General features: G+C 40.2%; 2 protein-coding genes across 3 annotated transcripts; one reads left to right on the top strand and one right to left on the bottom strand.

Moving 5' to 3' along the window:
- The first annotated feature begins 12,740 nt into the window (after positions 1-12,740).
- LOC122552032 (5-hydroxytryptamine receptor 5A-like) lies at positions 12,741-16,545 on the top strand. Its single transcript, XM_043694590.2, has 2 exons — positions 12,741-13,469; positions 15,214-16,545. The coding sequence occupies exons 1-2, from the start codon at positions 12,771-12,773 to the stop codon at positions 15,544-15,546; spliced, it is 1,032 nt and encodes a 343-aa protein (XP_043550525.1). The 5' UTR covers positions 12,741-12,770; the 3' UTR covers positions 15,547-16,545.
- A 31,169-nt stretch (positions 16,546-47,714) lies between these two features.
- Positions 47,715-112,062, bottom strand: ccdc93 (CCC complex scaffolding subunit CCDC93). Of its 2 annotated transcripts, XM_043694006.2 has the most exons (24): positions 111,959-112,062; positions 109,081-109,194; positions 108,534-108,628; positions 107,889-108,000; positions 106,805-106,903; positions 105,611-105,667; positions 102,440-102,540; positions 98,372-98,389; positions 89,557-89,593; positions 89,016-89,096; positions 87,420-87,470; positions 79,563-79,649; positions 77,955-78,071; positions 76,246-76,308; positions 75,277-75,350; positions 71,296-71,377; positions 69,733-69,807; positions 59,850-59,921; positions 58,538-58,646; positions 56,849-56,931; positions 52,417-52,454; positions 51,059-51,143; positions 49,260-49,373; positions 47,715-48,025 (listed from the first exon to the last, which is right to left on the bottom strand). In XM_043694006.2, exons 1-24 carry the CDS (start codon positions 112,040-112,042, stop codon positions 47,969-47,971), a joined length of 1,905 nt encoding a protein of 634 aa, XP_043549941.2. In that variant the 5' UTR covers positions 112,043-112,062; the 3' UTR covers positions 47,715-47,968. The 2 variants fall into 2 exon arrangements, with proteins under 2 accessions (XP_043549941.2, XP_043549942.2); XM_043694007.2 differs by lacking the exon at positions 98,372-98,389.
- Positions 112,063-144,179: the final 32,117 nt, after the last annotated feature.

Below are 144,179 nucleotides of genomic sequence, written 5' to 3'. Positions count from 1 at the left end.
CAGAAGGTGTCATTCTTGCCCTATCGCCTTATTCCTCCTCATTGTTCAATGTCCCAAAAATACCTTCCAGGTGAAGCAACGTTTTTCTTATACTTCTTTGAATCTAAATGATTGTATTCAATTTTGGGATCTCTTTTACGCTGGCGAGACTAAACTCAGACTCAGTGACTGCTTTGCAGAACATCTCCTCTCTGCCTGTAGGAATGATCTTAACCCTTCAGTTGCTTGTCATGTTAATGAAGCATCTTGCTCCTATGACATTTCCATCTTGTGTCTGTTACAGTGTTCCAACAAAGTACAACATAAGCAGAAGAAACAAAACCTCATTTTCTGCTTACACACTTTATGCCCTCTCGGACTCAAAATTAAATTCAACAAGTGCAAAATATGACTTCTGTCCTCCACTTTGATTAAATCCATACTCCAGTTCCCCCACCCATTATTAATTCAGTTTCTCTCTGTTAGCAAAGATTCTAACATACCTGTTGAGTTTCTCCAGTACTTTGTGTTTTTATTTAAAAAGTGCAGAAGTTGTTAAAACTATATAAGGCACCAGTTAGACCATACCTGGAATACTGTGAACAGTCTTTGTCCACTTTCCTGAGGAATGTAGCAGTGGACAAAACTCTGAAAGAGCCATATGGATGCTGGAAACCTGAAACAAAAACATATACCACTAAAAAGTCTCAGGAGAACAGGAAGTATTTATGGAGAGAAATCAAAATTAATGTTTCAGGTCCAGTGACCCTTCTTCAGGACTCAATGCTATATGGCATTAGACCCAGTCCAGAGAAGGCTCCCTATATTGATGCCTGGCATGGAGAGATTCTCCTACAAAGAAAGGTTAGGTAGTTTTGATCTGCACTGTAAAGAAAAATGGTAGGTGACCATAGAGTCATAGAGATGGACAGCATGGAAACAGACCCTTCAGTCCAAGTCATCCATTCTGACGAGATATCCTAAGTAAATCTAGTCCCATTTGCCAGCACTTGGCGCATATTCCTCTAAACCCTTCCTATTCATACCCTTCCAGATGCCTTTTAATAATTGTACCAGCCTCCACCACTTCACCTGGCAGCTCATTTGTCACAAAGCTATCTCTTTTCACCTAGAAGCTGTTCCTTGGCTTAAGGAAACTCTGTCCTTGATTTTGTTCAGTGGGGCAATAAATCGGGCTGGGCTCCAATCAGTCTGGAATGTTTTGAGTGGTTTGGCCTAGTCCATAACAGATTGCGGGCTCTTTGCATGATTTTAAACAGCAAGTGGTAGGTGCTAGTGTCTTTCCTTCAGGTGTTGGTTTGGTTGGGTAGACAAAGCTTGGGATAGTAATGGCTCGTTCAGTCATCAAACGTTTTCTGGAAGTGGATGCAGTGACTTTGGAAGGTTTGCAAAAGGGGAATAAGACCAAGTTGCAAGAATTAACAGAGAAGCTGAAATTGGAACTGCCAGCTTCTGTGAGGAAAGTAGCTCAGCATTTGAACTTGCTGGAGAAACCAACAGAACCTACAGAGATAGCAAGAATTCAATTGCAAATGAAGCAGTTTGAGTTAGAGGTGAGAGATAAGGAAAGGGCAGCAGAAATGAAACAGTTTGAGTTATGATTAGAAGCAGAAGAGAAGGAGAAAGAGAGAGCTTTTGAACTTCAAAGACTGACACTTAAAAAGGAAAGTCAGCTTAAAAGGCTGGAGTAAAAGGCTGAGAGTAGGCTTAGTGAGGAAGAGATTGAGAATAAGCAAATCCCTGGTAGCCAGAAGCCGAGTGAGAAACTATTTAAGTATGTTCAAGCATTGCCCACATTTGATGAGAAGGATATGGAAGCCTTTTTATCTCATTTGAAAAAGTGGTTAAACAAATGCAGTGGACAGTTGCAATGTGGCTTTTGTTGATCCAAGCGAAACCTGTAGGTAGGGCTAATGAGATATTCGTATCACTATCAGAGGAGGTATGAGAAGGTGAAAAAAGCCATTTTAAGTGCATATGAGCTTATACCAGAAGCCTATAGACAACATTCCAGGAATATAAGGAAGGACCCTGGTCAAATCAATATTGAGTTTGAAAGGATTAAACAGAGTAATTTTGATAGATAAGAGCTTTAAAAATTGAGCAAACCTATGATACCTTTAGAGAGGTAATTATTTTGGAGGAACTCATGTGGAAGAGCAGACAGTTAAAACAGCAAGGTGAGCAGCTGAAGTGGCTGATGATTATGAGCTGGTCCATAAAACATGGTTTGGCTTCCAGAATCAATTTCAGTCCATGAGGGATAGACATTGGGGGCAAAGAGAAATCCTCATGTGGAAAGGGAGAAGTAGATCTCAGTGAAGATCATAAGGATAATTTATCACAGGGTAAAAAAGAAACCCTTGAAAGAGACAAAGAAGTTAAAAGGCTCCAGTGTTTTCATTGTAACAAAGTGGCCACATGAAATCACAGTGTTGGTGGGCCAGGAGAAAGCCAGATGTAGGAAAACCAGACAAGCCTGGAAGTTTTGTTAGACTAGTAATAAAAAGCAAAAGGGAAGTTAGACAGCTGCCTCAGAGTGTACTAGATGACCAGAGGTTGATTAAGGAGGAAGTGCCAGATCTGCTCAAAAAATATACATGTAAGGGTAAAGTATATTCACATATGCCAGGAGCAGTAGGGAAGGAGGTTACAATACTAAGGGACACAAGATACTCTCAGTCTGTAATGCTGAAGGATGAGGAGATATGTACTTCTGAGTGACAATTGCCAGAGAAGATACTGGTAACAGGAATTCATAATGAGACAAAAAGTGCTCAATTATGTAAAGTGAGGCTAGAGAGTCCAGATAAGAATGGAGGATTTGTGGCAGGAGCACTGGACAAAGTCCCAGTTCCAGGAATACAATTTGTCCTTGCAAATGATATAGCTGATTCACTGGTAGATGTGCTGCCTACTCTAGTTGAATAGCCAGTGGAGACATTGGCAATTGAAGAAATGAAGGACCTTTATCCAGGAATATTCCCTGATTGTGAGATGACAAGATCACAGAGGCACAAACTGAAGCAGGGGAGACCAAAAGGCACAGATAAGGAAGCTGAGGTAGTGTTATCTTTGATCAGATAAGTGGAACAGAGGAGGAGCAAATAGGTAAACATGCTAGTATTTTTAACTCTGCTAAGCTGATTGAATTACAGCAGAAAGATGACGAGTTAAAACAGTTATATCAAAAGGCATTTATAGAGAAAGAAAGTGAATGCAGCATAGTCAGAAGTAAATTGAGAAACAAATTTGTTGGGAGATCTCAGCTATCTGTAAGAACAGTAGGGTGGTTATGGTAGGAGATTTTAACTTTCCAAACATAGACTGGGACTACCATAGAGTTAAGGGTTTAGATGGAGAGGAATTTGTTAAGTGTGTACAAGAAAACTTTCTGATTCAGTATGTGGATGTACTTGCCAGAGAAGGTGCAAAACTTGACCTACTCTTAGGAAATAAGGCAGGGCAGGTGACTGAGGTGTCAGTGGGGGAGCACTTTGGGGCCAGTGACAATAAATCTATTATATTTAAAATAGTGATGGAAAAGGATAGACCAGATCTAAAAGTTGAAGTTCTAAATTGGAGAAAGGCCAATTTTAACGGTATTAGGCAAGAACTTTCAGAAGCTGATTGGGGACACATGTTCGCAGGTAAAGGGACGGCTGGAAAATGGGAAGCCTTCAGAAATGAGATAACGAGAATCCAGAGAAAGTATATTCCTGTAAGGGTGAAAGGAAAGGCTGGTAGGTATAGGGAACGCTGGATGACGAAAGAAATTGAGGGTTTTGTTAAGAAAAAGAAGGAAGCATATGTAAGGATAGATCGAGTGAATCCTTAGAAGAGTATAAAGGGAGTCAGAGTATACTTAAGAGGGAAATCAGGAGGGCAAAATGGGGGCATGAGATAGCTTTGGTAAATACAATTAAGGAGAATCCAAAGTGTTTTTACAAATACATTAAGGACAAAAGGGTAACGAGGGAGAGAATAGGGCCCCTCAAAGATCAACATGCCATTGTGTGGAGCCGCAGAAAATGGTGGAGATACGAAATGAGTATTTTGCATGAATATTTACTGTGGAAAACGATGATATAGACTGTAGGGAAATACATGGTGACACCTTGCAAACTGTCTATGTTACAGAGGAGGAAGTGCCGGATGTCTTGGAATAGGTAAAGGTGGATAAATCCCCAGGACTCGATCAGGTGTACCCGAGAACTCTGTGGGAAGCTAGAGAAGTGATTGCTGGGCCTCTTGCTGAAATATTTGTATCATTGATAGTCACAGGTGAGGTGCCGGAAGACTGGATGTTGGCTAACGTGGTACCATTGTTTAAGAAGGGTGGTAAGGACAAGCCAGGGAACATAAACCAGTGAGCCTGATGTTGGTGGTGGACAAGTTGTTGGAGGGAATCCTGAGGGACAGGATGTACATGTATTTGGAAAGACAAGGACTTATTTAGGATAGTTTTGTGTGTGGGAAATCATGTCTCACAAACTTGATTGAGTTTTTTGAAGAAGTAACAAAGAGGATTGATGAGGGCAGAGCGGTACGTGTGATCTATATGGACTTCAGTAAGCCGTTCAACAAGGTTCCCCATGGGAGACTGGTTAGCAAGGTTAGATCTCATGGAATACAGGGACAACTAGCCATTTGGATACATAACTGGCTCAAAGGTAGTGCTGGAGGGTTGTTTTTCAGACTGGAGGCCTGTGACCAGTGGAGTGCCACAAGGATCAGTGCTGGGCCCTCTACTTCTTGTCATTTACATAAATGATTTGGATGCTAGCATAAGAGGTACAGTTAGTAAGTTTGCAGATGACACCAAAATTGGAGGTGTAGTGGACAGCGAAGAGGGTTACCTCAGATTACAACAGGATCTTGACCAGATAGGCCAATGGGCTGAAAAGTGGCAGATAGAGTTTAATTTAGTTAAATGTGAGATGCTGCATTTTGGGAAAGCAAATCTTAACAGGGCTTATACACTTAATGATAAGGTCCTAGGAAATGTTGCTGGACAAAGAGACCTTGGAGTGCAGGTTCATTGCTCCTTGAAGGTGGAATCGGAGGTAGATAGGATAGTGAAGGAGACGTTTGGTATGCTTTCTTTTATTGGTCAGAGTATTGAGTACAGGAGTTGGGAGATCATGTTGCAGCTGTGCAGGACATTGGTTAGGCCACTATTGGAATATTGCGTGCAATTCAGGTTTCCTTCCTATCAGAAAGATGTTGTGAAACTTGAAAGAATTCAGAAAAGATTTACAAGGATGTTGCAAGGGTTGGAGGATTTGAGCTATAGGGAGAGGCTGAACAGGCTGGGGCTTTTTTCCCTAGACCCTCAGAGGCGGAGGGGCCATACAGTCATAGAGATGTACAGCATGGAAACAGATTCTTCGGTCCAACCCGTCCATGCTGACCAGATATCCCAACCCAATCTAGTCCCACCTGCCAGCACCCAGCCCATATCCCTCCAAACCCTTCCTATTCATATACCCATCCAAATGCCTCTTAAATGTTGCAACTGTACCAGCCTCCACCACATCCTCTGGCAACTCATTTCATACACAAGAGGTTGTAAAAATTAAGAGGGGCATGGATAGAATAAATAGACAAAGTCTTTTTCCCTGGGGTTGGGGAGTCCAGAACTAGAGGGCATAGGTTTAGGTTGAGAGGGGAAAGATATAAAAGAGACCTAAGGGACAAGTTTTTCACACAGAGGGTGGTGCGTGTATGGAATGAGCTGCCAGAGGAAATGGTGGAGGCTGGTACAATTGCAACATTTAAGAGGCAGATGGATGGGTATATGAATAGGAAGGGTTTGGAGGGATATGGGCTGGGTTCTGGCAGGTGGGACTAGATTGCATTGGGATATCTGGTCAGCATGGATGGGTTGGACCGAAGGGTCTGTTTCCATGCTGTACATCTCTATGACTCTATGACTCTAAATGATGTCTTAATGAGGAAATGGAAACCATCACACATTCAAGCAGATAAGAAATGGGCAGAGATTCATCAAGTTGTTTTGCCAGTAGGGTATAGAAAGGAGGTGCTGCAAGTGGTGCATGAAGTAATTTAGGGGTGAGGAAAACACAGGCTAAAACACAAAGATATTTTTACTGGCCTGGACCACACAAAGATGTGGTTGAATTTTGCCATACATGTCACACATGTCACCTAATCGGAAAAGCACAGGCAGTTATAAAACCTGCACCTTAAAACCTATTCCAGCATTTGAGGTACCTTTCACAAGATTCTTGATTGATTGCATAGGTCCCCTACCTCAAACAAAAAGTGGGAATAAGTATTTATTAACAATAATGGATGTGATGACTAGATTTTCAGAGGCAATCCCATTACACAACATCACAGCTAAAAGGGTTGTAGAAGAATGAAAGTTTTTACTAGATATGGACTATCAATAGAGATCCAGTCAGATCAAAGATCAAGCTTCACATTGAAAGAATCCCCATAGTAGGCTCATTCATAAAGTCAGGAAGTATGGGATACAGGGAGATTTGGCTATCTGGATTCAGAATTGGCTGGCTGACAGAGGTATAGAGTGGTTGTGGATGGAAAGTATTTTACCTGGAGGTCAGTGTTGAGTCGGGTCCCGCAGGGCTCTGTTCTTGGGCCTCTGCTCTTTATAGTTTTTAGAAATGGCTTGGATGAGGAGGTTGCGGGGTGCAGATGACACAAATGTTGGAGGTGTTGTCGATAGTATCGAGGGCTACTGCAGGCTGCAGCGCGACATAGACAGGATGCAGAGCTGGGCTGAGAAATGGCAGATGGAGTTCAACCTGGATAAATGAAGTAATGCATTTGGAAGGTCAAACTCAAATAGGATTAAAGACAGGATTCTTGGCAGTATGGAGAAACAGCGGGATCTGGGTGTGCAAGTACGTAGATCCCTCAAAGTTGCCACCCAAGTGGATAGGGTTGTTAAGAAAGCATATGGTGTTTTGGCTTTCATTTATAGGGGGGTCGAGTTTAAGAGCTGTGAGGCTTTGCTACGGCTCTACAAGTCCCTGGTGAGGCCACACTTGGAATATTGTGTCCAGTTCTGGTTGCCCTACTATGGGAAAGATACAGAGGCTTTGGAAAGGGTGCAAAGAAGGTTTACCAGGATGTTACCTGGACTGGAGGGCTTGCCTTATGAAGAAAGGTTGAATAAGCTCGGACTTTTCTCTCTGGAGGGAAGGAGGAAGAGAGGAGACCTGATCGAGGTATATAAGATAAGGAGTAGAATAGATAGAGTTAATAACCAGAGACTTTTCCCAGGGCAGGATTGATTGGCACGAGGAGTCATTGTTTGAAAATATTAGGAGAACGATATAAAGGAGACGTCAGAGGTAGGTTCATTACACAGAGAGTTGTGAATGCGTTCCCAGCGGAGTTGGTGGAAGCAGAGTCATAAGGGCATGCACATGGACTCTGGGCATGCACATGGACAGCAGCGAGTTGAGGGGTGCGTAGGCTAAGTTATTATATTTTACATTAGGATTAAACCTCAGCACAATATCGTGGGCCAAAGGGCCTGTTCTGTGCTGTACGTTTCTAATTTCTAAACTATTCAAGGATGTTATGGATAACTTTGGAATAAAGCAATTCAAACCTACTGCATACCATCCGGAATTGCAGGGAGCACGAGAGAGATGGCATCAAACACTAGAGACCATGTTGAAGGCTTATGGTCAGGATTATCCAGATGATTGGGATAAGGGAGTTCCATTTGTACTTTATGTGATCAGACATGCACTGAATGAATTGACCAAATTCAGTCATTTGAATTAATTTGGGGGCATGAAGAAAGAGGAGCGTTAAAATTGATGAAGGAGAAATTAATAAGTCAGAATTCAGAGATCACCCATTTGGATGATGTGTCAAATTTTAGAGAATAATTAAACAGAGCTGGAGAGTTGGCTGGACAGCATGTAAAAGTATCACAGCATGCAATGAAACAGGAAGCGGATAAGAAATCATAAATTTGCAATTTTGCAATTGGGGATAAGGTACAGGTGTTACTTTCAGTAACAGGTGAGCCTTTAAAAAGCAAGGTTTAGTGTACCGTATCAAATTAAGAAGAAATTGATTGAGGTGAACTATTTGATAAGGACTCCAGCTAGGTAGGAATCTCACAGAGTGTGTCAAGTGAATATGCTCAAAAGGTATTTTGATAGGGAAGGATAGCAAGATGAGTAGGTGTTAATGATTATAGCTCAGAAGGAAGAACCAAGTTCAGTGGATTCTAATTTGGACATTCCTCAAATCAAATTGGACAATGAGGAAATTGTCAAAAATTGGGATAACTTATTGAGTTACCTTCCACAAGAAAATCAAAATGACCTGGAAGAGTTATTACTACCACATGGGGAAATATGCAGAAATACTGGGAAGTACTAACCTCATTATCCATGATGTAGATATAGAGATGCTGTTCAATTAAGCAACATCCTTATAAGAATAACCCTCTAAAGTTGGCACAGGTTCAGCAGGAGATAGAGAGCATGCTCCAAGATGGCACAATTGAAATGAGTTGCAGTGACTGGAGCTTGCCCATAGTCATGGTGCCAAAGTCAGATGGTATCCAACGGTTATGTGTGGACTATGGCAAAGTCAATGCCTTTACGAAGGCATATCCAATTTCATGGTTGGAGGACTGTGTTGAAAATGTGGGACAAGCAACTTACATTGCTCAGAGGCTACTGGCAAATAACTCTGTTAGAGAGAGCAAAGGCAATTTCGGCCTTGGTAACTCCAAATGGACTATATCAGTTCAAAGTCATGCCATATGGTATGAAAAACGCTCCAGCCACATTTCAGAGACTGACTAATAAGGTCTTTGCCAGATTACCCAACAGTGTGGTATATATTGATGACCTGGTGATTTTTAGTCACTCGTAGAAGGAATGTTTACAACATTTATTGGACTTGTTCGATTGACTGCGGAAGGCAAGCTTGGCGGTAAACCTTGCTGAAAGTGAATTTGCCAAAGCCCAAGTCACCTTCCTGGGCCAAGTTATTGGACATGGACAAATGGCCTCACAAGATGCAAAAATGAAAGTAATTGGGGATTTTCCCACACCGTCGATGAAAAAAGCAGTACTACAATTCCTGGAGTTGAATGGATTTTACCAAATATTTTACCACTCACCGAATTGTTAAAAAAAGGCAAGGAGTTTCAGTGGACAGCAGACTGTCAAAATACTTTTGACAGCCTAAAAACTGTGTTAACCACTGCCCCAGTATTAGTCACACTGGATTACATGAAGCCTTTCAAGGTGGCTATCGATACCAGTGATGTGAGTGCCAGTGCGGTGCTCCTGCAGGAGGATGACGAGGGATAGAAAGACACATCGGGTATTTTTCCTGGAAGTTGAACATTCATCAACAGAAATATTAATGGTGGAGAAAGAGACTTTAAGCTTGGTGTTGGCATTACAACATTTCAGTGTTTATATTACCAGCAATGCACCTGAGACAATTGTATACATTGATCACAACCCATTGACATTTGTGGAAAAATGTAAGGACAAAAATGTCAGACTGTTTAGATGGAGCTTATTGTTGCAGCCATTCAATTTGACAATTGTGCATGTGGCAGGTTGCGAAAACATGATTGCTGATGCATTATCAAAACTTAAATGAGATACAGAGGCGTTCGGTGGTGGGTATACCGCTGCCTGAATTTGCTTGTGGTTGTCCATGTTTGCATGTTTATAGTTAGTATCGTGTATAAGTGTGTTTAGACTACGAACCAGATTTTGAAGAGTTAAAATGAAGCCATCTTTTGGTATTGATGGTTCATTTGTTTTTAAGGGTGAGGTGTCACAAAGCTGGTCCCTTTTTCTCTAGAAGCTGTTCCTTGGCTCTAGTCTAGGGGACTCTGTCCTTGATATTTTTCAGAGGGGCAATAAACCGGGCTGGGCTCCAATCAGTCTGGTTTGGTACAGGGATGAAAAGGATTTTGAGAGGCCTTTTTTTATATGTAAACAGATGAGATTTCAGGCCAAGGAGGTCATGTTTCAGAAGTGACCTGTATAATGAAAGGGTGGTGGTCAGTTCTCTAGCTAGCTGAGCTGAGCGGTTTTAGTTCAGTCTTGAACTGAGATGTTCAACAGGGAGCTGTGTGGAAACACATTCTCTTTCTCTCTCTCTCTCTCTCTCTCTTTCCCTCTCTCTCTCTGTCCTTCAACCTCAACCTGTAAGCAAGTGTTCCATTTATATTGGGTTTTAATGGGATTTGCTTATTGGGACTGTTGTGCATATTCGGAACAGCATCTTTAAGTCTGGTTTGCATTCTGTAGGGGTTCTTCTGTTCTTTGTGTTTCATTGTGTTATTTTGTGAATAAATTTTTGTCTGTTTTAAAATCTAGTAGTCAACCTAGCTATCTTACTCTGCATAATTTTCACTGTACACTTACTGAAACAAATTGCAAAGTTATGGTCTGGGGCTGCCTGGTTAAGAATGTTTTGAGTCATCTGGCCTAGTCCATAATACATTCCATATACACAACACCCTTTGCATGAAAAAGTTGCTCCTTAGACCTTTTTTAAATCTTTGCTCTCTCACCCTTCGTCTATGACCTCTATTTCTTGACTCCTCCAACCCAGGGAAAAGATCTTGTCTATTTACCCCAACCACACTGCTCATGATTTTATAAACCTCGATATGGTCACCCCTCAGACCTGATGCTCCAGGGAAAACAGCCCCGGCCTATTCAGCCTCTCCCCATAGCTCAAATCCTCTAACCCTGGCAACACCCTTGTAAATCTTTTCTGAACCCTTTCGACTTTCACAACATTGTTCCTTTCGAAGGGAGGCCACAACTGTACACATTCCAAAAGTGGCCTAACCAATGTCCTGTACAGCCACAACATGATCTCCCAATTCCTATACTCAATGCTCTGACCAATACATGAAAACATACCAAGCACCTTCTTCACTATCCTTCCTGAAGAATTAAAGATTCTTAGGAAGCTTGACAGGGTCAATGCTGAGATGTTGTTTCCCATTGTGAGAGAGTTTAAGACCAGGGACATAATCTCAGAATAAGAGGTTGCACATTTAAGACAAGCATGAGGAGGAATGATTTTTTCTTACAGGGTAGTGAATGTGTGGAATTCCTTATCACAGAGGGTAGTTGAGTGGAACCGTTAATAAGTTCACAGTTGGGATCGACAGATTTTTAAAAAAAATAATAAGCGCATATAGGTGAAAGGATTAAAACTAAAAGGGTTAAGTACAGAATTATCTCAAATTGTTTGCAGTGAAATAAGTATATGTAGATGGCAAACAGCCAGGCCAGGGAGTGAATGACAGACACACTGAGGCAGCATGCACTGCACAATGAGCAAGATACAGAACACTTTGAGTGGACAAGGACAATGTCTGATGTATGTACACTGAGGCATAAATGACATCTATGTGACCAACAGTTGTACGTTTATCAAACTAAAAATTGAATACATGGTTTACGTGTATACATGATAAGAAGTGCTGAGTTTTTTTGTTAGAGTTTAGGCTGTTCAGGTTCCCTCTGCTTGTTTTTGCATAGAGTTTGTTTCATTGGTATTTGTCCCTTTGATAATTGTTAATTATATTTGCTTATCTGCTTCCTTAAAAACAGCCCAGGATTGTAACAGTATGTACTGATGGGTATAAACAGAATCAGATTGAGATATCTGATGACCCAGTCTCAAGTGGAGAATCATTTCCCATAACCCCAGCCCTCTTCAACTGTATTTGTTCCCATTATATTTCAATGTATCTTCGTAAACTGAAGTTTCATTGCTCACAAACATCCTTTGTTGAATAATAAGGTTTCACTTTCCCTTTCTTGGTCTGGTGATGTATGATAAATTTCCAATAGTTCTCTTGTTCCTTTAATGCCACTTATTTTGATCTAGTTTTGTCTGCGTTGATGTCTGACAAAGATTTTGTCATAAATCTGTAATCATGGCTCCTTCACAAGGAAACTGTCAATTTATCAGAAAATATTTCCTTCTGTGATAGATTATCAAGACTATACAAATCTTTAGCAGTGTTAGAGAAACATGTTGGGAGTACGTGCAGACTACAAATGGTAATAATTGCATGTATATACTGATCGATCTTCAACATTGTTGTGGTAATCTAGCACTAATATGGAAAAACGTTTTTAGTATTCTTAAATCGATAAAAGTTACCTTTTAACCAGTTTTCTGAATCTTATTACTACCATAACGTAATTAGTGTTAAATAGAATCTAATGACTTAAATATGCACATAAAACTGAGAGTACAGTGAACAATGTTTCGATCATAAAGACAAAATAATATCCCATGCCAGTTGGTAGGGATTCAGATATGGAGACATGATGATCTCAGAAGTTATCCTTTTTTGGTGATAAAGGTTTGTTCATCATCATGGTGATCACAGATGACCTTTTTATCTCAGAAATTGCTCAGTACTCGAACGCTGTTCGCACAGAGCCGCAGTCCTCCGCTAACCGGCTGTAGCCTTCATGGGGGCAGCGTTAAAGTGATCATGCAAATAAAAGCTCGCTCCCCTCCTGCGTTTGGTTGATAAGACTCGCCAACTGAAACATCTACTGGCCGTCTTTAATCAGATTGGGAACAGCGAAAGAGTCGTCATTCACCGAGGTGGGGTTTGAACAAACTGGCTGCAGTTTGTGGGTAAACTGCGTGTGATTTGTTAATGATCTGATCTATTTGTCTGCGGAGCCGAACCTTCCCGCAATGTGAGTTTGTCCAGCCAGGCAAGGCTGTGAATCATGTGCGTCAACGGGTCCCTGCTCCTTAATGAAAGCACGGGAAACAGCAGGCTGGAGGGGGAAACTGTTACTGTCTTGAGCATCTTGTGTGTGACTCTGTTGAGCTTTCTGATCATCGCCACCTTCGTGTGGAACCTGCTGGTGCTGCTGACTATCCTGAGAGTGAAGACCTTTCACCGAGTGCCTCATAACTTGGTGGCCTCCATGGCGGTCTCTGATGTGATGGTGGCTACCTTGGTGATGCCTCTGAGTCTGGTCAATGAGCTGTTCGGGAGGCGCTGGAGGTTGGGCAGGGTCCTTTGTCACATCTGGATTTCCTTTGATGTGCTCTGCTGCACGGCGAGTATCTGGAACGTTACCGCCATCGCCCTGGACAGGTTCTGGTCTATTACCAGGCACCTGGAGTACACTTTAAAGACTCGAAAGCGGATCTCCAATATTATGATCGTCCTAACCTGGGCGCTTTCGGCTGTCATCTCGTTCTCGCCCCTTCTTGGATGGGGGGAAACTTACTCGGCTGACAAGGAAAACTGCCAAGTCAGTCAGGAGCCCTCCTATACCATCTTTTCAACCTGCGGCGCTTTCTATTTGCCGCTTTGTGTGGTTCTGTTCGTCTACTGGAAAATCTACAAGGCTGCCAAGTTTAGGATAGGGAGCCGCAAGAGGAATGCTGTTGTTCCATTGCCGGAAATACTGCAGGTAAAAGAGTTTAGTCTTGGCTACACACACACTGATGCCTTTCCCTATCACGTTTATCATGCACGGTCACCTAGCCAGCATTGAAGCCACCTCAAGATTATAGATACCAGAGCTGGCGCTACCCTGAATAAAATATTGGGTAGCGAGTTAATAATAGATATCTTTTGGCAAAATGTTTATTCTCTTGATACCCGTTTTAAAAATTCATTCATTCGATGAGGGCGTCACTGGCTAGGGCAACATTTATTAGCCATCCCTAATTGCCCAGAGGGCAGTTAAGAGTCAACCACATTGCAGTGGGTCTTGAGGCCAGATCAGGGCAGTTTCCTTCCCTAAAGGACATTAGTGAGCCAGGTGAGGTTTTCCCGGCCATCGGCAATGCATTCATGGTCACCATTAAACTCTTAACAGATATTTATTAAATTCAAGTTCCACTATCTGCCTCGGCAGGATTCACGCCTGGATTCCCAGAGCATTACATGGGAATCCATTTAAATAATTACATTAATTAAAACAACATTTGTGGGCACTTTCCCTCATTTACTACAATTGTAAAAAAAACCATACAGCTCCGTGTTATAATTGCCCTTTATCTATGTCGATAAAACGTATCGAAGTTTTTTTTTGCATTTACCCGCCTCTTTTTCTGCATTACTGAACAACAGCCGGGTTTACCGGAAAAGTGGTGGTTTCTGAAATTCCTCCAAACCGTGAGGAAACCTGAAAGACTTTCCCACTTAGTCTTAGCATTCAAAGTACTTACAATAACTGCATTTGAAAATCAGGCCATAAAGCAGGATCATAAACAAATGCAGATCATTCTCAATGTTTGTACAAAAAGATTTTGGTACCAGCCTTTTCGAAATCGCAAAAAAAGTATTATTAACCTGACAAACTTATTCACGTTCTATATTCTTGCACTTCTGATTCACGATCTTTTCCTGTGATATAAAGTAAAATGATTGGATTGCATTTTAAATATATCGCTGTACTAATGTCCCACAAAGATCGACAGTGCAGCAGTTCGCATTGTCAGGAGGCTGCTAGGGAGTTTGCAAGACGTTGTGGCTCTGGAGAGGACGCCAGAGAGTGTGCAACAGGGAGAATATGTTCACGCTACACCTTTTTTTCAGAAAGCAAACAGGATTCCAGAATCAGCGGCTGGACCGGATGACGAAAATGTAGGGAGAGCAGCCAACATTACGTGAAAAGTGGGGGAACATTTATGGTAACAGTGCAAAATTGCGGCAAATTCTCGCTGTTGACAAGTGGCATTTAATATTGCAATGGTGTAGTCAGAAGGTGTGCGTCTAGTTTGAATTCTGGACTAGTATCGAGCAGTGGTCGATTAAATCTTAAATTGCAACGCTTCTTGTAGCTGATGTTTTTGATTTAAAGTTCGTTGAGATATTAAGTACTTCGATCGTGAAGAAGTGCTCAACTATTTGTTCATGAACGTCAACCTTCCAAGTCACGTTCGTTTTTTTTTATTACTTTGACACTGTCATTACGACTGCATAGATACAAACAACAAACTGGATTTCTAATTTGTTTTTAATTTGTAAATGATTTCTAATTTGTAGTAGCGGGATACTTCATATGGATGATTTAAATGATCAGAGAGCGAATGTTAGCATATATTCTGAAATTCAGTGGGCTTTGAGCACTGAATGCCAAAGTTGCCTTTCTTGCCCTCTTGTCTTGAGCATAGTCTAATGTTTTTAGCCTTTGAACTTTATTGTAGGTAAAGGAAGCCAGTCACCAGCCCCAGATGGAGTGTGCGGTCCGACATACTGCCCTGACCTTCCAGGCAGATGGAGAAGCCTGGCGCCAACAGAAGGAAAAGAAGGCGGCGGTGATGGTAGGGATCTTGATCGGGGTCTTCGTCCTGTGTTGGATCCCATTCTTCATCACTGAGCTCATCAGTCCTTTGTGTTCTTGCAACATTCCCCCTGTTTGGAAGAGTATCTTTGTCTGGCTCGGTTATTCCAATTCTTTCTTCAATCCTCTCATCTATACAGCTTTCAACAAAAATTACAACAACGCCTTCAGATATTTATTTATCAAACAGCGATAAGTGTAAATGGAATAATCTGTCCTAAGCTGTCTCCTGAATGTACTAACAGTAAAATTCCCCTTTTACAACTGATAAAACCCGCATAATACGCCATTACATTAAATCATCACTATATAAATATCGAATCTGTTGATGTCTGGAGTGGAACATAAAAATAAAGTTTAAACTAGGTATTTTACTGTGTTGTTGCAATACTTGTGATTATTTCGAAAAACATCGATGGTTCGCCTTACCAGGCGAGCTCAGTCTGCATACACTGACATCACATGTGCCAGCTCTTTATTCACACATCTCAGATACAAGATGCTGTTAAGATATTGACGATAATTGAGTTTACGTTTTTGAACAAGTTATTTTAAATGACTAAACATTTCCAACTGTAAAGTTTCAGAACCGTCTCTTTGAGTGAACTGTGAATATCTTTGAATATCGATGTATGCAATTATTTGGGTTCATACTCGCGAATGGACATTTGGCTATTGGTCACATTTGGACAATTTTGTTGTTCTGAATCTGGTCTGAATCTGTGAGATGTCTCCTAAAATGACACCATCAAAAATTGCTATTGACTTTAAATTGAGAGTTAATTATACCAATTATTAGATAGCAAAATGAGCAAAGGACTGTTATTTATACTTTTTGTTTGCTCTACTGGCTGCTGGCTTGATGACTGCGGTATTCCAAAGGCTGCATCTTACATATAACCAAAAATAGTTCTCAGCCTGACTTTGCGACAGCGAGTCAAAACAATTAAAGGATTGACTGTCAGATCATTCAACAGAAAATACAATTACAGGGAGGATTTATTAAGACAGACCCACTTCTCCTAATATGCATGATTTCCAGATTTTGTAAGTTTGTTTCTAATGCCTATTTGCATATGGCAAGCAGACATTATGTTCATACAGCCTATTTGTGTCTCTGTGAAGTAATGTATAAATCACAGCAAACATTATTTTGAGAGTATTTCAGAAATATTTTATGTTGCAAAATGTGTCTTAATTATGGAATGAATATTGTAAATATTAAAATAAATAAAGTTTATATAAAAAGACTGTTGGACAATGTACTCTTCATTGAAAGACAAAGTTCTTAATCTATTTGCTTCCTGAGTTATTTATGTTAATTGATCAAAATTACTTCAGTAACTTCAATAACTTGTTAAATTTCAGACTCTAACATTGCAAGGAAATGCCCAACAACCTTTTGTTCCTCAGGCAGCTGAGGAAATTTGGCATGATGGCAAATACCCTTGCCAACCTTTATAGGTGTGCCATCAAGAGTATTCTGCCTGGATGTATCACTACCTGGTATGGCAACTGTACCATTCAAGATCGGAGACGGTTACAGAGAGTGGTGAACTAAGTCCCGACAATCACAAAGGCCAACATCCCATCTATAGAATCCATCTACTAGATCCGCTGTCAAGGAAAGGCTCCCAGCATTCTCAAAGATCCATCCAACCCTGGCAATGTTTTTCTACAACCTCTACCATCCTGGAAGAGGTACAGAAGCCTGAACACATGCACCTGCCGGTTTCAAAACAGTTTCTACCCTACTGTTGTTAGAATACTGAATGGATTCACAAACTCTTAACATTTGCCTGCACCTGAGTTTTGTTTTTGACGCTATTATTTACTTATCTATGTTACTTACCTCTGTCATCCGCCTGTATTGCTCACAAGACAAAGCTTTTCACTGTGCCTCGGTACACGTGACAATAAATTCAATTCAATTCCTGCACTGTAGTCATGATGCAATACCCCATTCTTGCTGGAAATGTCATGCCCTGATGATTGCTATATTCCACATATTACAGGAAATATAGATTTTAAATCAAACAATCTCTTTCTTTACAGTTCAATCAGTAGGATGAATTCTATTGTCATAGCTAACAGAGTATAAGGTGTTTACAACCATATTCATGGGTATGTATATGGGAATGTAAGCAGCAACAGTCACTAGGGCAAGAATATATATTTAGCATTTACAGTAGGAGCAATGTTTTTCCATTAACTGCTAATAAGTGGTTAGCTTTTCCATAAATGTTGACGTTAGCCACGAAACAATGGTGTCTCCTGCAGAATATGGGACCACCCCAGCACTGGACTGCAAATGCAGTTTTGAGAAAGTAATGCACTTTCAGAGGCAGCGTTGTTTGGGTAAAATGTTAAATCGAGGCTATCTTTCTCTAGAAGTGGACATAAATGATCCAATCCCAGTCTTAAAAGAAAACCACGGAAATTCACCTGGTGCCTCAGCCAACATTATATCAATGAAACGTATTATCTTGTCAGCATCTTGTTGCTATTAATGGCTACTTACTTTGTGCAAAATGACGTCATATTCAGCCGGACCTGACGGATGCGGGAAGGATCGGCTCCTTACTCTAGTTTACTTTCCCCAGTCTTTCTCCAAGTCGAGTTCACCTAAAGCCCCCGGAGTCCCCTCTGACTGCTGTTTATTCGAAGAAAGTTCGATGTTCTGACATGCTCGGATCTTTGGCTGTTTGTCTTATTAACATGTTACGGACGTTTTGAGATGGCTCGGTACATACAACACAATTTCTAATAAGTAGGATGGTGTACGTTTTCACATTTCGTGAATAAGCAATGTCACGTGTTGTTGGTTTACAGATTTTAATGGTAGATTAATATATGCCCTCCACCCTTTCGCAGCACAGTGCAGAAGGCCGGAGGGAATGGTAGCCATTCCCTCTACAACTTGGCTGCATGATTACATTCATCAGGTTTTCCGGAGAACAATCTCGACAATTTCTCTCGCCCTTTAGCAGTATTTATTTAGGCATTACACTTAACTTTCACCAGAATAAATTGGAACATTACTTTATGGTCTACATTTTTCACTTTTTGTAAGGAAATGATTAAAAACTGAAGAAAACTGCTTCTTCCTTTGAACGCATATACCGCGAAAAGATTCTCACTTTAATCGTTTCTGACTTTTAAATCATGGATCACGTGAATATCATTTCCTAATGTCTTGGTGAGTGTATTAAATGGGTTTCCCCGTATATCACATTGAAGATTACAAATGTGGCAGTCGATTATTTTTTAACCATGAGTGAAATGGCACAGGAGCACCATATTAAATAAGGCAGCAGAAAACAAAAATCGACAAATAAATTCATAGATATTAATGAGCAAAGGGAAATAAATAAGGAGCAAGTGAACAATCCGTCAATAAAAAAATATTTTGAAAGGACCTGAAAATCACACAAGAAACGATAGCTGGGACTAAATTTAAAACAAAAGCAATCAGTTCACGCGTTTTTATGAGCAGATAAGTGGGAGGTCTGCTGGAGTCGATATTAGAAGATTTGAGAGCCGGTGCATGGCGAAGCTTTGCACTCGCTGTGTAGCTCCACAAGCCATAAAAGTTGAGCTAAACCTAACACTTGAATAGCACTACGCAAACCTTTCAAGTTCAAACGTATCATTTAATAGTGACTAAGAGCCGCCAGTTAAAGCAATAACTAATAAACAAAATATATGTATTGGTAACTTAAAAATAAACGAATTGGCATTAGCGTACTTTTATTTTCCTGGGTGCAGTGTAAGGTGCTAATTAAAAATTAATTCTGAACCATGGAAAACTTTAGCCGCCCATTCTGAAATAACAGTTTAATACAATACTTAGACATTGCAATTCCAAGACGAAGGAATCATTTTACACAACTTTAGTGGAAATCGAGATATCACTTATACCCTTATGGATTCAAAGTCTGATATTGTCTCTGGTATTACCGAGGAAGAGTGTACCCTCAGAAAGATAATGTAGGAATGTAAGAAAACTTGGAAGGTAAACACCAGTCAGGATTTGGAGGTACCGGTGTTGGGCTGGGGTGTACAGAGTTAAAAATCATATAACACCAGGTTATAGTCCAACAGATTTAATTGGAAGCGCTAGCGTGGACAACCGCCTGCTGAAGGAGCGGCGCTCCGAAAGCTAGTGCTTCCAATTAAACCTGTTGGACTGTAACCTGGTGTTGTGTGATTTTTAACTTTGAATACCAGTCAGATCCTTATTCAGAATAAACTAACTTGGAGGAACCGCCTGTACGAAGGGACGGTTCTTCTGGAACATCGAGCTCATTATTAGCGCAAAAACCCACAGAACCCACGACCAGGAATCTCTTAGGTGGACAGTCATATTGTCAGGGAGTAATTGCCAACAATGCCAACAACTTATTCCTCTTAAAACGGGTCCTCGCCATTCTTCATCTGTTAGGCAAGCCCGTCGAGGTTACGAGGAGCATTATTCAAAATTGCACATCTTCCACGGAGACATGATTTTCAGCTTGTGAAAAAAATAGGAGAAAATAATTTCGCGTTTCCTTGGTTAAGCCCCGGCGAAGAATTAGCGTATGGACTATCATACAAGAAAATACAAAATCTCCTTTATTGTTCTGTTAAAAAAATTACTGCTGATCAAGGACATTGACATAGCTGTCCGTGCAGTGACCGATAATAGGGACATCAATTTAATATTGGTGTTGTGTTTAATGGTCAATGCAGCTGAACAGCATCTGGTTCCTATTATTCTTTACAGTTTTGCTCTTGTTAGTGAAACCCAGCATTTGTGGTCCAATTGTTAAATACTGAATAATTAAATTTACAATTTAATATAATTGTTGCAGCTGTGACAGACTCCAAAATATGTTCGAATCTCGATTTTCGAGCATTGCAGTTTATTGATATTGGTTTGCTGTTTGTAACACTCAATATTAGCATTGCAACACCCAAGCATGGACAGAAATGAAAGAGCTCACTGTAATTATCCTAATTCAAACCTCCGTAAAATTGCTCCTTTGATATCACACTCATTAAACCTCGCACAGGCAGAAAAAAAACAAACCCATTTAACTGACATTGTGCACCAAATTATATCATGAGGTATTGGTACAATGGCCCAACGCAAATATGTTTAAACCCTTGTGACTGATATATTATAAATAAATTAACATATGAATCAAAGAATTAGAATGGATACAAAATTACATTTTATTGCGTAGTCTACTGTTGTTGTGACCTAGAAACAGATGCATGCTTTGTTCAAACCATAATTATGCATAATGTATGAAAGTAAAAGCACCATAGTCTGTTCTGAAGAAGGATCCCTGGATTCGAAATGTTAACTCTGCTTTCTCTCCGCAGACGCTGTCAGAGCTGTTCGTTTCTCCAGCAATTTCTTTTTTGTTCACTGTGGATTTACCAGATGATAGAGCTGCTCTCTGATCAGAGAGACAGAGAGAAATGACTGGTGATGGTTTAATCTGAGCCAGGGGAGAGGCTGAGAAGGAGACATAGAAGATGCTTTGACCCCGCCAGCCTGCTCAGCCATTCAAACGTTTCCTGGCTGATCACCAAGTTCAGCGCTCTAATCCCAGGAAGGATGACCAAAGAGGCTGATGGGTTTGCCAAATAGTTCGATTTGGAGTGACAATTGCAGTAGTGGAACGTGGAGTCACCCACAGGTAGTAGAGGCTCACAATACTAACTTAAATGGACCATCTTTTTGCCAACACCAGCTGGTCAAACTGGGTGGAGCAGCATTCCAGACGCATCATCCGAGTAACAAACATCATTGGATGTTCGGCACAGGTTCCCTTTATTTACACTTAAATAACACGATGTCTAAAAAATAGGAGTACTATAACCAGCTCTTAGAGCGCTCCAAATCCTGTAAAGCTCATCATGTGTCACCCAAGAACTTAAGGTGAAAAGGGAAAAATTTGAAAGGGATATAATGGATAACTTTTTCATGTCGAGGGGACGTCTGTATGGAATGAGCTGCCAGAAGAAGTGGTGGAGGTGGCTACCATTAAAACATTTAAAAGGCATCTGAATGGGTATATGAATAGGAAGGGTTTAAAGGGATATGGGTCAAATGGGACTACGTTAATTTTAAAATATCTGGTCGGCATGGACCAGTTGGACCAAAGGATATTTTTCCGTGCTGTACATCTCTATGGCTCTAGCTCTAAATACCTCCCCTTCCCTTCCCCCACCTCCTGCCATTAACACTGGACAATGTTAGTATCAATCAAATCATAACTATGTCAAACCCAGCTATTTCTCATTTCAGGGTCGGGAATGGGGCCGCAATAAATCATTTTCAAATGCAAGGGTCACTTTTTAAACCGGACTTGACAACAACCCAAACTTTTGTTCTAACGCAACTTCAATTTATCAGGCCCGTTAAATTGCTAAAGGCACGCACATGATCCATTCGGGCAAAAATGAATTTATTATTTAAGAATGAGGTTGTAAGCGACCTGTAGGAAAATGGGGGGCAGGGCTTCGGGCAGCCACAATGCTTTGAGCATGGACTTGATCGAGTGAGCGGACATCCATGGATAGGAGCAAATTACTGCAGATCCTGGAATCTGAACTGAAAACAAAAGATGTTGGATATCACAGAGGGTCGGGCAACATCCACTGCGAGAAAGCAAGCACTAATGATATAGCCAGAAAAAGAATTGAGGATATAAAAAGTGATTTCGGGGAGTTAGGATGGAAGCTGCAAAGCAGGACGAACAGAGTAGTGTTCTCTGGTTTACTACCTGTGAGGCGAGGAACAGGGAGAGGGCGCAGTTTAACACGTGGCTACGCAGCTGGTGTAAGAGGGAGGGCTTCAGATATACAGATAATTGGGATGCCTTCTGGGGAAGGTGGGACCTGTACAAGAAGGACGGGTTGCATCTGAACTGGAAGGGGACCAATGTCCTGGGTGGAAGTTTTGCACGAGTAGTTCGAGAGGGTTTAAACTAGTATGGCGGGGGGTGGGAACCTGAGCTGTATACCGGGGGTGAGAGTTGATGCAGATGAGGCAAGAGCAAGAGGTAGACCAGCTAGTGGGAAGGATTTTCCTGGGAAGGAACCAAGGGATCAGTTAAAGTGTGTTTGCTTTAACGCAAGGAGTATCAGGAATAAAAGTGATGAACTTAGAGCATGGATCGGTACCTGGTGCTATGATGTTGTGGCCATAACAGAGACATGGGTTTGTCAGGGGCAGGAATGGTTGCTGGATGTTCCAGGGTTTAGAGCATTTAAAAAGAATAGGGAGGGGGCAGAAAAGAGGAGGGGGTGTAGCACTACTAATCAGAGAGGGCATTACAGCTACAGAAGCTCTCATTGTAGAGGAAGATCTGCCTACCGAGTCAGTATGGGTGGAAATTAGGAACAGCAAGGGAGCAGTCACCTCGTTAGGGGTTTACTACAGGCCCCCCAATAGCAGCAGGGAGATTGAAGAAAGCATAGGTCAGCAGATTTTGGAAAAGTGTGGACGTAGTAGGGTTGTTGTAATGGGTGACTTTAACTTTCCCAATATTGATTGGAACCTCCTTTGAGCAGAAGATTTGAATGGAGCTGTTTTTGTAAGGTGTGTTCAGGAGGGTTTCCTAACTCAGTACGTTGACAGGCCAACAAGGGGAGAGGCCATTCTAGACTTGGTACTCGGAAACGAGCCGGGGCAGGTATCAGATCTTGTGGTCGGAGAGCATTTTGGTGATAGTGACCACAACTGCCTCACATTCTACATAGCTATGGAGAAGGAGAGGATTAGGCAAAATAGGCAAAATATTTAATTGGGGAAGAGGAAACTATGATGCGATTAGACATGATTAGGAAGCATGGACTGGGAGCAATTGTTCCATGGTAAAGGCACTATAGACATGTGGAGACTGTTTAAGGAACAGTTGTTGCGAGTGATGAAGGCAAGAAGGGGTAAGATAAAGGAACCTTGGATGCTGAGAGTGGTGGAGCTTCTTGTCAAAAGGAAGAAGGTAGCTTACATAAGGTGGAGGGAGTTAGGGTCAAGCTCAGCTCTAGAGGATTACAGGCAGGCGAGGAAGGAGCTCAAAAATGGTCTGAGGCGAGCCAGGAGGGGGCACGAGAAATGCTTGGCAGAACGGATTAGGGAGAACACAAAGGCATTTTACACTTATGTGAGGAATAAGAGAATGGTCAAAGAAAGAGTAGGGCCGATCAGGGATAGGGAACTTGTGTGTAGAGTGTGAGGAGATAGGGGAAGCCCTAAATGAGTTTTTTGCTTCTGTCTTTATGAAAGAAACGAACTTTGTAGTGAATGAAACCTTTGAAGAGCAGGTGTGCATGCTGGAATGGATAAAGATAAAGGAAGCTGATGTGCTGAAAGTTTTGTCAAACATTAAGATTGACAAGTCACCAGGCCTGGACCAGATTTGTCCTCAGCTGCTTTGGGAAACGAGAAATGCAATTGCTTTGCCACTTGTGAAGATCTTTGCATCCTCGCTCTCCACTGGAGTTGTACCTGAGGACTGGAGAGAGGCAAATGTAATTCCTCTCTTCAAGAAAGGAAATAAGGAAATCCCCGGCATTAACATACCAGTAAGTCTCACGTCTGTCACCTGCAAGGTATTAGAAAGGATTCTGAGGGAAAGGATTTACGACCATCTGGAAGAGCATGGCTTGATTAAATGCAGTCAACATGGCTTTGTGAGGGGCAGGTCATGCCTCACAAACCTTATTGAGTTCTTTGAGGATTTGACTAGAACAGTTGATGAGGGTCGAGCTGTGGATGTGATGTATATGGACTTCAGCAAGGCATTTGATAAGGTTCCCCATGGTAGGCTCATTCAGTAGGTCAGGAGGAATGGGATACAGGGGAACTTAGCTGGGACCAAAAACATTAACTCTGCTTTCTCTCCACAGCCCTGCTGAGCTTCTCCAGCAATTTTAGTCTCTGTTGGTAAATGTAGAGATAGGTACATGTGTTGACAATTAAATACACAAGGAACATTAACAATTATTGAATGATGCGGTGTTGTCAGGAAAGATCATTGCCAGTTCTTTCTACCTGCGAATCAGATTTGTAACACCATGTGAGAGTCAGAGTTGACTTTCTTTTCTCAAAAAATGCATCAATTTGATATGCAAATTCAAACACTAAGGCAGGAATAAAAGGGAAACCAAAGGACAGAGGATCAAGTAAGTAGCTGCAGCCTCCCATCACACAGCCTTGATGGGGCTAGCAATAACTTCACTGCCTGCTCCAGGTCATTGGCAATGAAATGCCTCTTCCATTACTCGCCTGCATTCTGCTCCTCCACAGATGAAACAGACCTATCCACAATCTTGCTGACCTACAAGTTCCTGACCTGGCACCACACATTTTATTTTAGTCCTTTTCTAAAATTAATTCACGGGATGAGGGTGTCACTGGCTAGGCCACCGTTTATTGCCCAACCTTAATTGCCAAAGGGCAGTTAAAGATCAACCAAATTGCTGTGGGTCTGGAGTCACATGTAGGCCAGATCAGGTCAGGACAGCAGTTTCATTTCCTAAGAGACATTAGTGAACTAGATGGGTTTTCCCAACAACCAACAAAGAATTTATGGTCATCATTAGACTGTTAGTTCCAGATTCAAGCCCAGGTCCCCAGAACGTTATCTAGGTCTCCGGATTAAAGGTCCTGTGTTTATATCATCAGGCTACCTCCCACTTTGCCAACTGTTAACGACATCCTAGTGATTAACACTGACCAGAAACTGAATTGGAATAGTTATTAAATACTGTAGCTATAAGACCAGGAAAAAAAGTGAAATATTATGTGTGAGTAACTCACCTCTTGTCTTCACAATGCCTGCCCACCATTTAGAAGGCACAAGTCAGGAATGTGGTAGGAAGTTCCCTACTTGCTTGGATGAGTGTAGCTCTAATAAAACTCAAGAAATTCCATGCTACCTGGGATGAAGCAGCCGACCTGATGGCAACACATCATCATATTATACATGCACTCCCTTTGTCACTACTGGGCGGGACTGTGCACACATTCAATGTTCAGTAATTCATCAAACCATCTTTGACAGATTTTCCAAACCCATGACCTCCCCCATCTAGAACAACAGGGCAGCAAACGCATTGGAGCATGACCACCTCAAATCCACACAACATGCTGACTTGGAACTACAGGTAATACTGTAGTTGCATTCCAGTGAAACCTCACTTAGTAGAAAACTGAAATAATGGTCCTTATGGGAAAAGTTGGGTTGGGGCAGACCAGCAAAAAAATCACTCACTCAAAAATCACCCAAATATCTAACGCAAAGTATAGCGCAGCATGAATGAAGGTTGAAATCATATTTATTAATGAAATAAACATTAACACAGTACAGTTAAAAAATGTAAGAAAACTGCTCTCTGGAAAGGACCTCTCGCAGAAAGATGCTCCCTGTTGGCAGCTGATATCGGCACACGTGCAGAATGGCATGAAGACTGGTGAGGACATTGGCACACGCACAGAACAAGGTGCAGAAAGAAGCTGGTCCCCCGCTGGAATCACGTTATTGCCAACAGAGGTAAGCATTCTCCAAAATACTGTTCCCTTATTCTTCAGCGACATTATAGTCAAATTGTACTGCCCAAACACGTTTTATCCTAGAACTACTTGTACAGCAATACCCCTTCACTGTCACTGTGTTTAAATCTGCAACTCCTTTCCCATGGCTATGAAAAGGATCTGAAAGAGTAAAGATTTTAATGAAGACAAAGTGGACTTGAGAGATTTTGAAAATTAGTAGCTCTGAACTATTGCAACGGCTGCATCTTTTAATTTTTCAGTAATTTTGATTATGGACTACAATGGGAAATTACATTTTAAAACCAAGGATTGGGGAAGGAATTGCACTTTTAAAACATGCTACTTGAACTAATCATGTTAATACTGTTGCTTTACAAGCAGTGGGCAGGTCAGATAAGAAAGCAGGGCTCCAGAGAGTATCTGCACAGAGGGAGATTTGGCCAGCAACAAGTAGCTGATTGGTTTGCAACAGTTGTGCTCTGAAGACAACTTATCAATTGGCTCATGGGCAGTGAAATGTGCAAAATTTACTGGGACAATTTTCCAAACTGGATTAAGGAGGGTCTGTCTGTATTCTGGATAGCATGTAACTCAAACCCGAAGACAACTATCTGACAGCACTCTGAATTAGATACAATGTAACCTTTTGGTCCAGCAGCTAGTGGTAGCTGGTTGCCTGGACAAAAACAAATTAGGCCAATCAGTTTAAATTATATCCCCACAAATTTACCAAACTCCAATCCAGTTTGAATTTAGTATATTGACAATATTAAAAGCCAATGACATAATCCGATGTTTTGGGGGGCTCATCGTCAGGATTTGAATGGTTAAGGGGGCTTTTATTCATGATTTGAACATTTGGGTCTTTGTTTTGTGATTTGAACTGGTTTACACAGATTTGAATAGCGTTGGGGGTATAGAAAATTCCAGCAGATTTTAACATTTTTGTGTCCTAGATCTTTAAACAAAATGTAGGTGAGACAATTCGCTTAATTTCGGTGACTTGTGGTTGATTAAATTAAAAGTGAGAGAAATGGCTCTTAAAATTGCTAAAGAGGTTCTGGGATTTGAAGATGTTTCTCAAATTTGCCAAGAAAGTTTAGAAGGAAAGAAAAAGGCCATACTTTTAGAATGAGCAAATAAGTTAGATTTGGGATTAACCAAGGACAAAAATAAAGCTGAAATTGTAAGGGAGTTACTCAAACACTTTGGTGTATCAGAGAAACAGACAAGTGCAGTAGAGGTAGAAAAAGCTAAATTACAGTTGAGGAAAATGCAGTTAGAAGATAAACAATTGGAGAAAGAAAGAGAGAGGGAGAGGAAAAAAGAGAGAAGGAGCTTAGCTGAGCAAAAAGAGAGAGAATTTGAACTTGAGAAATTGCAACTTCGTCTGTAAAGTCAAGTTAACAGGATGGAGATTAAAACAGAAGGTAGTGATATATATAAATATGTCAAAAACTTGCCACATTTTGATGAGAAAGATGTCAAAACTTCCTTTATCTCATTTTAAAAATTGTCTAGGCAGATGGAATGGTCAGAGGATGTGTAGTGTTGTGGAGAAAATATAGAGAATCACCAGGAGACGCAGAGAGTTCCTCAAGAAGTAGGCCTTTATTTGCAAACAAAAATCCGTGACACTGAAAAAGCAGATTCTCGAATGTCCACGAACCTCAGGGTCTGTGGATTTTTATTTTTTTTTATCATGTTTTGTTAGCTTATCAGCATGTCCAACTATATTAACCAAAGTACCTCACTCCAGCTACACAATAAACCAGGGATGTTAGTTCCCATAATCTCTTTAGTTGTACATTCTACTTAATGTTATTCTAATGTCACGGTTAGATATTTATTGCTAACTCTGCTACAGTGATCTTCAATTCCAGATTAACCTGTTATGAGAGATATTTAGCTATTCCATCTATTATAATAGTCTCCTGTCTCAAGCTGACTCTACTAACTATTAATTAAATATTTTAAAGTCATGTCCCAAATATTTATTGACCCAATCCTGTCATCATAACACTTAACAGAGAAACTTGCTTTATTACTTATGTTATCTCATCTCGCCATAGTGACCTTTCAGCCTTAACCTTACTCTGCTAAATGGTGTAAGAGCATTCCACTATTCTTATCCCATCCTGCCTTCCACAGATCACAGATTGCCAGTGGTCTTCATGCTTTAACCCTTCCCATGCTTTCATGTTCATTATTTTCCATAGTAGGTAATGCTCATTCAGATTAAACTGGTAGGCAGAGCTCATGAGGTATTTGTTGCACTATCAGACGAGGGGGTCAAGAGATTATGAAGAGGTTAATCAAGTTATTTTAAGTGCTTATGAATTGGTACCAGAAGCATATGGACAGTGGTTCAGAAACACAAAGAAGGAACCAGGTCAGACTTCTGTTGAGTTTGAAAGAATTAAACACAATAATTTTGATAGATGGGTGCACCCTTTAAAAATACATAGGACCTTTGAGGCTCTAAGAGAGATTATTCTACTGGAGGAGTTTATAAACTCACTTCCAGGGATGGTAATAATTCATGTGGAGGAACAGAAAGTTCAGGAAGTGAGAAAGGCAGCAGAATTAGCAGAGGAGTACATGTGGTATATAAGACAAGCTTCTGACCAGAATTTCTTCCTATGAGGGATAGACGTTGGGAGAAGGGGAGATCCTATACTACGAAACCAAGAGTAGAGAGCACTGGGAAGATCTTACCTCAGATTAAAGAAGCCCAAGAGGGTGGACAGGAGGTGAAAGGCCTCAGGTGTTTTCACTGTAATGGAGTGGGACACAGAAAATTACAGTGCCAGTTATTTCAGAAGGTCACTGGGAAAAGTTGTTTTCTCTGCCAGAAGGTGGGACACGTAAAGACAAAGTGCTGGTCATTAAAGAAAGGCACTGTGGGGAAAGATGTTGCAAAAGAAGTGAAGCCAGTGGCATTAGTGAAGGTAGTAAAGAGAACCCCAAGAAGAGCCAAGGAGCTGCAGGAGAGTGCACTGCCTAGGCAGGGGCTGGGTATGGAGATAGTGCCTGATCGCTACAAAGAATTCACCTCCGTGGGTAAAGTTTCCTAGAAAGAAGAGGGGGAGAAGGACACAAAGTTATTATTTTTAGAAATACAGGATCTAAACAGTCGCTGATGGTAAGGGATGAGCAAATATGCACTCTTTCCGATCTGTTACCCAAGAGTGTGGTAGTTTGTGGGACAGATGGACAGAAATTTAGCATTCCCCTATGTAAGATCAAGTTGGAGTGCCAACTCAAGACTGGGGAAATAACAGTGAGAGAGATTGGTAGAGAGATTCCAGTTCCAGGAATTCAGTTTGTTTTTGGGAATGATTTGGCAGGATCCAAGGTGGGATGACACCCCTTGTTGTGGAGGAGCACAAGAAAAACCAAGAATCTGAGGAGTTAAAACAGGAATATCCTAGTATTTTCCAGACTATGTGGTAACCTGATCCCACTATCATAAGTCACAGCACAAAGTGAAAAATAAAGAGAAAGATGAAGAGGTTGAGGTTCAGTTAGCGGATACTCCATTTGACGTAATGGTGCAGGAAAACCCTGAACAGGCAGAGGGTCAGACAGAAGTGTTTACTCCTGAAAGACTGAGAGATTTGCATGTGTAGATGCGTATTTCCAAAAGAAGGCAAAGAATATTCTAGAGGGTTATTATCTACAAGATAGAATCCTAAGATGGAGATGGAGACCATAGTAAGTTAATGCAGAGGACACATGGACCAAAGATTATGTTGCTGTTAGCATACAGACAGGAGTTGTTACGAATAGCACATGAACTACTTGTAGGACATTACGTAGGGGTACGAAATACTCAAGCTAAGGTACAAAAACATTTTTGTTGACCTGGAATGCACAAGGTTGTGGTTAACTTTTGCTGTAAATGTCAAACATGCCAAATGATAGGTAAGACAGGCAGTAATAAAACCAGCACCTTCAGGATGTCAACAGTCCAACGAAAGAAGGGGCCTTATTAGACCTGGTATTAGGGAATGAGCCAGGACAGGTGGTAGAAGTTGCAGTGGGGGATTTCTTTGGGAACAGTGACCACAATTCTATAAGTTTTAGAATACTCATAAAGATGAGAGTGGTCCTAAGGGAAGAGTACTAAACTGAGCCAAGGCCAATTATATCAAAATTAGGCAGGAGCTGGGAAATGTGGATTGGACACAGCTATTTGAAAGGAAGTCCACATTTGATATGTGGGAGGCTTTCAAAGATAGGTTAAAGATAGTGCAGGATAGGCATGTCCTGTTGAAGGCAAAGGATAGGAAAGGCTAGATTCGTGAACCATGGATGACAGGAGAAATTGTACGACTAGCCAAGAGGAAAAGGGAAGCGTACATAAGGTCTAGGCAGCTAAGAACAGAATGAGCCCTGGAGGAATATTGGAAGAGTAGGACAAGTCTTAAACGAGGAATCAAGCGGGCTAAAAGGGGTCATGAAATAGCTTTAGCGAGCAGAATTAAGGAGAATCCCGAAGCACTTTATTCTTATATAAGAAGCAAGTGGATAACTAGAAAAAGGATTGGTCCACTAAAGGATAATGAAGGAAGACTGTGTATCGAACCTGAGAGAATGGGTCAGGTTCTGAATGATTACTTTGCATCAGTATTCACTGAGGAGATGAACATGCTGAATGTTGAGACTAGCAATAGAAGTTTAATTAGTCTGGATCACATGGACATAAGTAGGGAAGTTGTGTTGGGGAGGCTAGAGCTTATTAAGGTGGATAAATCCCCAGGACCGGATGGGATCTATCCTAGGTTGCTGAGGGAAGCGAGAGAGGAAATAGTTGGGGCCCTGACAGATATCTTTGTGGCATCCTTAAATACAGGTGAGGTGCTGGAGGACTGGAAGGTTGCTCATGTTGTCCCCTTGTACAAGAAAGGTAGTAAGGATATTCCAGGTAACTACAGACCAGTGAGCCTGATGTCAGTGGTGGGAAAGTTGCTGGAGAGGGTACTGATGGATAGGACCTATTCATATTTATTAAAGAATGGGCTTATCAGTGATACGCAACATGGTTTTTGCAGGGGAGACCGTGCCTTACCAACTTAATAGAGTTCTTTGAGGAAGTGACCAGGTTGATAGATGACGGAAGGGCTGTTGATGTCATATACATGGAATTTAGTAAAGTGTTTGATAAGGTTCCCTATGGTAAACTAACAGAGAAAGTGAGGTCACATGGAGTGCAGGATATTCTAGCTGGGTGGATAAAGAACTGGTTGAACAACAGGAGACAGAGAGGAGTAGTTGAAGAGAGTTTCTCAAAATGGAGAAAGGTGACCAATGGTGTTCCACAGGGGCCAGTTTTGTGATATACATAAATGATCTGGAAGAGGGCACTGTTGGTATGATCAACAAGTTTGCAGATGACACGAAGATTGGTGGAGTAGCAGAAAGCATCGGGGACTGTCAAAGAATACAGGAGGATATAGATAGACTGGAGAGTTGCTGCACAGGTGGATAGAGTGGTCAAGATGGATTATAGTATGCTTGCCTTCATTGGATGGGGTATTGAGTACAAAAGCTGGCAGATCATGTTAAAATTGTACAAGACATTGGTTCAGCTGCATTTAGAATACTGTGTACAGTTCTGGTCGTCATATTACCAAAAGGATGTGGATGCTTTGGAGAGGGTGCAGAGAAGATTTACGAGGATGTTGCCTGGCATGGAAGGTGCTAGCTATGAAGAGAGGTTGAGTAGGTTAGGTTTGTTTTCATTAGAAAAAAGGAGATTGAGGGCGGACCCGATTGAGGTTTACAAAATCATGAAGAGTATAGACAGGGTGGATATAGATAAGCTTTTTCTCAGGGTGAAGGATTCAATAATGAGAGGTGAAAAGTTTAAAGGGGATACACGCAGCAAGTACTTCACACAGAGGGTGGTAGGTGTCTGGAACGTGTTGCCAGCAGAGGTGGTAGAGACAGGCACGGTAGACTCATTTAAGATGCACCTGGACAGATGCATGAGTAGGTGGGACGCAGAGGGATACAGATGCTTAGGAATTGGGAGACAGGTTTAGACAGTAGATTTGGATTGGCTCAGACTTGGAGCGCCAAAGGGCCTGTTCCTGGGCTGTAAATTTTCCTTTTTCTTTGTTCCTTCGTTGTCAATTCCCGCATTTGAAAAACCTTTCATGCAGGCTGTAATTGATTGTGTAGGTCCCCTCCCGAGAACGAAAAGTGGGAACCAGTACTTGTTAATACCAGATTTCTGGAGGCAATCCCATTATGGAGTATCAAGGCAAAAAGGGTAGGAGATGAGTTAGTAGCTTTCTTCACATGATATGGGCTACCCAGAGAGATTCAGTTGGACCAAAGGTCTAACTTTACTGCTAGGCTGTTTGAGGTGGTTATGGATAACTTAGGTATATATCACCCTGAATGCCAGGGAGCTTTAGAAAGGTGGCATCAGACCTTGTAACCATTTCAGAGCATACTGTCATGATTACCCGAATGATTGGGATAAAGGTAATCCATTCTTATTGTTGCCATTAGAGATGCCGCAAAGGAATCTACTCAGTTCACACCCTTCATGTTAATATTCAGGCATGAAGGGAGAGGCCCTTTGAAATTAATTAAAGAAAAATTGACAAAAATCAGCGATCTCACACTTAGATTATATATCGGAGATGAAGGAGAGACTAAATTGAGTGGATGAGTTAGCTAAACAGCACCTAGAGGACACAACATAGAATGAAGCAGGTGACAGCTCTGAGACTGACATTTTACTGAGGGAATGACATGTTAGTCATGTTACCAGTGATAGGAGATCCCTTCAAAGCCAGGTTTACTGTTCCCTATCAAATTGAGAAAAAATTGAGTCAGGTGAACTATCTAGTAAAGATGTCATGTAGAAAACCAAAAGGTATGGGATATGTCATGTGAACATGTTGAAACCGTATTATACTAGAGAGAAAGAAATGGAGAAATAGGGGCTAGTTACTGCCTCACAGAGTGAGGAATCAAATCCAGATGTGGATTTTGATGTGCCTCACAATAGATTAGTAAATGAAGCAGTTATTGAAGAGTGGGATAGGTCGGTAAGCTATCTGTCTCAGGAGAATAGAACACAGTTCAAAGATTTGTTACTGCAGTATAAGGACATATGTAAGAATCAGATGGGGAGGACTAATGCTATTGTTTATGAAGTAAACATAGGGAATACTGCTCCAATAAAACAACACCCCTATCGGCTTAATCCTTTCAAAGTCAAGAGTGTGGTGCTGGAAAAGCAAAGCAGGTCAGGGAGCATCCGAAGAGCAGGAGAGTTGACCTTTCAGGAAAAAATCCTTCATCAGGAATGATTCGGAGATGCCGGTGTTGGACTGGAGTGTACAAAGTTAAAAATCACACACCACCAGGTTATAGTCCAACAGGTTTAATTGGAAGCACACTAGCTTTCGGAGTGTTGCTCCTTCATCAGGTGAAGGAGCGATGCTCCGAAAGCTAGTGTGCTTCCAATTAAACCTGTTGGACTATAACCTGGTCTTGTGTGAGTTTTAACTTCATCAGGAATGGCCTTCATCACTCCTGAGGAAGGGTTTTTGCCTGAAATGTCGACTCTCCTGCTCTTTGGATGCTGCCTGACCTGCTGTGCTTTTCCAGCACCACACACTCGACTCTAATCTGCAGTCCTCACTCTCGTCGAGTTGATTTTAATCCTTTCAAAGCCAGATAGGTCCAGATGGAGGTGAAGGCCATGTTCGATGAGGACATCATCAAACCAAGCCACAGCGAGTGGAGTTCGTCGATCGTCTTAGTTCCCAAACCAGATGGGACTCAATGATTCTGTGTGAATAATCAGAAGGTCAATGCCGTTACAAAATCAGACTCATATCCAATTCCTAGATTGGAGGACAGTATCAAGGAAGTTGGATATAACGTGTGGTTACTTAATGGCAGGTAGCTTTATCAGAGTCGGTGAAAGAAATTTCTTCATTTGTAATCCCAAATGACTATATCAGTTTAACGTGATGCCCTTTGAAATGAAGAACGCACCCGCCACATTCCAAAGACTCATGAACAGAGTTGTGGTTTGATTAACAAACTGTGCAATCTATATGGACAATGCAGTGATCTTTAGTAAGTCCTGGAAAGATCACGTGGTACAGTTGGCAGAGCTCTATGAACAATTACGAGAAGCAAAACTGGTAACAAACAAAACAATTCACAAAAGCAGAGGTTCTTGGGACATAGCATTGGTCATGGAAGGTTGACCCCACTAACACAAAGACAAAGGCCATCAAGGAATTTCCACAACCAACCTCAAAGAAAGAGGTGCTTCTATTCTTAGGACTCCGTGGATTCTATCAGAAGTTTGTTCCAAACTTCAGCAGTGTAGTGACACCGTTAACCGATTTGCTGAAGAAGAACCCAAATTTCAGTGGACAGAACAATGCCAGGAGGCATTTGACAATTTGAAATCAATATTAACCAGCAAACCAGTTTGAGCTACACCAAACTTTTCAAAACCTTTTAAAGTCACCATCAATGCTAGTGACATAGGAGTTGGAGTTGTACTCCGACAGGAAGATTAGGATGGGATTGAACTGCTAGTTGGTTACTTTTTGAAGAAGATCAACATGCACCAGAGGAAATACTCAATTGAAGAAGAACAGAGACCCGGGTTCAATTCCCGCCTCAGGCGACTGACTGTGTGGAGTTTGCACATTCTCCCCATGTCTGCATGAGTTTCCTCCAGGTGCGCCGGTTTCCTCCCACAGTCCAAAGATATACAGGTCAGGTGAATTGGCCATGCTAAATTGCCCGTTGTGTTAGGTGAAGGGGTAAATGCATTGGTGGGTTGCGCTTCGGCAGGTCGGTGTGGACTTGTTGGTCCAAAAGGCCTGTTTCCACACTAAGTAATCTAATCTAATCTAACTAGAGTTTGATACTAGCCTTACAACATTGAAATGTTTAAGTCACGAATAACGTATTAGAGACAGTTATGTACATGGATCACGATTTGCTTACATTCTTAGAACACTTTAAAGACAAGAATATGAGACTACAGTAGCGCCTCAACATAGGAATGACCCTGTTCACGAAGAAATCAGTTTACGAACAGGATCCTACTTAAAATTTTGCTTCAATGTACGTACGAAATTCAAGGTACGAATGAAGGTACGAACACAAAAAGCCTGTGTGCGACCACGTGGTTTCATTGTTCTGCTTTGCTATGCGCTTGTTGAACGCAAAACCTCTCGGGCCCCGCGTGATCTCATTCAGTTCATCTTTGGCGCGTGCGCTGTGAACAGCCGTCCAAGCATTCTTGCGCTATTCGAACAATGGGAAAAATTTATTCAGTTCGCGAATGTTTTGGGTCCCAGAATGGATTAAGTTCGTAAGTCGAGGTGCTACTGTATTTTGTTGGGAGTCTTATGCTACAGACTTTTAATTAGAAAATCGTATATGTTGCAGATTGTAAGAATGTAATCGCAGATGCTTTACCATGGATTTAACTGATAAAGTTTAGATGAGATTTGTATTTATTTCATGTTTCATGTTTATATAGTCATAGGCAAAAAAGTTAAGGTAAACTTAGATTAAAGTTATCAGTCTGTTAAGGTAATTATTTACAGAATAGAAAAAAAAAAATTGAAGCCATCTTTTTATTATGATGGTTCATTTTATTCTGAAGGGGAACGTGTCATGAATATGTGGGTATATTGTACCTTTAAGTTAAAAGTTAGCAGAACTACCTGACAGCATCAAGTGTTCTGAATAGTAACCTTTGGTCCAGCAGCTAGGGTAGCTGGTTGCCTGGAGACAAAAACAAATTTGAATTAGGCCAATCAGTTTAAATTATGCACACAACCCCCCCCCCCCCAAAAAAAAAAACTCAAATCAAGTTTGAATTTACTATACTGACAATACTAAGACCAGGAAAAATTGAACAGTTGGGAGAAGGAGTTTGCACAGAGAAAAACATCAACACCAACCTGGAGAGCAAATCTCCAGAGAATGATATAAAGAGAAGATTTGACAGCTGGCTGGTTTTGAAATTTGAATTTTTCACTAAGTCTTAATCGGGTGTTTTATCAGACTAGTATTATAGAAGGGAAAGTAAAATATAGGTTAGAGGAAGGAATTTATAGATAGTTGTTAGTTAATTATTCTCTGAAGGGGAACGTGTCATGAATATGTGGGTATATTGTACCTTTAAGTTAAAAGTTAGCAGAACTACCTGACAGCATCAAGTGTTCTGAATAGTAACCTTTGGTCCAGCAGCTAGGGTAGCTGGTTGCCTGGAGACAAAAACAAATTTGAATTAGGCCAATCAGTTTAAATTATGCACACAACTTTTATACTTTTTAAAAAAAGTTGTTAATTTTTACTTTAAATAGTTCTTGGCTTCTCGGAGTTTCATAGATTACTGCACGGATAAATCTTTTCTGTTGTTGGTTTAAATTAAACAGGAGATTTACCCAGTGCTGTAACACCTCTCACCAGTGTCAGTGAAATTGGCTAATTGTGTCTCCAGCAAAGAACTGAGAATTTGAAAGGAAGAACATGAGAGAGAAAGTGGTTGTGGGAAAAAAAGGGGACATGTGTACACTAGTGCATTTGAACTGAGTCTGTCGTATTTTGTCTTCCACCAATAACACCCACATTTTGTCTGCCTGTGTGTAGGCAGGCATACAGGAATTTTAAAGAGGGTAATTGTTTTTACTAGCAGAGTCACATTGATAGTTTGTTGCATTTTATTTGTGGTTAGAATTTACTTATAGCAAAGAACAGTTCTTGTTGAATATAGGAACTAGTCAATGTTTTCTTTTAACCTTGATTTCTAGAATTGTATATTGGAGACTTTACATACTTTGATTAAACCATAAACTTAAGTGGTAACCCCAGGTGTATGGAGGCTTTGAGAATCGGTGCACTAAGTAGATTTCTAAAAGGAAACTCAGGTGTTTGACTAATGAAGTTTTTTTTGAAGAGGTAACAAAGGGTTGGTAAGCAGCATCGATGTAGTACACTTGGATATCTAGATGTTTGATGTGATGTCACACAAGATACTTGTGCAGAATTTTATAGATTATGGTGTTAAAGGAATAGCTGCAACTTGATACAAAGTTGACTAAATGGTAGGAAAAGAGAATTGGTCAATTTCTTTTGAGCTAGAGAAAGATTTGCAGCGGAGTTCCCCAGAGGTCAGTATTGGGAGCTTTCCAGATATACATTCATGATCCTGAAACTTGGTTTGCAAAGGACAATCTCAAAGTTTATAGAGGACACTAAAACTTGGAAGAATTGTAAATTACAAGGAAGTGTGGAACTCTAAAAGAATATTGACAGTGGAGTGGGCAGATAGATGGCAGATGAGGTTCAATGCAGAGAAGTGCGTGGTGATGTGTTTTGGTCAGAAGAACATTGAAAGACAATTTCAAAATAGATGATACAATTTTAAAAGGGGTGCAATTGGAGGAGGACCTGGGTGCATATGTGCATAGATCATCGAAGGTGGGAGGATAGGTCAAGTGAGCAATTAATAAAACATATAGTGTTCTCCACTTTCATAAGAGACAGAGGAAAAGACCAACGAGGTGATGTTGAACTTGTAGATTTCTTAGAACTCAGCTGGAATATGGAGTATAGTTGCAAGTGCCTCATTATAGGAAAGATATGAATGCGTTGCAGAAACTACTTACAATAATAGCTTCAGAAACCTCACTTATGAAGTTAAACTGAAGTTGGGATTGTTCTCCTTTGAAAAAAGTGACTGCGAAATTTGAAGGTGGTTTTAAAGACCATCAGTCGGCTAATCAATTAAGGAGAAACTGTTCCAACTTGTTAAAGAAAACTAAAGAGTAAGAGGGCATAGATTTAAAATGACGTGCAAATGAAGCAAGGTTGATGCAAGAAAACAACCTTTTCACAGTGCGCAACTAGGTTATGGAATGCATTGCCTGGAAATGTGGTGGAGGCAGAGTCATTGAGTAATACAGCATGGAATTATTTAGCTAGAAATTGTGTGCAGAGCTATGGAGAGAAACAAAAGAGGAAATGGATAACAGAAGCGGTGCAGACACAATAGACTCCTCCTGTGCCATTGTTTTCGCTGATGGGCGAGTGCCGAACCAGAGGACACAGCTTAAAAATACGGGGTAGACCATTTCGGACAGAGATGAGGAGAAACTTCTTCACCCAATGAGTGGTGGCTGTGTGGAATACTCTGCCCCAGAGGGCAGAGCATTCTCTGGATTCATTTAAGAAACAGTTGGATAGAGCTCTCAAGGATTGTGGAATCAAGGGTTATGGAGATAAGGCAGGAACAGGATACTGATTAAGGATGATTAGCCATGATCATATTGAATGGTGGTGCAGGCTCGAAGGGCAGAATGGCCTACTCCTGCACCTATTGTCTATTACAACTGTGATTCTGAGAGTCCCAACTGAGTCATTATAGTATCTTGTCAAAAGGAAAGGCGTAAAGCTAAACAGTGGATATTCGAAAATGAGGGCTTTAAGTACTCCAATGCTGGAATATAAGGATGGAAACAATCGATGATAGAGAAAGTGGCACTGGGAAAATAAAGTGACAAAACCTGATGATGCAAATGTGAAGTCAGAGAAGAAATATGGTTGAGGCATGAAGGATTAAATGTGGAAAAAGTAAGTTTGGGCTCCTTTCACCTGATCTTATTGGACTGCCAGAAGCTGGCAAATACTTGATACAAAAGTATATCACACAACACTCAGATCCCAAGACTCCTCTCAGTTGCTCGCAAATGTCAACATTCAGCTTTGCTATAACTTCAGGAGTACCACATTCTCCAAAGCCTTCCTCCCACTATCTTCAGTTTTCAAGATTTAGTTCTATGAATCCAGAGACTTTGAAGAATCACATTCTCCAATGTCCCTGCAGAGTATTTTTTTTAAAAAAAAAAGTTCCCGAAACTCCCATTTCAGTATTGACAGAGTGCAGACCTCTTTCCTAGTGCTCCCTGCCCATTGTTTAAATAAGGCAGTAGCTCTAATATTGATTCATATTCTTATAAAGCTTCAGAATCAGTGAAAAACACCACTGCTGGCAGCCTACTAGCTCATTATAAAAGACCATCAGAACTAATGTGCACAGGAGAACAGAGTAATTGCTTTTCACTTAATGCTTGCATTCTACAAACACAGATAAAAAGGCGACTCAGGTGGCGAATGCAACAATAAATCAGGGCAATTGAATCCCTGTACAATGCATCTTTTTTAGGGCCAGCATCAGAAACCATAAACACTACTTAAGTACTGCTATATTTTGATATCCTTTGATCAGAATTACTCTTTCACAAAAGATTAATTCTCCTTTCCCTTTGTCGATATTAAATGCTTTGTTGGAACAAACCTTCATTTCCATAATAAGAGTCACAGTTGGACTCGATATTTATTTTAATACAAACTTTGTGCAACTCAAAAGGTTTACAAAAATGATTTATGGTAATTCAGTTAAGTTCGACTGGAAAAATTAATGGATCAACTTTGATTTGTACTTAGGGATAGCAAAATATTTGAATAGTATTGAGAAACATTTCATGGTTTACTTGGTTTGTGAAATAATTCGACTTCCAATCTTCCTTGGCTCCAATTTAAGCTACGTTTGGTTAAAGCCCAATATGACTTGTCCATCTTTCTTGCTGAAAGCCAACCATTTGACCAATTTATACAGCTTGTTGATTCACATAACTGTAAAACACAACTTTCAGGATGTACATTCTATTCTCGCACACTAGGTACAAATGTTCAGCTGATCCAAAGGCCAATTTTGCTTTGGTTTCCTCAAGATTTCAACCCCCAACTACTTGATTATTTCAACTAGTTAAGGTCACTCCAGGTTAGGGTCATTTATGAGTTTTAATAGAGGATTAGCTAACCAACAAAGCAGAGTCAGGATAGTTAGGCCTTTGTTTGGTTGGCAAGATCTGACTAATGGGGTGTCAGAGGGTTCAATCCTCAGACCCCAACTATTTACAACCTATATTAATGGTTTGGATGTGGGAGTGGAAAGTACTCTAGCCAATTTTGAAGTTGACAGTAATAAAGGTGAGAAGGTAAGTTGCAATGAAGAAATAAGAAATTGAAAAATGAATATTGATAGGCTAGATGAATGGGCCAAAATTTAGCAAATAGCATTTAATATGGATAAGCGTGGGATTATCCATTTTGGTTAGACAACTTGAAAGGCAACTTATTATGTAAATGGAAAGAAACTTCAGAGTGCTTTGGTGCAGAGGGATCTTTGAACATTAATTGCAGAATGCTGGAATGCAAGTACAGCAGGCAGGCAAATGAAACATTGGCAAAAATGCCAAAGTAGTATAAAAGGGAAGTGTTACTGTAACTGTGCAAAGCATTAGTGAACCCTCTCCTGAAGTATTGTGTACAATTTGGGTTCCCTTACTTGAGGAATGCAGTTGTATTGGAGGTAGATCAGAGAACGTTCACTAGATTGGAATCAAGAGATGAGTGGCTTGTCTTCTGAAGAGAGATCAACGGTTCAGGCATATACACTCTGGAGTTTACAAGAATGAGAGATTTAGTTGAAGTATAGAAGATGCTCAAGAGGACTGACCAAGTAAACAACGAGACAATGTTTCCTTACATGGGGTGATCTAAAATGAGAGATCATAATCTTAGGTTCAGAGCTAGCAGGTTTAAAACAGATGAGAAGCAATTACTTTTCTCAAAGGGCCATGAATTTGCAGAATTCATAACCAAGTGTGGTGGATGCTGGGACATTGGTCTATCTTCTCAAGTTTATTCAATGTTTAATTCATAATGGATTGGAGGGTCATGGGAGATCAGGCAAGAAACTGGAGTGGAGGCAGAGATAAGAACAAGTGGTGAACTAGGCTCACGAGCCTGAACTCCTAATTCTTGTGACCGGCTTTCAATTTTGTTATACCGTTATGAATCACCTTTTGCCACTTCTTCCTGTTATTAGCATCATGGTCCTGTTGTCAGTTGAGATGTAACTTTAAAAATTAGCCTTGGGTCATGTCAAGATCTCTGGATTGGATTGCAGACATTTGCAAAATTTCACCCTGCTACAGAATAATATTTTGGTGGCTCAACATAAAAGCATTTGAAAAAACATTAGCCAATCCACTTGTATGAAAGGTGTAACAAACTCTGTCTTGGAACATTTCTCTTCAGCCAATGTCTGGAGTCTTTTACATATGCTTGAAAGGACAGAGGGGATCTAGATTTAACACCACGTGAAAGCAAGCCATCTCTGACAATTCACTATCCTCTTAGTACACAAATGAAAAATCAGCTTTGAGTCCATGCTACAGTCTCTAAAGCTGATATTGTACCTTCCAATATCCTTCAAAGTTCCTCAGACATCAGTGATTAGGATGATCAAAAATCAGGAAGTGGTGAAACAAATTCATAGATCCTAATCCTTTTACAGCCAACAACAGAAGTTCAAAATGCAAGTTAAAATATAAGTAGCCAACATTAAGTTAGGACTTTTTGTTCAAGGTACGGAGATCTCTTAAAGTTGCACTTGGTAAGATCTTCATAAAACCTTTACCTGTGGATGCACTTCTCACGTGAGGTATTTCTGACCTCCTAGGTTACCAGTGCAAAATTTTACATTACAATAAAGACAGTGCACAGAAAAACTCCAGGAACAGAAAATTTTGACCCACAGTAGTAATTATTCTTCGAATGAAATCACCCAATTAGATTTGGCAGCTGTAAAGAAACACCAATAATTTGGCAGCGAAACCCTCTTTACATAAGTGTACCCTTTGACTGAAGCAGCACAGGTGACTTGCAAATGTCAAGTTAGCTCACAGTCAAGAATAATTTTATCAAGTTTATAAAATATATTGTAGGGGGATCCAAGATGGCGGCGACCCAGTAAGACTGAGTCTATAGTGCTCCTCCCAAGACTTGGGCACAGTGGGTCACCCACCCCCTACCAAGCTCACCAAATCATTTATAAATCATTTATAATAGTTTAGTAACTCAATTAGTTGTGTAATATTACATTTAAGCAACTTTATCCTAAGTTAAAATGACTAAAGGGAAGGGAGCCCGCAGCTCTCAGCAAGCAGGAACCCCTCCCCCACACTCTCCAGCTGCAGCAGAGGCGTCCACAGCCGCCCCGGGGGACTTACCTACAGTAGCAAGTCTTGCAGAAATGCTTTCCAAGCTTGACTCGAAGATCGATGCCTTTATCGTCGAATCCAGGAATCGTTGGGAGTCGCTCTTGGCCGCGCTGAAGAAGCACGACCGTGAAATTGAAGAAATTCAACGCCGAGTCGGAGGGGCGGAGCTAAAGGCCGCAACCTCGGAGACAACCGCTCAATCGGCTGTGGATCAGGTCCGGACTCTCGAGCAGCGAGTCCGGACCTTGGAAAATCATATTGACGAAAATATTCGTTTGCTGGGCCTTCCCGATCAGGAAGAGGAAGGCCAGCTTACAGCATTCCTGGAGCAGTGGCTGCCACAGCTTTTAAATCTGCAAGCTGGATCAGGCCAGGTAAAGGTGGAATGGGCCTACCGGGTAGCAATACGCGGGCCCGGCTCGAACCAGCGCCCACGCCCGGTCCTGTTCCGGCTGCAGAGCTACAGGGAGAGGCAGATACTCCTAGAAGCCTCTAGAAATCTCGGAAAAGACCCCCAAGCTATGATCTACAAAGGATCCAAGATCATGCTATTTCAGGACTTTTCCCCGGCTTTGGTTCGAAAGAGGAAGGCATTCGACGAGGTGAAGAAGCGTTTAAGGGATTTAAATGTACAGTACTCCTTACGCTACCCAGCGATGTTACGCTTTAACCATGAAGGATCTGTATATAACTTTGGATCACCAGAAAAGGCTAAGGAATTCTTGGACTCTCTTAGATAAACTGTAGGACATAATGGATGTTGGTCTGCCTTCCCTCCCCCGTTTTGGTTTATATCCCCTCCCTTTTTTTTTCTTACCTTATTGCTTAATATTATTATGGGGGGTGGGGAGAGGGATTTGATTTTCTCCCCCCCCCCCTTGGAGTTGTTTTCTGTTATTATTTTATGTATATATGAGGGGTGTATGTATATGTGTGTGTGTGTGTGTATGTATGTATTTATATATATATGTGAATGTATATATATGTATATATAAGCTGGGGGATTTGGTTAATGTTGGTGGGGGGAGGTGGTTACCTTATTCGATTTTACCTCTGTCTTTAGGAGCGGGGTTGTTTTTCCCTTCGTTATTTTGTATTATCATATTTAATTATTATTTGTTGAACTGGTAATTTTATAGTTATATGTTTATATATGGTATTAACATTACCAAATACACCCAGGTGTTGGTAGGGGTGGGGGTGGGGTGCTCACTGTTAACTCTAGCTTTGTATTATATTTGAATTTTCCTCATTTTATTGAGGAGTGCCTGGGTCAAGGGTGGGGCATTGGTTGGGAGAGGATATGAGGGATTTTTGGAGAGGAAGTGATGCCCCCTGGGAACAAGGGGGAAAGTCTCCACCTAGATACGTTTTATATTTTTTTTATTTAGAAATAGTTTTTTACTGTATTGTTGTGGGTGTATTAAAGAGGGTTTATTTTTGTAAATTTTACATGTTCCATGCTCGGGATGTTCTGGATAGGGTTCCCCCTCCCGAGGGGTCTCGGATTGGCCCAGAGGATTATGGTTGATCAATCGGTTAAGTGGTGCACCTGGAATGTCAAGGTGAGTAATTCGCCACTTAAAAGGAAGAAAATATTATCAAATCTTAAGAAGGAAAGAATTGATATAGCTCTCCTACAGGAGACACACCTGTCAGATAAAGAACACTTGAAATTACGACAGGGCGGATTTGATCAGGCCTTTTTTTCTTCTTTTAGCTCAAAAAGCAGGGGAGTTGTTATTCTTGTTCGGAAGAATTTCCCTTTCAAAATCCTAAAGCAGATAAAAGACGAATCTGGACGATATATCTTGATTAAAGCTCTCATAAATGGAGAGGAATATGGGATTTTAAATTTGTACTGCCCCCCTGCACACCCCTTTAAATTTATAACGGAAGCCTTTTCAAAATTGATGGCTTTTGATGCCCGTCATATAATTATAGGGGGAGACTTTAATTGTATTATGGATCCGGAAATAGACAGGATTCCCAAGAGTACTGCAGGAGTATCTCCCAGATCTAGACAATTGATGGATCTGAACAAAGAATTAGGATTAGTAGATGTATGGAGATGTCTTCATCCACAGGGTAGAGATTTTTCTTTCTACTCTAATCCACATAAATGTCATACCAGAATTGATATGTTTTTTGCCCCCTCAATTTTTTTAAATTCCATATCATCCTGTAAAATAGGTAATATAGCAATTTCTGACCACGCTGCTGTATATATGGAAACTAAGGCGAGGAACAGTGGGACATCCCCTCGGCATTGGCGTATGGACCCCTTCTTAATGAAAGATAGTAAATTTGTAAAGTACTTCTCTCAAGAATTTAAAACTTTTTTAGAAATTAATTCAGGTACAGCTAGCAACCCGTCAATGATGTGGGAGACCATCAAAGCTTACACGCGAGGTTTGATCATCTCCTACTCAGCGACCCAGAAGAAATTAATGGGAGAACAACAGCGTCTGCTTGAAGCCCGCTTAAAAGCGGCTGAAACAGCATACACTGATAGACCCTCTATTATTAAATTGCAAAGGATTACAGCTCTTAGGACAGCTCTAAATACTACACTTACTCAAACGGCTAAGAGGGAAATATTATTTGCAAAGCAAAGGTTATATGAATATGGCGACAAACCGGGTAGATACTTAGCATTTCTTGCAAAGAAAAAAAAGGCCCCTCAGACTATTATGTCTATCAAGGAAAGTACGGGTATTTTGACTCATGATCATAAAAAGATTAATGCGACCTTTAGAAAATTCTATTCTGAGTTATATAAATCACAGGATTGTGAAGATAGGACGAAGAGGATGCAGTCATTTTTTAGAAATTTGACTTTTCCAGACCTAACTCCGGAACAAGCATCGGTCCTAAATGCTCCTCTTACACCCCAAGAAATAGTTGATGCAATTAGGCACCTTCAAAATGGTAAGACGTCGGGCCCAGATGGCTTTCAAGCTGAATTCTATAAAGAATTTACAGAAATACTGGTTGGTCCACTTATGGACATGTATAACTATGCATATAGTCAGGGCTGTCTCCCGCCTTCGCTGAAAGAGGCAAATATCTCTCTTATCCTTAAAAAAGGAAAGGACCCAGAAGATTGTACATCATACAGACCAATATCCTTGCTAAATGTAGATTTTAAAATCCTCTCTAAAACGTTAGCACTGAGATTAGAAAGGACACTGCCACATATTATAAAGGAGGATCAGACGGGGTTTATTAAGGGCCGTAGATCATCCAATAATGTTAGAAGGGCTCTGAATATGATTCAAGCTTGTCATCAGGGAAAGATACCAGGAGTAGTGGTTTCATTAGATGCGGAAAAGGCATTTGATAGGGTCGAATGGTCATATTTGTTTTACACATTGGAGAGGTTTGGTGTTGGACAGGTGTTTACCAAATGGATCTCAACATTGTATAGTGATCCCAAAGCAGTTGTGGTTACCAATGGATTAGGCTCGGATAGCTTCAGTGTGGGTAGGGGCTGCCGTCAGGGATGTCCCCTCTCGCCATTGTTATTCACGCTAATAATTGAACCACTAGCAGAAGCTATACGAGCTGATCCTAATATAGTGGCCCCAAGGATTGGTACAGGTAAACATAAAATTACCCTTTATGCAGATGATGTTCTTCTATTCCTCAGTAACCCTTTGATGTCCATACCTCGCTTAATCCAAGTTATTAATACATTTAGTGCATTCTCAGGCTATAAAATTAATTTTTCAAAATCGGAGGCTATGCCAATGGGTGGCCTTGCTGTGATACCCCGCTTAGCGGACGGTTCCCTTTTTCCCTTTCGCTGGTCCCTGGAGGGTTTCTTATATTTAGGTATTTTTATTACTCCAGTATTTGGTCAGTTGTATAAGGCTAATTTTGTGTATTTATTGGAAAGGATAAGGCAGGACCTCCAGCGATGGGGAGACCTGCCAATTTCCTGGTTGGGTAGAATAGCATTAATCAAAATGAATATCCTGCCCCGTCTCCTATATCCTATGAGAATGCTTCCGGTGATGCTGCAGAGGACAGCTTTATGTAAATTATACGGCTGGCTGAGTTCCTTTATCTGGAACCATAGGCGGCCCCTCATTAAGCTGAAGAAGCTACAGCTTCCACAGGCAAGGGGTGGATTGGACTTCCCAGATTTTAGGAAATATCAATTAAGTTCCCTATTAAGTTATATAGCTGATTGGGTCTCGTCTGATCCACAATCAATCTGGTTGGACATCAAGGCTTCTCAAGTAAAATACCCACTTATTAACCTTTTATTCTCAGACAAGAGGAAAATCATTACAGATCACTGTAAAAACCCTATAATACTGAATACAATCAAGGCTTGGAATATAATGCGGCAAAATGAGGGTAATTCACATAAAACATCCCCCTATGCACCGATAGTGGGAGCATGGGGATTCCAACCGGGGTTAACAGATGCCACTTTTAAACTCTGGAGATCCAGGGATATCTCATGTCTCGGGGATTTATTTAAAGATGGGGTCCTGATGTCTTTCGGACAGCTGCGTCAGAAATTCGGATTACCCAATGGAGACCTCTTTCGATACTTCCAAATTCGAGATTTTATACAGAAGACGACTACGTTATTAGATAGTCTTTATAAATCCGATAGAGAATGTAGTGTCCTACGACCAGTGGGGGTATCTTCCGTCAGTAATATTTATCATTTGCTACATGATGAAGTATCGGGAGATATGGATAATCTGCTTAAAACATGGGATCAGGATCTGGGACTAGAAATCTCCACAGAAACGTGGAATGATATCTGGGAAAATGCTAGAAGAATTACTATTTGTAACAGAACCCAGGCTATCCAGCTGAAGATACTTCATAGGGCCCATATAGCACCGGTTCGATTGGCAAAATTTAAGGCAGGAGCATCTCCAATGTGTCCTAAATGCAAAATAGAGGTGGGCACTCTTGTACATTGCTTATGGACCTGTCATAAGATCCGTAGATATTGGACTAAAGTAGCAAGTACCCTGACAGAAATTTTAGGAACGGAAATAAAAGTGGACCTCGTATCTCTCCTCTTGGGCTTTTCGAACTTTCCCTCCCTGGACATGTACGGGAAGAGACTATTTTCTATTCTTTCTTTCTGTGCAAGGAAAAATATTTTGATGAACTGGGTGGCGGAGGGCCCCCCTGGACTTTCAAATTGGCACAGACTAATTATGGAATGTATTCCCCTTGACTTCCTTACAAATATGGTGCACCGAAAGACCGAATTATTTTATAAAATATGGCAGCCCTTTTTGAATTACATAAATACAGATATTTCGGCTATCCTAACAAGGGCTTTTATTTAATTGAGACTACAAACCTGGGTGGTCCGCGGCCCCTCGGGGGAGGAATCCCGCACGAATACGGGTTTTATCATATCTGATGTTAACACATCCCGAGCATGTAAGAGACTTAAATATACACCCTGGTTAGTTGTAGGTTAGATTAGTAGATAGTTGAGTTTTGTTTGTTTGTTTTTTTTTCTTTTCGGTTTTTTTTTTGTTGTTTTGTTTTTTTTTGTCAAATTTTGGCTATTGTATATTTGAGTTAATTGTATATCAATGTTTATATCTGAGAGTTTTGTTTATTTTTGTAAACTTGTAAAAATGTTAAATTTCTAATAAAAATATCTATAAAAAAAAATATTGTAATAATTTTTATTATATAGATTGCTTCGAAACTATAATACAACAGATTTGCTCAGACAAATTTTATTATCTTGCTGATAAAGAAACATGTTAACTTTTCACTTGAACAAATTCCACTTGAACAAATATAAGGTGATATGATACATTCAGTTCCATGTTCCTATTCCTTTGTTTCTATTAAGTAATAAATTCAGGCCACGGATTTGAAAGATGATAGCAGGTCCACCCTTGGATCCCCAGTGAGATCATTCAGGAAGCCCCTTTGGTCCTCATTTTAGTCAATAACATTTCATTTATATGACATTCCTGCAAAGTAAAGTAAATTAAATAGTATAAAAGGTTCTTGAGCAGAGAAGGTAATTATAAGAAAATAGATGATTTTGTATTTGACAAACTGACTGCTTGAAAAAAAAATCATTTGAAAGTGATTATTCAGCATCCACCGTGGTTTTGGTGGACTGCACAGCAATAATTTTGCAGATAAATGTAATGTTGCAGTGTGTGGTAATCACAGACTGCAAAACTGTAGTAGTTAGTGATAGCACAGACCAAGTTGAATTATTAGGCAATTTGGTTAAATTTACATAATTTGATTGAATAATGTAATGTATAAATCAAATTGAGTTTAGCACAAATCAATTGTTGCTTCTACAATTACCAAACATGAGAATCTTTGCTCCTGACCAAACCATTAGGCCATATCAAAGGCCTAGTTTCCTGGAGTACTATATTCTAGCCAAACTGTTCCTTTTAACTCACTGACCTGGAGACCACTTTCTCCTGTCGCTGCTAATTATACCAGTTTACAAACCACCTACATCTGGCAACCAAGAGAGCCTAACTCCCAGCGAGAGGGAGATGGGGAGGAAAGAGAAGAGATAGAAACTACAGAAAAGGAGATTAAACAAAAGAACAAGCATTTGTAAATAGAAATACAAAAACAAAAGTGGGGGTGAAAAAAAAAGAAATTTACAAAGGAAGCAGCAAGTAAACAGGTTAAAATAGACAATTTTGAATCAATGTTGAACAAATGTAAGTCTTGGTGCTTTTACATTAAGGTAATCGTTTGGTTCCATATAATTACTGAAGCCGTTCCCTCTCCTCTAATTAATATAAGCATATAGACATTACACCTCCGAAGTTTTAACAAGAACTGATATTTGTTTCTTTTCTATATTATTTTCCCCTGACCCCTTTAGACATTTTCCAGAATTATTCAGTTGGGTGCTTTGGTTTTCTCTCATTGGCAGATGCTACAACACATCTACAGTTTCACCATGCAATAATTCCTGGGCAATGACTCACATCTGCTGTTCCATGGCTGCATGGTCGTGCATCAAACACTAACTAGGATTTCTGCCTAATTACCTTAAAGCATACTAAAAAATCTGATTGTTAAGCGCTAAAGATTTTCTTTCAGTCTCCTTCTCATTTGTCCTTCCCTCCCATAATTCTCAAAGCATACCACTCAAAACTACAAATGACATGCAATATTAGCCCTGCAAATTTTAAACTTTCATGAGTGACAAAAACGCATTACCTCTTTAAATTCTTTAACAGTTTTAAAGTACAGACGCTGTTTCTCTAACAGTTCAAGGTACTCATCATTCAGCTGGTCACGTCTCATTTTGTTTTCTTGCTTTTTCTTCTCCAACTTTTGGTTGGGGTGGAAGACAGGATACAAGAAAGACCAACAAAATTAAAAGAGTACAGAAATATGAAAGCACTAGTAAACAACTTGCAATTAGGATTTTATTATTTACAGCTGCAGGAGTTTAATTTAGATAACTGTGAGGTGCAGCAGTTTGGAAAGGCAAATCAAGGTAGGACTTACACAGTTAATGGTAAGGTCCTAGGGAGTGTTGCTGAACAAAGAGAGCACAAGTGCAGGTTCATAGTTTCTTGAAAGTGGAGTCGCAGGTAGACAGGATAGTGAAGGTGGTATTTGGTATGCTTTCCTTTATTGGTCAGAGTATTGAGTACAGGAGTTGGGAGGTCATGTTGCGGCTGTACAGGACACTGGTTAGGCCACTTTTGAAATACTGTGTGCAATTCTGGTCTCCTACCATAGGAAGGATGTTGTGAAACTTAAAAGGATTCAGAAAAGATTTACAAGGATGCTGGAGGGTTTGAGTAACAGGAGAGGCTGAATAGGCAGGGGCCATTTTCCCTAGAATGTAGGAGGCTGAGCGGTGACCTTATAGAGGTTTATAAAATCATGAGGGGTTGGAATATGGTAAATAGACAGGGTATTTTCCCTGTGGTGGGGAAAGTCCGGAACTAGAGAGCATAGCTTTAGGGTGAGAGGGCAAAGATATAAAAGGGACCTAAAGGACAACTTTTTCATGCAGAGGGCGGCACATACATGGAATGAATTGCCAAAGGAATAGTGGAGGCTTGGACAATTACAGCATTTAAAAGGCATCTGGACGAGCACATGAAAAGGAAGGGTTTAAGAGGGATATGGGCCAAGTGCTGGAAATGTGACTAGATTAATTTAGGGTATCTGGTCAGTATGGACAAGTTAGACCAATGGGTCTGTTTCCGTGATGTACATCTCTGTGACTCCAAAAGTATCAATAGTGTTATGAATAATACAAGGAATATGTTGCCTTACACTTTCGATAATTGGAGGTGCTGAGTTTTGGGCAAAATATTAAATAGCTAGGCTAGCTCAGTAGGTAATACACTATCTGGATAGTAGCAGGTTCAAGTGTCCTGTCCAACATTTATACCTCAACTAGCATTACAAAATACATATCAAATCGTCATTCACATCATTTCTAATTTTTGGGATCTTGACAAATGCAAACTGACTGGGAACAATTAAGGCATTTCAAAAAGTAATTAAATAGTGGTGAAAGATTCTGGGGCATTGATGAGGAAATATTAAGAAGATACAAGCTTTAGTCCTTTCCGGTATCTAATGTGGAAGAAATTAGATCCACATAATTGGGTTACTGAAAAGAGACATGAACTCAGTTGGCTAAATGACTGACATTGGTGCTGTAATGGGTTCATGACAATACTTCCTCCAGAATTCAAAGCAGCATTTTATTTAGCTCAGTTGATTGCTACAGTTTCAATCATTTACTTTATTTGTAGAACCAATCTAACCTTTCTTTAAAAAAAATACAATCACTACACTCTGCACTCCGGGTATGCAACTTTGTTTCTGCCCTTATCTCTAACACTGTTGAAATCTTTTCAATTCCATCATCATTCCACACTAACTGGCTTGGGTTTCTCTATTCCCTTTCTAACATTCATTTTTTTCCCCAAATGAAAATTAGGGTGACCAATAGTTTCATATAGTATGACATGAATGAAATTTATTACCTTCATGCGATTTTGCTTAATACCTTCCACAATCTGTTCCATCTGCCGTAAGAACTGGTCTCGAGAAGCTGTAGCAGCCATAGCCCTGAAACATTTCAGAATAGACATTTATGAAAACATTCCACAGTGCAAACGAGAGAGAGAACGGGTTCCAGATGCACGTTTAATGCTATAGGCTAATTTGACAGTTTCCTGTTGAAGGGCAAAGAATTAAGCTTTGTTCCTATTCTTTTTCACATGTAGATATTGTATTGTTCTCCACATTTGTGCATCCAAAGAAAATAGGCAGATATTATATTACACCATCACTTGCTGCACTAGTAATACTAAACCACAATGTCCCGCAGGTTCTCCAATTTATCATTGTCTTAGAGTAAGGAATGTAGAAGGTTGACCTATACCAAGTTTAGAAGACTGGGGGTAATCTTATTCAAAGATACAAGATTCTGTGAGGATTGGATGAGGCAGTTGCCAACATGTTTGCCCAGGAAGGTCTAGAGCTAGAGAGCACTGTTTAAAAATTGGTCTTCAATTGCTCAAGAATTGTTTTTCTCAGAGTGACTAGTCTTTGAAATTATCTTCCCCTAAAGAAGCAGAGACTGTGTTATTGACAATTTTTTTTGATCAGTAAGGGAGTCAAGGGATATGGCATGGCAGGCTGGACATTGCAGTTACAGTAACTGGTAGGTCATCATAACTTTTTTGAATGGCAGGGCAACCTTGAGGGGCTGAATGACTTACTGTTGCTGCTATTTCTTACCATCTTATGGGAAGTTCCTTTCTGTGATCAGAATCTTAGTAAGGAAATGTTAAAAAATTTAGATTGGAAAAGAAAAACCACAAAGTAGCATTGTCAATAAGGGGAGACTGGACAGCATTCCCATGGCCAGTTTTGCATTACTTAGAGGCAGCTAAACAGCACATTTTGGATGGATTTTTTCTTAATTGAACATGCTTCTGCCTTCTTTGTAATTGGTTTGTAACAACTCAGCTCAGTCACACAGTAAGTCGCCCAAGTAGCTTGTCTAACCATTTATCTTCAGTTAAATGATTTCTGGCAAGTGCTGTTAAAAGCTTCCATTCTTAAAACAAAACCAATTCACCAGCACATAACTGAAAACATAAAACTCTTACTAACTCAAGTTCCCAAAAAAGCCTATTAATTTTTTTCATAAATGCTTTTCATAGGTTTAGGGTAAAATTATTCTGTTGATTAAATAGATTTCCTTCATTCTTCCATTTGGAGCATATAAAGGACACAAACAGGTCTAAGAATGCAACATAATTAAGAAATGAGTGCTTATATCCTCAGTACAAAACAGTATCCTCATAGTGCATTCAATTTGCACAGTACTTACTGTTGGAAGTTATCATGAATGGAATTCAACAAGTTAACCTGGCAAAAAAGAAAGCTAAATCAGTTGTTCTGGCAAGGACTGTTAAAATATTCATGCAGAGTTCACAATTCTACTAAAGTTTTTAGTCCTTAATGAGCTTCATATTTTGTGATCAACAAACTTGCTCGCACCAAAGTAAAACATAGGTACAACTAATGTTAATTAAAATCCTCACAAAAAGAAAAAGGTGCAGCAGTGGAAGCCCATCAAATAGCAGCTAGTCAACTATTTGTGAGCATTGTGAGGATGAAAACAATTAAACAACTTTGCTACTAATCTAAATCAGTCAACGCACTAATGTTTGTGGATGTAGGTTTGCTCGCTGAGCTGGAGGGTTCATTTTCAGATGTTTTGTCACCATACTAGATAACATCTTCAGTGAGCCTCTGGATGAAGTAACATCACTGAAGATGTTACCTAGTATGGTGACAAAACATCTGAAGATGAACCTTCCAGCTCAGCGAGCAAACTTACATCCAGAACCTCAACCTGAGCAACAAATCTTCTCAAAACTCAATCTAATATTTGTTTGAGTACTTTTGTAATATGAAAGCATACACCTACATTTATGATAGCCATTTAAACAAATTCAACAGCTATTAGGTTAGTGCAAATCCAGTTGTCAAGATGAGAGAAACAACTGGTCAAGCCCAACAAAATTAATTTTACTGAGCAGTATTCAGTGCAGAACTTAAAACGTAGTTTTCAATTTTCATTAATAATCTTGTCCCAGGGGCCCTCTTGTGCTACAGTGGTAGTATCCCTACCCGAGTCAGGAGGCCTAGGTTCAAGTCTCACCTACTCAAGAGGTGTGTAGTAATATTTCTCTCAACAAGCTAATCTGAAAAATAGGTTTTAAAAAAAACTTGCTGGTTGACTAAGTTCAAACCCCGAGGAGCAGGAGAATCGACGTTTCAGGCATAAGCCCTTCTTCAGGGCTTATGCCCAAAACGTCGATTCTCCTGCTCCTTGGATGCTGCCTGGCCTGCTGTTTTTCCAGCACATTTTTCAACTCTGGTACTCCAGCATCTGCAGTCCTCACTTTCTCCTAAGTTCAAACCCCTCTCAGATTTGCTGAATATCTACCTTAAACATTAGTGATAATGTAGTTTAATTTACATATGCTGCCTTGAAAAAATGTTGCCTGCAGAAAGTTGGTCTGCAAATCCCTATTTGAAGGAGAAAGTGAGGAGTGCAGATGCTGGAGATCAGAGTAAAAAAAGTGTGGCGCTGAAAAAGCACAGCATGTCAGGCAGCATTCGAGGAGGAGAGTTGACATTTTGATTGACATTCCTGATGAAGGGCTTATGCATGAAGCGTCGACTCTCCTGCTCCTCGATGCTGCCTGACCAGCTATGCTTTTCCAGCACCACACTTTTTGACTCTAACCCCTATTTGAAGGTAAAGTTTCTAAATCAAGCTTAGAGACACACCACACAGAAGAGAAGCATTTAAACCATCATGTCTACTTTGGCAAAAAATAAAGAATGAGGAGGCTGGAAATTTGAAACAAATAGCTGGAGAAACTCAAGATCTGGCAGCATTTGAGAAGAGAAAACAATGTTTCAAGTCCAGTGAGCTTTCTTCAGAATTGATTGCATCTCGGTAAAGATTGGTATTTATGCTGAAGTTTTTTTTGGGGGGGGGGGGCCTTGCAGAGGGAGAGGAGTAAACAATAGATGGAGCCCAGAGGGAGCGAGAACAAAATTTGGGCTGACAAAAGAATGGAGAATGCTTAGAACTGGGGAAAAGGAAAGCTAGTAACGGTCCCCATGTCGTAACATGTCTAATCAGGTTGATTAAAAATATCCACAACAGCATGTAGCTGGCACAAGCAGTAAAATTGCTCTCAGTGCAGTGACAGCATTTCTAACTTCCAGCCAGAAGACCTGGATTCAAGTTCCACCCACGTCATAACACATCTGAACAGATCAATTACAAATGTCTACTAGGAGGAATTTGTAGGGTCTTTGTGATGTGGTGGTTGTGTCCCTACCTTTGAGCCAGGTGGCACTGGTTCAAGTCCACACTCCAGAGATAACATCTTTGAACTGGCTGATTAGAAAATATCTACCCTGAGGAACTCATGCAGAAATATTCTAGAACTGAGATGATAGATCTCCAACAACTACAACAAATCTCTGTGACAGGTACGACTGTAAGCAGATATACTTTTCCCTTTGACTCCCAGCGATTCCAGTTTTGTTAGGGATCCTTGATGCCACACTATGTAAAACACAGACTTGATGATAAGGGCAGTCACTCATGTCACCTCTGGAATTTAGCTCCTTTGTCAATGTTTGACTCAAAGTTGTCATGAGGTCAGAAGCTGAGTGGCCTTGGTGGAACTGAAAGGGAGGATCTGTGAGCAAGTGAGCAAATACTGCTTCATAGCACTGTTGATATGAACGATTATCCAGTGTAGACTAATGGAACAGTAACTGGTCATATCAGATATGTCTTGCTTTTTATTTACATACCTGGGCAATTTCCTGCATAGTTGGGTAAATGCCAGCATTGTAGCTGTTTTGGAACAGTGTGGCTAGAGGGGTAGCAAGATATGGAGCATATATCTTTAATATAATTGCTTAATGTTGTCAGAGTCCACAGATTTTGCAGTATTCAGTGTTCCTAGCCTTTTACGGATATCACACGAAATGAACTGAATTGATTGACGACCAGTAATGTTGAGGTATGGAGGAGGCCAAGATGTATCATCCACCTGGCACTTCTGGCTAAAGATTGTTAAGAATATTTCAGCCTTATCTTTTCCATTGAAGGGCTGGGCTCCCCCATCAATTAGAATGGGAATATTTTTGGAACCAGCTCCTCCAATTTCACTGGCAGAATGGATAGTTTGAAATGTAGAACAGCACCAATAGTATGGATTCAATTCCCACATCAGCTGAGGTCACCATGAAGGACTCTACTTATCAACTTCTTCCCTCACCTGAGTCATGGTGATCCTCCAGTTAAACTACCAGTCATTTTTCTCTAATGAGAGAACAGCCCCATGGTCCACTAGGACTATGGCAACTTTATCTTTACAACCAGACAATGAATTTAATCTTAAAAGTTTTGAATTAAAATTAAAAGATAATTAGTCAACCTTTCTCAAAAAAATGTTTATTATTCCTACACACAGACCGTAACTGAAAATAATACGTCACAAGATACATTATTAGGTGGTGTTTTATGGCTCCCAAAACACTTAAAATTTATCTGCAGCCAGTATTCTATGTCAAATTATTTTTATTCTTTGAAGGAATTTTCTTTTCCAAAGAATTAGCTGCTGGGAAAAAAAAATCAGTAACATCTCAGGAAAATGGTGAGATGATAGTATGGTAAGGAACTACCATTAGGGATGTCTTGAATAACAGTAACTGATGATTAACTCAGAAGGACCAGGAATAAGTAGAAGTCAGAGACAGTATAATAAACTGTGATAAATAATAATAGGATAACTGTGTCAAAGTAGAATAAGAGAAGGGGAGAATAAAGTAGAATAAAGTAAAAAAAAACCTTTGAATTGCTTTACACAATGGTGAGGTGTTCAAATGCTCTGCAAATCCGATATATGCAAATGACCTAGTGCGTGCATTTTCTTTCCTCATGCCCTTTTCTATGTTAGTGATGAGCTATACATGGTTGAGATAGACCTCAGCTTTGTGCATGCTTATGCACATATTTAACTTTTGTAATATTAGAGGTCTTCTGCATGTGCAATCTTAACCTGGCAATTTCGGCAATAATATTTTTAGAAATTCATTTTTGGAATGTGGCATTGAAGCCAAGGCCAGAATTTATTGCCTATCTGCAACTGTTCTTCAGGTGTTGGTGATTCTTGAAGCACTGAAGTTCATGCAGTGTAAAAACACAATTTTGTTCAGTAGGGAATTCCAAGATTTTGATCCAGTGACAGCATGATAATGGTTCCAAGGACCATGTATGTTTTGTAAGGAAACTTGCAGGTGGCAGCATTTCCCATGCACCTGCTACAGTAAAGGTTTGAGGTTTGGAAAATGGCAAAACCTTAAGTTACTGCAGGGCATCTTGTGAATGGCACATTTGCCACTATGCTCTGGTAATAGTGAGAATAAATGTTTCAGGTTGTAAATGATAAGAACACCACCAACTTGTTTTCTCTCAAACTAAAAAAAAAAGTGTTTTCATATTAGCTCTGAATAGCACAAACAAGAAAACATTAGTAACATAATTTTAGATTGGTGACTAATCTCTTGGGCATTTTATTATTTTTCACCTGCCAATGCAGTACTTTGTTTTTTCATAGGATATAACTTTTAGTTAACTTTGGATGAGCTTATTTGTCACAATTACTTGTGTTAAACCAACAACTAAAGTATGAAGCAAAGGTTGGTTTTGATTTCCTTACCTCTTTTTCCAAGTACACTTTTTTATCATCAAGTGTATTATAGAGTGTGAAGAACTGCTTTGTTTCCTTGTGAGTTGCTGCAACTACAATAGAACAAATTGGCACCAACAATAGATTCAAGGCTAACTGCATCAATTCCTACACGAGAGGAAATTACAATAGACTTCAAACTTCTAAATGCAAATTACTACGAAATGTAATCTACTGGTGAGATCTTTTAAACGTTACTGGAAAGCTTTCTATAAACAAACATACAGAGAAGAGTAAGGAGACAATTCAATACTATAAAAATTCTAAATCATCAACCACATTTATTTATATAGTTTTTAAGATTTTCTTAAACCATTTGAAACAAGCCACATGAAAAAAAATTTAGATTTTAATAGTTCCATTTTTGCTTGGCTGAGGCATTGCCAAGGAGAATAGATAGTGAATGACTATGCCTCAAGATTTTGTTTAAATTTATGAAAAGCAATTTCTCTCTGATTTGAAGACACATTCAAACAGGGAACGCAACCGAGAACAGTTGAGCTCCAATACCTGAACATGTTCTTTCTGCTTGCAGGAAGCACTTTGCATGCATGTACATAACTCTTAACAAGCATGCATGAGCCACGTTTGAGGTACTGAGGGATAAATATTTGAGGTACTGAGGGAGAACTATCTGAGGTACTGAGGGATCACTTTCTGAGGTATTGAGGGAGCACTTTCTGATTTGTGACAGACCATGCTTCTGCAAATTCTGTCTTTAAGAATCTTCTCCAATAATTTCCCTACCAGTGATGTAAGGCTGACTGGCCTATAATTTCTTGGATTGACCCTGTTTCATTTCTTAGTCAAAGGGGCAACATTGGCTATTCTCCAGTCTTCTGGGACCTCACTTGTGGCTAAATCATTAGCATGGCTTCATAGAAGGGAGGTCTTGTCTCAGACTTTTGAGGCAGTGACAAAGTTGATTGACGAGGTTTGGGCGATGAATGTATTCTACATGGACTAGAGTATTTGACAAGGTCCTTCATGGTAGGTTATCTAAAAGAATAAGTTGAATGTGGGCACAAAATTGGAACACAAAATTTAATTTGAAGACAGAGGGTAATTGTGAAGGGGTGCTTTACTGACTGGAGATCTGTGAAGTGCTTAGACCTCTGTTGTTTGTTACGTATACACAAATGATTTGGATGAAAATGTTGGTGGCCTGATTGGTAAATTTGCAGACAACATGACAGACAGTGGTGAAGTGCTTGGAACACACTGCCATAGAAGGTGGTAGAAGCAGATATATTAGCAAGGTTTGAGAGGCATTTAGATAGTCACATGGTCAGGCAGGGAAGAGAGGGATGCAGACCACGTGCAGACAGATCGGATTAGTTTAGAATGGCATGGCACAGACATGGTTGACCGAATCGCTTGTTCCTGTGCTGTACTGTTTTGTCTATGTTCTGTAATTCGGACTTCAAAAACCTATTTACAATATTTTGCAATTCTATCAACATGTGCAAAGGGATGCAAAACCTTTCAAAGGCATCTCTTTGTATCAAAAGCATTAGAAAATGCAAATTATTGTAAATATTAACTTTTAATTGTTAGTTGTTGGTCTAAATTATTTGATTTCCTTTAGACAAGTACAGTTTGCTTGGATGAAGCACATTATTCTAAATGGTTGAAAACATGTTAAGTTTAAACACATACCTTGATTATAGAGTTCAACAAAGCGTTTCTGATACTGGGTCAATTCTGCTCTGCTTGGTACTTCATCAATTTTTCGTTGCAAAACAGCAATTTCCCTATTGCGTCGGGCCTGAAGGCAAGGAAACGTTGTTGAAAATTAACCTGGATTACAAATCTCAAAACTAGGCCCCCTACACAGTTACACAATAAGCAAATGTATACTTTAAACCAGTAGTTCTAAGCCTGCTACTTTGAGACAACAGTGAAATCAGTAATTGGCAAAATTTACTTTGTTGAATTCCAAGAACACACATCCTGAATTCTACCTTGGACATTTCATTTACAAATCATTCTTCTCAGATATCGAGGTTTAATATTATAACAAGTCAATATGTTGTAAGCAAAGAAATCTGAAATAAAAATAAAGTTCACAGCAGATCTGACAACATCTGTGCACAGAAGGGTGACACAAGATGGTGAGAGTGTGTGGGGAGGGGGGGGAGAAAAAAAAGAGAGAGATAACCAAAAACGGTCTACACTTCACACAACTGATCTGTTCTGTGTATCTAGAAATTTCAGATTTTTTTTTCAGATTTCCAGAACTGATAATATTTTATTTTTATTTTCGGAACTTGTTTTGTGCTGTCTACCTCAACCAGCACCTTTCAGTTCATTATTTTTCTACGACAATGCTGTTTGTAAAAACTGGTGCTGTACTGATGTGACGCTGGTCACTACATTGCAAAGTGTCATGCTGTATGTGAAGCACATATGCCTGACAATTCAAAATTGTTTTCCTTACATTTCTAAACCTCCCCTGTTTAGCTATGGTATGCTGGAAATTAAATTATGTCTTCCATCGTTGCAGCGGTAATGTGGTAAAACTTTAACTTAATGCACAATAACACAATATGCATTGTTAAAACAATTGTAACTGACCATTTTACATGGAAGCCATGAAATATGAATATTTTGAATATACAACTATGCCAGAAAATTTGTCAACTTTGTCATCAGGGAAGACAAAGAAAATTCCATGCTTGAGATGAAATGAGCCAAATATTTAAAGGAGGAGAACATCTTGCTTATTCTCAAACTAGGTCTTTTTGCAATATAGCAATTTTTTTTTGCAGCAGAATGTGCTAGATTAGTTCATACAAACTAAATTTTCTGAGAGGGATGAGACAAATTATGGCCTTGTGGTATCCTATGTAGGAATTAATTGATAATATCATAATTTAAGTGGCATATCCATCTTTAACTATCTGCTCCATTAAAGGGCAGCTATTTTGTCATTTCATCTTCACAACTATTCCACAATGTGACTACTTACCAACAACAGTCGTATTTTCTGTAACTTTTCCCTGTCTCCTTTATATTGTTCCTCTATAAGTTCATTATGTTCCTATTTAAAATTAAAACCAACTGGTTAAAGTAAATTCCAACAGGTTTAATATGCAGATCATCCTGACACACCTGACCCTGTAGATTGATTTGGATTCCTACACTGTTCCTCCACAGTGCGGTCCAGATTGTAACAGGTTTTATTCTACCTTCTTGTTTCGGTGGTTCTTTTTGCCAGTTACTGACCATTCAGCCACAGGAAGCAGTTTCTTCTCACTTAATCCACTAAAATCCTTAAATAATTTTGAACTCCATAAAAACCCTTTATGATTTTGAACACCTCTATCAAATTCCCTCCTAGATCTTCTCTGCTCAAAAGCGAGAACACTGTCAATATAACTGAAGTATTTCCTTCTTCCTATTATTTTAATTAGCCGCGGTATTAAGGGCCTTTGCATCCTTTCTATAAGGTGTGATTCCTAGAATTAGCCATACCAATAGATATTCACTAGGCCCCAACTGGATTAAAAATTCAGCTCAAATTATGCTTCCGTTATTAATACTAAATTTTCTCAAAGTAGTCAGATTGGTCAAACTATGCACAAACCAGCATGGATCTGACAACTGTTTTAGAATTCCAGTAGAACCAGAGATCAATTCTGATATCCTTTCATCTCCACAATCAAACCCATAAGATGTTAGAGCAGAGGTATGCCATTCAGCCCATTGAGACTGCACTGCCATTCAATGAGATCATGCTGACTTGATAACTCTCAACTCCATGAAAAGCCGTTTCAGTCTTCACTTAACACACCAGCCTCAACTACACAGATTCACTATCCTTCAAGAAGAAATTCCTCAAGATCTCGGACTTTAAGTATAATATTCTGAAATTACGGGAAAGGAGAAACAATCTTTCTGCATCAACCCTGTCAAATTCCCAGAGAACGTGGTGTGTTGCCATAAGGTTGCCTCTCATTCTTGTATATTCCAAATGAGTACAGGCCCCTGTCTCAACTTGCCCTCACAAAGACAACCCTTCCACATCAGGTATCAGCCAAGTGAACCTTATAGGATTGCCTCCAATGCCAATATACCTGTCCTAAATAGGGGCTCAAAACTGATCACAACATTCCATCTGTGGTCCGACTCATGCCTTGTGTAGTTTTAGCAAGACATCCCTAGTTTTATATTCCATTCCCTTTGAAATAAGAGCCAACTTCCAATTGCCTTCTCTATTATCTCGTGAATTTTGATGCTAGATTTTAGTGATTCATGGATAAGGACGCCAGAAACCCTCCTCTAATATTTAAATGATATTCGGCTCCTCTACTTGCCAAAGTGCATAACTTCACACTCATTCTACCAAGATTTAACCCAGTCACTCAACTCACCTATATCCCTCTGTAGATACACCCTCACTACTTGCATTCCCACCTCATGTCATCCGCAAACTCGACTGTAATACATTCACTTCCATTTTTGGTGCAATTGCAATTTTTTTCCCTCAACGTTACTGATCTCACCATAGGTACCTACAAGCAGCTTTGAACAGCTTTTGTTGCTAATCTGCCAGTTGAACACTGTTTGATCCTCCAGTATTTGTTGTATATTTCAAATTCATGATGCCTTCTCACTGGCACAATAATTGAACTCCCAGTCCAATTCAACTCTTCCCTTTTTCTGAGTTAACATCTATCACGGTCATATACTGGTCATGAATTTAGTAACAGTGCAGAAAATTATTAGAATTGCAGCAAGAACAAAAATTCAGCTACTCTCCTAACTCCTTAGAAATATTATAGTTTTCCCTACTTGGAAAGAAGAGTGTACTGGTTGAAATACGGTACTATACAATATATTCTTAGCTAAAATAATTTGAAGCATAATCACTAAATACAAAAGGAATGCTATACAGTTGGTTACATTTCTTTGCAGAAAGATCCAAAGCACATTAAGTTGAAATAATGCATATTCTTAAATACTACCTTCTGAAGCAAAAAGATTAAGAAGAAATACAATTTAAATGCAAGGGCTGCAAATACAGGCTATAATTAGACTCATCTATTAAAGATTTAATTGGCTAGGTTCCATCTCATGGCAGAAGATGATTTGTGCAGGTAGAACCACCTGCAGCAACCAGCTCCTGCCACTTAAGAGTCAAGGGCTTTACTAGAGAACACAGCAAAGCCAAGAAAGAAGTAGACATTGAAATGCAACAACAGTACAACTAGGGAAGGAGCCATACTAGATCTGGTACGGGGAATAGCCCAACAGGTGTTCAAAGTTTCAATCGGGGTGCATTTCGGGAACAGTGACCACAATTCTGCAAGTTACTTATGGATAAGGAAGGCGTAGTCCTCCAGTGAAAATTGGGGTAAGGCTTACTACAAGAATATTGGGCAGGAACTAGGGCATGTAAATTGGAGGCTGTTACTTGAGGGTAAACCCACATCCGTCATATGGGAATCTTTTAATGACCAGTTGATTAACATTCAGGACCAGTATTTTCCTCTTGAAAAAAACAGAATAAGGCAGGCAAGATTCGGGAAACCTAGATAGCAAGAGAAATTGTGAGCCTAGTCAAAATGAAAAAGGAGGCATACATAAGGTTTTAGGAAACTGAAAACACAAAGATCACTCGAAGAAAAAAAAAAACAAGAAAGAACTTAAACAAGGAGTTAGGAAGGTTAAAAGGAGTTATGAAATGTCCTTGGCAAACAGAATCAAGGAAAATCCCAAGGTGTTTTGTACATATATAAGAAGCAGAAGGGTAGCTAGGGAAACATAGTTCACTCAAGGATAAAGGAGGGAATTTATACATGGTGCCAGATGAACAGTGAGAGATCCTTAATGAATACATTGCTTTGGTATTCACAAAGGAGAAGGACATGGTGGAGGGTGAAACTAGAGAGGGGTACAGTGATAACTTAGTGCATGTTGATATAAAAGGTGATTTGGGGTGCTTTGAAAAGCATTAAGGTGGCCAAGTCCTTATGACCTGATGGTATTCTGGGACAGAATCTGAGGGAGGCAAGGGAAAACATTGTTGGGACCTTGTACAAAATCTTTGTATTCTCATTTGTTTAACTGGGGAGCAAATGGACAATCCAGGAGATTACAGGCCAATCAGCCTTATGTCAACAGTGGGGAAAATACTGGAGAAGATTCTTAGGATTTACTCTCAGTTGGAAAAGAATAGACCTATTAGCTATAGGACAGCATGGCATCACGAGGGGAAGCTGTGTCACAGTTTTTTTGAGGAAATGATAAAGACGATTGATGAGGGCAGGTGGCAGATGTCGTATACGCTGACTTTAACAAGACCTTTGACAATGTCTCTCACGACAGGCTGACACAAAAAGGTGAAATCACATGGGAACCACAGTGAGCTGTTAAGATGGATATAGACCCTGATTTAGTTATTGAAGGCAGACAGTAGCGGTGGAAGTGTGTTTTTCTGACTGGAGATCTGTGACCCGTGTTGCTCTGCAAGGATCAGTGCTGGGATCCCAGTTGCTTGTAATATGTATATAAAATATATGGAGAAGAATCTAGGTGGCTGACACAAAAGTTGGGGGAGCTACAGAGGGGTGTTCAAACTGCGTAGGGGCAAAAGGCTTTTCGTCTCAAAAGATCAGAGTCATAGAGTTAAACAACACAAACAGACCCTTCGGTCCAACTCATCGGTAGGTCCGATCAAGGACAGTAGTGGGAGACTGTGTATTGAGTCAGAAGAGATAAGTGAGGTCTTGAATGAGTACTTTTCTTCAGTATTTACAAACGAGAGGGACCATATTGTTGAAGAGGAGAGTGTGAAATGGACTGGTAAGCTAGAGGAGATACTTGTTAGGAAGGAAGATGTGTTGGACATTTTGAATAACTTGAGGATAGACAAGTCCCCCGGGCATGACGGGATATATCCTAGGATTATGTGGGAAGCAAGAGAGGAAATTGCAGAGCCGTTGGCAATGATCTTTTCGTCTTCACTGTCAACAGGGGTGGTACCAGGGGACTGGAGAGTGGCGAATGTTGTGCCCCTGTTCAAAAAAGGGAATAGGGATAACCCCGGGAATTACAGGCCAGTTAGTCTTACTTCGGTGGTAGGCAAAGTAATGGAAAGGGTACTGAGGGATAGGATTTATGAGTATCTGGAAAGACACTGCTTGATTAGGGACAGCCAGCACGGATTTGTGAAGGGTAGGTCTTGCCTTACAAGTCTTATTGAATTCTTTGAGGAGGTGACCAAGCATGTGGATGTAGTATACATGGGATTTTAGTAAGGCATTTGATAAGATTCACCATGGTAGGCTTATGCGGAAAGTCAGGAGGCATGGGATAGAGGGAAATTTGGCCAGTTGGATAGAAAACTGGCCAACCGGTCGAAGTCAGAGAATGGTGGTAGATGGTAAATATTCAGCCTGGAGCCCAGTTACAAGTGGAGTTCTGCAGGGATCAGTTCTGGGTCCTCTGCTGTTTGTAATTTTTATTAATGACTTGGAAGAGGGAGTTGAAGGGTGGGTCAGTAAATTTGCAGATGATACGAAGATTGGTGGAGTTGTGGATAGTGAGGAGGGCTGTTGTCAGTTGCAAAGGGACTTAGATATGATGCAGAGCTGGGCTGAGGAGTGGCAGATGGAGCTCAACCCTGCCAAGTGTGAGGTTGTCCATTTTGGAAGGACAAATAAGAATGCGGAATACAGGGTTAACGGTAGGGTTCTTAGTAAGGTGGAGGAGCAGAGGGATCTTGGGGTCTATGTTCATAGATCTTTGAAAGTTGCCACTCAGGTGGATAGAGCTCGTAAGAAGGCCTATGGTGTATTAGCGTTCATTAGCAGAGGGATTGAATTCAAGAGTCGTGAAGTGATGTTACAGCTGTACAGGACCTTGGTTAGGCCACATTTGGAGTACTGTGTGCAGTTCTGGTCGCCTCACTTTAGGAAGGATGTGGAAGCTTTGGAGAGGGTGCAGAGAAGATTTACCAGGATGTTGCCTGGAATGGAGAATAGGTCGTACGAGGATAGATTGAGCGTGCTAGGCCTTTTCTCATTGGAACGGAGAAGGATGAGGGGTGACTTGATAGAGGTGTATAAGATGATCGGGAATAGATAGAGTAGACAATCAGAAACTTCTTCCCCGGGTACAACAGTGTGTTACAAGGGGACATAAATTTAAGGTGAAGGGTGGAAGGTGTAGGGGAGATGTCAGGGGTAGGTTCTTTACCCAGAGAGTGGTGGGGGCATGGAATGCACTGCCTGTGGGAGTGGCAGAGTCAGAATCATTGGCGAACTTTAAGTGGCAATTGGATAGGTACATGGATGGGTGCTTAAGTAGGGCAAATGTTCGGCACAACATCGTGGGCCGAAGGGCCTGTTCTGTGCTGTATTGTTCTATGTTCTATCTGTGCCAATCAGATATCCTAAATTTGCCAGCATTGGCCTATATTCTTCTAAACCCTTCCTACTCATACACTCATCCAGGTGGCTTTTAAATGTTAGAACTGTACCTGCCTCCATCACCTCTTCTGGCAGCTCATTCCATACCATTACCACCCTCTGCATGAAAAAGTTGCCCCTCAGATCCTTTTTAAATCATTCCCCTCTCATCTTAAACCTGTGCCCTTTAATTTTGAACTCCCCTACTCTGGAAAAAAGAAACCTTGGCAATTCACTCTATCCTTGAAAATGATTTTATAAGCCTCTATAAAAGGTCACTCAGCTTCCAAAATTTCAGGGAAAAAATGCCCTGGCCTATTCAGCCTCACCCTATATCTAAAACCCTCCAATCCGATCAACATCCTTGTAAATCTTTTCTGAACCCTTTCAAGTTTAACAACATCTTTCTTATAGCAGGGAGATCAGAATTGCATGCAGTTTTCTAAAAGTGGCCTCACCAAAGTCCTGTATAACTACAACATGACACCCCAACCCCTATACTCAACACACTGACCAATGAAGGCAAGTGTACCAAATATTTTCTTCACTACTGTCTACCTGTGAGTCCACTTTCAAGGAAGATGCACCTGCACCCTAAATCTCCTTGTTCAGCAACACTCCCCAGGTTCCAACCATAAACTGGTTTGCCTTACCAAAACAGAACACTTTACGTTTATCTAAATTAAACTCCATCTACCACAGCTCGGCCCGTTGGCTCATCTGATCAAGGTCCTGCTATCTTCTGTGACAACTTTCTTCGCTGTCCACGACACTACCAATTTTGATGTCATCTGCAAACTTACTAACTATACCTCCAATATTCATAGCCAAAGCATTAACAGAGGAACCTCGATTATCTGACACCTGATTATCCGAATTTCGGATTATCTAGAAAGATTGCAAGATCCTGATGCTTGGCTAAACTATGTTATCTAGCATTTGATTATTCAATTAACCAAACTAAATACTCTCCACCTGTGCCCTTCGGATAATCAAGGTTCCTTTTGTAGATAGAGGACAAAAAACAGTGGAATCAGCACCAATCCTTGAGGCACGCCGCTGATCACAGACCTCTAGTCTGGAAAACAAACCTCTCCCCTCACCCTTTGTCTCCTATCTCCAAGTGAATCTTGTATCTAATTAGCTCCCCCTGGATTCCATATGATTTGCCAAACAATCTACTATGCAGAACCTTGTCAAATGACAAGTCGTCCAGACAGACGTCTACCGCTCAACCTTCAATCTTCTTTGTCACCGCTTCAAAAAACTCAATCAAGTTAGTGATTTCCCAGACCAAAAGCCATGCTGACAATCCCTAATCAGTCCTTGCCTTTCCAAATGTATGTAAATCCTGACTCTCAGAATTCCTTCCAACAACTTGTCCACGACTGACATCAGGCTCACCAATCAATAATTCCCTGGCTTTTCCTTACCAGCTCTCTTAAATAATGGCACCACATTGAGCTGCCAGAAGTGGTGTAGGCAAGTACAATTACAACATTTAAAAGATATTAGGTGTGTACGTGAGTAGGCAGGGTTTAGAAAGATATGGGCCAAATGGCCTGTTCGCAAGTTGTATAAAGCTCTATGATTCTATTAGCCACACTACAGTCTTCTGGCATCTCATCATGGCTATCAGCAAAGGACCCAGCAATCTTTTCCCTAGCTTCCCACAAAGTTCTGGGATACACCTGATGAGGCCCTAAGGATTTATCTACTTTTATGTAATATGTTGGCGCAGGTTTGGTGTGTCAAAGGGCCTGTTCCTATGCTGTAATGTTCATTGAACAGAGGGTGGGAACTGGGAAGAGGAGAATGAAGAGGGACTGAGGACAGGGGGTAGGAATTAGAGGAAGGCGAGGGAGACTTCAGAACTAAATTTTTTTTAATAGATATTTTTATTGGAAAGGAAAATTTTTAAAACTTTTTTTACAAACTTACAAAACAACAAATATAAACACTAATATACAATTAAATATTAAATAATTAATAACCAAAACACAACAAAGAAAAAAAACTCAAGTACTAATCTAATCTACAAATAATCAAAGCATATAAAGTATCTTACATTACTCAAAAAAAACATAGTAATTAAATAATGAAATACATGCTCAGAATGAATTAACATCAAGTCATAATAAAACCTGTATTCATATGGGATTCCTCCCCCGGGGGCTCAGAGACCAGTCAGAACCACGACCACTAGATAAAAGCCCTTGACAATATGGCTGAAATATCTGTATCTATATAGTTCAGGAAGGGCTGCCATTTTTTGGTGCACCATATTTGCAAGGACGTCAAGGGGAATACATTCCATGATTAACCTGTGCCAATTCGAAAGTCCTGGAGGGCCCTCAGCTACCCAATTTACTAAGATATATTTCCTTGCACAAAAGGAGAGAATGGAAAATAATTTCCTCCTGTGCACATCCAGGGAGGGCAGGTTCGAAAAGCCCAGGAGAAGAGATACTGGATCTACTCCAATTTCCACTCCCAAGATTTCTGTCAGCGCATTTGCTACTCTGATCCAGTATTTGCAGATCTTATGACATGTCCAGAAGCAGTGTGAGAGAGTGCCCACTTCTATTTTACATTTGGGACACATTGGAGAGGTTCCTGCCTTAAATTTTGCCAGTCGTTCCGGTGCTATATGAGTCCGATGGAGTATCTTTAATTGAATAGCTTAGGTTCTATTACAAATGGAGATCTTTCTGGCATTTTCCCAGATGTCGTCCCACATTTCTGAAGGGATTTTCAACCCCAATTCCTGATTCCATGTTTTAAACAATTGTTCCATGTCTTTCGATACTTCATTCTGTAATGAGTGATAAAGAGTGCTGACCGAGGGTGGACCCATTGGCCATAACACTCTTCTTTCCCTATCCAGTTTATAAGAGCTATCTAATAATGTGGTCTTCTTCTGTATATAATCTCGAATTTGGAAACATCGAAAAAGGTCTCCATTAACTGCAAATTTTAATCATGGGGAAAGTACCTTCACAGCAGGTTAGCCACAGAACAAGAAATCTGTGACAAAAAACTTTCAAAGAAAACTCAACGTCAAATAAAACTCTATGCCAAATAAATAGTCACCATTTTGTTGAAGATATTGAAATTAAATATTTACCAAATCATCTTTAAGCAGGGACTTACTGCAATTGTATCTCTTTTTCAAATAGGAGGAAGCAATAATGAGCTAAATAACTCACTCATTCCATGGCTATACAACTGCTAATAATTTAACAGATACCGATGCTGTAATTACATTGACAAATGAGTCCTGGAGTGCAGTTTTTGGAGTTCAGGGGAGTGTAGGTCCAGTAAAGAAAGGTGAATAACCAGAACAGGAGCAGGCATTGAGCTAGTCCATGTCAGAGTGCTTTTTAAGAGGCAGTTGGCGAGGAATGGCGAAGCAGCATGGTGGCTCAGCGGTTAGCACTGTTACCTCTTAGACGAGGGCCCCAGGTTCGATTCCAGCCTCGGGTGACTGTCTGTGTGGAGTTTGCACATTCTCCTAGTGTCTGCGTGGGTTTCCTCCGGGTGCTCCGGTTTCCTCCCACAATTGGCCATGCTAAATTGCCCGTAGTGTCAGGTGCATTAGTCAGAGGGAAATGGGTCCGGGTGGGTTACTCTTCGGAGGGTCGGTATGGACTTGTTGGGCCGAAGGGCCTGTTTCTGCATTGTGTAAAATCTAATCTAATCTAATCCTGAAGATCAATGAGACTTGATGACATATTGTGCTATTAACATCTTTGAGGTAGATGGAGGCAGGGACAGGAGAAAAAAACGAATTGTTGAGAAGTCTTTGGGATCTATTTGACATATACTGAGAGTCTTCAATCAGTTCATTATCCACCTTTATCACATTAATTCTGGGCATTACAAGTAAGTTTCACATATGTTGGCATATTGTGCTGCTATTTTAATGTTGGAAAGTAAGGTTTACTGTTTATTAAAAAGTGAAAAACTTCGGCTTTTTTTTTAAAGCAAGCACTCTGTCTCACATACTTTACCCAGCTTAAAATAAAGAAGTTACTAGTCTCTTAGATTGTATTTAATAGACTGTAATATAATTCTAGCAGTCTGGTTTGGGATTGTAACAATTTCCAGGCCTTTTCTGATTCATGGCTCTTTTCAAAAGCAAGAGAGGGGAGTACTTGGATAGGCTTTTTTTTCCAACATCATCTACAAACATGCTGTGCTGTAAATTCTACAATTCTGTAGATTTTTTCAATTATTTCCTAGCATAAAGAAGTGCAAGGATTGATAAAGATACTACAACCTACTACGGGCTGTGTTAATTTTGCACTTACTTAAAGGAAAGGAAAATGAATGAAGACTCTGAATTGGATATTATCATTTTCCAATCAAAGAACCTATTTAGATTGGTAAAGACAAGCAGCTCAAAACACAACTCATTTATACAGTACCACTTACCTTCTCTTCAGCATCCTCAGTCCCTGCTACACTCTTAAGATTTTTGATAACCTGCTGCAATCGAGCCATTTCTTCCTGAAAATAAACAGCTTCATAAAGATACAAAGCAATCAAGCTGAAAATCCTTTGTACCAAGTCATTCTTTGTGTCCAGTGGTATCACCGGACATTTTAGTTATCTAAATGTTATGTACACTTTAAACACTCAAATGAATTGTAAATAAAATACTGCCGTAACCTATGCTTTTGGCTTAATGTTAGATTATGGGCTTGAATCAGACACCCAAAAATCCTGAAGAGCAGAGATGGAGGTTTCAGTCTATGAATACTGGGTATACCTCAAACAAGGCAATAGTGCCATGTTGATGGGAGAAGAGGAAGAGATGACCTTTTAAAAGAAGAAATAATATGACTGTACAGAAGATCATGAAAGCTACTCAAACTAAGCATTGCTTATTTCTACAAAAAAAAATAGAAGTTTAAAAATGACTGTTATTCTGCAGACTTTTGACATCATAAATTGACATTTAACAAAATGTATAACAAACTAACATACGGCATTATATTACTGCAAATAAAAAGACCAGACTTTTATAATGAAAAATGTTTAGAAATCTACAGGTGCAGTAAGATACCTTCAATATGTCTTTGAATCTTAAGGTATTTGGTAACTGTCAATAAGTTATGACTGTATGCTAGGCTGCTCAGGGTTAATGACATCAGATCATTAATTTTGTAGCAGATTACCAAGATTAAGTGATCGAAATGCATAGACTGATATATAACATAACTTTTAGAATAAGACAAATTACAACAATTTAAATAGAGCCACCTGAACTATAATACTTAATACTTGATAACTCATAGGAAGAATCTCAGATCTGAAAAGTTAGTTGCCATTTTTTTGTTGGGCGGGGGTGCAGAGGGAAAACAGGGAAGAGATTAAGAGTATTGTATGTGTCCTGCATTTCTTGTGCAAAGCCACTTGGTTTGGTGCAAGATAAGCAAAGAAAAATACTTTTTAGTAAAAACTTCAAGGACCCAATATACACCAGGTAGTTAAACCAATTTAAAGCTTTGGTCACAGAAACATAGAAAATAGGAGTTGACCAACCAGCCCTTCAAGCATGCTCTGCCATTCAGGATGATCATGGCTGATAATCCAATTCAGCACCCTGTTCCTGCTTTCTCCCCATATCCTCTGATCTCTCAACTATATTTAACTCCTTTCTGAAAACATTAAATGTTTTGGCCTCAACCTCTTTCTGTGGTAGAGAATTCCACAAATTCACCACACTCTGTGTGATGGAATTTCTTCTTATCTCAGTGATAAATGGTCTACTCCTTATCCATAGGCTCTGACCCATGGTTCTGGAGTCCCTGGTCATCAGGAACATCCTTCCTGCATTTGCCCTCTCGCCTGTTAAAATGTTATAGATTTCTATCAGATCCTCTCTCATTCTTCTTAAGCTTTGTGAAAATAGTCTGATCTGGTCCAGTTTCTCTCCACGTCAGATGTGCTAATCTGAACAACCATACAAAACACAAAATTTTGAACACTTACCCGGCAATGATTCCTAAACTGCTGCTCCTGGTCCTTTAGTCCTTCATTCATTGTGACCAACGCTCTCAACTTCTCCAGTATGCTAATTAGGAACAGAGCTTTATATTATACCAGTAATATATAAAATAATAAAAACAGAAGATGCTCTAAGAATATAGTAGTCAGGCAGCTTCTGCAGGAAGAGAAGTTACCACTGGCTCTGATGAAAGCTGACCAACGTGAAATATCAAAATCGATTTCTCACTCTGCAGATGCTGCCTGATCTGATGAATACTTCCAGTATTTTCTGTTTATATTGCAGATCTTTAGCATTCATACTATTTTGCTTTGTGCTAAAACACAAGCTAGAAAAAAACACCATTAACTTGAAATCACAGTTGTGGATCTTTACAAACACACCAAGCCACTGTAGTTGATAAGGATGAAGAAAAATCTTTAGGTAACCCAAGAAAACGAAACTGTAACATTTATGTAACTACAACATAAAACAGGAATGAGAAGAAATGCAATCCAGGAGCTTCTGACATTAGGTTCGCTGCTCTTTAATTTGCGGTGTTCTTAAGTTCTCAATTTTTTCTTTTAAGTTTGGATAATTCACTCAGGCAGCGAAGAACACTGATTACCATAATGCAGATCATTGGTTAAAGCTAATTTTGGAATATGCTGTACATTTGTCATCTTCAAAAGGAACCCAGGCATACTGAATAATTGTAAGACCTCAGTTAGAAATGGAATACATTATTGGTTTCCACACTCGGGCAAATATATTAAAGGCTCCAAACAAAGTACAATATTGAAACACTAGGATATTGCCCAATGTTTACAAATATAAACCTGAAGATAGATTTAAAAATATACCTTGGCACAAAACAAGTAATAAGGTTGTTTCGAAAGATCTTCTAACTGGGAGAGGATGGGATTGGTTACATACATGCAGATCATTTGTGTGGAGGAGGAGAAGATCTGAAAGAAGGCAGGCATATTTTCATGGAATTTTGATGCTGTGAATTTAATTTCTAAGGTTAATGACTCAAGCAGAAACCACATCACCAAACTAAATTGAATAGCTAGAAGAAAAATGGTTTGGAATGCTATGGAAACAGTATGAGTAAAGTGATTTGCTCATGCAAACAATAAACGTTGACTGGATAGGTCAATATTCTGTTTTTGCATTGTAATTTCTTTGCAAGAATGACTTCAAAGACATTCAAGTCATTATTTGAAAATTGAATTTGAGCAGTAAAAAATGATACAATCAAGCTCTTCATTCGAATTAAATAGCTTCACAACTGAACTAATACAAGTAACATGAATAGGAAATTAAGTACCAATCTAACAGAACAGAAGGAATTCAAAAAATTAAGAATTTCTCTAACGAAGTGGTGTCCATATGAAATACACTAAATTAGAACATTAAAACACTACATGAATAATTACCTTCATTTTTGTAACATCTAACTTAATAACCTCTCAAGGGCAACCTGGAATTGGCAGCTGGCCTGGCCAGTGATTTTTCACATCCCAGAAATGAATAAAAAGATGTGCATAGATTATCAATTAACATACTTTAAAAAGGTAAAAGCATGTCTGCTGAGGAGCAAAATTCAAGTACATCAGAATTAAAAGATTAAATAATTGAATATCACAGCTAATATGCTTGCAGATGAAAGGTCATCAAACTAAGATGTTAATAGTTAACACTCCACAGGTGCTACCTCAGCTGTAGTGCTTTCTAACAGTCTGTTTTTATTTCCAACTTACACAGTATTTTGCTATTCACATATGTGAATGTTTTGCAGAGCCAAATAATTCCTAAACTGCTACTATTGTGGGAATATAAGCACAGGAAGATAAACAAACATGGAAAGCCAGTGTGTTTATTTAATTCACAAGGATAAAGCAAAACATGAAAACATTGAAAACTAAATGATATGGAAAGAGTACTTTGTACTATACAATCTTAGATAAATTGAGTTGTTGGAAATGACTGACATTGCTTCACACTTGTAGTCATTATTCTCCAGCTCTCAGGCACAACTTCACAACTTTTTCAGACTATAAGATGCACAAGTTCTTAAAAAAAAGTTAAATTGTATTGATTCAATTATATCCAGGATTCTAATCATGATCCAGACGACTCATTTGTATTTGTTTCCTTTTAACACAAAATATGTATATATTGGGCAGCATGGTGGCTCAGTGGTTAGCACAGCGGCCTCACAGCACCAGGGGACCCATTCCCAGCTCAGAGAACTGTGTGTGGAGTTTGCACATTCTCCCCATGTCTGCATGGGTTTCCTCCAGGTGCTCTGGTTTCCTCCCACAATCCAAAGATGTGCAGGTCAGGTGAATTGGCCATGCTAAATTGTCCATAGTGTGAGGTGCTTTATTCAGGGGTAAATATAGCGTAGGGAACTGGTTCTTGTTGGGTTACTCTTCAAAGGGTCGATATGGACTTGTTGGGTCGAAGGGCCTGTTTCCATACTGTACGGAATCTAATCATACGCATTGGACAAAGTTGCGAGATCTGTTTTTTTTTGCCCAGTCACGACTTTGTTGGACAAGGCTGGAGATAACAGGAAAATAACAGGAACTGGTATGAGCCTAAAACAAGGCTGCTACGTGAATGGAATTATACTGAGTCAGTCAGATCTGCTAAGAGTTAAAACTGCAGGAAACTAGGAACTGCTGGCTCTATCAGGTAGGGTATAAATTTGGACAAAATGTTTGAGATTGCTCACATGTATGGATAAGTCCAAAGAAGGCATACATTTAGACAAAATGTTCAGATTGGTCACGTGCATGCATAACTCCATGTAAAGCATGTATTTGGAACAGAGACTTATGTATAAAAAGCCTGAAGAAACCCCTGGTTCAACAATACTTCAAAGACTAACATTGCAAGAAGGTATGCGAAAGGACTGCAGATGTTGGAGATAGAGTCAAGATTAGAGTGGTGCTTGAAAAATACAGCAGGTCAGACAGCATCCGAGGAGCAGGAAAATCAACCGTTTTGGGCAGAAGCCCTTCATCAGGAATGGTTTCTGCCCGAAATGTCTATTTTCCTGCTCCTTGAATGCTGCCTCACCTGCTGTGCTTTTCTAGCATCACTCTAATCTTGATTATAAGAAGGTACCCTACGTCAAGAGGTGTGGTGAAGATGTTATGCGGTTTTAACTGGCCACCTACAAACTGCCCCGTGTAATAATGTTTGGGTTTAGTTACAGAAATCAACATATTGAAAGACAGTGATTGAGATATTTCTAGTAGTTAGAAGTACTTAATAAATGTTCTGTAGTTTTATAGAGCTCCAAGTTTCCACTGTATCTTTGTGGAAGAGTCGCTTCTCAGATAGGGGCAACAAACTTGTAAATGCAATCTTCTAACAGTTTTAATTCCACTGGCCTGCAACCACGGTATTAAGCCTACCTATCATGCATCATATGGATAACAAAAAGCTTTGAATTTCTCTTGCAACCAACATGTCACATGTCCATTTTCTTCTCTTTTACAATTTTCTGAATTTATTTCCAAATTATTTATTTACCAACTCTATTTGCATCGAAGTTACATTAATCTTTATAGTGTATGAAATTTAGGTATTCTTTTCAGCAGAGAGTCTAGGTTAAATTTTCTGTCAGCGACATATACAACTCTGCCTTAGCAGATAGAGGAGGCAAGAACATTGAATGCTTAAGACAGAGGTGGATAAATTCTTCTTCAGCAGGGGAATCAAGCTTATGGAGTGTAGATGAGAATTAGGAACTTGAAACGAAGGTCTGCCATGATCTTACCGAATCAGAAAGGCTCAAAGTACTGAATAGTCTACCCCTGCTCCTGTTTTATACGTAAAACACCAATTGAATATATAAGCAGGGTTCTGTCTATGCTGCATGAAATAAAAATTGAAATTGTATTGAAAAGTAAAAGGTGCTTATCTACAAAACATATGAAGACTTAAAATATGCGAATATCACATACCCAGAATCAGCCTGGGATTCTGCAATTTCAACAGCAGACAGTTTTTTATCCAGTTTCTGGCCATAATTCACGACCTGGCAGTAGAAAACCTTAGTGAGATGATATGTAAACTAGATACAATGAATGCTGAAAATAGGTCATGCAGTGTCCATGGAGAGAAAACAAACTAATGGGTTGAAAAGTTGTTCCCCCCACCCCAAAGATCACAGATCTGCTACTTTGTTTTTACATATAATCAAATAAACCTTCTAATATTTGTAAAAAAATTTGGACAGTACATAAACAATATTGACAAATATGCAAACTGTAACACGATTTAACATCAATTTTGTGGCATTGACAAATACATTTCCAAATCAGTGCAACTTTGACAGTTTCAATGCCCAACAGAAATTTTAATAAAGTGAACAAACTATCCAACATGCTTCATTATCCTTTCTGCCAACCAGCTTACAAGATTATCCACTTTTAACCACTGCTTTTGCCAATAGCATAAACATCAGTAATCAGGAGCTCCACAGCACTAACTTGACTGGCAAAAAAGACGTTACATGTGGGTGAAAAAATACATTTTATTTTAAACACAGTGGACTTTTTGGGTATGATTGCCACATGTAACAGAGGTTGTAGTAAGATCTGGTTAGGATAAAGGAGTGAATAAATATTTGAAGAAAAATAATTGCAGGGACACAGGGAAAGAGCCAGGAAGTGGGACTAAGAGCACTATTTTTCAAACAGACAGCAAAGACTTGACAGGTTGACTGAAAATTACTAGACACTGTTTCAAGAAGGTAGATATAGCTCTTGTGATGAAAGAAATCAAGAGATATTGGGGAAGAGCAGGACTAGGGTACTGAGCTCAATGATCAGCCATGATCATATTGAACAGGCTCGAGGGGTCAATATGTCCTATATCTGCTCCTACTTTCTATGCTGGTATGTTAGTTACCTAAAACATAGCAATCTTACCTCCACCAGTTTTTTCTTTGCTTCTTCACAGGTAGCCTGAATCCCACTGTATTTCACTTGAAGCTATTTTTAAAATAATAAAAAAGTTCAATAATTTTAGTACATCATGGGGCAATAATATATACAGTGACTATTGTGATCCATGAGTTAACAGCTGCATTCTACATATTTGTAGTGAACATATATACAAATTATTCTGGACATCAATAGTCTTCACAAAGTACTTTACATCTAACCTAATTTTGAGCTTATACCCCTCTCCTAATTTACCACAACCCACCCAACTCAAGTGGTTTAAAAATTTAGACTGACTAATCCTTCCATTACTTTAAAGACTGAGCAGACCTTGCAAAAGGCCCCAACAGCTCGTTAACTTCCATTAAAGCCTAGTTGCACTGGTAATGAAATGGCAGGCCAAAGAAATCAATGTGTACTTCACTGACTCTGTCAGTACAATCCCAACAAATTGCTTTCAATCAGCAGCTGTGAACATGCAAGCATGCTTGGAGTTTTATCAAAATGTATTATGTCACAAGGGGGTCAGTTAACTGTTGGTTGGATGGTTAGTTGGTGATGCTAACAGCATGGGTTCAATTCACGCACGAGATGGGAAGTTACCACGAAGGACTCTCCTTCTCAACCTATTCCCTTGCCTGGTTATTTTATACTAGATTTACGTCCAAAATAAAAAAAAGTCAAGTCTCAACTGTGCTTAGCTTTTGTGCAGCATGTTTGTAACAGGTATTTTGAATCCTACTGTCAACTGAGCTATCAACATTCACTAACTTTGAATCTGCTGTGCCACCTACTTATTTTAAGTCTACATCATGAACATGTCAGCACTTTAGGAAATAGTAACTACAAATGATAAACGTTCCATTTCATCTTTGCCAAAATGTTTTGATCACTTTCAATCTAACTTCCTGGATGCCTGCACACATACCACCCTTATAGCTTCTATAAAAAAAATTCCTATTTCTAAAATATAATTTCTGCTTAAAGTTGCTCAAACCCTCATTTCATGACTTTGTCTGTTTAAGTTGCTTCCTGAGCTCCACCCTTTTCCAAATCCAATTTATGTTCTCTTTCCTTTTTAACCTCCAACAGTTTCCCATACTTCAACACACAGACTTCAAAATTCTCATTTCAGTTATAAAATACTTAGCTCTTCTCCTTCCCATTTCTAAATATTCTTGTTTACTCGTTGTGCAGTCTTCCTTCACTCTAACATTGATGATTGACTAATCTAGAACATTCACCTTAAATTCCTGTTTTGCTGCATCTCAATCACCTCAACATCCACAAAGAACAGGTTTAATCTCAAACTAATTGTCATGATATTAGTCTTCAGCAAGAACAACTAAAACAAGTTGGGTCGATTTTGCTTTTTATAGACAACCTGTTAAAACATAAAACGTTGATGAATTATATTTATCCTGCTACTATGTCAATTTAAATGGTTTTAAAAAATCACTAATGCTAGAATTTAAGATGAGAAAAATCCACTTTGAAAATAGAAAACCAATAAGATCGGCTGATCAAGGTATACACCCTTGTTTAATTTAAAGGAATCCAAATCTAACACATTATCCAAAACTGATTCAGTAATTATCATTTCAGCGTTTTGATCAATATGCAGTAAACTGGTGTCATGAATGAACTCAAATTACAGGAGAATTTCATACCAAGACTGGATTCAACAAACCTACCTCTTCCAACTGTTTTGATTTCTGCAAGATTTGCTTATTCAGAGATGCGACTTGTCTTCGATGTTGCTGAGCAGCTCCAAGTCGTTCAGGACGATCCTCTGCTGAAAACTCAGATTGCTGCAATTATAAAAATTGCCACTTTACTCCAATACCTACTATCAACATCTGTTTGCTTCCAAGTATCAAAGATGCTGAATTAACTATTGTCAAATGAAGTGATTGTGATGAATTCTGAATGTTTCCTGGCGCATAATCCTGCATGGTTCTTTAAACTGGGAAAGCTCTATTTATTTTTGAATATATTGGAATCCGAAAAGCTCGATAAAAAGTGGGCATTATAATTGCCTGACAGGCTTCTCACACCTAAAGTACTACTTCTTGCATCCATTCATGGCCACCTCCAATATCTCACACATACATGACCCCTCAGTAGCATCATCCAAAAACAAAGAATGTAGACAACATCCAACTCCAATGTCGATCTTAACACCTCCAGTGTCTCCAAATTAGATTTTATTCCCCAACTATCAGTTGTGTACATGCAGGAAATCTCCTCCGATAGTGGGGATTCTGAAGCCACTTACTACAAACACCTGTACCTAGCTACCAACCCCATCTCTCCCACCGGCAAATGTCAGACACTTTGCAACACTGCTGTCAAACTTGACACCCCACTCCAGCAATGTTTAGAATCACAAGTAGAATTCCATCCTGCTCCTGTAACAGCCCAACACTGACTCTGCTTCAGTTCATATGTTGCCAAAATCCTCAAACATCAGCTTTCATTATTCAAATGCATTCCTAGTTAGCATTCCACATTCTATCCTCTGTAAACCAGAATTCACCCAAAGCTCTGCTGCACAAATCTTAACACAGAGTCTCCATGCAGCTTTCTAACCTGCATTCACTAAGCTACATTGCTAAACTGTAAAATTTACATTGCTGCCATCAGTAATAATTTACCCAACCAAGACATTGCAAAAATATAACATGTTTACTTTCCAGTGCAACAATCTTCCTGGACTGACATATCTTAAAATTACTATGGATTCAATTGTAAGAAATTCAATCGAGACTGTCAAAACAGATTTCACTTCACACCTTTGTTGTGACACGCAGGTGAATCTCCTAATTTGGTTGAAAATATCTACCCTATCAAACTCAGTCCATTCGTAGTTTAACTTCATATTTTACAACTTACATTGCCCCAGTGTTCCAACTCCAGCCTTTGCAGTAGAACACTGGAATTACCTTAAAACATCACCATAGCCTTAAATGAAGTAATTAAAAAATCTAGCTCCAGTATTCTCAATGCAAGCACATTTATTATTCAACCTGAGGCTGTAGTTTTCTTAAAATACTGTTTCAGATTATGTGCTAAACCAAATTCTAATCTGTTCATAAACACAGTCCTAAATCTCATGTCATTAACTTGTAGCAATCTGCCAGACTCCCAACCAAACAAGCCTTAAGTAAAAAAAAACTCTCCATATATCTAAATTTGCCATTTATAGCACTATGTACAGAGCAAATTGCCTATGCATGACTAATGACTTAACACTTATGAAATGCAGTGGAACGCCCAAAGGATATAATAAGGTACTTTACCTTTTCAGCATATTCTGACGCAATCTGCTTAATCTCTTCTGACTGTAGCCCTACAATGTGACCCACTGTACTAGCAGTCAGTTTTCCCTGAAAGTCATATGGAGTAAGTATGTCAAGACATGGTCCACAAAGATTCAAAAGATAGTTACAATTATTAAAAATCAACACTTACAAGTGGTAAGAAGAGGTAAAACAGCTTTACGCCACTGGGCTACATTCAAAAATGAAATATATTTTTATAATTTATACTATATGGCACTGTTAGGATGAAAAAAAACCTACATATTTTACACCAGTCCCAATGGCAAATATATTTAAGTTTCTAAAATAATATCCTGACAGGGACAAAGTAAATGTATGTGGAGTAACTAATTCCTGACATTTAACAGGATATTTATTATTGGAATAGATTTCCTGGCTTTCTGTGATCACAGTCAACGGGTGCACTTTCTTTGATGTGGGAGAAAGGTTGAAGAGGCAGATTGGATTAGTGCTGGAAGAAATTGCATGTGGCTATATTATTTCCAACAAAATAACATTATGGCACTTTCGAAAGAAAGCTTTCCTTAAAAAGTAGTCCCTTCAATCCTTGGACTAAAAGTAGATTGGTATACTCATTAAAAGGATGCAATCATTGAATTCTCCTTACATAATCAGTATAGAACATAAACATTACAGCGCAGAACAGGCCCTTTGGTCTTCGATGTTGCACCAACCTGTGAACTAATCTAAGCCCATCCCCCTACACTATCCCATGTGCTCATCCAAAGACTGTTTAAATGCCCTTAATGTGACTGAGTTAACTACATTGGCAGGCAGGGCATTACACGACCTTAATACTCTCTAAGTAAAGAACCTGCCTGGCATCTGTCTTAAATCTATCACCCCTCAATTTGCAGCTATGTCTCTCCTACAAACTGATGTAATCATCCTAGGAAAAAGACTCCCACTGTCCACCCTATCTAATCCTCTGATCATCTTGTATGTCTCCATTAAATCTTCTGTTCGCCTTCTTCTCTCCAATGCGAACAGACCCAAGTACCTCAGCCTTTCCTCATAAGACCTTCCCTCCAGTCCAGACAACATTCTGGTAAGAGTTAGGTTGGAAGCTGAAGAGCAGGAAGAGTAGAGTAATGATCTCAGGTTTGCTACCGGTGTCACGAGATAGTGAGATGAGGAACAGTCAGTCAGCGAATGCAGCTTAACACATGGCTGCGAGGCTGGTGCACGAGGGAGGGCTTCAGATACCTAGACCACTGGGATACCTTCTGGGGAAGATAGGACCTGGACATGAAGGATGGGTTGCACCTGAACTGGAGGGGTACAAATGCCCCAGGTGGGAGATTTGCTCGTGCGATTTGGGAGGGTTTAAACTAGTTGGGCAAGGGGTGGGAATCAGAACCACATGTCCGAGAGGGGGTCAGTTGCAGACAGGACAGTGACAGGATATATTGAATCTATCAGGAAGGTTTCTCACGCGATGAAACAAAGGGACCGGTTAAAGTGTGTCTGCTTTAATGCAAGGAGTGTCCAGAATAAGAGTGATGAACTTAGAGCATGGATCAGTACTTGGGGCTACGATGTTGTGGCCATAACGGAGACGTGGGTTTCACAGGGGCAGGGATGGTTGCTTGATATTCCAGGGTTTAGAATGTTTAAAAAGAAAAGGGGGGTGTGGAAAACAAAGAGGAGGGGGTGTAGCATTGCTAATCAGAGAGTGCATCACAGCTATAGAAACAAAGGTTGTTGAGGAAGGTCTGTCTACTGAGTCAGTATGGGTGGAAGTTAGGAGCAGCAAGGGAACAGCCACCACATTAGGGGTTTTCTACAGACCACCTAACAGTAGATGGATTGAAGATCTCACAGGCAGGCAGATTCTGGAAAATGCAAAAGTAGCAGGGTTGTTGCTGTGGGTAATTTCAACTTTCCCAATATCGACTGGAACCTCCTAAGTGCAGATGGTTTGGGTGGAGCCGTTTTTGTCAGGTGTGTTCAGGAGGGTTTCCTTACTCAGTATGTAGACAGACTGACGAGGGGAGAGGCCATTTTGGATTTGGTGCTCGACAACAAGCCAGGACAGGTGTCAGATCTAGTGGTGGGAGAGCACTTTGGTGAAAGTGATCACAACTGCCTCACATTTACCATAGCCTTGGAGAGTGAAAGGAGCAGTTACCGAGGGAAGATATTTAATTGGGGAAAAGGAAATTATGGACGCTATCAGACAGGAGTTGAGAAGTACAGACTGGGAGCAATTGTTCCACAGAAAGGGCACAGCAGACATGTGGAGACTACTTCAGGAGCAGTTGTTGCAAGTGATGCACAAATTTGTTCCTCTGAGACAGGTAAGGGGTAAGATTCAGGAACCTTGGACGATGAGAACAGAGGAACTTCTCGCCAAAAGGAAGAAGGCAGCTTACGTAAGGTGGAGGAAGCAAGGATCTAGCACAGCTTTAGAGGATTACAGGCTTGCTAGAAAGGAGCTCAGAAATGGACTGAGGAGAGCCAGGGAAGGGCACGAGAAGGACTAGGGAGAACCCAAAGGCGTTTTACTCATACGTGAGGAATAAGAGAATGGATCAGGGAGAAGGTAGGGCCGATCAGGGAAAACGGAGGGAACTTGTGTGTGGAGTCTGAACAGATAGGGGAAGCCCTAAATGAGTTTTCTACTATGGTTTTCACCAAGGAAAGGGAACTTGTTGTAAATGAAAACTTAGAGGAGCTGGGATACAGTCATGACCAGATCAAGATTGGTGAAGTTGATGTGCTAGAAAGTTTGGAAAACATTAAGATTGTTAAGTCCTGCGGGCCAGACCAGATTTATCTTAGGCTGCTCTGGGAAGCTAGAAAGGAGGTTGCTAAGCCACTGGCGAGGATCTTTGCCTCCTCACTCTCCACGGGAGTCGTACCGGAGGTTTGGAAGGAGGCAAATGTTGTTCCACTTTTCAAGAAGGTTAATAGGGAAATCCCTGGCAATTACAGACCAGTCAGTCTTACGTCTGTAGCCAGCAAAGTTGTGCAAAGAATTCGGAGGGAGAGGATTTAAGACTATTTGGCAAAGCATAGTGTGATTAAAAGCAGTCAGCATGGCTTTGTGAGGGGTCATGCCTCACAAATCTTATTGAGTTCTTTGAGGTGGTGTCAAAACAGGTCGATGACGGTCAGGCAGTGGATGTGGTGTATATGGATTTCAGCAAGACATTTGCATGGTAAGCTCATTCATAAAATCAAGTAGTATTGGATACAGAGAGATTTGGCTGGCGGACAGAAGGCAAAGAGTGGTTGTAGATGGAAAGTATTCTTCCTGGAGGACAGTGTTGAGTGGGGTCCCGCAGGACTATTTTTGGGCCTCTACTCTTTGTAGTTTTTATAAATGGGTTAGATGAGGAGTGGGTTAGTAAATTCGCAGATGACACAAAGGTAGGAGGTGCCGTCGATAGTATCGAGGGCTACTGCAGGCTGTAGCGCCACAGACAGGATGCAGAACTGGGCTGAGAAATGGCAGATGGAGTTCAACCTGGATAAATGCGAAGTGATGCATTTTGGAAGGTCGAACTCGAATGCTGAATGTAGGGTTAAAGACAGGATTCTTGGCAGTGTGAATGAACAGAAGGATCTGGGTTTGCAACTACATAGATCCCTCAAAGTTGCCACCCAAGTGGATAGGGTTGTTAAGAAAGTATATGGTGTTTTGGTTTTCATTAACAGGGGTTTCAAGTTTAAGAACTGCGAGGTTTTGCTGCAGCTCTACAAGTCCCTGGTGAAACCACACTTGGAATATTGTGTCCAGTTCTGGTCGCCCTACTGTAGGAAAGATAGAGAGGCTTTGGAGAAGGTGCAAAGAAGGTTTACCAGGATGCTGCCTGGACTGGAGGGCTTGCCTTATGAAGAAAGGTTGAATAAGCTCAGACTTTTCTCTCTGGAGAGGAGGAGCAAGAGAGGAGACATCATCGCGGTGTACAAAATAATAAGAGGTATAGATAGAGTCAATAGCCAGAGACTTTGCCCAAGGGCAGGATTGACTGGTATGAGAAGTCATAGTTTGAAGATATTATGAGGAAGGTATAAAGGAGACATCAGAGAGTTGTGAATGCATGGAATGCGTTGCCAGCAGTGGTGGTGGAAGCGAAGTCATTGGGGACATTTAAGCGACTGCTGGACGTGCACATGGATAGCAGTGAGTTGAGGGGTGCGTAGGTTAAGTTACTATATTTTACATTAGGATTAAGTCTCGGCGCAACATCGTGGGCCTAAGGACCTGTTCTGTGCTGTACTCTTCTATGTTCCATGTTCTAAATCTCCTCTGCACCTTTTCCAATGCTTCCGCATGCTTCCTGTAATGGGGCGACCAGAACTGTACACAAAATTCCAAGTGTGACCACACTAGCTTTTTGTACAATTGCAGCATGACATTACAGCCCAGGAACTCATTCCCTCTACCAATAAAACCTAACACATTATGCCTTCTTAACAGCACTATCAACCTGGGTGGCAACTTTTAGGGATCCATGTACATGGGCACCAAGATCTCTCTGCACATCCACACTAGCAAAAATCTTTCCACTGACCCATTACTCTGCCTTCCGCTATTATTCCTTAAGTGAATCACCTCACATTTATCTGCATTGAACTCCATTTGCCTGCATTGAACTCCATTTGCCACCTTTCAGCCCAACTCTGCAGTTTATCCAAGTTCCCTTGCAACCTAAAACATTGTTCCACACTGTCCATCACTCCATCGACTTTAGTCTCATCTGCAAACTTACTAACCCATCCACTTGTGCCTGCGTCCAAGTCATTGATAAAAATGACACACAGCAGTGATCCTAAAACAGATCCCTGTGGCACACCATGAAAAATCGGACTCCAGGCTGAATATTTTCCATCAACCACCACTCGCTGCCTTCTTACAGAAAGCTAGTTTCTAATCTAAACTGCTAAATCACCCAAGGGTTAAGAAAGCCTTGGTCTTTTGGCTTTCACCAACAGGGGGATCGAGTTTAAGAGCTGTGAGATTTTGCTGCAGCTCTACAAAGACCCTGGTAAGACCACGCTTGGAATATTGTGTCCCATTCTGGTCGCCCTATTATAGGGAAGATACGGAGGCTTTAGAGAGGGTGCAAAGAAGGTTTACCAGGTTGCTACCTGGACTGGAGGGCTTGTCTTACGAAGAGAGGTGGACTAAGCTCGGACTTTTCTCTCTGGAGAGGAGGAGCAAGAGAAGTGACCTGATAAGAGGTATACAAGGTAATAAGAGGCATGGATAGAGTCAATAGCCAGAGACTTTTACCCAGGGCAGGATTGACTGGCACGAGGGGGTCATAGTTTAAGATATTAGGAGAAAGGTATAGAAGAGATGTCAGAGGTAGGTTCTTTACGCAGAGTGGAGAATGCATGGAATGCATTGCCAACGGTGGTGGTGGAAGCAGTCATTAGGGACTGCTGGACATGCACATGGACAGCAGCGAATTGAGGGATGCGCAGATTAGGTTAGGAATAATCCTCAGCACAACATAGTGGGCTGAATGGCTTGTTCTGTACCGTACTTTTCTATCTTCTAATCCCATGCCTCCGCATTTTCTCCAAAAGCCTACCATGTCAAACCTTATCAAAGGCTTTACTGAAGTCCACATACACCATGTCAACTGCCCTACCTTCATTCACATCCTTGCTCTTATCTGTCTCTTCAAATCCTTTCTAGCTAAACTATAACTCTCCCTTGCCTCATCTGAACCATCTCGTCTCAACATCACATAAACCACCTCCTTCCACCTAACAAGAGATGCAATTTGTTTAGTAAACCACAGTTCCCTTACCACTTCCTCCCTGCCTGACAGGGACATACCTATCAAGGATATGCAATATCTGTTCCTTAAACCAGCTCCACATTTCGATTGCTTCCATCCTCTGCATTTAGCTACCTCATTCTATGCATGCTAGGTCTTGTCTGATCACATTATAATTGCCCTTTCCCCGTCGAGAACTCTTGCCCTGGCATATATCTATCCCTTTCCATTGCTAAACTAAACGTAACCGAATTATGGTCACTTTCTCCAAGTGCTCACCTACAACTAAATCAAACACCTGGCCTGGTTCATGACCAAGCACCAGATCTAGTATGGCCTCCACTCTTGTCTGCCCTTCGACAAACTGTCAGGAACCCTCCTGAACACACTGGACAAAACTGATCCATCTGATGTACTAGAGTTATAGCATTTCCAGTCAATGTTGGGGAAGTTTAAGCCCCCCATAACGACCACCCTGTTCCTTTCACTCCTACCCAGAATCATTTTGCCGATCCTCTCCTCCACAACCCTGGAACTCTGCGGAGGACTATAAAAATCTCCCAGCAGTGACCTCTCCTCCTGTTTCAAACCTCAGCCCATACCACCTCAGTAGGCGATTAGAGAGATTGGGAGTGGGAGCTGGGGGTTAGTTGGTAACAATGGTCATCAGACCAAACAAACAATCCAGAGAACACACGAATGGCAGTTTGAGAATCTGAATACACAGTTTAGAAAAACACCACTTGGTACCATTAGGAGCTATAATAGTGCAATATTTATTTCTTCACTAATGCACATTAAAGAGGAAAACCTACATCCTTTATTTGTCTCAGTCATTTGTGACTCCAGTTCCATTTCAATGTCACAACCTCTTAACTGCTCTCTGAAATGGCCTAGTAATATTACGTATCAGCCAACAGCAACTAAAGATGAACAATAAACACTTTTACTAGCAACAGCCATTTCTCAAGGGTGCATTTGAAAAAAAAAGGTGTAGACATTGAATGTTAACAAGGATTACAAATTAAATTTGAATTGCTGACAGATCAAATGTTAAAATATTCGACTGAGATTGGGGTGGCAAAAAGTCAGCACAAATGTAGTCTGTAGTACCAGTGATGAACTGGAGTACGAGCAGAATATTTTGAAGTACTGCCTCTAGTAGGCAGTGTTTCTAATCTGATTTTTTCAGTATTTATTAACTTTGCAGTGCGGTTTGTTAAATTAATAAATAAAACTTTAAAGTATGACAGCCCCAACAATGGTACATGCAGAAGTCTTTGCATCAAATGGGATGAAGCAAGTAGAGTTAACGAACGTAGAAACAGATAGTTTTTGGGATTGCAAGAATACAGACTGGAAGCTTAACTTGTGTAATAAAGAATTTTGGGTGTGCAAGCAATTTAGTTCGACCAATAATGCCACAGACTTTGAAAAGCAGAATACGGAGAAAGCAAGAAACCACTATTCACTACTATAAATGGAAGAAATAAAAGCAAATTAAAAATGGAACACTCTTTGATGAGTACCAACAGAATAGAAAACAATGATTTTTGTTAGGTCTTGTAATGCTACTATGTTGAAAAGAATATGAAGCGTTTCCAAAAACTCACCAATGTTCTGGGGAAACTTACTGATGAATGAGTCCAGATACAAAAAAACATGGTATTTCAAATTGTCTATATGTAAAACCCCAATACAGTGGTAATCAGTTAGCAGTGTACTGATATCATAAAACAGAAAAATTCTGAATTTTAAAAGATAATCAAAATTTGAGATTAAAGGAGTGCAGAATCTTCAGATTCTACAACTACTTTTCGGTTATTTGAAAGAAACAGGTAATTCTTAACCTTGTTAGTTCAAAATATGGCACTGAGTTTCTATTTAGCTCCCAAACCCCTCTATGTTACCCTCAAATGATTTTGTTATGTAGCTTATTTGTAAAAATTTGATGAAGCGATGTAATATACAAAAAAAGTCATTACGTCTAAAAATCAAGGATTAAAAAACTCTAACTGAATTTACTTTCATATTATATACACATAGAAGGCATTTTAACACTTCAATCCTTTACCTCTTCAGTTGCCATCACTGTCATTCCAGTCATCAGTTTTTTAATGCGAAGCTGTAGAGAAATGTTAAAAGTGAATGATTCATCCAGAAATTAATCTGTTAATATTTTCAGCAGTAAGATGTGTTCTATTTGTACAAGATTCAACTTTTGACCAATCTAAATTCCATAATCAAATAGTTTACCTAACATTTTTAGCTAGTTACTCTAATCCCACATCAAGTGATTGACTTGTAATGTAGAAGAGCAAACTGCTCTATACATGTTAATTCTGCTTTCTCTGTCTCTGCACCATCTGTGACTGTAACTGTATTCTGCACTCTTCTGCTACCCTGATGCACTTTGTATGGGAGGATCTACCTGTATAAAACACCACTTTTTGCAGCATCTCAGTATGTGTGACAACAATACATTAATCAAAACTTGAACAGTTTGATGATATCAGATGTATGTTCAAAAACCTCAAACAAAAACTGGGGAACGAGAATAATGGAGACCGATTGGTGTTTCCCCGGGGCTTGAGCAGTCCCAGAATTACCGACCTCGATTAAACTTCTATCCCCTGCTGTTTAGAATGGAAACCCTCCAGTAAAAAAATTCATGTTTGCAAAGGAATCCAGATGTCCTGTTGCACAAATCACAAAAGATTTGTATGTAGATATAGCACAGAATTCGGAAAGCTAATTCAGTGTTTGCACTTAGTGTGAGGGGAATTGAATTCAAGAGTAGGACGTTATGCTTTAGTTATCCAAGGTACTGCTAAGACCACATCTGAAGTACTGTGCACAGTATTGGTCACCTTCTTTGAGTAGGAATACAAGTGTACTGGAAGTAGTTCAGATGGTTTCTGACCAATATCTAGGATGACAGGGCTGTCTTATATCCAAAAGGTTGAACAAGCTAGACTCTTGTCTGCTCAAGTTTGGGCGAGTAAGAGGACGACAGAAACAAAGATCCTGAGGGGTGTTAACAGTGGAGAGGTGGCGAGGACGTTTCCTTTATGGGAGAATCTAGATTCTGATCACTGTTCAGAACTCTTGCACATTTTTAACATGGAGGCAGATGGATTCGTGTTAAGCAAGAGGATGAAAGGTTATTCGAGTAGGCAGGAATAATCGATTTGAGATTATAATCATATTAGCCATAATCATTCATTTGTATAGCAGCCTTAAAGGGCTGAATGGCCAACTCTTGCTTCTTGAAAATATGCAATCTACCCACTACAAACGATTAATTTACCTGTTACTAAACTAGGCTTAACATGCTAAAAGGTATTAACACAAAGCTAATGCAATTCTAATTTTTCGAGAGTACAGTCTGGCCCTCAAAGTCAGGCAACACAGTCCAACTTGCACTTTATTTCCTGCTTTACTCTATTTGAATTCCATTGTTCAAGTTTTAAAAAAGTACTATCAATAAAACCTAATGTCTAAAATGAGAAAAAGTATGTATCAAAAAAACATGAATTTGAATTTTATTTGCTGCCTCTGCTTCTAACTGATGGTATAGTTGAAGAATTATGTAAATGTATTTGGAAAAATAAAAAGGCAAAAGTTTAAAGATATTTCTCATTACAAGGCTGTACGCACAATAAAGTACCTCTTCATCAGCCTGCAGATGATCTTCCTCAGATACATCAGTTGCCAGCTCTGTGCCCAGCGTCCCTTTGTTGCCCTCACTCTAAAACAAAATTTTTTTGTGCAAATGAGCAAGGTCTCTTCAAAGTGACACACAGAAAAAGATAAGAATCTGGTCATGTTAGTAATAGAAGATTACAATTTTCCTTTCTGGCAACTTCAATTCAAGCCTGAAATAAGACACTAGAGTATTTAAGGATACAAATAGTTGATAACCTATTAAGATAATGACACTTTACAAATTAAAAAATTGTCACAAACTAGCACTCCCTGATGTTCAACTAAAATTCAGTGGCACTGGGAAGAAACAAAGATTAAAATTTCCGAAATATTTCTTACTATGGGAATCTAAGATATAATGAAGAAAACTCAATATTTTAACTGAAAAGAAACTCAAATTAACGGATAGTCTTTTTTATGCTGAACAAAGCAAACAAAATGAAAAATTCTCAAACTACAGTATGTAACATAATGAATAAACATCACGCATATTTAATTCTCACCTTTTCTGTTTTTGACTGTTTGCTGAAACCATACTTACTATAGAAAGATGGAGAAAAATTATCAATATTAAATATGGACATTCTTCAGATGATCAAAAACACAATTAGTTGAGTATCATACCACTGTATAAGTAGGGTTCTGGAGAGCTCAAGATGTGCAGTATTAGTGTCTCAACCTCTGGGACAGGAGAATTGCTCTTAAAAAGGTTGATTTAATTAATATAGATCATATTCAGCATTCAAGTGCTGTAACAAGCATCACTGTTATTCTCGCACCATTTAAAAACAACTTCCAAGCAGATCTAACTTTAAGCAGTTAATAAGCAGAACAGCTAATTTACCACCTCCATCCACCCATTATTCCCTTTGCTACCTTCCCCGGCCCTCCTCTCTGACCTATCATCTCCATCCCCACCCCCATTCACCTATAGTACTCTTTGCTACCTTCTTCCCAGCGCCAACCCCCCCCCCTTCCCCACCCACATTTCTCTCTCCACCCTAGAGGCACCCTGCCTACATTTCTGACGAAGGGCTTTGGCCCAAAACATCGATTTTCCTGCTCCTCGGATGCTGCCTGATCTGCTATGTTTTTCCAGACTCTGGTTTCCAGCATCTGCAGTCCTTATTTTTGCCTAGCTAATTTACATAGTCAATTAACCACTTGCCATACCATTGCTTTCACAGCCAATAACAATCTTGATTACTTATCAATGGAAATATTTGCACACAGAGAACCAAGACAACTACAAATGCAAGTGAAAAGTTAAAATAGTATCATATAATCACTGCAGTCAAAGTTAAAAATTTCAGTGGTTCAGTGAATTCAAGCACTAAACTGCATTTACCCAGTATGCAGAGCTCTGCGCAGTGTAGAAACATAAGCAAAATCTCAATGCAGTACATTGGCAGGTACAGTGCAGCACATAACTATAAACGTAACCTAGATCAGTTGCTGGACATATTGAGTACCAGTCAAAAATTAACACATACAAAGATAGATTATTTAAATTACAAATTTTTAACTGGTGTTTGGAAATCTATTTTAATTTCTTATACGGCAGAATAAGGCAAAATTTCTTATATGACAAAATATGACAAGTTTCATTTCTGCTAAGCAACTATGTTCCTTATACTTCCAGGTTACATATCAAAATCTACTGTAACACTGTTGCAAATAATATTGGCTTTCCTTGTAAACTGTGGATAGCTTTATTATTTGAGTCTATTTCCAAGTTAAACAGATGACAGTAATAGTTTCAATGAGAAATAGCTTTCAATCTGCCAATGATCAAAAGTCAAAATAATAACCTTTGACTCTGATTTTGCCATGATAGTCCTTGCCATGGTCCTCCAATGTTACTCAACAATATGATATTGAAGTAGAAGGCAGCCATTCAACCCATGTCTGCTCCACCATTTGGTGAGATCATGCCGGAGAAAGAACAAAGAAAATTTACAGCCCAGGAACAGGCCCTTCGGCCCTCCAAGCCTGAGCCAATCCAAATCTACTGTCTAAACCTGTCGGTCAATTCCTAAGCATCTGTATCCCTCTGCTCCCTACCAACTCATGCATCTGTCCAGACGCATCTTTTATGAATCTACCATGCCTGCCTCTAACACCTCTGCTGACAATGCATTCCAGACACTCACCACCCTCTGTGTGAAGTACTTGCCGCATGTATCCCCCTTAAACTTTCCACCTCTCACCTTGAAAGCGTGACCTCTCGTTATAGAATCCTTCACCTTGGGAAAAAGCTTGTCTCTATCCATCCTGTCTATACCCTTCATGATTTTGTAAACCTCAATCAGGTCCCCCCTCAATCTCCTTTTTTCTAATGAAAATAAACTTAACCTACTCAACCTCTCTTCATAGCTAGCACCTTCCACACCAGGCAATACTCGTGTAAACCTTCTCTGCACCCTTTCCAAAGCGTCCATATCCTTTTGGTAATGTGGCGACCAGAACTGTACACAGTATTCTAAATGCGGCCGAATCAACGTCTTGTACAATTTTAACATGACTTGCCAGCTCTTATACTCAATACCCCATCAAATGAAGGCAAGCATACTATATGCTTTCTTGACCGCTCTATCCACCTGTGCAGCAATCTTCAGGCTACAATGGGCCTGCACTCCCAGATCTCTCTGCCCATCAACTTTTCCCAAGGCTCTTCTGTTCATTGCATAACTCGCTCTAGAATTAGTCTTGCCTAAATACATCACCTCACATTTGCCTGGGTTGAAAACTATCTGCCACTTTTCCACCCAACTCTCCAGTCTATCTATATCCTCCTGTATTCTTTGGTGGAGTAGCAGAAAACCTCAGGGACTGTCAATCTGCGTGTCATCTGCAAACTTGCTGATCATACCAACAGTGCCCTCTTCCAGATCATTTATGTATATTACAAACAACAGTGGCTCCCAACACTGACTCCTGTGGAACACCACTGGTCACCTTTCTCCATTTCAAGAAACTCCCTTCAACTACTACACTCTATCTCTTGTTACTCAACCAGTTCTTTATCCACCTAGCTAGAACACTCTGCACACCATGTGACTTTACTTTCTCCATTAGTCTACCGTGGGGAACGTTATCAAACGCCTTATTAAAGTCCATGCATATGACATCAACAGCCCTTCCTTCATCTATTAACTAGGTCACTTCCTCAAAAGAACTCTAAGATGGTAAGGCACAATCTCCCCCGCACAAAATCATGTTGCTTATCACTGATAAGCCCATTCTTTTCTAAATATAAATAGATCCTATCCATCAGCACCCTCTCCAGCAACTTCCCCACCACCAACGTCAGCTCACTGGTCTGTAGTTACCCGGAATGTCCCTACTACCCTTCTTGTACAAGGGGACAACATGAGCAACGTTCCAGTCCTCCGGCACCTCACCTGTATTTAAGGATGCCACAAAGATATCTGTCAGGGCCGCAGCTATTTCCTCTCTCGCCTCCCTCAGCAACCTGGGATAGATCCCATCTGGGTTGAAAATGTGTTGCTGGAAAAGCGCAGGTCAGGCAGCATCCAAGGAACAGGAGAATCGACGTTTCGGGCATAAGCCCTTCTTCAGGCTACGCTTTTCCAGCAACACATTTTCAACTCTGATCTCCAGCATCTGCAGTCCTCACTTTCTCCTCATAGATCCCATCTGGTCCTTGGGATTTGTTCACCTTAATACCTCTAGACTACCCAACACATCTTCCCTACTTATGCCAATGTGATCCAGACTAATCAAACTTCTATCTCTAATCTTAAGATTCATCATGTTCATCTCAGTGAACACCGATGCAAAGTAATCATTCAGAATCTCACCCATTCTCTCAGTCTTCCTTCATTATCCTTTAGTGGACCAATCCTTTCTCTAGTAACCCGTTTGCTCCTTATATAAGGATAAAATGCTTTGGGATTCTCCTTAATTCTGCTTGCTAAAGCTATTTCATAACCCTTTTTAGCCCGCTTGATTCCTCATTTAAAACTTGTCCTACTTTTCCAAAATTCCTCCAGGGCCTGTTCTGTTGCTAGCTGCCTAGACTTTACGTACGCTTCCCTTTTCCTCTCGGCTAGTCATACAATTTCTCCTGTCATCCACGGTTCACGAATCTTGCCCTTCCTATCCTTTGCCTTTAACAGGACATACCTATCATGCACCATCTTTGAAAGCCTCCCACATCTCAAATGTGGACTTCACTTCAAGTAGCTGTGTTCAATCGACATTTCCCAACTCCTGCCTAATTTTGATATAACTGGCCTTGGCCCAGTTTAGTACTCTTCCTTTAGGACTTTCAAAAGGCCTTTGATAAGGTGCCACACGGGAGGCTGCTGAGCAAGGTGAGGGCCCATGGTGTTCGAGGTGAGCTGCTGGGATGGATTGAGGATTGGCTGTCTAACAGAAGGCAGAGAGTTGGGATAAAAGGTTCTTTTTCAGAATGGCAGCCGGTGACGAGCGGTGTCCCGCAGGGTTCGGTGCTGGGGCCACAGCTGTTCGCATTATATATTAATGATTTGGATGAGGGAACCGGGGGCATTCTAGCGAAGTTTGCCAATGATACGAAGTTAGGTGGACAGGCAGGTAGTACTGAGGAAGTGGGGAGGCTACAGAAGGATCTAGACAGGTTGGGAGAGTGGTCCAGGAAATGGCTGATGGAATTTAACGTGAGCAAGTGCGAGGTCTTGCACTTTGGCAAAAAGAATAAAAGCATAGACTACTTTCTAAATGGTGAGAAAATTAATAAAGCCAAAGCACAAAGGGATCTGGGAGTGCTAGTCGTGGATTCTCTAAAGGTAAACATGCAGGTTGAGTCCGTGATTAAGAAAGCGAATGCAATGTTGTCTCTTATCTCAAGAGGGTTGGAATATAAAAGCAGAGATGTACTACTAAGACTTTATAAAGCTCTGGTTAGGCCCCATTTGGAGTACTGTGTTCAGTTTTGGTCCCCACACCTCAGGAAGGACATACTGGCACTGGAACGTGTCCAGCGGAGATTCACACGGATGATCCCTGGAATGACAGGTCTAACATATGAGGAACGGCTGAGGATACTGGGATTGTATTCATTGGAGTTTAGAAGATTAAGGGGAGACTTAATAGAGACGTACAAAATAATACATGGCTTGGAAAAGGTGGATGCTAGGAAATTGTTTCAGTTAGACGAGGAGACTAGGACCCGTGGACACAGCCTTAGAATTAGAGGGGGTCATTTCAGAACAGAAATGCGGAGACATTTCTTCAGCCAGAGAGTGGTGGGCCTGTGGAATTCATTGCCACGGAGTGCAGTGGAAGCCGGGACGCTAAATGTCTTCAAGGCCGAGATTGATAGATTCTTGTTGTCTAGAGGAATTAAGGGCTACGGGGAGAACGCTGGTAAGTGGAGCTGAAATGCGCATCAGCCATGATTGAATGGCAGAGTGGACTCGATGGGCCGAATGGCCTTACTTCCACTCCTATGTCTTATGGACCACTCTCATCTTTATCTACAAGTATTCTAAAACTTACAGAATTGTGGTCACTGTTCCCAAAGAAATCCCCCACTGCAACTTCTACCACCTGTCCTGGCTCGTTCCCAGTACGAGGTCCAATATGGCCCCTTCCCTCGGACTATTGACATACTGCTCTCGAAAACTTTGTTTATCTATTTGTTCTTCTACCTCTCGCTCACTGTTGGGAGACCTGTAATACAGCCCCAACAATGTAGCTGCACCCTTCTTATTTCTCAGCTCCACCCATAATGCCTCACTACCCAAGACCTCCATAGTGTCCTCCTTTAGCACAGCTGTGATATTGTCCCTGACCAGCAATGCAACTCCATCCCTACTTTTACTTCCCTCCTGGTCCTGTCTGAAGCGTCTATATCCTGGAACATTTAGTTGCCAATCATCATGCCCTTCCTTCAACTAAGTCTCTGTGATTGCAATAACGTCATACTCCCAGGCATCAATCCAAGCCCCAAGTTCATCTGCCTTACACACTATACACCTTGCATTAAAGTAGATGCATTTCAGGCCATCTGCTCTTTGCCTACTCTTCCCTTTATTAATGCTATCTTCATAATTCTTCCAGTCTCCACCTCGCTGCCTACTTGTCTTCTCTTCTGGTTCCCAGTCTCCTGCCACATTATTTTAAAACCTTCCCAACAGCAGTAGCAAAAGTTCCCCCAAGGACATTGGTTCCGATCTGGTTCGGATGTAGACCACCCAGTTTGTAATAGTCTCACCTTCCCCAGAACCAGTCCCAATCTCCAACAAATCTGAATCCCTCCCTCATCTCTCAAGCCATGTGTTCATCCTGGCTTTTTTTTTTCCATTTCTACGCTGGCTAGCACGTGGCACTGGTAGTAATCCCAAGATCACTACCTTTGAGGTCCTCCTATTTAACTTCTCTGCACGCTCCCTGAATTCTTTATTCAGGACCTCATCTCGTTTTCTACTTATATCCTTGGTGCCTATATGCACCAAGACAACTGGCTGTTCATCCTCCCCTTTAGAATGCTCTGCAACCGATCAGTGACATCCCTGACCTGAGCACCTAGGAGGCAACATACCATCCGGGAGTCCTGTTTTTGGCCAGAGAACCGCCTATCTACTATCCTCACAATAGAATCTCCTATGACTATGGCCCTAAGTGTCTTTTACCCAACCTTCTGAACAGCAGTGCCCGCCACGGTGCCATGATCTTGACAACTGATCTCTCCTGGTGAGCCATCTCCCCCAACAGTATCCAAAACTGTATACCTGTTTCGGAGGGAGATGACCACAGGGGACACCTGCACTACCTTCCTACTCTTTTTCTGTCTTTTGGTCACCCATTCACTATCTCCCTCAGCAATTCTAACCTGCGGTGTGACCAGTTCACTAAATGTGCTATCCATGACCTACTCAGCTTTGCGGATGCTCCACAGTGAGTCCATCCACAGCTACACAGCCATCATGTGGTCAAACAAGAGCTGCAGTTGGACACACTTTTTGCAAGTGTAAGAGTCAGGAACGTCAGACACGTTCCTAAACTCCCACATCAAGCAAGAGGCACATGTCACAGGTCTGAGGTCCCCCACCATTGTAAGTTTAGCTTTATATAAACTAACTAAAAACAAGAATGCTCAAATCCTCAACTCCTCTTTTCTGGTCTTTTACCCACAACTCTTGAGTCAGTGGGATAAAACATTGGGATCGGAGTCTTGAACATACTTAGTAATCAAGCATCTGTCGCTCTTGGTGCGAAAAAATGCCATTGATTCACTACCCTCAAAGAACTTCCTCCGCTCCCCTCAAGAAAAGCTGTACTCAGGAACAACCTAGTAATCCTTGTGTGGACTGCTTTTAATGACTAAGTCTTTTCTTTGATTAGATGTCCCAAACTGCTCATGATATTCTCTGTGGTGTAACCAGTATTTATATTGGTTTAGCAAACCTTTACACTCCACTCCCTTTGAAATAAATGACATTTTCATGTGCCTTCCCTTTAATCTGTTGAATTCACATACTAGATTTTTGTGATTTAAGCATAAGGAGCCCGGAGTCATGTGGTACAGCTTTCTGCAGTCTCTCTTCAGTTAAAAGTTCATTTCCTCAATTCTATCCTCAAGAGCATGACCTCATTTTCCAACATTCTTTTCCATGTGCCAAGATTTTGGTCACTAACAACCTGCCTATAACCCTTTGCATTCCTTGTGCATCCACACCAGCTGGTCCCTGTAGTGCTCTACAAGTTACAAGCTGCAATCCTGGAAGGGTCCCCCTAACTCTTATCATCACTGTATCTTCTTTCAGTTAGCCAGTCCTCTTTCCATGTTAGTATTCTATCCCAACACTATGGGCTCTTAGAAAGTAGCCTTGTGCCCCTCTTCTGTACAGTTAAATTGGACTTCTCTGATTGGTTCCACTCAATTGTCTAGTGGCAGCCAGGAAATCTCCCATAATGGATTTTGGATGAGCCACAATTTTATCCAAGTAATTCAGCAACTGCCTGAGAAGAACTAGATTGTTCACCACAGATGCTTGGTTTGTTGCGGTTGTACAGGACATTGGTTAGGCCACTGTGGGAATATTGCATACAATTCTGGTCTCCTTCCTATCGGAAGGATGCTATGAAACTTCAAAGGGTTCAGGAACGATTTACAAGGATGTTGCCAGGGTTGGAGGATTTGAGCCAAAGGGAGAGGTTGAATAAGATAGGGCTGTTTTCCCTGGAGCATCAAAGGGTGACCTTATAAAGGTTTATAAAATGATGAGGGGCCTGGCTAGGTTAAATGGACAAAGTTTTTTACCTGGGGTGGACAGTCCAGAACTAGAGGATGTAACTTTAGGGTGAGGGGGGCAAGATATAAAAGGGACCTAAGGGGCAACCTTTTCACACAGAGGGTGGTACATGTATGGAATGAGCTGTCAGTGAAAGTGGTGGAGGCTAGTACAATTGCAACATTTAAAAGGCATCTGGATAGGTATATGAATAGGAAGAGTTTGGAGGGATATGGGCCAAGTGTTGGCAGGTAAGACTAGATTGGGTTGGGATATCTGGTTGGCATGGATGAGTTGGCCCAAAGGGTCTGTTTCCGTGCTGTACATCTCCATGACTCTAAATGCATCAAGATGCCAATCAAGCCAAATACCCAGTTAATTTTGAAATCTCCATACATCAATTTCTGGTGGTAGCAATCTCCATATCTGCCTTAGCATATTAGATGCTGTTACACCTACATTTTTTGCCTCCAGACTTGATATTCAAATATTCACCTGGTCACACTCATCACCCACTTTCCTCAAGGAGGAGTTCATCCAATACTCTCCTGATAGTACCCTAACCCAACCAAGTGCTGCTGATTAATGTTGGCACCTCGTCCATGAAATTCTAAAACTTTAAAATTCTCATGCTCAATCATTCATGGCCCTACCTTCCTTCATTCCTCTAAAATCGCCCATCCTGAAAATCCTTCGAGAATTGTGTTTTTTCACCTAAAAGTTTTAATACCTCATTTTACCAATGGGAGCCACATGATCTGCATTGAGCACCTCAAATCATAAAACTTCCGCTCTTTAAGATAGTCCTATTTGACTAAATTTTAGCAACTGCCCCTAGTAGTATCTTGAATTCATGTCGATTCTCAGATGATACTCCTGCGAAGTACCACATGATATTTTACAATTTAAAAAGGTACTATGTAAAAATGTTAGCTGTTTCAGGCTTATCTTAAATTGAGAAACTAACAGCAAATTCTGGTACCAATAATGAATGTAAAGTTTCAAAAACATGTACTAGCATTTTAAGTTTGTGGTAGATGCAAATTTGAAAAGAAAATTAAAGCTAAATACTCACATGAGGGAATCAGGAAAGCTAAAGAAAATGAAGAATTAAGAAAACAACAAAAGGAGTAAGTAAAGAATAAGAGTTTTAACATAAAGCAGGAAGAATAAATTGTAAGGAATTGAAAGATTTGATAGTCATTAAAAATCAGTAGTTTTGAAATACAAATAAAAATAGTACCAAGGAAAGAAAATACCTCAATATAAAGATAAGCTACAGTTTAAAATAAATTATGTCATTCTAATAGCTGTGAAGTGTGCTTTAGTTTTGACAATTGATGCAGGTTAGACATTTTCAAACTGTGACATAACAATTCAGTGGCATGTTTATGTCAAGTTAAGGGATTCCATCTCTTTCCAGAAAGTTAACAGTACTCATTTTTATCAAGTGTGAAAGTCTGCACTAAGAAAAATCACTTTCATAATAAGTACATTATGTTGAGGTGGTCAGCTCCCTGATCATTCCACTGACCAAGAAAAGGTAAAAGTCTCGTAGTCAAGTTTATTTAAATAGTGCACAAGAATAAATTCAATTGGTTTGAAATGCAAAATTTTCAAGTGGTGGATAAGCAACACCAATGTTTTTCAAACAAACAAAGTGTTTCTAACCACCTCACAGGATTTCTTCAGATACTACAAACTGAGCTGTACTTGCCCAGTGAGTTTAGTTTTCAACCTCTTCATAAAAGAATGCTTAAAATAGAACTGAGAAAACATTTTCAGTTCATATGCACCTCAATTTAATAAAGTTAATAGTACTCAGACTACCAAATTCAGACACTTCAGATCTGTCCAAGTTTAAAATCAAATTCTATATGGATATTTTATGGCAAGCATCTTTGATAAAGCATTTCCTATTGAATAAAAAAACATTTTAATGAATGTACAAAGTATATTATTCAGACTGCAAAATCATGGTCCCCAAAGAAGAATCATAAGAGCCTATACCTGAAACATTAACTTCTCTTTGCACCAGATGTAGTCTGACTCAAGCATTTCCAGATTTTGTTTTTGCTAACATCTTTTTGGAGCAAATTTTTGTTATTACCATACAAAAGCAAAATGATCTATTCTTAGTTGCAGCTACCAAGCAAACCTGAGACAATTAGACAAAAACGTAATCATTAGATGCACGATAAATGATTTTAAAATGTTTTCATTCCTGTGATGTCTATATAAGCACACCTTGGTTTAAGTGGGAGGAAAGATATTTCTGCCTGCAAGATCTGGAGTAAAAGAGCCTGCGAATTTAATCTAATTTGCAATGTGTTTGAACGACACAATAAATAAACTTACTCAAAACATTAACACCGGCTGAAAACTGCAGAAATGGGAAGGGTATGTATACAAGTACCCGGTACACACAGACAATTTCTTACTACTTATGCTGCCCCAGTGGTTTGTAGCATATACCTCGCGCTGTTATTTTGTATTAGTAATGTTTAATCAGAATAGTTTTGCACACCTCGGATTCATCATCCAGGCAGCCTTGACATTTAACTACATTGCTACCATTAGGTTTATTGCCTTGCAGATGGTAGCAAATTAAGCAGGTCATTCCTACATTTGCCATCCAGTTAAGGACAACAGGCCATCCTCCTGGAAGTGGAAAGTCCATGGGCAAATCTGTAAGACCTGTAATTCCATTTAGTGAGGGACCAATACTGAAAGAGCAAACACAAAGGTATCTCAAACTGAAGAGCTTGTAGGTTTCTAAAAAAAGTGAAGATGCAGAGCTTTAGGACCACTGTGGAGCAAACTCTTCACAAGAAAACATTTAACCCAGCTTCAATGATAGGGCTCTGTGACAGCTGCAGACACAGTAGTTGCTAAGATCCGATTCCCCAGTGCAAGACAGCATCTGATGCCTGCCAGCACTAAAGCCTGTATGCCTCTCCTAAGATTTCAATGCTGTGCACAATTAAGTTTAAACTGCCTTGTAATCTGCCCTGATTAGGTAGTTGACAGAGTCTGTCTTAGGGAAGAAAATCCAAGACAAGAATATGGTTGGAAGTGGACCCAAAGGGCCTCAGAACATTTTTCCATGGCCTTCCGCTTTGAAGGATTTTGAAAAATAAAATTTTCAAATGACTTATTCTAGATATCTTCGTCAAAGAATGAAGGTGGTTCCTAACAATTTCAGCATTTAATATCTATTACTAATTGATTTTGAGAAAACATTGGTTAGGCACCATCTTGACAACTCAGTGGCTTGCTGGCACATTTCAGAAGGTAGTTAAGAATCACATTACTAAAGGCATGGCATTACATGGCAGAACTGAGTAAAGACAGGAGATCTCTTACCCTAAAACAAAAACCAAGTGGATTTTCCAAGAATTCGATAGTCACATGGTCTCTATTACTTACAATATCTTTCCATTTTATATTTAAATATCTTAATTTTCTAGCTGTGATACAATGTGAAAGCATTTTTAGAAATCAGACCACGATTGCATTATTAATTCAGTAACCGCTATGTCACTACTGTTAATGTTCAATTATCCACAATACTCTCCACTGCTACTGATGGTTTTGCATGATATGAAGTAAATTAACAATAGTCCTAAACTGCTCTGTGAAAATAATCATTCAGGCCTCTGTGTATCCACAAAACCATATGAATGTTCCACTAGTGATGTGAACAGTGGGGAAATAAAACTAGGAAGTGAAATTCTGTATTAAAAAATCCAAAATAGACCAAGGATCTCTCAAAATATTACTGATCCATAATCAGCACCTACAGTTTGCAACTGTCACAAGCAGTAATCCACGTGAAGAAAAATCAAAACCGTGGTAAAACAATCAATCATAAGCATTCTAGCTCGCAAGTGGAACCATACAAGAAGTGCATATAACTTGTATACAATGCAACTAGAGGTGATTTACCAATCCAACTGCAAATGGACTATGGAAGATTGAAATATTAATCTTAAACAGAATTAGGACTAAATTAAAAGTTGAGAGATACTGGAGACATTCCAGGTTATATCGAAGATGGGATTCATAGATGCAATATCATTTGGTGTAATAAACTTATTAGTGAATTCTTTGCTGGAGAAAATGAAATAATCCACCAAGCAGGTTCTCAGGAACAGTTATTGGTCTGTTCCAGAATTTAACAGGCTGATCTAATTACACCTCATTTCTATGTGCCCCAGAAAAGCTTTGGAATTAGCCAGGTTAAATGAGAGGTTATAAGGATAGGGAGGGGATGCTCGAGGGGCTTGGCACAGACTCAATGGACTGAATGGCTTCTTTCAACACTCAGGATTCTATGACTTGTAACTTTTCTTCATCAGAACAAGCAGCAAATTTGTTGTCCTGGGAATGGCAATTTGCAAACTGGTTGCTTTATATTATACAAGAGTGACTTTGATTAATAAGCAGTAGTTATTGTCTGTAGGGAGCTTTACAGCACTAAGATTGTGACACTACATTTTTAAAGCCATTTTCCCTCAGGAAAAATGAATGACGTCATGATTGATCACTGAAGCAGAGATGCCCATATTTTCTCTGCTTCTGCTGTACAGTTATAGATTCTGACAACCAAAGCAACAATTGATTTTGGCTAAATGTCTCATCTTCTCCATCACGGATTGAAAGAGTGACTTGATATTTGCATATTTATATAGAAATTATTTTACTTGAATTTATTAATACAAAATTCTTGAAAATTGCAGCAAAATATTGCCACCAGGTGGCCAGCTTTAACCCTTTGTTGTAGGTCAGGTGTATCTACCAATAAGTCAGTTATCTCAGGTCAATTAAATGCAGACTTAAGATGAGAGAAAGCCATGATGGGTGTAATAGCAAACAATTGTAATAAAATAAACCGTAATATCAAATTATAATAAACCTACTTCAGCTTGATTACACCATTCAGAATTTTTATAAAGGCTGAAATAAGTGCCACATTGGTAATCACTTGTCCTCAATTTGAATAACTTCTGGCTTGAAACTGTTCAGGTTGTCGAACAGAAAATGATTGTTTACCTGACTGCATGAAGATCAACACTCTAAAAACAGATATTCTGCCATTAAAAACTTAAAATTCAGGGACGTTATACTCTGCAAATCTCACCGGCCAAATTCCAAGAGAGTGGAGTGGACTCTGGATTCTTCATCCACCAACTCTTCTGCAGCAACCAACCGTTTGTACTTGCGTTGTGGTTTATAAACATCCTTTGAAATTAAAATAATTCAATGTTCTAGTAAACATGCAAACAAAACAGCCGAGTTTCAACGCAGTAAAGCTTCAAAAGGTACAACACAGAGGTTTTATCCAACAAATTTCAACACAGGGTATATGATCAAAAGTTCGATGAATTGAAATAAGTTTACAAGACAAATTTTAAAATGAGAGCTACTGGATGCAGGTTAGAATAAAGGCAATGGAGTGAGCTTAAATTTATGTTGGGTAGACGATGAGAGGTAGATCAGGAAAACAATAGAATACTCAAACCTGGAATCAGCCAAAAGGATTCAGATGTGCTGAGACAAGGATGGAGTCAGGTGATATGTTGGTGGAAGGAGGTGATCTTAAACATAGATATATGGTTAGAGACTCATTTTGGATTTAGATACAACACCAAGGTTGAGGACAATCTGATTTAACCTCAAACACTTGCCAGAGAGGGATGGAATTGCGTGGCTAGAAAATGAGAGAGTTTGTTGTGGGCCAAAAGATTATGGCTTTGGCTCTCCCAATACTTAGTTGGAAGAAATTTCTGTTCAAGCAATGGTGAATGTTGTCTAAATATTGACAATCAAGAGCCTGCGAAAGGACACGGCAAGTTAAAATGCATGCAAAGTCAAAATAGAAGGAAATTAATGCAATTAATCCTATGTTAATTATTTGATTTCAAGTGATTGAGACAGTCAATGAATTACTCATTTTTCACATGACTGCATCCCAGAGTTCTGAAGAAGGTATCTAAGGAGATTGTGGAGGTAAGGTTAACATGCAATTCAGTTGGCAAATAGGAAGTCAAATGCAATGTCAGCATTTATTTCAAGAGAGCTAGAATACAAATGTAGAGATGCATTGCTGAGGGTGGAAAAGGCTCTGGTCAGACTGCATCTGGAATACTGAGAGCAGTTTTGGGCTCTGTATCTAACAAAGGATGCGCTGGCCTTGGAGGAGGTATATAAGAATGGTCCTGGGAATGAAGGGCTTTTCACAGCAGCGGCTGAGGACTCTGCGTCTGTACTTTATGATGTTTAGGAGGATGAGGGGAAATCTCACTGAAACTTACAGAAAAGGCCCAGGTAGAGTCAATAGGGAAAAAAGGTTTCCATTGATAGGTGCAACTAGGACCCATGGGCATAGTCTCAAAGTGAAGGGTGACCCTTTAGAACTGAGTTGAGGAATTTCTTCAGTCAGCAAGTGAGGCACTCAGCCTCCACAGCCTTCTGTGGCAATAAGTCATTAAGTATATTTAAGACAGAGATAGATAGGTTCTCGATTAGCCAGGAGATCAAAGGTTGTTGGGAGAAGGCAGGAAACTGTGGTTGAGTAACATATCAGCCTTGATCAAATAGCGGTACAGACTCAATGGGACAAATTGCCTAATTCTGCTCTTATATCTCATGGTCAGATCTAAGGACATAACATTAACAAGCTATGCAACAGAAATCAAAATCTACAATATTTGTTCCCAAAACATCAAACATATTAGAAAAACCTATTCCTGATGGATATAGCAGTATATTTTAAAACATAAAATTTATGCATAAATATTTCCAGCATAACGTTTTTACTTTTAAACCAGTTTTCTTTGACAATTCAATCCTATAAGCAATAGGTGGGTGGAGCTGTAAAAGATGTCCTTCACTGCACTGCCTGCTCTTGCTATAGTTTTCATGCTGATTGAAGAGAGCTAGATAAAATTAATAGTTAGGAACAAATTGAACGTTCAAAGGAAACAGTCAGGCAGTTTGCAAAAATAGCATGCTCCAGAAGATTGACTGAAAAAGCAAGTTTTAGGCTTTACTAGCATTGGTAAGATTTGCTTTAGAAAGCAGAGGAAGTTCACAACGTCCCTTTGGAGTTTACATTTGGTAAAGCCTTCAATTATCAGGAGGAAATGTCCTTTTAGAATACAAACCATACAATAGTCTATCTAATACATCTTTCATAACAGCAATTTAAATTGTAATTCTTGCCTTTACAACATTAAAATTTATCAAACCACATTTACATTACTCAAGTATCAGTGTGATTATGTCATCTTATAGTTAAGGTTTTCTAGAAACAGAGCTTTATTGGGTTCAAAATCTCTGGTTTCCACGTCGCTCTGCTCCGTCACTCCTCTCGTCAATCACCTCTCTTTCACTACCTTCCACACTGCCTATCTACATGAAATTAAAGAACTGTGGATACTGGAAATCACAAACAAAAACAAACTGCGAGACAGACACGGATTTGCAGCATTTGTGGACCGAAAGTAGAAGTAATTTGTGGGGCCCAGGGACCACTTTTCAGAGCCGTTAATTCTGCTTTCTCTCCACAGATATGCCAGACCTGCTGTATTTTCCAGCAATTTCAGTTCTTGTGCCCATCTACATGCCTCTTTATTCAATTATTCTACACTACTGTTTCTTTTGGGTCATTTGAGAAAACCCCGAAATTACTTCCCCAGTGATATATCAACTCTTCTTCCCCCTCAACTTTAGAACTAATTATTTTGCCCGATTGTATCGGTCATGATTCAGTGCGTGATTGACTAATCCTTTTAAAGGAATAAATGCAATGCAAGATAAATTACACAAAGAATAGCTGCATAAAGTACACTTGAGAGCGAGGATAACCAAGCAGAATTTGAAAATAAATAAAACTTTCCAAATGATAACGGGCACAGTGGTTAGCACTGCGGTCTCACAGCGCCAGAGACCTGGGTTCGCTTCCCACCTCAGGCTACTGACTGTATGGAGTTTGCACATTCTCCCCGTGTCTGCGTGGGTTTCCTCCGGATGCTCCGGTTTCCTCCCACAGTCCAAAACCGTGCAGGTTAGGTGAATTGGCCATGCTAAATTGCCCGTGGTGTTAGGTGAAGAGGTAAATGTAGGGGAATGGGTCTGGGTGTGTTGCGCTTCGGCGTGGACTTGTTGGGCCGAAGGGCCTGTTTCCACACTAAGTAATCTGTAAATAACAGTGATACTTAATTTGCATAATACATTTTTCAGTAATGGAATTGGGAGTGACACAGATGAAAGTCAACTTTTTTAATATAATAAAGGAATTTCTACTCACAGAAACTTCTATGACTGTTTTCATAGCCTTGTCTTTGCGCTGCTTAAAGTCATCATCCTATTACAGAAAAATTCAAAAGAAAATTTTATAGAATGGACTTTAATAGAGCTGTTACCAAGCATCTTAAAAAAGTTTCACTAGTTATTTCTAATAATAGAAGCAACTCAAAAGTGAGTATTTTGGTGATGAATGTTTTGATCCCTTTTGTTTATTTGGAATTAGTTTCTGAAATCAGCATACAAACTTCCTACAACTAAATGACTAGTACACAGTCAGCATTTCGGTGCATTCAGCAGAAACAGGAAGTTGTTTTGAGCTGGTTGCAAGATGGAGGCAGTCTGTAGTGAAAGGGATTCAGACTGCAACAGTTCAAGAGACTTACGCTAGCATATGTCACTGGTATTGTGTGTGTATGGTGGCGAACGTAAGCAGCTCTCTGAAAAGTGTGCAAAGTACTTTAATAAAGTTACTACTTGGCAAAACAGGGACATGGGAACCTACTGGGAATCTGTTAGCAACACTGAACACTTTATTGCAAAGACTTAATTCTGAGAAGAATGTAATGTGATCAGCATAAAGAGAAATGGTCCTCTCTGCAATTCAAAGCACGTTACTCACAGAAAGAAAACACACAGTTTACTCAAAGGCATTTTTAGTCAATTTGTGCATTAAAGGCTTTAAAATGTGAAAATTCATTCTCATTCTAAGTGCAAGTCAACTAAGTGCAAGAAAATTGGTCTTTACAGAAATTTTAACACTTTCAAAAGGTAACAGTCTCAAAATTTCCAATCCACATAAAGTTTCTGGGGGGGGGGGGGGGGGGGGGGGGGGGGGGGGGCGGGGGGACGGGGAGGTTAAAGAAGAATTTGATTTACTAGCAAACATCATGAAGGGATATAGTTTTACGTTTTACATAAATTTGGATTTTAGATGGAGGTCTTTATAGAGAACTGATTGAAATAGCTATTCAAAGGTTCACAGACTTAGTACATCCAGAGTTAAAAGTGTAGTTACCAGATTCTCTCTCCTCTATTATTAATGATTTTCAGCACTTCTCTACTTTTGATTTCAATTTTCTAGTCAAACATTAGAACGTAAAATGAAAAAAAACCAAAACAAATGGCAAAATTTACATATCTTCAAGTGTTTCATATTTACATTATAACAATAATTTAAACGAACTGGGAAACTCACCTCAAGCAGACTGTGAGTTTTTTGAAATTGGGAAACTGAAAAAGATCGAATGTAATCTCCCATCTCTTCTCTGGTCTCAATTGCACGTTTTACCAACCACTTGAAAATGAGAATAATGGAGGTGAAGTGTTACTCAGCAAAACTGTAATGCTGTTTCTCATTTGCCTCAAAAACTTATCCAAGATTACAAATACAGTAACAAAATTTACAACTGCCAACCCAAAGGTTTCAGCTAATGCAAGTCTACCTTCATAATAGCTGTTTTAACACAGTGGTAGATCCAGAGAGAGAAAACAGAGAGAGCCAAAAATTGTTAATTTAAAAAAAACACTGAAAATAATGACAACTTGCTGCTGATTGTATGCAAAATCTTGTAGGATAAATGTACTAAGATTATGGGTCTTTAGAAGGATTCTCTGGTGAGATAGCACTCAAAGCAAGCAAAGGGCGTTAGAATAGAAACCCTTAAATTTGAAACAGAAACAAAAGCATTCAAAATCAACTAGAACAAATCTAATCTAATCTATAAATGTAGGGGTATGGGTGGGTTGCGCTTCAGCGGGTCGGTGTGGACTTGTTGGGCCAAAGGGCCTGTTTCCACACTGTAAGTAATCTAAAAAAATTAGGCATTTCTACAAATTTTGATGAACTCTTCTTTGAAGATACTCCAATGCCTCAAGGAATCATGGCCAATGATAGAAAGTGAATCAAAAAAGGATTTAAAATCAACTTACAAATTGGTAGTTTTTGCTACCTAATAGTACGCAAGTGCTTTTAATTTAAAGTAGCACTGGAGTCAATCACAATTTTATATCAGATATATGACAAACATGATTCAATTATGGAGCCACTCGAAATTTCCATGAAAAACTGCTTTTTATCTTTAAAAGAATGAATCACATTTGTAGAGGTAACAGTAGCAATAGTTTCATGATGTCAAACATTAAGGAACACAAGTAATTTGTATTTTCTGAAGCATTGGGCTCATTACAAGAATGCTGCAATATTCAGAACAATTAAGTTTTTCAAATTACAGAAATTATCTTTATTAAAACTGACAACTGGTCAGAAACAAAGTCCTTACCTGAACAACAGGGAATATGTGTATGAAATCCAGACCTTGGATCTGATGTGGTTCTAAACGATGTGGACACTTCATAGTTGGCAAAACAGACACAATCTTTTCTGTCAATGCTCTGTGTAAAAACATAATGCAAAAATAACCTTCCAGTCATATTATAAGGTAATTACAAGATAACTGGAGAAAAGGTATCCCATAGAATACTAGCTATAAAGAAAGATGATTGTGATTTTAAAGTATGACATAATTCTGTTTTATAGCATTCATTGAAATCTCATGCAGTCTTTCAGTATTCAAATGTGATGTTATCTGAACCCTATATTCATGTCCACAGCCCTCTAATGGTGATTAATTCTGTTCCAGCATTTCTCACTAGCTGATACATCCGAGCTTCCAAGCCCATTTGCTTAACTTAACACTTCACTGTATCTTGTCTAGTTTTTAAAATCATCCTCAAAACCCAAGTAGATGTGCTTTTTGTCAACTCTTCATTCCGAAGAATATATCAGGCAAAACACATTCTTATCAAGACATTTTATAACATTCAAATTTTCACAATAAGACAAGTGATTTTAGTCATTGTTTAAACTTCAGCTATTATATTTCATTCAACCATGAAGATTAATCAAAATATTTCAAGCAACTTACATTTTCTGACCAATTGTAGAATTTTCTTGAAAAAGCAAATCAACATCAATATCAAAGCTGCATGTTGTAATACACCACGTCATCCCACCCACAACCTGTGAAGAAAATGAAAGTCATACTTTTCCCAAAATTATAAAATGAACAACAAATAGCTTTATAAACAGATATAATAAGCGAAATTACTTGATATGGAACAAAATCTATGAAGCAAAGCTTGTGTTCCATTTTATATTTCTGCCCATCATTCAAAAATCCATAAAGTTAAAACAGCAATTTTCAACATAAAAATTGAGCACAGGTACTCACTCTTTTTCTTTTATGCAGGCACCAATTTTTATCCAATACAAGCAATCTTATATAACATTATGACATTTAAATATGAACTGTGATTGATCATTATGACGTGGCTAGCTGGCAAAAAAGTCACATTAATCAATTCCAACACACTTCGACTTCTGGCCACGAATTAGAGTAATGACAACATATTTAAAACAGTGAAATTATTAATTTGGTAGGATAGGAAGAGAATTGAATTTACAATTCTCACCTTGTCAAATGGTGATAATCCTTTAATTCTTGCCCTGAAGTATCCAGCAGCAACCAGCAATTCTAAAATTTCTGTCAATTTTATACTTTGCTCCTCATCTTCACGAGATTCAACCTGTAAAGAGAAAAATCTGATCATTACTGTGACAAAAATTGCACTTTACCGTCTTACTTTAAAACTCCAGTGTTGTCAATGGACCAGCAATTAAGGTCTTTGTTTCTCAACTTCCTGTGGCATAGACACCCTCAAGTTAAATCCACCTGCAGTCTGCTTTCTCAGAGACCAGCCTGTGGTCCTCTGGCAGTAGAGCAGCTTTAATCCAGAGACCCAAACCAACACACTTAGGAGAAAAACTAATTGCTGAAGAAACTCAGCAGGATTGGCAGCAGCTGTGGAGAGTCTAGATTAGAATGGTGCTGGAAAATCACAAAAGTTCAGGCAGCATCCGAGGAGCAGTAAAACCCGACGTTTCGGGCAAAAGCCCTTCATCAGGAATACAGGCAGAGATCCTGAAGGATGGAGAGATAAATGAGAAGAGGTTTGGAGAGAGAAAGATTGAACATGGAGGCCAATCCAACTCTTCCTTGGAACTGAAGGAAATTAGAATATTTTTATTTTATTTAATCATTCATGGGAAATGGGCATCTCTGGCCAGGCTAACATTACGCATCACAAGTTGTTCTTGAGGTGAAGTGCCTTCTTGAACTACTATAGGGAGATCAACAATGCCATTAGGGAGAGTTTCAGGACTTTAACCCAGTGACATTAAAAGGAGTGTCAATATATTTCCAAATCAATGCACAGAGTGGCGCGGAGGGGATTACCTCTTATACATTCCCCCAGCCTATGGATCAGTAATCCATGTGGAACATGAACTAGATGAAACACTGAGGGTGACAAAGACAGGGAATGTAGCCTGGTGGGGGCTGCAATGTTCACTAAAAGGGGTGGCTCAACAGCAACACTGACTGAACTAGATAAGATGTACAAGACATCCAGTAAAATCATGGGGAGTCAAATTTAGTTAATATGAAACTCCAGTTGTGGTTACAGACCCTTCCACCCAAAAAGTCCACACCGATTCTCCGAAGAGTAACCCGCCCAGACACATTCTCCTATTATCCTAGATTCACCCCAAATCAATGCATCTAACCTACACATCTCTGAACACTACGGCAATTTAGCATAGACTATTCATCTAACCTGCACATCTGAGTTTAGACTGCACCAGTGGCAGCAAGCTACCCCAGCACAGATTCTAGCGTACCTTTACTTTTCTGGGGTAAGCATGGTACCTGAGGACTGGCCACTTTGTGGTTGGTTGGGTTTGCAGGCAGCAGCAAAAAGGCATCACAGAGTCATTGACAAGGTGGAACCAGCATCGAGAGTTGCAACTCTGATGTTGGTTGGTCTGGTACAGGTGACAGAAGAGAATCAGCACAGTGGCAAAAGATAGCACCTGAACAGTGGTGATTTTAATGTTGTTTAGGTCTGGTGTAGACATTGGTGAGGCAGTGGAGAGAGGGAGGGTGACGCAGGCATTGATGAGGTGGTGCTGGATCAGGACTGATGCACTTTCTTTAAACTATCTTTCTTTCTTATTCTTAAAACTATTCAAGCACTGGATCTTGAAAAAGCTTTTACCATTACTAAATTACACACTACCAACATGCTAGTGACCACTGACCAGAAACTGAACTTCATGATATAAATACTATGGCTACAACGTCAGAAACTAGGAATCTTGCAGCAACTGATTCACCAAAGCTTGTCCACTTGCAGCAAGGCATAAATCTGAAGTGTGATGGAAAACTCCCCCACTTGCAGCTTTAACACTCAAAGGTGACACCATCTGGGACAAAACAGCTCACTTGATTGGCACCATATCAACAAACATTTACTCCCTCCATCATTCAGCAGTTGGGTGCACCATCTACAAGATGCATTGTTGAAATTCACCAAGATCCTGCAGACTGCACTTTTGAAACTAACGAACACCAGCACCTAGATGTATAAGGTGAACAGATACAATTGCAATATTTAAAAGACATTTGGATAAGTGTATGAATAGAAACGTTCTGGAGGGTTACGCGCCATGAACAGGCAGGTGGGACTAGTTTAATTTGGGATCATGCTTGGCATGGACTGGTTGGTATCCATGCTGCATAATTCTATACAAAACATGCTGGAGAAATACAATAGGTGTAGCAACATTTTTTGGAATTCAGTTCCAAAGAGCCACAATGAGCTCGAAACATTAAATTGGTTTCTCTCACCATAGATACTGCCAAGTTTCCAAATGTCCTGTTTTCATCCCAGATCCCCATCTTCCACTGTACTTTGTTTTTTTTCTGCACATAGATTTCAATCAGTATTTTCATATTTTTATTTGCAGTACCTTGCTCCTACAATTAAGTTTCCTTGGGAACGCAATCATTTAAACCATTCCTCTTCAAAGTGAGCACAGCTACCGGCTGGGCAGACTGATGCATCAGAATGACACTCCTGATAAACAGGAGAAAGTGAGGGCTGCAGATGCTGAAGAAGGGCTTATGCCTGAAACGTCGATTTTCCTGCTCCTCGGATGCTGCCTGACTTGCTGTGCTTTTCCAGCAACACACTCGACTCCCCATAAACAGCCCAGCAAGTGGAAGGGAAGCATCAGAGTCAGTCAGGCCAATGCAAGCTTAGCTAAAAGCTGCTAACAGACAGTCCGCTCTTCGGGCGGACTGCATTTCCATTCTCCCAGCCCCAGATAACAAGGCGGACCAGCTGTGGGCTACAGCAGAAAGAATGTAAATATAGACTCTTCCTGCAGGGCCTCCCGTTGCTGAAGAGGAGAGTTTACCCCCAGGACGTTAGAAAGAAGACTCCGCACCTCGATAATGTTACCCTCCTGGTCGTACTGTGGTCCCAGTTTAGAACCCGTCCGGAGCCGAGAAAAAACCGAAACAGCCGCCATGTCTCCCGACACACCACGTGACTTCGCCGCCGCACCGCACTGTGGGATAGCTGGTGGTGTTGATCACGTGAGCGCGACACGTGGGCGGTGACGCGAATGAGCTGGCAGGTATGTGCCTGTTGCTGAGCGTCAGTCTCTCTTCCCCTGTCTATTTACATGGAGGAAATTTTCTTTGCATTCAAAATTGAACCTTTAAAGTGTAATTAGGTGACGAAAGAAACAGTTGACCTTCGAAATGTATATTTTTTACAGTTCCATATTTGGGTTCCTCCAGAAAACGCTTACAAAGAATCCTGAGAGAACTGTAAGCTTTGTAACTACACCACATAACCCCAGAGTCCAACAAGTGACGATGTTACATGGATAAAATTGGGCATGGTAGTTTAAACTGCTTAAATTGTCCACAGTGTCCAGAGATGCATAGGTGAACATAGAACATTACAGTGCAGTACAGGCCCTTCGGCACTTGATGTTGCGCCGACCTGTCATACTAATCTGAAGCCCATCTAACTGACACTATTCCATGTACGTCCATATGCTTGTACAATGACGACTTAAATGTACTTTAAGTTGGCAAATCTACTACCGTTGCAGGCAAAGTATTCCGTACCCTTACTACTCTCTGAGTAAAGAAACTACCACTGACATCTGTCCTCTATCTATCACTCCTCAATTTAAAGATATGCCCCCTCGTGCTCGCCATCACCATACTTGGAAAAAGACTCTCCATGTCCACCCTATCTAACCCTCTGATTATGTTATATGTCTCTATTAAGTCACCTCTCAACCTTCTCTCTAACGAAAACAGCCTCAAGTCCCTCAGCCTTTCCTCGTAAGACCTTCCTTCCATACCAGACAACAGTCCTAGTAAATCTCCTCTGCACCCTTTCCAAAGCTTCCACATCCTTCTTATAATGCAGTGATCAGAACTGTACATAATACTCCAAGTGCAGCCGGACCAGAGTTTCGTACAGCTGCAGCATAAACTCCTGGCTCCGGAACTCGATCCCTCTATTAATAAAAGCTAAAACATTGTATGCCTTCTTAACAATCCTGTCAACCTCGGTGGCAACTTTCAAGGATCTGTGTGCATGGACACCGAGATCTCTCTGCTCATCTACACTACCAAGGTGCAGTCGTCAGGGGTAAATGTAGACTAATAAGGTAGGGAAATGGGTTTAGGTAGGATACTGTTTGGAGGGTCGGTATGGAGTTGTTGGGCCGAAGGGCCTGTTTCCACATTGTAGGGATTCTAACTAAGTCTAAAAACATGAAAACTAGAAACTGATATCAAACAAATTAAGTATGTGAAGGTGCACATTGTTAATTAATCACTGAATGGTTTCACATGATAGTCGATACATAGGACTTTGTTCCCGCCTCTGTAACTGGATCCTCGACTTCCTGATCTGCAAATCACAATCAGTCATAGAGATGTACAGCACGGAAACAGACCTGGAAACAAACTTGTCCATGCCAACCAGATATCCTAACCTAATCTAGTCCCAATTGCCAACACTTGGCCCATATCCCTCTAAACCTTTCCCATTCATATACCCATTTATATGCATTTAAATGTTGTAATTGTACCAGCCCCCACCACTTCCTCTGGCAGCACATTTGTCACCACCCTCTACATGAAAAACCTGTACTTCAGGTCCCTTTTAATTTTTTCCACTCTCAATCTAAACCTAGTCTATTCAGCCTCTCCCTGTAGCTCAAATCCTCCAACTCTGGCAACATCCTTGTAAATCTTTTCTGAACCATTTCAAGTTTTACAACAGCCTTCCGATAGAAAGGAGACCAAAATTGTACACAATATTCGAAAAGTGGCTGAACCAATGTCTTGTACAGCTGCAACATGACCTCCCAACTCTTGTACTCAATACTCTGTCCAATAAAGGAAAGCATATCAAACGCCTTCTTCACTATCCAATCTACCTGCGACTCCACTTTGAAAGAACAATGTACCTGCAAGGTCTCCTTGTTCTACAACACTCCCCAGGACCTTATCATTAAGTGGATAAATCCTGCTCTGATTTGCTTTTCCAAAATGCAGCTCTTCACATTTATCTAAATTAAACTCCATATGCCACTTCTCAGCCATTGGTCCATCTGATCAAGATCCCATTGTACTTTGAGGTAACCTTCTTCGTTGTCCACTGTAGCTCCAATTTTGGTGTCATCTGCAAACTTCCAAATGATATCTCCTATGTTCACATCTAACTCATTTATATAAATGATGAAAAGCAGTGGATCCACCACTGATCCTTGTGGCACACTGCTGGTCACAGGCCACCAGTCTGGAAAGCAACTCTCGACCACCACCCTCTTTCTTCTACCTTCAAGCCAGTTCAGCATCCAAGTGGCTAGTTCCCCCTGTCTTCCATGATATCATAGAATCCCTACAGTGTGGAAACTGGCCACTTGGCCCATTAGGTTCACACCAACTCTGAAGAGTAACCCACCCAGACCCATTCCCTTACACTATTACTCTACATTTCCCCTGACTAATGCATCTAACCTACACATTCCTGAACACTATGGGACTTTTTAGCATGGCCAATTCACTTAACTTGCACATCTTTGAACTGTGGGAGGAAACCAGAACATCCGGAGAAAACCTATGCAGACACAGGGAGAATGTGCAAACTCCACACAGACAGTCATCCGAGGCTGGAATCGAATCCAGGTCACTGGCACTATGAGGCAGCAGTGCTTACCACTGAACCACTGTGCGCCCATTGTGGCTAACCATTTTACCATAAGGAACTTTGTTCAACACCTTACTGATGTCCATATAGATCACGTCCACTGCTCTGCTCTCATCAATCCTCTTTGTTACTTCTTCAAAAACTCAGTCAAATTTGTGAGACATGGTTTCCCATGCACAAAGCCATGTTGACTATCTCTAATCAGTTCTTGCCTTTCCAAATGCAAATAAAAGCTGTCTCTCAGGAATTTCTTCCAACAACTTGCCCACCACCGATGTTAGGCTCACCGGTCTAATATTCCCCAGCTTTTCCTTACCACCTTTCTTAAATAGTGCCATTGCGTTAGCCAACCTCCACTCTTCTGGCACCTCACCTGTGACTATTAATTAGCCAAATATCTCAGCAAGGGGCTCTGCAATCACTTTCCTAGCTTTCCACAGAGTTCTAGGGTACATCTGATCGGGTCCTGGGGATTTATCCACTTTTATGCACTTCAAGACCTCCAGCACCTCCTTCTCTGTATTATGAACATTTTTCAAGATGTCACCATCTATTTCCCCACATTCTATGTCTTCCATGTCCTTCTCCACAATAAATACTGATGTAAAGTACTCATTTAGTATTTCCCCTATCTCCTGTGTTTCCACATAAGGCTGCCCTGCTCTTTGATGGGCCCTATTCTTTCCCTAGTTACCCTTTTGTCCTTAATATATTTATAAAATAACTTTGGATACAGTGGCAGTGGGCGGCACAGTGGCAGTGGGCAGCACGGTGGCACAGTGGTTAGCACTGCTGCCTCAGAGCGCCAGAGACCTGGGTTCAATTCCCGCCTCAGGCGACTGACTGTGTGGAGTTTGCACATTCTCCCTTTGTCTGCATGGGTTTCCTCCCACAGTCCAAAAATGTGCAGGTTAGGTGAATTGGCCATGCTAAATTGCCTGTAGTGTTAGGTGAAGGGGGGAATGGGTTTGGGTGGGTTGTTGTTGGGCTGAAGGGCCTGTTTCCTCACTGTAAGTTATCTAATCTAAAAAATTTGTCAAAGCCATCTCATGTCCCCTTCTGATTGCCCTCTTAATTATGCTTCTACTGCCTTTATTCTCTTCTAAGGATTCACTCAGTTTCGGCTGTCTACATTTGACATATCCTTCCTTCTTTTTCTTAATTAAAACCTCAATTTCCCCAGTCATCCAGCATTCCCTACACCTACCCACCTTGCCTTTCACCCTAACAGGAATATACTGTCTCTGGATTCTCGTTATCTCACTTTTGAAGCCTTCCCATTTTCCAGCTGTCCCTTTACTTGCGAACATCTGCCCCCATCAACTTTTAAAAGTTCTTGCCTAATATTGTGAAAATGGGCCTTCCTCCAATTTAGAACTTCAACTTTAGATTTGATCTATTCTTTTCAATCACTACTTTAAAACTAATACAATTATGGTTGCTGGCCCCAAATTGCTCCCCCACTGACACCTCAGTCACTTGACCTGCCTTATTTCCCAAGAGTAGGTCATGCTTTGCAGTTTCTCTGATAGGTACATCCACATACTGAATCAGAAAAGTTTATTGTACATACTTGACAAATTCCTCTCCATCTGAACCCTTAACACTATGGCAGTCCTAGTCTATGTTTGGAAAGTTAAAATCCACTACCACAACGACCCTATTATTCTTACAGATAACTGAGAAATTTGTTTCTCAATTTCCCACTGACTATTGTGGGGTGTATAATTCAGTCCCAATAAGGTGGTCATCCCTTTCCTATTTGTCAGTTCAGGATAGGCGACAACCCATCCTCCACAATTATTCTCAATACCGGTGCCCTGCAAGGCTGCTTACTCAGCCCCTTACTACTTGTACACACAACTGTGTGGCCAAATTCAGCCTCTAATTCCATTTACAAATTTGTAATGACACTATCCTAGTGGGTCGGATCTCTAACAAATGAGGCAGAGTGTAGGAAAGAGATAGATATCTTAGTGGCATAGTGTAAAGAACAATCTCTGCCTCAATGTCAGCAAAATGAAATCAACTTCACAAAGTGAAATGCAGGACACATCCTTGGTCTGTATCAGTGATGCTTAGGTGGAGGTGGTCAAGAGCTTCATGTTTCTAAGAGTAAATATCATCAATGACCTATCCTGGTCCATTCACGTTGACACTACAGTCAAGAAAGGACACCAGTGGATGAATTTAAAGCTAGACTCACCTCTGTTTTACAGTGTCATGGCTCACTCCTACTACACCTGACTATTATTTACAATCTGAAGGTTTCTCAGTTCAGTGAATGGACTGCTTGGTGTCCTCGGGCAAGGCAAGGTACTGTGGGGTCTACCTCCTAATCAACACCTCATGGTGCTCAGATGTGGTGGCCCTGTTGAGTTACTACTGCCCGAACAGAGAATGTGTTGCAGTAAAGTGCCGTTCCTATTACCTACCATGCAAATTCACCTCCGCTATCCTGGCAGCGGTCAACATTCACTCCACATAGAAGTGAAGAGTGCACTTGATGAAGTATACAGTGCTACAAACAATATTGAGACAGAATACCCTGAGACCTTATTCATTGTAGCCTTCAATCAGGTCAAACTCAAGAAAGTGTTACAAAATAGCATCAACATGTCTCCTGTCCCATCAGAGGTACAAACATCCTTGATCACTGCAGTACAGCCATCAAAGACACCTACTACTCCATCCCATGCCCACATTTTGGAAAATCAGATAACAATGCTGTGTTCCTTCTTTTGGTTTAGGATTAGAAATTAAAGCATGAAGACCCAGTCAGAAGGTAGTGCAGTGTTGGTCTGAGGCAACAGAAGTGCTTCTATGGCTCTGCTCAGAGTCGATAGACTTGTCCATATTCAAAGACTTAATGGCCAACCTCAAGGAATTTGCCACTATTGTTATAGACTTCATTAGGAAGTGTGTAGATGACTGTGTGCAAAGATGTGGATCCCAATATTCCCAACTGGAAACCATGGATGAACTGGGAAATGCACTCCCTCTGAAGTCTAAATCTGAGACTTACAAGTCAGACAAACCTGACCTATACAGGAAATCCGGGTACAACCTTTGTAAGGCCATCAGAGATACCAAGAGGCAAAATGAAACTAAGCTTGAAATCCAGACCAACCACACAGACAACCATCATCTGTGGCAAGGCTTACATGACATAACAGGTTACAAAGTGAAGTCGAGCATATTTGTGTGCAACAGTACATCCCTACCTGAAAAGTTCAATGCATTCTATGTTCACTTTGAACAGAAGGTCAGTGAAACATGCCACCTATCCCAACAACCTCAGATGCACCTGTACTCACAGTCACAGCCACAGACGTTAGAACCACCTTCTTGAGAGTGAACCCACAGAAAGCGACTGGCTTGGATGGAGTCCCTAGCTTTGCACTCAGATCCCGTGTAGACCAGCTGACTGCAGTACGAGCAGACACTTTTAATCTTTCCTTACTACAATCTGAAGCCCCCACCTGATTCAAGAAGACTAACACCTGTCAGTGCCAAATGAAAAACCATGCAGAATGCCTCAATTATTGGAATTTAGGAGCATTAGATTGGATCTTGTAGAAAATTTAAAATTATGAATGGAATAGATAATATAGAAGTAGGGAGATTGTTTGCACTGGTGGGTGAAACTAGAACTACGGAGTATAACCCCAAAATAAGGAGGAGCAGATGTAGGACTGAGTTGAAGAGGAACTTTTTTACCCAAAAGGCTGTGAATCTGTGGAATGTCCTGTTCAGTGAAGCAGTTAAGGCAGCCTCACTGAATGTTTTTTAAGGCAAAGGTAGATTTTTGAACAGTAAAGGAATTAAGTGTTCTGGTTAGTGGGCGGGTAAGTGGAGCTAAGTCCATGAGTAGGTCAGCCATGATTGTATTGAATGGAGGAGCAGATGGCCTACTCCTGCTCCTATTTCTTATGTTCTTATGTTAGTATTATGAAGTGCTTCGAAAGGTTAGTCATGGCATACATCAACTCCAGCCTACCAAATTGTGTTGCAATTCGCCTGCGGGTGAATCAGGATCATGGTAGATGCCATTTCCCTGGCCCTACACTCATCCCTAGAACATCTGAAGAACAAGGATATCTACATCAAGCCTTGTATATTGGCTACAGTCCTGCCTTCAACACCATAATTACAAATAAACTCATCTCTAAGCTCAGAGACCTAGGTCTCAACTCCCCTTTCTATAACTGGATCCTAGACTTCCTGACCCATAGACTACAACCATGAAGAATAGGTGACAACTCCTCCATCATAATCCTCAATGCTGGTGTCCTACAAAGATTGTGTACTCAGCCCCCTGCTGTACTCCTTATGTACTCATGACTATGTGGCCAAGTTCCACTGCGATTCCATTTAAAAGGTTGCTGACAACACTACTATGTAGGTCGGATCTCAAACAACGATGAGACAGAACAGAAGAAAGAGTTTGAGTGCGTAGCAGAATGCTGTAAAGACAACAATCTCTCTATCAATGTCAGGAAAACAAAGTAGCTGGTCATTGACTTCAGAAAGCAGAGTGGAAGGCAACCCCCTGTCTGTATCAATGGTGCTGAGGTGGAGATGGTCAAAAGTGTCAAGTTCCTGGGGATAATGATCATCAACAATCTGTTCTGGTCCACTCATGTCAATGTGATGGTTAAGAAAGCACAACAATGTCTCTACTTCCTCAGGAGGCTAAGGAAATTTGGCATGTCCACAAGGACTCTTACCAAGATTTATAGATGCACCATAGAAAGCATCCTATCTGGATGCATCATAGCATTGTCTCTTCGCAAGACTGTAAGAAACTACAGACAGTCATGAACACAGCCCATCATACAAAGCAGCCTTCCATCCATTGACTCCCAGCTATACTTCCTGCTGCCTCTCAAACGCAACCAACATAATAAAAAACCAACCCCACCAAACTCTCTTCCGTCAGGCAAAAGATATAGAAGTTTATATACACATATGAACAGATTTAAGAACAGCTTCTTCCCTGCTGTCTTTCAGACTCACGAATGGACCTTTCATATATTAGAGTTGAACTTTCTCTGCACCTTCTCTGTAGCTGTAAATATTCTGTATTCTATTCTATTATCCTGATGTACAAGTGCAAGATCATTTATCCGAACATCCAAAAATCGAAAAGCTGTAAAATCCGAGGGTTTTTTGTGAAGTTTTTCTCTCATTAACAAGGTTAAACTGTCACATTCTGAAAACCGAAACATTCTGAATTCTGAAGAACGGCTGGTCCCGAGCATTTTAGATAAAGGATCTTGTACCTGTACTTATGTAAATATGATTTGTCTGGTTAACACGCAAAACATTACTTTTTGCTGTATCTTGGCACATGTGACTGTAATAAATCAAATAAAATCAATTGCAAGTTGGAAAATACAGATTCTTCTCTGTCTAATTATATCTCTCCATTACTTTCCTTGACCTGTTTGATAGATTATTTTAACAGACTGTCATCCAATATGAAGTTTTGAGAAAGCTGCAATTTTTCCAGCTAAACAAAGTCACTTTGACACAATTCTTGCCTTTCTTTTTATCCTGGTCACTGTATCAGATTAAATCAGACTTGTCACAACTTCGCATCACATTGAGTCATGCATTGAACTCGCATCCTCATTTCCTCTGTCACACAAAATGACAACTCTTATTTTCATAACATGGTTCATCTCCACTCCTATCTAAGTCCTAATTCAGAGACTTGAGGACACTGCACTGCAAGACCAAGGGAGTACTGCAGTGTCTGAGGCTTTAACCAACATACAATTTGCTTTTTCAAGTGGATGTAAAGATCAATGGCATTTTTTTAAGGTTTTGTCCCAGTGTCACTTTCCGTCCCTTAACAGGCATCACTAAAAAAAAAATTGGTCACTTATTGCTGTTTGGAATATTGCTGGGTGAAAATGGCTATTGCACTATCCTACATTATACCAGTAATTGCAACATTGATTTTTCTTTGCCTCATGAGCAAGGTTGTGCTATTTCATGGACACCACATACATTTATTCCAGTAATGTTCCTCAGTTTGCCTTCTGTTCTCTACATCAAATTCCAAATACTTAATCCTTTAAAACTAAGATCATCAAGATCTCTAAACTAAAACAAAGAAGTATGGATGCTGGAAATCTGAACCAAAAGCAGAAACCACTGCAGAAATTAAGCAGGTCTGGCAGCTTTTCTCTGGTGGAGAGAAAGCAGAGTCAGTGTTTTGGGTCCAGTGCCTTATCATCAGAACTGCTTTTGTCAAATCAAATTCTCTGCTGCCTGTATCCCTCCTCCTCTTTCAGCCCTTTTATCACTAACCTACATTAGCTTTCAGTTCCCTGATACTTGAAATATAAATTTCTCATCTTCATATTGGGAATCATTCATAGCTTGGGTCTTCCCTTTCTCTGAAAAATACAATGGCATCACAATCTGCACCACCAAGCCCACTTTAGAACTCTATAATGTGCCTGATTTCCAACTTGGATTAAATGCTATGTTGCATTTTGTGTATCAATGAAGATGTTTAAAATTGAGCCACAGGCCTTATGACATTTTACATAATAACCTATTGTACCTGTTTAACTTCTGCATTTGAACAAAGGCCCAAAGTTATGTAACAGGAGGTAATTTGGAGTGGACAATGGATAGAAGAACATGGAGGTAATTACTTTTGCTGGAGTCAGAAAACAAACCTGTTCTTTCTGTATAAACAAGAAGGATTTTCAAAATGTATTACTAAAAACTTGAATTTAGTTCCCAACTGTAGTAGCCCCTGAATAACTTGATCTGGCCAGACCTATAGGGAGAGTGGAGTATCATGTGTACTTACTTAAACAATGTGTGGAGCTCTGCTCTGAAATTCATAAAATGTTCACTATTTGAAAACCATATCAGTCTTACAATTGGGTCTATAGGAGAGAGGAGAAAGTGAGGTCTGCAGATGCTGGAGATCAGAGCTGAAAATATGTTGCTGGAAAAGCGCAGGAGGTCAGGCAGCATCCAGGGAACAGGAGAATTGACGTTTCGGGCATAAGCCCTTCTTCAGGAATCCGAAGTGTCGATTCTCCTGTTCCCTGGATGCTGCCTGACCTGCTGCGCTTTTCCAGCAACACATTTTCAGCTCTATAGGAGAGAGAGAGAGAGGAGGAATGGGTAAGATAAAGAGGAATCAGAGAAAGAGGGAGGAGGTCAATTCTATCAATATTAATTTTAAGTAGCTTGACATTCTCATTGAGGTGGCCTTAGACTCAATTCTGAGCAGGTACTTATTAGTTTGCAGTTGTGCTGCATGTTTGTGTACTTTCCAAAAGTTTTGTAACAATGCAGTTCTGATGTTCATTCTTCTTAGTCAAAAGTGTCACGCTGGAAAGGAACAGCAGGTCAGGTAGCATCAGACGAACAGGAATTGATTTTCTTTAGCCCATAAAAGAGATAACATTTCTTAGTTAAATATTACATATCATGAAATAAAAACAGAATTGGAAAAACTCAGCAGGTCTGGCAGCACCTGGATAAAGTGATAGGTTTAACATATGACACCAAATGTGTATCTCAGGATTTGAGATGTACAACGTTCCTTGGTCTGCTGTTGTTGCTGCATCTCCAATCTCCCTTAACATTTCCTGACCTGCCCTTCTGTTCCATTTGCTGCTCTCCCCTTTTCAACACCATAAAACCCAGAATGTTTTCACCTCCCTTCACTTTGGGCTTGAAATATTAATTGTTTTTGTCTCCAAAGTTGCTTCCAATCTTGCTGAGATTTTCCAGCACTTTCTGTTTGTATTTCAGATCTCTATTGTTCACATTTTTTGCTTTTATTGTATGTAAAGACTTATAAATATAAATATTTTGTTTCATTGGTGTTCAATCTTTAAAAAAAAACTTTTGCCTCAGGTAATGTTTTCGATCTTTTATGTGAATGATTACAAAGGTTTTTGTGTGTGAACCTTTGCAGTGATTGACAGAAAATTGCAGCTGAATGGGTAGCAATTGCAGTTAGCATGGGAAGTAATACTTCCCCCAGGATCAAATACTATACCCGACAGTGGACTGCAATGTCAATCAACTTCATCTTTGAAGGTTCAATACAGCAGATGCCACTGCACTCTTATAAAGCAAGTTTATTTCCCAGAACAAGTAACTAAAATACAACTTATGATCACTATACTTTAAAACAGATACTCAGTTTTAAAGGGGTATGATGCAAAATCAGGAAAACCTATCAAACCAGAAATTGCTTTTGATTTTTCCATATTGTCATAATAATGTGATCTCATCATATTTTACCATGTGCCTTGTATATTGGGATTATTACAATTCATGCCTAGAGTGTCAGAGACAGGGCAGCAGTGATTGACATTTTCCCACTGAGACAAAATGCTGTTAAAGAAATCGGTTTTGCTATTTGTCACAAGTGTCAGACAATTTAAAACCCCAGAGAAGAAAAATGCTCGAGGGCAGAGTTATGAGGATCTTACAGGCTGAGTGATAAGGGATTGGACTGCATTCAACTTGTCTTAAATAATATGCAAATACCACAGCTGATGCATATGAGGCACAATGTATAATGCAATAATAATTAGAAAAAGACTGACTACGTGGCGTTTTCCTGCCCATCTTCTAACATTGACAGAGAAACTGCTAACATTCTAGAAAAAATGGGTTAAACAACATTTTGAAATATATGCAGAACAATCCCTTGGAAATTCACTATCCCCCACATTCATCTTACAATTGAAGATGATGACATTTTCTTATGCACAGATCAAGCAGTGCAGTAAATTCTGGATAGCATATTTAGATTAAGTTATATTATAGACATTTTTATTGACATAAACCTCATCTCCAAGTAACATTACATAGCGTTGTTTATTTATTTTAATCTATTCATAGGATGTAGACGTTGCTTGAAAGACCAGCATGTATTATCCATCCCCAGGAGGCATTGAGAAGATGAAATTGAGCTGCCTTCTTGAATTGATGCAGTCTATGTGTTGTAAGTACTCTCACAATGATGTTAGGGAGGGAGTTCCAGGATTTTGACCCAGCCACGATGAAAGAAAAATGATGTAGTTCCAAGTCAAATGGTGAGTGATTCAGACGGAAAGTTGTAGATAGTAGTGTGTGTATGTTTACCCTTTATCATTCAAGATGGTAGAGGGTGCAGATCTAAAAAAATATGATTTAAGAAGCCTTAGTGAGTTGCAGCAACATATCTCATAGTACACAGTGCAATAGTGAGGATGCCAGTGGTGCAGGGAGTGAATATTTTAGGTGATGAACAGAGTGTCAGTCAGGAGAGTTGCTTTATTCTGGATAATGGTGAGGTACCTGAGTGATGTTTGAACTTCGCTCAACACAGAAAATAGACAGAATTCCATCACACTCCTGACATGCGGACAGTGCTTTCAGATATTAGACTCTTACCACACTATTTATGGTTACTCTAATTTGGTTTTTGGTCAACAGTGATCAGGATACTCATAGATCCATAGAAAATCTACAGCACAGAAAGAGGCCATTATCCCATCATGTCTGCATCGGCTACAGAAACTAGCCTTGCAGTTACAGATCTTCAGATTCAGATCAAGATTCCCCTTAAATGAATGATGTTTTTATCTTCCCACCATTGGATTCCAGGTCCACCATCCTCTGGTGAAAACATTTTTCCTTATGTCCCCTCTATTTCTTCTATCATCTACCTTAACTTTGTGCCCCAGGTAATTGAGCCATCAATTTGGGGAAACTGACTTTATCAAAACCCCTCATTATTTTGTACACCTAAATTCATCATCCTTACCCACCTTTGTTCGAAGAAAAACATAGCCTAATTGATCTTTCCTCATTGCTGCAATTTTCAAGCCCTGGTAACATTCTTGTAAACCTCCTCTGTATTCGAGAGCAATTATACCCTGCAATGCAGTGACCAAACTGTACACAAATTTCAGCTCTATCCTAAAATGTATCTTGTATACTTCCAGCATTACATACTACTTTTGTATTCAATACCATGCCCAATGAAGGAAAGCATCTGATAGTTCACCAGGGCAGCACCCGTCAGCTACTTCATCAACGATTTCCTTCCATTATAAAGTCAGAAGTGGGGGTGCTCACTTTTGATATTTAGGCTTGAGCTGACAACTGGCAAGTAACATTTGCACCATACAAATGCCAAGCAATGGCCATCTCCAACAAAAGAGATTAATCATTGCTCCTTGACATTCAATGACATAAGTGTCACTGAATTCCCCACTATTAACAACCGGAAGGTTACTGTTGACCAAAAACTGAACTGGATTTGTCATGTATGTACTGTGATTACAAGAGCATGTCAAAGGCTAGAAACCTTGCAGCAACTAACTCACTTCCTGACTTCCCAAAGGCAGTCCACCATCTACAAGGCACAAGTCAGGAGTGTAATGGAATGCACCTCACTTTTCTGAATGAATACAGTTCCAATAACAGTTGACGCTCTCCGGGACAAAACAGTGTGCTTGCTTGGCACCACACACACCCTTTACCACCTACAAGATGCATGGTTGAATTTCACGAAAGTCTCCTTCAATAGGATCTCCAACTCACAAGCACTGCCATATAGATGGACAAGAATAGCAGGTACATGAGAACACCATCATTTATCTGGAGATGCCGGTGTTGGACTGGGGTGGACAAAGTTAAAAATCACACAACACCAGGTTATAGTCCAACAGGTTTAAATGAAGCACACTAGCTTTCGGAGCGACGCTCCTTCATCAGGTGATTGTGGAGGGCTCGATCGTAACACAGAATTTATGGTAAAATTTGCAGTGTGATAGTGATAGTTTCACTTCTTTCATGTGTACCAATGTGTTCCTTCAACACATTGTCTAGCTATCACCATTGTTAACAGCTAACCCGAGAATGCAACTTTAAAAAAAGGGTTTTGTGATTTACACATGAAAGAAGTGAAACTATCACTGTATTCTAACAGATGAAAGGCTTAACAGACAATCAATTCTTCAATGTATAATTTCAGTTACATCACACTGCAAATTTTTGCTATAAATTCTGTGTTACGATCGAGCCCTCCACAATCACCTGATGAAGGAGCGTCGCTCCGAAAGCTAGTGTGCTTCCAATTAAACCTGTTGGACTATAACCTGGTGTTGTGTGATTTTTAACATCATTTATCTGCATGTTCCTCTGCTATAAATCATTGTTAATTTCATGCCACTGGGTCAAAAGCCTGGAACTCCCTCCATCATGAACCAAAATGGATGGCTAACAGTTCAAGAAAGCAGCTCGCCCAAGCTTCTCAGGGTAAATTAAGAATGGGTAGTAAATGTTGACCCAGCCAGCGACATCCACATCACATGAGTGACTAAAGAAATGTCTCTTCCTGTTTTGCCAACTTCAGGGACATGTGGACATCCATTCTAAGGTTTTTCACCTCCTCTCGCCATCTCAATAACCTCTCATTTATTGTGTGCTCCTTGCTTTGTTGGTCATCCTCAATGCATAACTTTTTTATTCTCCATCTTGAATTCAATTTGTAACTTTTCCACCCACTTAACCAAACCATTGATTTCATCTTGTTAATGACAGCATCTGCTTCATGACCAATGCCCTGGCCAATTTTTATGTCACATGAAAATTTACCAATCATGCTTCCTACATTTAAGTCTAAATCATTAACATATGATGCAAACAGCAAAGGACCCAAATTTGAGCCTTGTGTAACACCTCTGGAAACCACTTTCCATTTGCAAAAAAAATTTGTTGACCATTAAATTTATTTCTCATCATTAAGCCAATTTAAGATCCCGGTTGATACATACCCTAGTTCCCATGGTCTTTAAATTTTCACAATCTACCATATGGGACCTTGTCAAATGTCTTACTGAAATCCATGTACACAACATCCACCACAGTACCTTCATTAATCCTCTTTATTACCTACTCAAAATAATAATTTAAGCTAGTAAGATCCAGCTTTCCCTTAAAAAATATTGTGGACGATTTCATCGAACCATAGAATCCTACAGTGCAGAGGCAGGTCATTCAGCCCATCAAGTCCACACTGACCCTCCAAGAGCATCCCACCCAGACCCACCTCTCCACCCTTTAACTGTAACTCTGCAGTTCCCATGGCTAACCCATTCTGCCTGCACAATTTACCATGGCCAATCCACCTATACGGCACCTCTTTGGACTGTGGGAAGAAACTGGAGCACCCAGAGAAAATCCTTGCAGACATGGGGAGAACATGCAAACTCTACAAAGACAGTCACCTGAGGGTGAAATTGAACCTGGCTCCTGGTGCTGTGAGGCAGCAGTGATAACCACTGAGCCACTTTATCAACCTTATTCAGCACAGTGCAATTGAATGTCAAGGGAAAGTGGTTAAATTTACTCTCATTTGAGTTGGCGATTGCTTGGCAGTTATGTGTTGCAAATGTTAATAGCCTGGATTTGGGTGTAGATTACTTGATTGCAGATTGTAAGATGGTAAAGGTGATAAGTTAGTATATAGTGCATTATGCTCAGCATCCTTGACAAATGTTATGATCGGGGAGGTATTATACCAACCAGAACATTTAATGTAGCGTTTGGACAAAAGAAGTCTACAAAATATAATGTTTTTAATTTTGCTGATTATTAAAGGATTATTAAAGGGATTATTACACTGGAGCAACAAGGCACTGGCCTTTTCTTATTTTACTGTCTATATTGAGAAACATTCTTCAGCTGTTCGCATTATATATTAATGATTTGGATGAGGGAACCGGGGGCATTCTAGCGAAGTTTGCCGATGATACGAAGTTAGGTGGACAGGCAGGTAGTACTGAGGAAGTGGGGAGGCTACAGAAGGATTTCAACAGGTTGGGAGAGTGGTCCAGGAAATGGCTGATGGAATTTAACGTGAGCAAGTGCGAGGTCTTGCACTTTGGCAAAAAGAATAAAAGCATAGACTACTTTCTAATGGTGAGAAAATTAATAAAGCCAAAGCACAAAGGGATCTGGGAGTGCTAGTCGAGGATTCTCTAAAGGTAAACATGCAGGTTGAGTCCGTGATTAAGAAAGCGAATGCAATGTTGTCTCTTATCTCAAGAGGGTTGGAATATAAAAGCAGAGATGTACTACTAAGACTTTATAAAGCTCTGGTTAGGCCCCATTTGGAGTACTGTGTCCAGTTTTGGTCCCCACACCTCAGGAAGGACATACTGGCACTGGAACGTGTCCAGCGGAGATTCACACGGATGATCCCTGGAATGACAGGTCTAACATATGAGGAACGGCTGAGGATACTGGGATTGTATTCGTTGGAGTTTAGAAGATTAAGGGGAGACTTAATAGAGACGTACAAAATAATACATGGCTTGGAAAGGGTGGATGCTAGGAAATTGTTTCAGTTAAACGAGGTGACTAGGACCCATGGACACAGCCTTAGAATTAGAGGGAGTCATTTCAGAACAGAAATGCGGAGACATTTCTTCAGCCAGAGAGTGGTGGGCCTGTGGAATTCATTGCCACGGAGTGCAGTGGAAGCCGGGACGCTAAATGTCTTCAAGGCCGAGATTGATAGATTCTTGTTGTCTCGAGGAATTAAGGGCTACGGGGAGAACGCTGGTAAGTGGAGCTGAAATGCGCATCAGCCATGATTGAATGGCAGAGTGGACTCGATGGGCCGAATGGCCTTACTTCCACTCCTATGTCTTATGGTCTTATGGTCTTATTCGTAAACCCATCATTTAACAAATGAAAGAGTCTTCTATTTGAGGCACCTTATACCAAGATAAAGCTTCACAAGTAATGGTGTGTTAATAGCAAATACAAAGAGTGAAACCTCAAAAGCAGTGTGATCCCTGTGTGCCTTTCCTCAAGTAATTGCAAAAATATACTTTGTTAATAAAAAATCTTTATTTACCTACACAGCTACTAAAGCAGGTCTGTACAGTCTTTGCATAAGAAGAAAAACAAACGTTGGAATCTGACATTCCCTGCAATTGCAAAAAACCAAAGACATTTCTTACTTATGCAGGGCACTATTTACATGCATTGAGGTAAAGAGAGGTTCTCACAACTGAATGGACTCCAATTGTACTTTGGTCGATGGTGGTCTTTCCCCACTGCACCTTAGTAACAACTTCCCCAAGCTTTTGTATATCTCTCGGAAGGTAGCCCTGGACCTTGAAATATGTCACTCTGCAACACTTGGTTGAGGTCAACTCTTTATACTGGAACACCAACAAGTTTCGATTGGATCAAAGAACATCTTTCATGGAGCTGATCATCTTCCACATGCAGTCAACGTTTATCTGGTTCTATGTCCCAGAGAGAAGCTCACAGAGTCCTGTGTCACGGAGCTACTCTGAAGGAACTTTCAACAAAACCAATGTATCTCTCTCCAGACCTTCTTTGCAAAGGCACACTCCAAAGGAAGATCTATGACAGTCTTTTCTTCCCCCACAACAATATTCAGGGTAGCACGTGGTGGCGGAGAGAGTCCGTGTGTACATGAAGGATCTCACAGGTAGTGTCCTTCTCACCAACAGCCAAGCCATGCCTTGGAGCTTGTTAGAGAATTCTTTTGATGAGACATTCTGCCAAATTACTTTGACAGTCTTCTCAGGGAACTACCTGACAGAATCAGCCCTCTTCCTTTCCCGCAGTGTCCCAAGGGTGCTACATGCTGACCATTGCTAGATGAACGTGTGGTATGTCCCACCTCTCTATTTATAGGTTTTAGTTTCTTAAGGTGGGCGATGTCATTTCCAGTTCATTATTTTTCAAGGAAAGGTAGATGGGATCTAAATCGATGTATTTATTGATGGAGTTCTGGTTAAAATGTCATGCCTCTAAGAATTCGCGTATGTGTCTTTATTTTGCCTGTCCTAGGATGTGTGTGTTGTCCCAGTCAAAGTGATGTCTTTCTTTATCTGTATGTATGGAAACTAGTGAGAGTGGGTCATGTCTTTTTACATGGTGTCTGTCAGGGCATGGTCAATTTTTGATCTCCAGCTGGAGTGGAAGATTGCTCAGGTGACTGCAGTGGCACAGGTTCGGGGAATAGGCCAGCCCTGCACCACATACAACACTGAAAGCATGTCACACACTATGATCAATTTTTTTACCCGCAATAGAGAGCAAGCAATGCTCTGTTTTGCCCAGTTTCTGCCTCACCTTGGTAATACATTCCTCCTAAATTTTTGCATGTGCCCAGACCCCTCTGAAACATTTTCCCAGCGCCATTAGATAATCTGACCTGACAGTGAAGGGGATAAAGAATTGGTTGGCCCAATTCCCAAAGAACATGGCCTGGCTCTTGCCTCGATTGACCTTGGCACCTGAGGTCAGTTCAAACTGATCGCTAATGCTCATGAGTCTGCACACTGAAAGTGGATCTGAGCAGTAAACACCAATATCATCTATGTACAAGGAGGCTTTGTCCTGCAGGCCTGTAATATCTGAAATAATCATCCCTCTCAGGCTCACATTCTTCCTGCTGGATTTGGCAAAAGGCTCTATACAACACACAAACAAGGTAGGAGAGAGTGGGCAGTCCTGCCTGTTTTTATTTCTGATCAGGAAGCTTTCTGATTCCAACCCATTGATTGAGACTACACTACTGATGTTGGCATACAGCGGTTGGATCCAATTGCAGATTATCTCCCCAAAGCCCATTTTGGAGCATACATCCATGTTCTTTGTACATAGTTCTTTGAAAGCTAGGTCATAGATACACAGGATGGTTAAGAAGGGGTTTTGGACCAGAGGGCACAGCCTCTGAGAAAGGGGACAACCTTTTCAAACTGAGATGAGGAGAAATATCTTCAGCTGGAGGGTGATTAATCAGTGGAGTTCACTGTCACAGAGTGCTGGAGAGGCCAAGACACTAAGTATATTTAAGTCAGAGATAGGGGTGGCACGGTGGCTCAGTGGTTAGCACTGCTACCTCACAGCACCAGGGATTCACGTTCGATTCCAGCCTCAGGTGACTGTGTGGAGTTTGCATGTTCCCCTCATGTCTGCGTGGGTTTCCTCTGGGTGCTCTGATTTCCTCCCACAATCCAAAGCTGTGCAGGTTAGGTGAATTGGCCATGGTAAATTGCTCATAGTGTTCAGGGATGTATAGGTCAGGTGCATGAGTCAGGGGTAAATGTGGTGGGCTGGGCCTGGGTGGGAAACTCTTTGAAGGGTCGATGTAGACTTGTTGGGCCAAAGGGCCTGTTTCCACACAATAGGGATTCTAATAAGTTTTTGATTAGTAAGGGGATCAGGGGTCATGTGGAGAAGGCAAGAGAGTGCAACTGAAAAACGTATCAGCCATGATTGAATGGCAGAGCAGATTAGATGGACCATATGCCCTAATTTTGTTCCTATAACTTAAGGTTTTATGAACTTTGTAAAATCCTCCGTGCTAACCTCCAGGAGTTAATGCTAAATTTGTGTGAGTTTTCTCACAGACTCACCAATTAACAGCCTAACATTGTCACAAATTCTTACCTCTTAGATAGTGTCCCACACAGCACCATCACATCCCTGCATATGTCCTTACCTATCAACAGGATTGACAGAACAAAAGTGATAGCTCAGTGTTATACAGTCGGCAAGAAGTTACCCAGGAGTCGTTGACATTTACTGCATGAAGGTTCATGGTATCAGGGCAAATATGGGCAAGGAAAACTGCTGCTGATTACCATCTATGCCCCCTTTCTTAGCTGATGAATCAGTGCTGCTCCATATTGAACACCATCTGGAGAAGCACTTTAATGTCCATTAACAAGAGTGGCTTAGCAACACCAGTGAACATAGTTGCTAGTATGGGACTCGAACTGGTGATGAAGGAACCAACTAGAGGGAAAAAACATACATGATCTAATCATCTGCCTGTCCTAGCTGTACCTGTCCATGTCAGGATCAGTAAGAGTGATCACTGTACAGTTCTTATGGATACAAAGTCTTGTCTATGCATTGAGAATACCCTACATTGTGTTACATGGCAGTATCACCAACTTTTAAATGGTATTGACTCAAACATACTCCAACATAGCCTATAACCTCATGACACTGCATATCCCCCACTCTACCACAACCAATAAGCCAGGGCATCAACCTGTTTTAATAAAGAGTGCAGGAGGGCATGTCAGATACAGCACCAAGGTAAAAACAATGACTGCAGATGCTGGAAACCAGATTCTGGATCAGTGGTGCTGGAAGAGCACAGCAATTCAGGCAGCATCCGATGAGCAGCAAAATCGACGTTTCGGGCAAAAGCCCTTTATTCCTGATGAAGGGCTTTTGTCCGAAACGTCGATTTTGCTGTTCATCGGATGCTGCCTGAATTGCTGTGCTCTTCCAGCACCACTGATCCAGATACAGCACCAATCCAACCTAAAAATTAAGTCTCATATGAGGAAGCTACAAAACAGGATACAACTTACTGCTTATAAAAATGGTATGCAAGTGATGTACAGAACTAAGTAATTCCACAGCTAACAGATCAGATCTAAGCTTTACAGCCCTGCTACATCTATTCATGACTGTGGTGGACAATTGAACAGTTTGCTGAAGCATGAGGTTCCACAAATATCCTCATTCTCTATGATGGGGAGCCCAGTAAAACAGTGCAAATGATAAAGCAGAAGCATTTGCAGCAATCTTCAGCCAGAAGTACTAGGTAGATGATCTATCTCAGCTTTCTTCGGAGGCCTACAGCCCTACAGATACCATTCCACATGGTATCAAGAAATGGCTGCAGGCACTGGACACTGAAAAAGCTTTGGGCCCTGACAACATTATGGCAATAGAAATGAAGAAGTGTACTTCTAAATCTGATGCATCCGTAGTCAAAGTATTTTTGTACAGTTGCAACACTGGTCATGTTGAGAATTACTCAGATATGTCCTGTACAGAAAAACTAGGACAAATCCAACATGACCAATTACTGCCCGTGCAATCAGTCTACTCTCAACCTCTGCACATAATAGGAGGCATCATTAACAGTGCTATCAAGCAGTCCTTGCTCAGCAATAACCTCACTGATGCCCAGTTTAGGGTCTGCAAAGACCACTCAGCTCATGACCTCGTTACAGCTTAATCCAAAAGTGGAAGAAAGAACCAAATTCCAGAGGTGAGGTGACTGTGACTCACTTTTACATCAAGACTACATTTGACTGAGTGCGGCATCAAGGAGCCCTTGCAAAATTGGAATTACTGAGTATTAAGGATTAAACACCCATTGGCTGGAATCAAAACTGAAACAAAGGAAGATGAATATAATAGAATAGCAATTTATTGTCGTTTATGTCTATGAAAATACATTGAGATATTTATAAGTTGCCACAATCTGATATCATTTTAATTACAGAAATTATAAGAAGAAATAATCTAGACTAATTTAGGGCAAAGTTAATCTTTTATTCCTGCCACAGCTCCTGGGTTTCTAGAGTGCCCATGGGATGCCAGCACCGAAGCAGCCCTGAGGCTGCCAAAGCAAGGATTTCCAGAACAGACGCACTGCGCCACCACCACCGAAGCAAATACTAAAGCCACTGCATTGCTGCCATAGCAAGGATGGCAGACTGGGCCCAGCCAGTTACAATGTTGAAGATTTTGCCTTTTCAGTTGCTGCCCGAAGCCATCACATTGCCATCATAGCCGTAGGAATAAACCAGAACTTCTATAGCCATTGCTGAAACTGCTGCACCACACCAGGTGGAACAGACCAGACCCACCAACGATGAAGTCTTTGATAAAGCCGCGATCACTATGGCCATGAGGAATAGACATCTCGATCCACCACTGTTGCCCCTGCAGCAGACCTTTGAAAAAATAACAAGTACCATTTGCACCATGCAAATGCCTGAGAATGACCATCTCCAACAAGAGAGAATCTAACTATCACTTTTTGACTTTCAATTGCATTGCTACCACTGAATTCCTTACTTTCAATACCCTGGCAGTAACCATTGACCAGGTACTGAATCAAGGAGAAAGTGAGGTCTGCAGATGCTGGAGATCAGAGCTGAAAATGTGTTGCTGGAACAGCGCAGCAGGTCAGGCAGCATCCAGGGAACAGGAGAATCGACGTTTCGGGCATAAGCCCTTCTTCAGGAATGAGGAAAGTGTGTCCAGCAGGCTAAGATAAAAGGTAGGGAGGAGGGACTTGGGGGAGGAGCGTTGGAAATGCAATAGGTGGAAAGAGGTCAAGGTGAGGGTGATAGGTCAGACTGGGGTGGGGGCGGAGAGGTCAGGAAGAAGATTGCAGGTTAGGAAGGCGGTGCTGAGTTCGATGGATTTGACTGAGACAAGGTGGGGGAGGGGTACTGAATTGAGCAAACTATACAAATAAGGGCTACAAGAGCAGGTCTGAGGCAAGGAATTTTGCAGTAAGTAACTCACTTCTTAATTCCCCAAAACCTGTCCACCATCTACAAGACATAAACCAGCAATTTGATGGAATATTCACCATTTGCCTGAACGAGTACAACTTTGTCAATACTCAAGGATCTTGTCCCTATTAATTTAATTGGCACCACATCCACAAACGTCCATTCTATTCACCACTGATGCTCTGTAGTAGCAGAGTGTACCATTGACAAATTACATTACAGAAATTCACCAAGGGTCCTTAAGCAGCACCTTCCAAACCCCTGAACACTATCATCTTCAAGGACAAAGGCAGCAGATACATGGGAACTCTAGAATTTGTACATTCATGTCCGAGACACTCACTATCCTGAATTGGAAATATATCTTGACTATAGTTGGGTCAGAATCCTGGAATTCCTTATGTAACAGCATTGTATGTCTATCAACAGAGTATGGTCTGCAGCAGTGTAGAAGGTAGCTCACCAACACCTTCTCAAGGACAATATGAAATAGGCAATAAATACTGGCCCAGTCAGCTATGCCCCATCCATGAATGAATGAAAAAAAAACATGATTTTCTTTCTCTAAGAACTACTACTGACCATGCAAGCATCTTATGGCATAACTGAGGTTGTCACTGGTAATTCACAACAGGATAAGAGAGTAAACCTGCTTGGCTCTGGATTTGATGGAAACCTTTCTGATTCTCAAGTTTAAAACTGTACTGGTGATGTTTGTTTTGATTTTTGCTTGCTCCAGGTGAATGAGGAAGTGGCCTCCAAAAGACCCACGCACGACACTGTCTGTCCTCTGTACACAGGCAACTTTATCACTGAGCAGTATGCCTGGTCAGGGTGGGTTTGCAAGTCTAAAGCACGCGATTCAATTGGTAATGCCTTTGGACAGAATTTTGTAGTCACATTCAGCAGTGTGAAGGGCCACCAATTTCTAATTTCCACACTTTCTGCCACCATTCACTACTTCTTTAAAATTGCCTATTTCAAGCTCCTGTTCTTGGCTGCTACTTCAGGTGCTGCTGACTGGCTGTCTCCAAGTGTCCACTCACCATTCAGGGCTGGGATAGAAATCAAAAACCTACATATTGTTACTAACTCACACTCTATCCTTGACCCAAGTGCAGCAGTGCAGCATCCCTACCAGCACAATGGCCCCAGCACTAATCTCTTTGGCACTTCATTGCATACAATTGCTGAACTGAAAATGACCTATTTATTCTGTCCATTAATCAATACTCTATTTTTGTTCCCAATACAATTAATTCACCAGAAGGTTTAATTTCCATTTCAACGCTTCACTGTAAAAATCAAGTTGACACTCCAGTTCAGTATCGAACATTTTGAGTGAAAGCTAACTTCAGATCTCCATCTGTTTATGTGGCCAGATGCAATTGATTACTGGTTCCCTTTTTCTTGAACATGGCGATTGCATTTGTGGTTTGCTAACAGATTAGATTCCCTACAGTGTGGAAACAGCCCCTTTGGCCCAACAAGTCCACATTGATCATCTTAAAAAAAATCACCCAGACGCATTTCCCTCTGACTAATGCACCTAACACTATGGTCAATTTAGCATGGTCAATTCACCTAACCTGCACATCTTTGGATTGTGCACCCATAGGAAACCAAGCAGGATGTGCAAACTCCACACAGACAGTCACCCTTGGCTGGAATCAAACCTGGGTCCCTGGCACTGTGATGGTGCAGTGTTAACCACTGAGCCATTATGCCACCCACAACACTTTGAGTCATTTCCAGAAGATTATTTTAGAAGATTGCCACCAAGTCATCCATTATCTTCCCAGCCTCCTCTTGTAAAAACTTAAAATGCAGGCCATCAGATTCAGGGGACTTGTCAGCCTTTAATCCATTAATTCTCCAACAAGAGTAATCATTTCAAATTCTTTCCTTTCTCTATTGAATCTCCACTATTTTTGTGATACTTTTAGGATTTCCTAAAGACAGACACAGATACTTGCTCAAAATCTCACCATGCTCTTGTTCTTCATTATTAATTCTTCAATCCCTTTCTCTAAGGCATGAACATTTACTTGAATTATTCCTTTCTCCTTTATTTCCTTGTGGAAGCACCTGTTGTCAGTTTTGACATTTCTTGGTCATTTATTCTCACATTCTAATTTAGTCACCTTTTTTAGTCATACATTGCAGTTTTCTGAAATTTTTCCCAATTTTCTGGCATATATTTGATACCATTCTTAACTTCATTAGGCAGTTGCAGACAATTCAAATTTCCTTCTCAATGGAGTTGACTTTTATTGAGTTACAAACTAACAGCTATCACTGTTTAACCATAGTCTTCCATATTGATTTTTATTTCAGTCTATTCAGTCACCTCTGTCTCCAGTCCTCTGTAATTATCTTTATTTCTTTGTTGTTCTGTTTCTAATCCCACACCGTTTGGTGCTGGGTCCACTGTTGTTCGTCATTTATATAAAAGATTTGGATGAGAATATAGGAGGCATGATTAGTAAATTTGCAGCTGATGCTAAAATTTGTGGTATAGTGGACAACTATAAAGGCTATCTAAGAGTACATTGGGATCTTGATCAACTGGGCCAATGGATCAAGGATTGGTAGATGGAGTTTAATGCAGCTAAATGTGAGATGTTGCATTTTGATAAGGCAAAAAAGGGTCGGATTTACACTGTTAATGATAGGGCCCTGGGGAGCATTGTCAAACAGAGAAACCTAAGGGTGCAGGTACATAATACCCTGAAAATGGCAATATAGGTAGAAAGGGTGGTGAACGAGCCATTTGGCATGCCTACTTTCATCAGTCAGAGCATTGAGTACAGGAGTTGGGACATTATGTTGCGGCTGTAAAGACATTGGTAAGGCCACAGTTGGATTACTGTGTACAATTCTGGTCGACCTGCTAGTCTCCCAATCTGCCTCGATCCTCTACAATCTGCCTACTAACATAACAGCTCCACAGCTGATGCCATTTCCCTAACCCTGCACTCATCCCTGGAACAGCTGGACAACAAGGACACCTATGTCAGACTCCTGCTCATTGACTACAGCTCCACCTTCAACACTGTTATCCCCTCCAGACCGATTTTAAACTCTGAGACCTATGCGCCAATAAGGATGAGCTCTCAGCCCCCTTATGTACTCCCTCTACACCAATGACTGTGCAGCCAAATTTCGAACGAACGTTATCTAGAAGTTTGTTGATGATAACACTGTGGTAGGATGAATAACAAACAATGATAATGCAGAATACACAGGAAACAGAGGGCTTGGTGACATGACGCAATGATAACAACCTCCCTGTCAACGTCGACAAAACAAAAGAACTGATCATTGACTTCAGAAAGAAAGAAGGAGAACATGTCCCCATCTACATCAACAGAGCTGAGGTTGAAAGGGTTGGGAGCGTCAAGTTCCCTAGAATGATGTTAACCAACAACCTGTCTTGGAGCTCCCATGTAGATGCAACTGTCAAGAAGTCACAATAATGCTTCTTCTTCCTCAGTCAGCTCAGAAAATTTGTCATGTCCATAAGGAACCTCATCAACTTCTACACATGCACCATAGAAAGCATACTGTCCAGGTGCATAATGGCCTCGTATGGCAACTACTCTGCTCAGGACTGTGAGAAACTACAGAAGATTGTATGTACAGACCATCATGTAAGACAACCTTCCATCCATGGACTCCATTTACACGTCTTATTGTAGCAGAAAGGCTGCCAACATCAAAGACCCATCCTATCCTGGTAATGATCTCCTATAACCTCTTCCGTCAGGCAGAAGATGCAGAAGCTTGAACACATGCACCGGCAGTTCAAAAAAAGCTTCTTCCTGGATGTTAGTGGACTTATGAATTAACTCACTAACTTCAAATAATGCTGATCTTGCTAATGTTGATCTTGCTTAGTGATAACATGTAACCTGTATGCCTCTGTTCAAGTTTTGTTTCATGTTATGATCTGTATGTCCTTGCTTACTATGATCTGCCCGACTTGCTCATAAACAGAGCTTTTCACTGTACTTGGATACATGTGACAATCAATGAAATCAGTCAAAGCAATAAATCAAATCAAAACATCATGGGATGATGTTATTAAACTGGGGGGATGGGTGCAAAAAGCGATTTACAAGAATGTTGACTGGAAGCTTGAGTTAAAAGGAGAGGCTGAATAGGTTGGGACTTTTATCCCGGGAATATTGGAGGCCAAGGGGAGACCTTAGAGAGGTTTATAAAGTTATACGTTGCAGAGATAAGGTGAATAGCCATGGCCTTTTTCCCAGTGTTGGGTGGGGGGGGGTGCGGCACAAAATTAGAGGGCACAGGTTTAAGCTGAGAAGGGAAAGATTTAAAAGGCACCTGAGGAGCAACGCTTAAACACACAGAGGGACGTGCATGTACACAACATAGAACAATAGGACGCTGAACATGGCCTTCATCCCTCGATGTTGCGCCAACCTGTCTAAATGTATAAAACGAGCTGCCAGAGGAAGTGGTAGAGACAAGTACAATTACAACATTTAAAAATGATTTGGACAGATAGGGTTCAGAGGGATATGGGCTAAATGCACACAAATGGGACTAGTTCAGTTTAGGAAACATAATTGGCATGGAGGAGTTGGGCTGAAGGTTCTGTTTCTGTACCGTATAACTCTATGACTTTATGCTCTCCTTACCACAGTGTTGGGAGTTTCATGTTGTACCCTTTTTGTCCCTTCATGTTCCTCTCTTACTTTAAGATACTTTTCAAACAAGACTTTCATCACTATCCCAATATTTTCTTCTCAGCAACTATTCTTGACTTATTACACCTCTGAGAAATTCCTTGAGATGTTCTTCTAAATAAAAGAAGTTGCTTAAACGAAAGTTGTTTGACAAGAGATGTTTGAGATGTCATGTTATAGAATTATATAAATTAGAGTATCACACTAAATTAATTGAAATAGATAGTTTCAACTAGTAAAAGATAATTTTACAAATATCAGGAAATTCTTCTTCACAAAACGAATGAAACATGTGTGGAACCAAATGATTAATAATTGTTTAAAACACAATTGGAAGGGACATTGTGTGTGATGTTATGGGATTGCTGAATGAATGAATGAATGAATACATTTCCCCATCTGTTTATTGTGACCAGGAAATATGTACTCTCTGAGGTTACTTGGACCTAACTGTACATCAGGTTGTTCTTTTCTGTAACCACTAGGTGTCACTTCATACCTACTATATCCGCAAAGCACCAGTGTAAAGTTACCAAAAAAAGTTTTTTGTTTTGTTTTACACGTCCCATTTTTCAAATTCAGAACTGTATTAATTGTGACTTAACAATTAAAGTTAATATGGATCAAAGTGAGGTGGAAGAGCAAAGGGATCTCAGGACACTGACACACAAATCACTACGAGTAGCAAGCAGGTTAAAGCTGTAAAATATAATCACAAGTTGATCTCTGCAGGTTAGAATACAAAAGTGAGGATTAATGTTAAGAAATGATGTACTTGTTTATCATAAAGAAGATATAGAGGGAAGGGCAATATGTAAAATGAAGATCTTTAGGGTTGATACCAGAAGTGAAAAGTTATACCTATCAGGAATGATTGAAAAAAAACTCTTTACTCTCGAAAAGAGAAGACTGACAGGTGACTTCATAAAAGTCCAATAAAACAAACGTGAAAAATACCCTTATTTAATTTAAAATGAATATATATTTTTCTTTAATCACTTTTATATTTGCAATGACATTATTTTGTATTTTTGTATAATACTGCACTTAATTACTATGTGAATATTGAATAGATTATTCCTGTAATCAATGGATTATTCGGCCCTTCGAGCCTGCATCACCATTCAATATGATCATGGCTTATCGTGCAATCTCAGTATCCCATTCCAACCACTTCCCCATACCCCTTGATACCTTTTACCATGTCCAACTCCCTTTTGAAATATCTAATGACTGGCCCAACAGTAGAGGATTTCACAGGTTCAGGTGAATTGGCCATTCTACATTGCCCATAGTGTTAGGTGCATTAGTTATGGGGTAAATATAAGGTAGGGGAATGGGTCTGGATGGATTACTCTTCGGAGGGTGGGTGTGGACCTGTTGGGCCAAAGGGCCTGTTTCCATACTGTAGGGAATCAAATCTAATGTAAATAAAAGGTTCACAACTCTTTGAGTGAAGAAATTCTTCCTCATCTCAATCCTGAATGATTTACTCTTTATTCTTAGATTGCGACCTCTTGTTCTGGACTTCCACCACATTGGGAACATTCTTTCCACATCTAGCCTGTCCAATCCCATCACGATTTTGTATGTTTCTATGAGAATCCCCCCTCATTTTTCTAAATTCTACTGAATAGATAAAAACAATCAATGCTGGAAATCAGATTCTGGATTAGAGTGGTGCTGGAAAAGCACAGCAGTTCAGGCAGCATCCGAGAAGCAGGAAAATCCCTGCTCCTCAAATGCTGCCTGAACTGCTATGCTTTTCCAGCACCACTCTAATCCTAAATTCTACTGAATACAAGCCCAGCTTACCCAATCTATCCACATATGTCAGTATTGCTATCCCAGAAATTAGTCTGCTGAAACTTTGCTGGAATCCCTCAATAAACAAGAAGTTCTTCCTCAGACTAGGAGACCAAAACTACACACAATACTCAAGATGTGGCCTCACCAAGGCCCTGCATAACTGCAGCAAGACATCCTTACTCCGATACTCAAATCCTTTCGCTGGAGTGGAGGTGTTTTGCGAAATGGGCATCCAGTCTGCGTTTAGTTTCTGCAATGTAGAGTAGGCCACATTGGGTGCAATGAATACAATACGCAAGATTGGACGAGGTACAGGTGAAATGCTGCTTCACCTGGAAAGACTGTTTAGGCCCTTGGATGGTGAGCTGAGAGGAGGTGAAGGGGATGGTGTTGGACTTTCTCTGTGGTTACATGGGAAGGTGCCGTGGGAAGAGGGGAAGGTGTTGGTGGTCAAGGAATGGATTAGTTTGTCTAGGAAAATACAGACGGGGGAATGAGGGGAAGATGTGTTTGGTGGTGGCGTTCTGCTGGAGTTTTCTGAAACGGCATCTAATGATCCTTTGACTGCACAGTCTGGTGGGGTGAAAAGTGAGAACAAAGGGGACGCGATCATGCTGTTGTGAGTTATGGGAAAGGGCATAAGCAGAAACACAGGTGATAGGTTGGATGCAGTTGAGGGCCCTGTCAACCACAGTGAGCAGCAAACCATGGTTATGGAAGAAGGAAGCCATGTCAGTAGGAAGGTAGCATCATCCGAACAGATATAACAGTCTGGTCCTACCACTGTTTTCCAAGTGCTCAGCTACTAAATCTTTTATTACATGTTTTTAATGGTGCATTAACAATCTCACATGATATTCTATTGTCAGATAGTGGGAATTCTACATTAGGCCCGATTTGACCCCCCACTAAAAACCAGACAATTTTCCCACTGCCAGAAATTGGATGTGGTACTCCTGCTTAATTTGCCTGACTCTTTGGTAATCATGCAACTCTAGCAGGCTCCATTCAGTTCAATCCCATTTGTATAATTCTGATGCAGTTACCTAATATAAAGCATAACTCGTGCATGAGTCCAGGACATATGTTGAGAGACTAAATAAATACCTCTGTTCCTGCTTTAATTGAGTTAGCATTGCACACTAGTAGATATATTACACCAACATATTTGTGGGTCATTCTTGCTAAACCATTTCCGACCTGCTGTTAATGAAAGTATTCAGACAGAATTAATCTAAAGATGTATCTTCAAGGTTTTAAATGATGAGGAGGACTATTTCTTTTGCCAGCTTATTCCACTATGAAATTGTATTTAGGAAGCAAGATTGTTGAAACGCTATCTTGGAAAATAAGTACTTCAGCCAATATTTGTTTTACAATCAACATCACAATCTGATCATTAATACATTGCTGTTTGTGGGAATTTGCTGTGTACAAATTGGCTGCTGCATTTTCAACATTATAATGATAAACAATACCTCAAAGGTATTGGGTGTAAAGAGGTTTGAACTTTATGACAGTCATAGAAATTACAATATAAATTTAAGTTTTTCTGATTTAACCTTTGTTAGTTTTCCAATTGTTACAATGCCTTCTCAATTATGTGGTCTCTAGCTGGCTCAATAGTTGTGAGGACTCTTTGTGACTTGAAGAACATTGAAACACACTAACAGATTAAGTAGTGTCGTGACTGCTAACCAATTATGGAATGTTTCTAATTGTTATAAGATATCATCTTTAGGTAGTGAACAAATAGTAAATATAATGTTGTTATTTCTATTTCAATTACTAATTTTCTTTTAGATGGCTTCACATTTTTTTGCATACAGAAGAGGTAAGCTGCAGACAGGTTATTCGGCTGTGACCAGATTTACCTGAAAATTTAACCCACCAACTGATGTTATACTTTGCCTTGTCTTAAAGTTTCTGGATTTCATCACTTGCAAAGCAAAACTAAATAGATTCCAGTGAGATATGCAGTCAACCTGACGCCATGACCTGTGACAAATCCACACCTTTTTTTCAACCTTGACATTGAACAGAGTACTAATCTCAGGGGTGTGATGACATCCTTGTTGATGTGAAATGATAATAAATCAACACATGGAAGAATTTTAATCAAAGGCCAAATCTGAGACTGAAGCATTGACAGTAGTTTGGCAGATAATAGAAATTCAAGACCATCTGTTGGAGTTACTAACAGAATCAATTGTGCAACCTTATTTTAGATTTCAGTCTTTTTATACTGGGAACTTCAGCAAGTATTCATCCTTCTATGTTCTGTTATCATACTGTACTTGCAACCTTCCTTTTTAAACAAGTTGCTAATATTCTAATTCATAGAATGGTTATGCACAGAGAAATAATGCAAGACTTATTATATAGGTAATAAAAACAATAATGGAGAAAGCTTGCAGCATCAATAGAGAGAGAAACATAATAACTTTAACAACTAAATTAATGTTGGGGGGGATGTGCTATAATCATTTTCCTTCAACAGAGAAATATTTGGTTAATGCATATTAGTACTTTTTATAATGATATTTTTATACAATATTAGATAAATTTGAAATATGTGTCATGGTAATATTACAAGAAAGGAGTGAAATGATGTGACAAACAATTCTGAGTAGTTTAATAATATTGCTTCAACTTTATGAAACATTACTTCCTTGGAACATGCGTGAAGTGCAATACCCTTTACAATGTGGAGAAACAATGGTGATTTCTTCCTGTATGCTTTCGTTTGTTAGTGAAATGGGGCAAACCATGAGTTTTAGACTTCAATCAAGCAAATTGATAATGAAACTTGTGCTGAGATATGATATCAATGACATTTGGGCTCTGTTTTTGTTATAGAAGGTTTTAATAAACAGTATAACATTACATTCACATAATTTTAAAGTACAACTATAAATAAGCAATGTACTTCACATGTATTACCCTTTTAGTATTAGTATTATGCCTGAAGGGACAAGAACTGGACATTGTTACAGGTAGGTAATGGGCCTACACCTACCAACACTGCAGCCACAGGGAAGAGTCATCCCAGATAATGCGAGATAAAAGTAATTGATCACAGATTATAAGGTTACATTCAGAGTGTAAATTATCATGAGAATATTTTGGTCTAGACTTTAAGACTACATTTTGACATAAAATGGTGCTCTGTTAGACTAGGAAACAGGAAAATTATATAGTCTTGTGTGCTTGTTCTTTGTCTTCCATACCAATTATTTGCTTTTATCTTTATCAACAGTTCCAATATTACATTAAGTATCACAACATTATAGTTCAAATAAGTCAGTTAAGTGGCACAAATGCAAACACTTTTGGTTTCTTGGATCATTCCACAAAATGCTGGTATAGTTTGCAATAATTTGATTTTATTAGCATTGAAAGTAGACAGATAAAATATACATAACAATGTTTAAGAAAACAATATAAAGTAATAAAATTCACTCTGCACAGTTCTGGAAAGTCCTTCAGGTGCTATAAGAACTTAAAATCACTTACAGGC

This window comes from Chiloscyllium plagiosum, unplaced genomic scaffold (genome assembly GCF_037043375.1).
Source record: "Chiloscyllium plagiosum isolate Xiang-an unplaced genomic scaffold, Cpla_swu_hap1 HiC_scaffold_7, whole genome shotgun sequence".
Classification (NCBI taxonomy): Eukaryota; Metazoa; Chordata; class Chondrichthyes; order Orectolobiformes; family Hemiscylliidae; genus Chiloscyllium; species Chiloscyllium plagiosum.
Note: the sequence above shows the minus strand (reverse complement) of the source record. Positions and strands in the feature narration are given on the sequence as shown.

Coding starts and splice junctions, on each gene's coding strand:
- LOC122552032 (XM_043694590.2), top strand. CDS start 12,771: ATGTGCGTCAACGGGTCCCTGCTCCTTAATGAAAGCACGGGAAACAGC. Junction 13,470..15,213: donor CATTGCCGGAAATACTGCAG/GTAAAAGAGTTT, acceptor ACTTTATTGTAG/GTAAAGGAAGCCAGTCACCA.
- ccdc93 (XM_043694006.2), bottom strand. CDS start 112,042: ATGGCGGCTGTTTCGGTTTTTTCTCGGCTCCGGACGGGTTCTAAACTG. Junction 108,001..108,533: donor TCTACAATTGGTCAGAAAAT/GTAAGTTGCTTG, acceptor GTTTTTACACAG/AGCATTGACAGAAAAGATTG. Junction 58,647..59,849: donor AGAAAATACGACTGTTGTTG/GTAAGTAGTCAC, acceptor CCTTGCCTTCAG/GCCCGACGCAATAGGGAAAT.